The sequence below is a fragment of the Delphinus delphis genome, chromosome X, assembly GCF_949987515.2.
Source record: "Delphinus delphis chromosome X, mDelDel1.2, whole genome shotgun sequence".
Lineage (NCBI taxonomy): Eukaryota > Metazoa > Chordata > Mammalia > Artiodactyla > Delphinidae > Delphinus > Delphinus delphis.
Window position 1 is genome coordinate 94,275,772 of NC_082704.1, and position 144,179 is coordinate 94,419,950.

At 40.7% G+C, this 144,179-nt stretch overlaps 2 protein-coding genes across 2 annotated transcripts; one reads left to right on the plus strand and one right to left on the minus strand.

Annotated features, from left to right (window-relative positions):
- Positions 1-6,759: 6,759 nt before the first annotated feature.
- SYTL5 (synaptotagmin like 5) lies at positions 6,760-107,442 on the minus strand. Its single transcript, XM_060002139.1, has 16 exons — positions 107,324-107,442; positions 76,235-76,444; positions 56,880-56,995; positions 55,359-55,467; positions 52,114-52,248; positions 39,381-39,522; positions 33,401-33,530; positions 31,653-31,759; positions 30,005-30,097; positions 25,223-25,401; positions 23,069-23,168; positions 21,309-21,470; positions 12,647-12,755; positions 10,972-11,107; positions 7,965-8,173; positions 6,760-7,034 (listed from the first exon to the last, which is right to left on the minus strand). The coding sequence occupies exons 1-16, from the start codon at positions 107,440-107,442 to the stop codon at positions 6,892-6,894; spliced, it is 2,199 nt and encodes a 732-aa protein (XP_059858122.1). The 3' UTR covers positions 6,760-6,891.
- LOC132417971 (E2F-associated phosphoprotein-like) lies at positions 94,994-96,045 on the plus strand. The gene is made up of 2 exons (XM_060001858.1): positions 94,994-95,117; positions 95,258-96,045. Exons 1-2 carry the CDS (start codon positions 95,045-95,047, stop codon positions 96,043-96,045), a joined length of 861 nt encoding a protein of 286 aa, XP_059857841.1. The 5' UTR covers positions 94,994-95,044.
- Positions 107,443-144,179: the final 36,737 nt, after the last annotated feature.

Consider the following 144,179-nt stretch of genomic DNA (forward strand, 5'->3'; position numbering starts at 1 on the left):
CTGAAATACTGGAAAGAAAAATATGATCTGTCACTTATAGGCAATACTAACTATATATTCCACCTCCCTTCTCCAAGTATGAAAGGAACCCTCTGCCAGAACAGTTTAATAAATTCTAATGTGGTAAATGAGGTACAATTGCTAATCTGTGAAACACTACGCATTCCTCATAATGACAACAGCAGTTTGTATTTCTATAGAATTTCTTTTGAGAGGATGGTAAATTTCCTTCTGTAGATAAAAAGTGTGATTCTGAACAACATCCCTGTGAAGAAGGTAGGTGTGATCTCCCTGACATAGGGGATAAGCAATGGGCCATAGAAAGAGACGGTCATTACACTGAAAGAACGTTGAGGAAAAGGGTGGAAAGATAGTTGGCTTATGGGTTCCACAACATCTTAACAAAAAACGGACCAGTTTTTCTCTCCCTCAAATTAAACACTTTTGCAAGACTTACTATCTAATCAGATGCAGTAGGAAATTCCACAATGCGTGACATAACAAAGTAAGGGTTTTTTTTTTTTTGTATTGTTGCTGTACACTGGAGACCACTTCACTGTACATAGAATGATTAAGACCTAGCCAAGCACCCAGGAAAAGAAGGGCCTAAGAGATTATGAACTACAGATTGCTATCTCTAGATCACTAATAATGACCTTTTTGTTTTTCACAGTGGGTTAAAATTTACAAAGCATATTCACATATATTACCTCATTTGATATCTTCAATTACTACAAGGCAGCCCAATTATCCCTATTTTACAGGCAACTAGATCAAGGCCTAGATTGGATAATTAACTTGACTGAGGTCACATGCCTGGTAAGTAGTCAAGACTTGAGTTTATGTCAATCCGAGTTCAAGTTTGGGCTCCTTCCACCTCACCATGGTTGCCTTGCAATTAATAATGTCCAAGTTAGCCAAAGCCAATCTGTCATCATGATGTAGAGTGGGTCCAAATAATAGAGTCAAGATAATTTGTCCTCTAATGCAGTCTTTCTCAAACTGTGATCCACTTTATTAGAATCACCTAAGAAGCTTGATAAAAATGACGAAGTTTTCTGGAGATTTTGTTCAGTAGGTTTGGAGCAATGCTCTGGAATCAATGTATTAAATTCATACCCCAGATGATTCAGATAATCTTTTGGAATCCTTGATGTGGCCCAGTTTCCACGGCTCTTTGCTCAAACCTTGCAAGATCTGATTTTTGTTATAGTTTTGCCTATATAAACTTCCTCGTCCTATTTATTTTCTTTAATTTCAGAGGCCATAAATATACCATTGTGGGAGGAAAGCCCTTCTGCCGACTTCTAAAAGCAATGCTCAGTTTAGGGTGAAATATCTACGTGGAAGAAAAAACAAACACTGATCACAGCCCAAAATGCCACAGTATTTCTTTCTATGATGCTTCTGGGACTTGATATCTTCATCCACTTTGCTTCTAAAAGTGGGTTTGCCCTTATTTTTTCCACAGGTTTCTCCTCCCCCGCACAATAGAAACGTTGGGGTAGCAGGTGATGCTGCTGCTGCTATTACTGTGAATCGGGGGGGCTCAATTCACACATTAGTTATGTATCAATACTTAATGATGACTGGTCATATACTTGTTTAAATTTCTTAAGGAAAAGGACGCCAAAATAAAAAGTCCCATCAAAATATCTTTGCTGTTGGTGCTATTGTGACCTGGAAAATCTACCTCCTGATAATTCCAATGACAGTAACAACATAAGCAAAATGAGAGCCGATTCACTGGATCTTCCACATACCCTGTGGGTGCTATTTACAAACTGAATGGATCAGGTCAGGCCTGTAAGGTTGCCCATGTCCCTTTACAACTTGTCTGATTCAACTGAGCGAAAATTGAGGGCGCTCCAAATAAGGAGTAGGATCCTCCAGGCAAGGCCATGGTCTCTTCTTCTGAGAAGCTGAGATGCTGGGCTGGAGAGCTCACTCTGTGCTTTTATCTATGCCAAGAGAAGCTGGAATGAGCTGTTTAGGGTTGTAACTAAAGTACATATAGAAACGTCGCTTTTAAAAGATCAATCGGTAATCACAGTCGGAGATTTTTCTTGATCTATGTGGGTCCCAGTTTCCTTATCTGGTCTCACATTCTCTGATGTTACTTTTTTTTTTTCATTTTCACTTAATCCACAAATATTTTCAAATTACCTACTCTGAACTAAGCACAGGGGATATAGCTGTGAAACAATTTAAATATAAATATTGTCTCGGCCCTTCTGAATCTTACATTCTAGGGATGTGGTGGGGAGTGAACTGACACAGGCATTAAAGGACTCATTACGTGAATCATTTATGAAAATGGCGACATATGTAATGAAGGGGAAAGAGAGGCAGGCTGTTGTGACCTAGTCAGGCAGAAGGGGGTCAGGAGAGGTTTCCCTGAGCAGGTAATGTTCAAGACCTGGATGATGAATGGAAGTCAGGCCAATGAGGAGAACAAGCAAGCAGATTCCTTTGCAAAGGCCATGAGATGGAGTAAAGGCTGGCACGATTGAGAAGCAGAAAAATGCATTGCGTGGCTGAAGAGCAGGGGAGAGAGAAAGAGGCATGGCCCGGGGTGAGCTGGAGAGGAGGAAGCAACGATCTCAGACAGGGCTTGGCAGGCCCCGAGCAAGAATTTGGATTTTATTCTCAGGGCAATGGAAAGCCACGGAGGGTTTTAAGGCATGATCAGATGTGCATTTTTTAAAAGAGCACTTTGAGGATGTACAGATAGACAATGATGAGAAAGTATAGCTAGCGGTAGAAGTCGAATTTAGGTGGTAGGTATAAGGGCTCACTGTAAAATCATTTCAACTTTTCTGCATGTTTGAACATTTAAAAATAACATGTTGGGGAAATCTGGCCACCGTATGGAGAGTGGATTGAGGGAGGGCAAGAATGGTTGCAGAGATAGCAGCTAGGAGACCTGTAATAATTGTAGAGAGGCATAACGGTGGCTTGTACTCGGGTGGTGGCATGGAGATGGTGAGAACTGGACAGGCTTTTGAGATATTTAGGAGGTAGAATCAATATGATGCCCTGATTGATTTTGCCTCGGGGTAAGGAAGAGGCATAAATCAAAGATCACTCATTTGAAAAGATATATGCACCCAATGTTCACAGCAGCACTATTCACAATAGCCAAGGTGTGAAAGCAACTTAAGTGCCCATCAACAGATGAATGGATAAAGAAGCTGCGGTAGATATATACAATGGAAAAAGAACAAAATTTTGCCATTTGCAGCAACATGGATGGACTTGGAGGGCATTATGCTTAGTGAAATAAGTCAGAGAAAGACAGATACTGTGTTTTCACTTATATGTAGGATCTGCAAAATAAAACGAATGAACAAATATAACAAAACAGAAACAGGGGACTTTCCTGGTGGTGCAGTGGTTAAGAATCTGAATGCAGGGGACACGGGTTCGAGCCCTGGTCCGGGAAGATCCCACATGCCATGGAGCAACTAAGCCTGTGTGCCACAACTACTGAGCCTGCACTCTAGAGCCCACAAGCCACAACTACTGAGCCCACATGCCACAACTACTGAAGCCCGCGTGCCTAGAGCCCATGCTCTGCAACAAGAGAAGCCACCGCAATGAGAAGCCCACGCACTGCAATGAAGGGTAGCCCCCGCTCGCCACAAGTAGAGAAAGCCTGCGCACAGCAACGAAGACCCAACGCAGCCAAAAATAAATAAATAAATAAAATTAAAAAAAAAAAACAGAAACAGTTCACAGATGCAGAGAACAAAGTAGTGGTTACCAGAGGGGAGAGGGATGGGGGAGGGGCAAAACAGATGAAGGGAGTTAAGAGGTACAAACCGCTAGGTATCAAATAAATAAGTTACAAGGATGTAATGTACAGCACATAGAATATTCTCAACGTTTTAGAATAACTGTAGTATAAAAATATCAAATTACTATGTTGTACAGCTGAAACTAACATAATATTGTTAAGTCAGCTATATGTCAATAGAAAAAAAGATCACGATCCAGTGTCTAGTTAGCATAACCTGGTGGACGATGGTACCAGGTACTGAGACAGGATGTACTGGAGTAGAAAGACATGGGTGTAAGAGAGAAGGTAGACTAAAGAGTTCATTTTTGAGTATGTCAAGAGCATGAGCTATCTTGGTGGAGATATCATATAGGCGGTTGGATCCGGGGCTGAGAGGAAGGATCTGGGTTCGGGATGTGAATCTGCAGTTATAAGCATATACATAATCATAAAACCATGAGCATACAATACATGATAATGCCGGAGAGGATGGATAAAGGGAGGAGAAAAGAAAGAACAAGCATCAAAGAATCCAACGTTAACAATCTTTAACAGAGAAGGAAAGGGAACAATTAATGAAACAGAAAAATTAGGCATGTATGATATTGCCAAAGGCCTCTATTGCAGGGCTTTTGGGTTGTTTCCAATCTTCTGCAAGCAATACCCTTGTATGTACTCATTTCTCACATATGTATCTATCTCTGTAAGATAAATACCCAGAAGTAGAATTGCTGTGCGATATACACATCTCATTTTGAATTTCAAAGCATTTAGTTTTGAAAAAAAGATTGCTTAGAAAAGCCACCAAACATAGACAGCTTAGTTAACCATATTTAATGTGGCATTTGATAGGACTGGTTAAGTAAATTTAATATATCCCATAATGTAATACCCTGTTGCCATAAAGAAGAATGAGGCTGTCAATATATTCTGATACGGAAGAGGAAGGACTTAATTTTCACAATTTTGAACCATTTGAGTTTTATGCCATTCACATGTATCACTTAGATTAAAAATATTTTTTGTACTTCTACACTATACTTAAAAAAGAGTAACCTAAAGATCAATTTACCTTTTATTTTTAAGAGCCACACCAACAGGTTTCTGATGGACTTAGGCACACCTGGGTCTTGCATTATGGAAATACCCAGTTAGATGTTGATTTTATGAAGTCACGACATAGAATTGCTCTGACCGTGGCAAAGGTCTGAATACATAAAGTTCATGCTCATCTTGAGTTCGAGTTATAAATTTTGGAATTGATTTTGCCACTTTTATTATTAGTGAATAAATCTACCTCATTTTGTCTACTTTAGAGATGTCTCCAGGCTTCACCATCGCCACCCTCTCTCACCTCCCCTAAAATGTCTCTGAAGACATACTCAGTCATATCAAGTCTGAAGACAATTTATATTTCCAATATAGGAAGTAGTGATGATCGTACACTTTTTGTTTTCTGTTTTTAAGAAGGGCAACATAGAGATATGGGTGTGAGTTTAAAAAAATGTACCATATGCACTAAGCTACACTAGACTAATAACTTCAATTTTCTAGAATGAGAGCCTTTTTTTAATAATAATGAATATGGATTGCTTATTCCCCTTTCTAAGAATAATGCTAAATATATTCTTTTTTTTTTTGCTAAATATATTCTTAAACCTGTTTTCAAAATTCAAGAAGAAATTCAGAATATGGAACAATTAGCTAGAATAAGCCTGAAGACGATTCTAGCTTTCCTACTAGTAAAATTCAGTATCTATCCTTTTAAGGATTTTATCAATACATGAATTCAAGTGAAAAAATGAGCTGAGGGGTTAGAACGTGACTCCAGAAGAAGACTGGGTCAGTTACGTTCATACACAAATAATCAGACTCTGCTCCACTTCCCTTGGTCTAGGTCCTCCTGTCCATCACGATAAGCATGGGATCACGCCAAAGACCACAGTGAAAAGAACACTGGCCTAGGGGTCACACCCTGGATTTAAGTCTGGATACACTCACAGCTTCTATAATACCTTGGGCAAGTCATTTCTGCTTTCTGGGCTGCAGATTTGGAATCTTCAAAATGAGGAACCAGGTCTGAGGTCCCTTTCAGCTTTAACTCCCTTCATATCTAATTTGGTGGCTAAAGTCTCTGGAATCCCAGGTGACAGAAGGTAAGGTAGATTGAACTCCTGGCCACATTCCTTCATTCCTTCCTGCATCCTCGCTCTTGCCATGGCTTCAGTATGAGTAGAGTACGTTCCCCTGTCTCTTGATTTTGGGCTTGGCCATATGACTTCCTTTGAGCAATGGGATATCGTAGACATAACACAAGTAGGGGCCGAAAAATGTGCATTGCTTCTTATTCCCTCTTAGTTAATAGCTTAGAACATTTTATAAAATAAATGTCTACGATAGCTAGGTCATAATTAGGGTGACTCTACCTCCCAAGTTTGCCAGGTCAATCCTGGTTTACATCTGTTGTTCTGGTGTAACGATTTAGCTCTCTTCACTCCCCAAAGTGGGATGATTTACAGTATCAATTACATAGTCACCACAGAAAAACCTCAGTTCACCTTGAAAACCTACCCGGTTAATCCACAAGTTGGCCACGATAAGAGGGCCATGCCCTTGCCCCAGCGTCCATACCCACAATGCCTTCTTTGGATCATGGGGATTCCCACTATCCCCTCTTCTTACTCTTCAAGTGGTCTACATTCCAAGTGGCCCCCTTTTCCCTCAAACCTTGAGAAAACCTAAAGTCACTCACAATTAGAAAAAGTTTGGGGACTCCCAATCTCAACTGCAGCTTCAAATAAGCACGTGCCATTTCCCCTACGGTATAAGGCCTATGAATCATTGCACAATTTGCTTGTTGACACGACAGCGTGGTATACTTTCTATCATGCAATCAAAAAAGCCCTGGCCCACGCACATAGAGAGGTACATGCTTTTTTACACACCTGGCAAGACCCTAGGTGTTCATAACACTGGTATCTCTCCTCTCATGTCCCAATACCCTCAGGTAAGAAATGGCAGGGAAGCAGCCTCCAGGTCCCAAGCCTGCTACTGGTAGGAAATAACACCCAGACAGTCCCAAGAGGCCTCATTTTGGAGAACTGGTACCTTCAGAGCTTACTCTTCCCCATGCTGGCACGGAGCATGAGCACGCCCTCTACCAGAGTCCCAGGATTGTCTACCATCTTCTGCCAGAGGCGTTGCTCTTCCCCCTGAGAGTCCATCCAATCCACGGTCTTCCCATGGCTCACACCTAAAGAAGGGAAAGGGAAGCATTACACTTTACAAATGAAACGTTCTGATCTTCTGGAAGACACCTATCAACCTCTGAGGCGGACCCGCTGACCAGAGAGCCCTTCAGTGGCTTGTTCTCACCATATCGAGTGAGTGGAGTTAGCATGGACTACATCCTTTGTAGCCTGCATTACTCTCCTCTGCCTAGATGATGTGGAACAAACCAGGATGGCCCTAGGGGCTCATTTCTCCCTCACTTTGGTAGTTTAAGTAGAAAGCTGGCTCATCTAGACTGAGTTAACACAACAGAAGAACAGGCTGACTGGGTGTTTTTGTTTTAGTGGCACAGCTAGTCCTGGCTCTCCCGAATCTATACACGTGCTCTACTGCTGTAATTCCCCCCACCCTCCCCAATTCGCCCTGTTAAAGCTGTGTCTTGTGGAATCAGTGGTGTGTTTCCATGACCTGTTTGAACAACATGAGACATTATTTTTTAGGGGAAAAATGGATTTCCTTTCGATTCAAGCAGTGTAATGGCTGCAAGCATGGACAAAACTGAGAAGAGGTTGAAGTCAAGTTCGTCTTGGAAGTCCTTCTCTCCCCGGTCAGAAGCATGTGCTGTCTTAGTGATCCTCTCCCGAGAAAATCCTGAAGTAAGGCTCAAGAAAGTAGTTGAAATTCACTTAGACTAAAGTGTAAATGGTATTTTATGAAAGGACTGAATATAAGCACTATACACCCCACACTTCTAGCTGAAGGATACAAAGTTACATAGTAGTAATTCTAACAATGAACCAATCCTTGGCTAAAGTAATGGAGCATCTGTGGAAATTTCGAGAGTCGGCTAAGAGGAAACTACAGGTACACTTAGGACACATCAAACCTGCAGGAACCACTCCCCTGCCCCAGGCCAAGTCACAGACTATCTCAGGTTTACCAAGTCCCTCACCGCTTCCAGAATTCAAACGAACTCCTCCCAGAAAGATGTTGCTGGAAAAGGCCTCCTTGTCCCAGACGGTAAGTTCTAGGCAAACATTCTTTATATCCTGGGGATGCAGGCCAGTGAACACGAAAGTATGATTCCACTGAGGGTTGACACTCTTTTTTATTACCAGAGTTTTGTGCTTGGTGGCTTTGCTATCATCAGGGAGCAGGTAGCTGCAGGAGAAAACACAATCAAGCCATCAGTGAGACAGTAAAGCAGAAAAAGGCACCCTTGCATAGTCATGTCAATTTCCCATAATTCCTCGTGTGTGTGTGCGTGCGTGCGTATGTGTGTGTGTTTATCTGTGTGTGTCTATTTGATTTTCTTTCCCAGTATCACATATGCTTAAATCTGGGTTTATTTAGTGGAATGGTTTATTATTTCTTTTAAGTGGGGCAACAGTAAAATGCCCACACTCTTTTTTTTAAAAATATTTATTTATTTATTTGGTTGCACTGGGTCTTAGTTGCGGCACGTGGGCTCCTTAGTTGTGGCAGGCGGGCTCCAGGCGGCTCCTTAGTTGTGGCAATGCGAACTCTTAGTTGTGGCATGCATGTGGGATCTAGTTCCCTGACTAGGGATGGAACCCGGGCCCCCTGCATTGGGAGCGCAGTCTTATCCACTGTGCCACCAGGGAAGTCCCCCATCCTCTACTTTCTAATCCTGTATTGGTCCTTCCCTCCTACTGAAATGAAAATACCTCCTGTGGGAGACACTATGTAATAATGTTCTGCCTCCTATTACCTTTGGCCCACCTCTGAGGTGACATGAAGCCACGATGAGCACTTCCTGGCATGTGGACAGCTTCCTACTTCAAGTGCCTGTGTCTCTTTGCTTCTCTAATTAAGGACTTCGGTGCTCTGTGAGCTGACTCAGCTTCTGTGCAGGAAACCCTGGAATTACTGGGAATTTAATGTCCCCAGGAGCAACCCTCAACCAATGAGTTTTAGAAATTGGTGGATGAGTCTCCCAGCTTCCCTGTCCCTTGAAGGGATGATCCTAAGGTACATTCCACAGAGTTCCTTCCTAAGTGGAACTGAGCCCCAGTTGCTCACAGTGGTAACCTGCCTAGTAACATATTTTTATCAATTTCCCTCCCTTCACTGTCTCATTTTCTCTACTCTGTTTTTGATCATAGTACCTGACGAGTCAGGGAGCAGACTTTAGGGAAGGAGACTTATGGGTATCAAATTAGTACATCAAACCTGAAAAAGACCACAAATGGCCTTACAATAAAGAAGATACATTATGACACTTGAGATTTCATTTCATGTACCAAACAGAGACTGCTTACCTCCCAATTCATTCTCTCCCTATTTTTCTAAAAAAAAACAAAAAAACAAAAAAACACAAAAATCCTCATTTTTTTAAAGTTAGGCACAAGATTGTCCAGAATAAAGACTACATTCCCCAGCCTCCCTTGTAGCTCACATAGCCATGAGACTAAGTTCTGGCCAATGGGATAGCTTACCTTTAGTCTTTGTTTACATATGAGAGAAAAAACTTTTGTCTTGTTTAAGCCACTGTTATGTTGGCTCACGGACAGACCTAATATTTACTGATATATAAGATTAAATTTTACACAAAGGTCTATTCTTGCTCTCTCATGCTCTTTTTCAAAAAATCTGAGGTCCCTTTAAAATCAGCTCAATGTTTAAGTGTAACTAGGGAGAGAATTCACTAGAAAGTTACTGGCCTTTAAAAAGGAAAAAAAAAAAAATATATATATATATATAACAAAGATATTGTCCTTTATTATCTCTGCTTCATAAATGCTCAACATGATAAAGTAAAAACTATTCCAGAAGATGTTAAGTCATCCGTGCAAGCCCACAATGAGTTCACGGGCGAGAAGCCATACCCTTATCCCACCAGTGAGCAGGAAGCGGCCAGAGCTAGATGGTAGGGCTGGGGAAGCAAATTTCAACGGCAGAATCCACAGAAAGCATTTCTTCTGTGCTTAAACCTCCTGGGAGAAAGTCAAGGACAGATGGACCAGGATTCAGGCACACACGCTCACCAGTGGGGAAGCCCCAGACATCTGCTTCTCCTTATTACCACCCTTACCAAAGTTAGACTGTGTGAGCATAAAGGATTGACTCATTTCCTTGTAGGAAAAATTACACTTTTCTAAGAAGGATTGAGGAGAGGAATGATACTGTCATCTGACTCAAAGAATTAACCTCACGGCTGGCATCACGGGACTTTGTTTTACCTTATGCATTTTGTGATGCTCTGTGAGAGCAGGGACCGTGTCTTATTTTTGGAACTGCAGGACTTAGTGCTTGGAACGTGTGCATGTATGTGTTTGTTGTAATGAATGAAAAATATCCTGCTGGTTCTAGTTCTTCTAATTATAGGAGAAAAATCTCAAATAGAAATCAGGAGGGATTTGTTGTTTGGGTTGCCTTGAACGGGTAAGAATGTCCATTAAAAGGGCTGCATTCCCTCAAGAAACTGCCCAGGGCTCCACAAAGTGGGCACAAATGCCCAAGAGGCAGTCTTGGAGTTTCCCCAAGGCACTCTCCAGTGGGTATCTCTAGGGATGATGCTCTGACATCTCCACTTTTTACAATTTCCCCCAAGACAGCAAAATACCAAGGATCCAATATTTTTGTTGACGTTGCATACAGTTAGCACCAAATGATAACAAAGCACAATACAAGTATATTACATGTAGAAAACCATACTTTCTCCTCCTGTGAGAAACTAATCTCACAGGAAAATTTGCCAGTCTTGAGGGCGAGAGTCACAGGACATCCTGAAATATGCTAGAAGCAGGCTGAGAGCTAGAATAAGCAGATCTCTCTTGCATTGTTTTCACTGTAAGCGCCAGCAGTGAAGGGGAGTTCTTTCCTAGCACACATGTAGAATAAGAACAACACGGAAGCCCCACAGCCACCGTCTCATGGATCACAGACCTTTTCATCTCCCATTAAGTACCATCGAAAATGAGCTCAAACAAAATTACCCCTTCACAAAGCTATCAGAAGTGCCTCCTGATTTCACGGCTGTCAAATTCTTCGCCTCTTTGATGAACACTTCTAGGATTCCTCCAGAGATGACAGGAGAATCCTTCTTCTTTCCTCGTTTAAAGGGCTTCTTTCCTGCATCAGCCATCAGAGAAAAAGAGAGAAAGAGAGCCACAGAGAGAGCCAGAGAGAGAGAGAGAGTGAGAGAGAGAGAGAGAATGAATGAGGGAGGAAGAGAGAGCATGAAAGAGAAAGAGAGAATGAGAATGGGGGGCAGGGGAAGAGAAAGAGAAAAGAAGGGAAGAGATAGATCATGGATTCCATTTCAAAATTTACAAATAAAATCCACAAAGATTTATTTCATTTTCAGAGTGAATGAGATCTTTACACTATTGTATACTTTTCCATGTAATCACTTAAATGCTTTTACACCACTGCATTCCTTCTGGATATATCTTTCAGTTTCGTTGAAAAAAATAAGCAAATAAATTTAAAAAAATTAAATACTCCCCTATAACATATAAAGGGATAAAACAGAAAAGACCCCGAGAGCTGCCTGGGCCACATCCCTGCTCTCTGTGAGGAACAGCTACAATGAAAGCCACGCACATGTGCCAAGACCCCCAAAGAGAAAATTCCTAACTCCCGTCTTGGATATTTTGGTCGCGTACATTGTCAACTCCATGCTGGGCCAGCTCTAAAGGCTATAGCTCAGACACAACTACATTTGGGGGTGAGAGGAAACTCTTCCCGCATCACATTTTTATTCTGATGACACACGCTCAACATGAATAACGACCGCCTCCACCAGCACCTTTATTTAACACTGTTCTTAGTGCTTTGTATGAATGAACCAATTTAATTCTTGCAATATCCCTAAGAAGTGAGGCAACTGAGGCTGAGAGATAGTAATTTAGTTGCACAGGGTCACAATGACAAGGGTGATAGGAAAAGAAAGATAAAGGAGGCTGCCTGTAGGAGTTGAAGAAAGAAGAAGGGCAAAAGGGATTTAAAAGTTGACTCCAGGCTTCCCTGGTGGCGCAGTGGTTGAGAGTCCGCCTGCCGATGCAGGGGACACGGGTTCATGCCCCGGTCCGGGAGGATCCCACATGCCGCGGAGCGGCTGGGCCCGTGAGCCATGGCCGCTGAGCCTGCGCGTCCGGAGCCTGTGCTCCGCAACGGGAGAGGCCACAACAGTGAGAGGCCCGCGTACCGCAAAAAAAAAAAAAGAAAAAGTTGACTCCATCTGGATTTTTCCTTTGTATTCTGTGTTCCAGGTTAATTTCTTTCTCAAGATGCCCTGAGCAGCTGTGAATGTCATAAATCCAGACAGCATCTTTCTGCACCTCCCCTCTCAGCAGGCCATCCCCCATCTCCCCCTAACCCCCCACTCCACCCGGCAGGGGGGAAGATCCTATATGTCCTGGACTTCCAGGAAACAAATCTCAACATTAAGGTTGGTCTCTAAGTATGAACTCTGTCCTTTCCTTGTAAGAATCTGACACCCTTCCCCATACACAGTGTATACTTTTCGACTCTCCTTAAACGACAGTGACACCTAAACCTTTCCATTTCATCTGTGTAATGTAAAAGTAACATAGTCCCCTGATCCCTGTTTCCACACTTCTAGAAATGGAACGTCCCTGATCAAAGTCATTGATTTGTTTTCTCTACCTTGAAGCTGTCCTAGTGGAGGTGTCAGGTTCTCCTCTGGGGGTATGTAACGTAAAATGACTGTCAGCTCTCCTTTGTACTGAAGGCCCATATCCTCAGCAAATTCCACCTGGCCAAGAGGAGACAGGTGAAAAGAAAAAGTGAGAATGCTTGGTTTGTAATTTTGTAGCCCATATTTGCATGTACAATATTTACTTGGTAGCGTAAATGTGACAATTTATTCCCATTCAACTATGTTGGCACTTATTGGTTCAAGAGATGCCTCAGGCATGAGAAAAGAGAGTCTGGAAAACTCTATGAAGCTATTTGAGTATAACATTCAACGCTAAAGGGCTTCCCTGGTGGCGCAGTGGTTGAGAGTCCGCCTGCCGATGCAGGGGACGCAGGTTCGTGCCCCGGTCCGGGAAGATCCCACATGCCGCGGAGCGGCTGGGCCCGTGAGCCATGGCCGCTGAGCCTGCGCGTCCGGAGCCTGTGCTCCGCAACGGGAGAGGCCACAACAGTGAGAGGCCCGCGTACCGCAAACAAACAAACAAACAAACCCCCAAAAAACATTTAACGCTAAAGTAAAAGGAATTTGAGAGGAGATATATAACACACGTTCGGTGAATCAATGGACACTGAGTGCCTGTGATGGATTGAGAACTGGACCCATCATTGAACATACCCAAATAATTTGGGGTATGAGGCAGGAATAAAGATGTCACTGAAAACAGCCCCAGAAGATCCTTCTCTCTGCCTGTCCTTGATGTCTCAAGGCCTTCCTAAGTGTCCAAGAAGGGGCAAGTAGGCAGTAATGTCTGGTTCACATTGGGCTGCCAGCCACCAACTATGAAAAGCTATACTGGTAATTCACATCATTAAAACTCAATGAGGAAAAACTGGTTCACTCCAACATTGCTGGTGGGACTGTAAAATGGTTCAGCCACTCTGGAGATCAGTTTGGCATCCTCTTAAAAGACTAAACATACAACTACCATACACCCTAGCAATTTGCACTCTTGGGCGTTTATCCCAGAGAAGTAAAAGACTGTGCACACTGAAAAAAAATCTGTACATACATATTTGTATCATCTTTGTTTGTTACAGTACAAAACTGGAAACAACCTAGATGTCCTTCAATAGATAACTGGTTAAATAAACTGGGGTACAGCCATACCATGGAGTACTACTCAGCAAGAAAAAGGAATGGCTACTGAAACACACAACAACTTGGGTGAATCTCTAGAGAATTATGCTGAGCGAAAAGAGGTCAGCTTAATAGGATACATACTATACGACTCCATTTACATGACATTTTTGAAATGACAAAATAATAGATATGGAGAGTAGAGTCATGGTTGCTAGGGGTTAGGAATGGGGGTGGCAGGGGGGAGGTGGGTGTGGTTATATAAGAGCATGAAGGATCCTTGTGGGGATGGACCCATTCTGTATCTTGGCTGTAGTGGTGAATATACAAAGCTACACATGTGACAAAACTGCACAGAAATAAATACACAAACACACAAACGAAAACCGAGGAAATCTGTATAAGATGAGTGGATTGTATCAATGTCACCACCTTGGTTGTGGCATTGCACTATAGCTTTGTAAGATGTGACCATTGGGGGAAACTGGGTAAAGGGTATACAGGATCTCTCTGTATTATTTCTTACAATAGCATGGGGATCTACAGTCTTCTCAAAATCAAACTTAAAATTTAAAAGTGCGGTGTGAGCACATACCCACAGCCTCTGAGTCAACGGAACTTTGATTTTTCATAAATAGGGTAAGAAAAGTAGTGTACTTTCCTCAGACTTTTCCTGCAGGAACTTGACTGCTGAGCAATGAGTCAAGGGCTGAGAGCTGCTCTCTTCTGAGAGAGGGCAGACTGAAAGAATTCAGAAACCCCAAAACCCACGAGAAAGCCCAAGGCTGTTCAAGCCTCAGCGAAAAAGACTGATACCATTACAAAAGGAATCCTTGCCTTACTTTGCTTCCTCTTGGTGGTGCTAAAACTTATTAGTAAAGGTGGGGAAGTCATTTGGAGTATTCTATTCAGCTATCTTGCCAGGGGCACAAGTGATATTAGATGGTGGAACAGACTATCCATCTAATATTTAATTATTTTAACTTGAGGGCCTTGTAAGAGGACTTTTCTAATTGTTTTGATGGTTTCAGTAAATTTTAGTTTATGTGAAAGTCACAAATGGAAAATTAGAATGGATATTATGACAGATAAAAGAGATCAACTGCTTTTTTGGTTCCATGGCTAATGAGAGGTGAGGTATTTGTCCTCTCTGGATCGGAGTGGGCTCCGTGATTGCTTTGACTAGTAGAATATGGCAGAAGTGATAACGTACCAGTTTCTGGGCCCTGGCCTTAAAATGAACAGCTTCTACTTCTTCTCTTGGAATGAATATTCTTGGGATTCTCCCTCTGGGAACCCATGATGTGAGGTCCAAGTCACATGGAGAAGCCACACGTCAGTGCTCTAGTCGGCAGGCCTAGCTGAGTTCCTACCTAGCTGGCAGCCAACATCAAGTATGAGACGGCCAACTGGAGCAACCAGCCCAGTCAAGCCCTCAGATGACTTCAGCCTCAGTCTACCATCTAGCCTCAACCGTATGAGAGACCTTAAATAAGAACCACCTAGCTGAGTCCAGTCACCCCACGGAATCAAGAACAATAGTAATAAATTGTTGTTTTAAGCCACTAAGATTTAAGGTAGCTTTCTATACAACAACAGTTAACCAGTGCAAGCTCTGTTTGCTTTCAGCTGAGATCTTTGGGTAGGAAAATATATTGGCAGAAAAAATTATATGTGCAGGTGTCACATACTAACGTGTAGTGTATTTGTAGAGATCAAAACATGCATTATTGGGATTTATTAATGTTGCATTACTTTCTAGCTGAAATTCAAATACACTGGTGACTTGGTATAAACACAGTCCTCAAAACTCGTGGGAGTAGAAAATAATAAAGGTGAAGTCTTACGGTATTATAGTCACACACAAAAGAAATCCAAAGGAGGGAGTCATCTTACAGTCTGCACATAGCTAATATCTTGGGGTATTTTTGGTACACTTGCAAGGAAATTCCAAGGCGACATCCTGTCCTGGCATACTACCATTTTACATTATTCAACCAACTCCTACTCAGAAAAAGGTTGCAGAATTCAATACAGTTTATTCAATTCTACCAACACATATGGAATGGCTTCTTGTAGTAATGATTTTAAGGCATTTTGCTAAGTGCTACGGGGACCCGGAGAGAGACCCGGCTTTCAATGAATTTTCATTCTGTCCAGGAGATATATATTCAACAGAAGCTCTGTTCATCTGCCCGAATGCTCTCCATTCCCAGCGAAGAGCAGAATCCTCTACAAAGACCGTGCGTGCCCGCTCCCATCAGCTGAAGCACATGCTTAAGTCAGCTGCGTTAGTCCCCGAAGCTCTGTGCCAGGCCAATTTGTGGCTGTAATTATATAACTGAATGTCACAAATTGAAGAGTCCCAAAAGACAGCTGCTACTATAAAAATTAGGTTGACCGACTTATCAGAACTAAAGATTTGAAAATAAATTTGCTATTGGATTGTATTTGGGCTCAAGCTGTAAAAGATTAGGAACAAGATGGTGAATATGTAGAAAGGTTTTTGCACTTGGTTGACTTTGAAAGTACTCTGAAGTTTTTGTTTCACTTTAGAGAAACGCAAACTAGCAACTGCTGATTAGGATACATTAGGGTCAGAATTTATGCCAGGAGGATATGACAGAATTGCAATCACTGAAACCATACTCAAACAAAACAAAGTGCTCCTGTATTAGAAGACCTGAAAATGAATGCACATGTATTTGTTTTAAGTTAAAATACATGATTAAGAAATGCACTGGGGGAGCGGGTATGTGTTTGACTTCTGTGACTTAGTCTATGAACTGACCTACTATTATTGGTCCTGATTGCTGGGAGAAGAGGGCTTCTACCACACAGCAAGCTCAATGCCAGACAAATGATGACAGTGGCTCCCAATACAAGTACAAAGAAACTACTGTGGGAAGAGAATAATCCAGAATGGGGTGAAGAGGGGGCCCGTGTCTGGTCCTTAAAGGATGGGAGAGATGATGACATACGAAGGGGGGTGGGAGGAGATGATTAGTCTGGGTTAAGAAAGCAGGATGAGCAGAGTACAGTGGGGCTTGCGCAGAATGTGTCTAAGGACTGGTAGGGAGTCAGGTGTGATCAGAACCGTGTGTGCAGGGAAGAAGCAGCAAGGAAGACGTAAACAAGCTGTCTACTCTGGGGTCCTGAGGAGACCTGAAGACACGAATTCCTGTTATCGTGTTTTATTAGGGTGGGTAGTAGGGTAGTGGGACCACAAAGTGAAGAGAGGTTTACCAAGGTTGTGATATAAGGCAAAGTTTCATGGAAAGTAACTTTTGCTCAGTCCCACAGGGGAGCTCTGAGGATAAGACAGGTCACACCTCAGAGCTGTCTCAATCAGAGGCAAGGGAGTCACCCATCAGTTATTGATCAAGGGCTCTGCCCTCAAGCCCCAGAAGCCTTAAATACCTAGGCTCTTCTGGCTTTCCATGCCCACATTCCAAGCCCACTCCAGCAGCCTGAGGACGCCTCTCCTACACAGATTGGTAGGTGCTGGCTGGCAGGAGGGACAGCCATGGGGAGCCATGTATGCATGAAAATGGGGATACAGGTAAAGCACTGACATCTTCCTCTGCTCCAGAAGGCTTTTTGAAGAGCTAGAGATCCACTTTCCATCAGAGTAGGAAGCAGGGTTTCCACTCAGACACTTACAGGTCTAAGGTGGGGTCATATATCATGGACATAAGTCTGCTCAAACTGCCACATAAAGAGAGAGCCCTTTAGCTAGGCAATCATTTCACGGGACCTTATATTACACTGACTCTGCCTGAAGGTGGGATGGCGAAGATTTCCTTGGAAAACCACTTAAGCTTGCTGTTGACTTTCAAAGGTCCTTTATATAATCACACCTTCTGGGAACACTCGAAAGGCAATTTATACTGACAAACTCTTCTTGTCTAACTACCTAACATGCCTTCCGGTAAGATAGCGAGTTATAGCTAATAAACAGTCCCACGTCATGCAGTAAATGGGAGTTAGACTGTGAAACTTTATAGTAAGTACATCTGGCATCTTGAGTTCTTTCTCCATCTGCGTTGGCCTCCATATGGGTTGTAAGACCCAGCAAAAACAAAGGAAGGGGCTTCCCTGGTGGCACAGTGGCTGGGAGTCCACCTGCCGATGCAGGGGACACGGGTTCGTGCCCCGGTCCGGGAAGATCCCACATGCCGCGGAGCGGCTGCGCCCGTGAGCCATGGCCGCTGAGCCTGCGTGTCCGGAGCCTGTGCTCCGCAACGGGAGAGGCCACAGCAGTGGGAGGCCCGCGTACCGCAAAAACAAAAAACAAAAAAAACCAAAGGAAGGTGTCCAGGGACTTTTCACCAACACAGAGTCGATAAGCAATAAGGCACTGTGTCTTTCCAGCCTTCCCACTGCCAAAGGATGTCAGTATTTCTGAATGTTTAAAGACTGTTAATTCCGATCGTCTATTACTAAGGAAATTGGTCCCTGTAGCTCACGCTTCAGCTCCTCAGCTGGATAATCTACAAGAAGCATCGAGTCTCCAAGGCTGCCCATGCTCTAGCTGCAGCTGATGAAGTGACTCCTGCACTGAAATGACTGAGGGGCAGACGGAGAATGAAATGACAGTCCTCAGAGTCGGCTGGTAATCAACCAGAGGGAGCCCAGCTCAGCCCGAGGACGAGCCACTCACGAAGCAGGAGGCGGCGTACAGAGCATGTTTTGGTATCCTGCCTCCCTGGTTTCGGAAGGCATGGTATCTAAGCAAGTCTGAATAATCTGCAGCCTTTCCTCTGTAAGTGTCAGAGGGAGCTTGGTGGAAAAAGATGACAGGGATTAGAGACACCAGTTTCAGTTGCGTTCCCCAGAAGCCAACCCTGAGGTGAGGATTCTTATGCAAGTGACTTATTAAGCAAGTGCTCCCAGGACAGGCCAGTGAAGGGGTTGGGGAAATAGGCTGGGGAAGAGGAGGAAGCCAGGCAAAGGTGCAGCTAGATCCAGCAGGAGAGCTCTGGAGTATAACGCCTCAGAGCTTTTCCCACTCAGTAATGCAACGGAGCTTTCAAACTCCCCCATCTATCAGTTATTGGCTAAGGGTTGCCTTGTGGCAGGGGGTACATACGCTCCCAGGAATTTCTGGCTCTCTGCCTACGTGGGAAAAATTTACAATAGCCTGAGGACAGACTTGTAAAGAGAGCCTCTGGCAGAGGACCAAAGGAGTTCCAGTGCCATTAAACACCATCAGGATGTTTCCACTTTGCGCGGCCTCAGAGAGATGCTTCTCCCTTATGATAGAAAGTCAAACCGCTCAGTGTCAATGTGAAGGTGATTACCATGGAAAGCTGTTGACCCCGAAGCACAGAGGATGCTTGGGAGAGGCCTGGGAGAGCTTTGATATCATCTCAGTGCAAATTCTCCAACCATTTCCAAGAAACTGACTGGAAACCCTCCAAGCTGGTTTCCAAAGAGCCCCTCTGTGCTTTCATGTTATATTTCTGACAGACAAATTAACTTCATGGACTAAGATACATGTTACTTGTCCTTCATCAGTGTCACGCATCGTATGATATGTCGGACATTTTCTATGATTCTTTGATGCTCACCCATTACACAAAAGGAAGCACGTGATAGGAGACTGTTAAGTCAGATTAATTGCTATCCTTTATGTTGAGGCTTTTCATTGAATTCCAAGAAACTTAGTACTGTAATGACCAAATATTTCTCATATTTAATGTCAGAGAAATGTTATCCTATCATGGACTTGTTAACACTGCACTTCCTATCTCTACCACATTTACGTTAGTCATGGGAATGAGGTTATTTCCTGTTTGAGGATTTCTATTTCATTGTCCATTTTACCCATAGCCCAATTAAACCTCCTAAAGATTTTCCATGAGTTATTTACACCAAGTGCAAGGTCAACACTTATAAAATCCACTAGAATATTGCATTTAATTTCTGAGTCTCAGTCTCCTTATATAAAATGGGGATAGCTATGCTAACCCCACACTGATGGTTGTAACCATGAGACGTGAACGACGCTGCTACTGATGATGATCAACAAGTGTTACTGATGATGGTCACTTGTTTTTTGCTGTCTAGCATCCACTCACCATTTTTTTTTTTAGTACTACTGTGCCAGGATTTCTTTGGGGGCAATACCACCTTCAAGACCAGAGTTATGTCCTGATTGTCTTAAGCCACTCAATGTATCTCACCTCCCTAGCCAGAATGATTGGCTCAGGATGGGCAAATAATGTAATGAGAATTAGGAACCAGAGCCAGGGCATTGGCTGGACTATCGGGAGGAGGAGGAACTCGCTCCTCTCCTGGACAGTGTGAGGCAAGGATGAGAGGTTTGCAGCTGTCGTGGTGTCCAAGAGAAGCAGACCTGGAGCTAGTGAGGGAGGCCCACACTGCATGAAGTCTGCAAGTGAAGCTAACACAGAGAAGAGAGACCAAGAGACGCCAGGGCCTTGCTAAGATCTGAGTGTCTGGATTAAGCCACGCTTGATAATCACTGGCCCATAATTTCCTTTTATTTTTTTGAGTAGCATGAGCTGGGGTTTCTGTTAATTGCAATATAAGGACTCCAATGTAACATAAATACTACCTAGCATTTAGTGAGAAGTTTACAGTGTGCCTGACACGATACTGCAAGCATCACATAGCAGGCTTCTTCAAGCCTCACAGCATCCCTGTAACTGATGTCCAACTCTTTTATCACCAGTGAGAATACCAAGGCCTGGGAAGTTAAGTAACTTGCCCAAGGTTACACAGAGTCGCGAAGCCAGGATTGAACCCAGGAAGTCTGAGCTGCATCCACTATCTTCACCATCATGTTCTTTTTGCCCTTCTCTCTATAAAGAACAATCTTTCGTTACGTAAATGTGACCTTTTTTCCACCTCACGTTTGACTTCAAAAATTACTGTAAATGTAGAGATACCAATTGCATAGAGTGAATCTCAGGTACTGTTGGTTTAGTTTAGAACATACTATAGTAGCATTTAATTTCTAGAACCAGCTTTGAGATTTCTTTTTCTGACTATAACTCAAGACCTGGGTTCTGAATCTCAAAAGTAGGAATGTAGGAAACCAGATACTTTAGCTGCTGGTCACTTCCTCCTGTGAGCTAAGGCAAGAGCACACCTGCTCATGTCTGAATTGTGGAGAATGAGGAAGAGAGAGAACGTTTTGAGACTGATCGTGCTCTATGGAGCTGTTTTTGTCTATGTGAAAATGAACGCTTTCTCTTTCTAATAGGATCATAGAATGTATTCTTTTGTTTATCCATGGCAACCTTCGAATGATGACTACATTTTTAGTAGATCAAATTAATAAGATATATGATTATGGGGCTTGATTTTACAGACAGTCTGTATCGAAGAAGAAGGCTTTCCAAAAGAATGGATTTGCATTTATTATATTATTTCCAAATTAGCTGCACTAACCTTTTCAGATTATCGCTTGACAACTGGAAGCCTTCAGATTCTTTAGGCCTGTGACATCAGTTTTGCTCATTACTTGTGTAACTGTTTGACTCATCTGGAAGCATTTCCTACCTTGGGCTGAAGCACAAACCACTCATCACTTGGATTTTCGAAGTTCCATGAGTCAAAAGGAATCTCCACCTCCCCGAGGAAGCTGTTTCGTCCAAATCGATCGTAATGCCAGACTGAGAGCTGCAGAGTTCTCGTTTCCAGCTGGGCATGGCTGATGGTATACTGCAAAATCAGATTTACAACATCACACTCCATAAGGAGGGCTCTGCCCACTTCTAGGACAGGTTGAAATTTACTACCACCAGCTATCAGATCAAATACAGTAGTAATATGAACAAAACAAACCCAAGAGAAAAAAAATCTTCATTTTTCTTCGTTTCTGCTACACCCGAGGTTCTATTCCATAAAATCATTTTGTGTGAGCCTTAGCACTGAACCATATATCAACAGACTGTTTCGGGGGGGAGAGTCGATAAATTTCAGATATTGTATAAAAAGTGTCAGGTGATGAAGCTTGTCCCCTTTTCAGTTTTACCTGCTTTTCATTTGCCTAATTATTTTGTCAACAACTACTTTGTAAGCACAATGTTTAATATATCAATTCTCTAATTTATCTGTCTTATTTTATTTATAACAAGAAGCCCCAAATCCAGGATAGTATTGACAGTGAGAAACTTGCAAACGCCAAACCTCATAAAGTTCAGCCTAAGTGCAGGGATGAATCGATATATACGTAGGTTGAGCAGAAAGGAAATATTGTTGGCGTGGTTTTGCCTTTTCCAGCAGAACATTATCCAGGGCCACAAGCCCATACACCCTCAAAACCTCCTGATTATCCTAAGCAAATGACCACCTGGGACATACTTCAGACCGACTGACTCCTGATCTCGGATTTGCGTCTACCCCATCCTTGCTGTTCCCGGCATGATTAACCTGGGCCCCCTGCTTCCTGGATCTGCCATGTCACTCTGTTTTTCTCTTCTGCTTGGGCTCATCTTTGCTATCTTGTCATGGCTGCTGGATTCACCCTCTGCTTATATTCATTCATTTGCACTTTGATCTGTTTTGATATTGGTTCCTTCTTTCACATATGACCCCGCTGACACATGCCCCAGCTCACCAACTTCCTCCTATGATGGACGCTGACTCCATCATTCTGGGCACAAGATCCATAAATTACTCTGCGACTGGCAATAACGTCTACATCCCCATCTCCCTGGATCTTTCTTACCAGGCTAGATTGGTCCAGGGTGAGAGAAGAGGTTACATGGAAGCCTATAGGGAAAAGTCATTTCTCTAGAATTGGAGCCTGGGTCATCTCTTATCTGGGCCACCGTCTCTGAGAGTTCTGGAATCCAGCCCTGCATCTCCACTGTTCACTAACCACATGCTTAAATTTAGCCAAATTCCAAAACCCTTACAAGAAACAGCACATCTTCACGCTGTGCTAGCAGAACAGTGAGTGGGTACAGACCTGCTATGTTACTGTCAAAACTGTGACAAACTTCTTTTAGGCGAAACTAGAAAAAACACAGTTTTTCCAAGGGTGAAACATACTTTTTGACAGGATATATCAGGTCCGATGTAATTTTCCTGGATTGTCTCTACTTAAGGTGCAATTTCAGGAGCACCAGAGAAAAACAGATTAAGAGTGGTTTACATTTTTCTTTTCCAGAAACAGAAAGCCAAGGGTATCACACTAATTGATTCAAATTCTACTTTGCTAAAATACATATAAGCCTTGACATGCAAATCCTCTGTAGTTTCAATGAGGCTGTAAACTGTATCACTGAAGTTACTCTGAGAGAATATTTCCTTACCTTTAGTGTTTCATTGAATTCTGGATTGGTGCCTGTTCTGATTCTGGTCTTGCGCTTATTATTTCTAGACTTGTCAGGAAGAAGGTATGACTTGACATAACTGTAGATGGTAAAAAAATAAAGAAGTGAAAATAATTCTTGGGAAACATCTACTTTGCAAGAAATGCTCGGGGACATCAGTGAATAAAAGAGGCAAAGGGAATAGGCTAGTGAGTATAAGAGACAGAACCAAAGGGAATGTTGTCTACATAACAGGACACCTTGAAATATAACTCTGGACCTTCAATAAGAGAGAAGCAGTAAAGTCGAGTGGTAAAGGGTGTGGGCTCTGGAGTCAAGCCAACTGGGTTTGAATCACTCCAGGCCTCACTGGTTTCGGTGAACTCAAGAGCTTACGTATGGCATTGTGAAGATAAAATTAGCTGAGACGTACAAGAAGCTGACATATTATACTACTCAATAAATGTAATCTATTATTATGATCAATGGTCTCACAAAATATGGGGTTATTTTCCTCTCCACTCAGATGTCACGACTTCTGATGGGTAGAGTCAATGGCCATGGATGGATGAAGAAAAATGGTGCAAAGAGGAAATGAAAAATAACAACCAGAAATCACAACAGCAATTCTACCCAATACCTTGCCTTGAGCGGTCCCAGGAGTCTCTTGGAGCGAAGCATCATGGCAGACTCAGAAATGTACAGATTGAAATGGAAAGGATGCTACCAGAGTCCTGAAGCACATCTTCAGGATGGGCTTTAGATGATCCCTTTCCATGCTAGTCTAAATGATGGTATTGGTCCTGAAGCTCTCTGATATTTAGCTGAGGAGGTAAGTGGACCAATCTGTACTCAGAATCCATCTGTTTGTCTAATTTGGAAACAGCTTTGCTGAGTTGTTTACGGAATCTAGGTCATCTTTATGTAGAGAAAAGGTGAACAGCAGGTCTGAGACTGCTCTCCTTAGAAATGCCTGCTTACAAGTTCGGCTCTTGGCTGGCATGTGGGAACCTGGATTTCAGGAGGATTCTCGTCATTCCCAAACAGATATAAGTGGCTCACTGTGACTAAAATATTTGTGGAAATAATATGGCTTCTGCTGAACCCCTGCTTTCCTTCTAGGAGACTGGGAATTTGTTGTTATATGCCCAGTTGAGTCTCTCAATGAGCTTCCCTGGTAGACAACACTTCACATGTGTTGGCACAATTCGTTGCTGGAGGACTTAAGCACCTTAAGCACATCCCATGTGACTCCACTGAGAAAGGATACTTGGAAGCCTAAGCCTGGATTCTTTAGAACTTTGCCACATATGCCTTTTCCCTTTGCTGATTATGTGTGGAGACCTGTGAGTCCTCCTAGTGAATCATCAAACCTGGCAGTGGTCCTGGGAAGGCATGGCATATCTCTGTACCTAGCTTCTTTCCAATGTGCTATACTCATCCTTGCCCTCCTGGGCTCGTCCCTGAAATCCTGAGAGCTTCAAAATTGCCCTCTCAAGTTGTTCAATTGGGTGAACAGCTTGGTAATTTTCTCTGGAGTGTTTCCCAGAACAAAAATTAACAGGATGCTCTTATACATCCTGGGGTGTGCCAATGTGTCAGCCCTCTATCTCAAAGAGCTGCCTCTGTGTGAACTACAAATCTGTCAGTCCTGAGTCACACTGAGTAATAGCTTTTTAAAAATCTGGGAGTTCCCTGGTCATCTAGTGGTTAGGACTTGGTGCTTTCACTGCCGTGGCCCAGGTTCAATCCCAGGTCGGGGAACTGAGATCCCACAAGCCGTGCAGTGCTGGAATGGAATGGAATGGAATGGAATGGAATAGAATGGAATGGAATGGAACGGAATGGAATGGAATAGAATGGAATAGAATACAATACAATACAATACAATAAAGTAAAATAGAATAGAATAAAATAAAATAGAATAGAAATAAAATAAAATAAAAAAGTACAAATCAGGTAACCACAAATGCAACCATTATACATGCACATCAAAGAATATTTAGAAGTTTGGCACAGGAAGAAAGTGACGATCAACCTTCTGAATCTAGAGGAATGCTAAGACGCTTCTGAAAAAGAAACACACATGTGACAAACACACATACTCACATATGCAGTGACCGAAATAGTCTGAGGAATATGGTATATGCTTACGCATCTGTCCTCTGTTTCTTTTCATCTCCTATGGCCAGATTTCTGCAATTCTTGACAAAAATGTAGAGCCCGCCAGTTTTGTAGCAGTAGCTGATGTGGAGAAGGATTTCCCCGCTGACCTTCACGTTGCCATAGTCTCCTGTTTCACTGTAAACACTCATCATGCTGTTCAGGCTGGTCTGAAATAAGCAAGATGAAGAGAGGCATCTAGTGTTATGCTAGTGATCTCTTCACAGAGGTTACCTCCCTTCATTCAGTTACAGTTCCCATTGTCTATAACGAGCAGGGAAGTTTAGGGTGAAAGGAAGAAAGCAAAAATCGCTTGTCTTTCTGGTATTGTATAAAATCCAAGCCTGAAAAAGGACAAGAGCTAGGACCATTAGTAAGGAAGTCAGGAAACTTGCTGAGAGGGGAAGCATTATTGTCTTCTCGGGTTAGTGAATACCCTGTGTTTATTCACTGCTTCTAATGAATACAGGGTCACTGAGGCATTTCCCATCATATCTCTTTTCCTCATCCCTGCAGCATTCTCCTTTTTCACTGGTAGACTCAAGGTCAGTCTACTTCAAGGTCTAGAATGCATTGACCAGGACAAAGAAAAACTCATTTCCTATTTCTGTGCTAGCAGAAGCCACAAGCTTCTCTCTCTGACATCTACCTAGAGTACCCCATCAGTCTCTGGGAAGCCAGAACTCTAACGGAGCAAGACCCTATGGGGCCTTCCCAGGACAGACCCGCCCCCATATCCTCTGCTATAGCTCCTCTCTGAAGCACCCGGATAAGAGTATCAGATGCACACTTCCTGAGTTGTTTTACAGATGCTAAAACTCCCACCAAATTGGAAGACATTAACTACTTGATGACCATGAACACGTAGCCCCCAGACCTTCTGGAGCCTAAAGACTGCACACCATCAACCACTCAGAGAACTGTGCCCAAGCTGATCACACACCCTGCAACCCCCGGCCCTCACCTGCCTTTAAAAATGCTTTGCTGAAACCCCTTGGGGAGTTCTGGGGTTTACAGAGCACCAACCGCCTGTCCTCCTTATATTGGTGCTCTTACAATCTACACTGTACTTTCCTTCACCACAATCTGGTGTCAGCAGATTGCCTTGACCGTGCCCAGGCGAGCAGACCCAAGTTCGGTTCAGTAACAAAACTGCATCTTTAACAAGGGCATGCCAGGAGAACGTCACATGCCCATAGCTGTCAGGCTCCCCCCTGAGCAGCCGTACAGCCACATGGGTAGTAATAAGACCATGGCTTTGTACGCATCTATAAAATAGCAACCCACAAAACAGAACACTGAAGAAGAAAATAACACAGCAACCAATAAATAAAATTAAAATGTAAAAAGAAACTCTATCCAAATGTACCAGAATGAATGAAGTTTCTGATGACACACTAATAGCAAGAGACATGTTTTAAATTAAATGTAACAAAATTATCCTGTAGACCAGCAGCACAAACTCTATGTCTTAGCAACACGACTGTCACAAAAGGCCACCTGGAAGGCTTTCAGGAGTGACCCAGGAGTTTCAAAAGCCTGTCTGTGAACCACTGGGAAGGACTATGGTGAGTGCCAAGAGAGTTTAGACTTCCTACTTTTTATACTTTTTTGTTTATACATAAAACAAAAGTTATTACCTTCCTCCAATTGCTCAGAGTAGAGACTGATCAAAAAACAGGAAGTGGGTGATGTGGCTAGTATCTATTCCAAGCTTAAGTCAAGGGCAAGGGCAAACCAAGGATTCCATAATTATGTGGGGATTAAAACTGAAAGAAAGCCAGTGAGTGACCTACTTCATCTTTTTTATTCATAAAACAAAACATCAAAATTTTCATGATAGCAAGTGTCTTTGAGCAGTGCTTTGCAAACTTCAATTGCATATAGGTTGGGACTTCCCTGATGGTCCAGTGGGTAAGACTCCACGCTCCCAATGCAGGGGGCCTGGGTTCGATCCCTAGTCAGGGATCTAGATCCCGCATGCGTGCCGCAACTAAGAGTCCACATGCTGCAGCTAAAGATCCCACTTGCCACAACTAAGACCCGGTGCAGCCAAAATGAATAAATATATATTTTTTTAATTGCATACAGGTCACCTGGGGATCTCGTTAAAATGACGATTCTGATCTATTCAGTCCCGGGGGGGGTCTGAGATTCTGCTTTTCTAACAAACTCCTAGGTCCACAGTTCCCAAACTGTGTGTCTCGGCATCCCAAAGCAGCAGAGCCAACTCACAGGGGCAAAGCAGGATATTTTAAAATTTCAAGGGAAACACAGCGACAGCTACCAGACACCATGCAAACTACGAACAGTGGTTCACAGTATTAACATTAAATTCCACCTTATTCTTTTCAATGAAGTCCTATCTACGTGAAGCTGAGTTTGGGGCAGTTGCTATGACAAAAAGCAAGTATTGCACAAAAATCAACGGGGAACAGGAAATGAAAATGATGCTACCCAATCAGATTCCAAGATCTGACAAGTCACGTAGTGCCCATCAGGCACGCACATCCCATCAGGGGCTATTTAAGACTGGAATAAAAATATTATTTTTCTTTCAAGTTATGTATATTATTTTTTCAAACGGCTACTAAGTTGTTAGGACCCCAGTACTTATTAAATTTGTTTTTCAAGCTAACTACTTAATAAATGGGCTAGTCAGGTATTACTTTGGGCCTAGGAGTGCTACGAAATTATCACTGAGACACTAGGGGCTCTGTGAGCTGACAGCGTTTTCTAGTCTCTGTCCCAGGTGATACAATACTGCTGGTCCACGGACCATGCATTGAGCTTCAAGCACTTCAAGAATAAGCCTCAACCCCCTCATGTTACATATAAGTAAAGTCTCGCTCACAGAAATTGTTGGCAGTGCCAAGAGACTGTGACATAAAATTCGTATTTTATGGCAAGATAAGAAAAATTTAAACATAAAAAATCTTCTTTACCCTTTGGCCTCCTCTCTCCCCACACTGTACATTGCGTATCTGTATTATGCATCGACCAGACCTCCCCCATTGGCAGAAATAACTGCTCAACCACAGAAAGCAACGTTCTCCTAGCATCAATAAGAAACTCAGTAAAAGATAACATTCCTTCTTGCTCTTGTAAGGGGGCATGATGACACTTAGATCTGAATTGTATACACTGTCAATAATACATCATTTAATGGACAGCCCTCTGTCTCAAAAAACTTAGGTAACTGTGCCTTGAGTTCACAAGGGTGGAACAGTTCTTGGAGCTTTTGGAGATGCTGTTTCTGGGTTATAATCCCCAATTGGGCTCCAATAAAATTTCCCATTTCTTTCTTAGACCGACTGATTAATTTTTTTGTTGACAACATAAAGCCAAGATTTCGAGATTATTAGTCTGAGGACCTCTCCACCGTACCTCACTGCCTCCTTGTATCACTGACTCGTATCTACACCACATTCCTTTGTTGCCACTTCTTCAAAGAGGGTCCTCTGTAAGCACGACATCCATATATAGAAAAGACAGTTTAAGAACCCACAACTGCTGACGCTTGGGAGAAACTGAAGAAGTTACAGAAATTTTACTACTAACCAAACTTTACGCTCTTAACCAAGCCAATGCTGTGAGTTAAAGAGAGATGTTTACTCTAAAGGCGGCTTGTTCGTGGTAAATCATTTTAGACCATGTATCTTTTCACTGTTCCTCAGATTCTAATGTTTAACAAATGTTCTTTCTTTGGAATACCTGGATTCCGATCGTGTTATTTACCTTTTAAAAGAGAACCTCTGGTTAACTGTATACAAGCCAGAAAGAGATAAATGCTGGAAAAATTGCCTACCTAATTAGAGTCCCTGTACCATGAACTCTGTGAAGTGTGGTTGGAAAAAAGGAAAAGCATGAACACTCACAGTGTCTGAGTCAGCGTCAGGCACACTTAGGTAGGTCCACTTCCTGTCAGAGCCTGCTTGAGAATTCTTTAAGGAAGCCACCCAAAGGTCAAAAGAAAGAAGGGTATTAGAGCAACAGACAGAAATCAGAGAAGCAAAGACAAGACTTGTAGGCATATAGATGGGTATAAGGACACGGGAGCTCCTAAAGCTCTCTCAAAGAAGGGTTCAACCACCAAAGTAAGAAGGGATTTTATTCCGCAGGCAGTGGAAAGCTATGGACTTGATGTGTGAGTAGGAGAGAAACCTACTTGGGTACATGTTTTAGGAAAGTGACTGGCGGTAGAGTGGAGGATAGTTGGGGAGTTGAGAGAATGCTGGCAGGGAAATTTAACAGCTGAGAACTGAGATAATTCATAGGCTTCCGCTGATGAGACCCTGAACTAGGGAGTGATAGGTTTTAAAACATGGGTGAGGGGCTTCCCTGGTGGCGCAGTGGTTGAGAGTCTGCCTGCCGATGCAGGGGACACGGGTTCGTGCCCCGGTCCGGGAAGATCCCATATGCCGCAGAGCGGCTGGGCCCGACAGCCATGACCGCTGAGCCTGTGCGTCCGGAGCCTGTGCTCTGCAATGGGAGAGGCCACAGCAGTGAGAGGCCCGCGTACCGCAAAAAAAAAAAAAAAAACCTGGGTGAGGAGAGGTTTTTAAAGTAGGAGAGGGAAGGAATCAGAAGCCTTAGGAAAAGCCACCACAAAATTTGAGTGAAAACTACTCTGTGGACAAAGAGCAAGCAGGAGACTATAATGACTTTTAAATCACTATCACGCGCTTTTGAAGAACATTATTCTCTCCTTTGGAAATGCACAGAAAATCACCGGAGGAAGACTCTTCCAGTGCATGCTAGAGAATTGCTTACGGCTGACAGGCCGCTTGCTAGACTGTGGGTGTTTGCAGAAAACCGAGAGGACGCTAAGTCATCAATGCCTTCTTCTGTCTCTTCCAAGTAGTCCTAAGGAAGGATGGGAAAAAATATCAGTGGTTTGGTTTATTTCTTTCCTAGAAAGTCTTTTCACTTAAAAAACCACTTTCTTAAATACTTGAAAAATCAGATACAAATATCTAGAAATCACCCCATTCCTACGTTTTTCTCTTTTGCCTTCCACTCTGATGGTACCTGAACTGCACCATCAGAGGATTGGGGTCTCCTTCCTAGGGATGCTTGCCTTACGGAAAGGATACGAAATTTGGAATCACACAGACCTCGGCGTTCAATTCCTACCTCCCTGCTCACTAAAATGATTCACTTTGAGCAATGTACTTAAAGTTATTTTTTAATTTAAAAAATTGGGGCACACTTGTGTGTGTGTATATATACCGTCAAAATGGGGAAATGTATCTTGAAAATCTCTCCAATAGAATAAACTATTTTAGATACTAGATTCTTGTCCAAAATCCCAGATTCTACTTTTCTTCCCCCACTGTTTTTTTCCTGGTTATTTAAGTAATACATTTTTATAGCAAAAAGTTTAAGCAATGTAGATAAATTTCAAGTAATATAAAAAACATATATCTCCACTAACATTAATGATCAAACTTAAAAAATTTTTGATGGTATGGGTAGGATACACACACACACACACACACACACACACACACACAAATGGATTATATCATGCATACTTTTTTTTTTTAAATCATGGACACTTTTTTTTTTGCTTCTCCTCTCTTCCCTGGCACTCCTCTCACCCCCACATGTGAAACTAATATTTTGCATCCTGTTGGAATTACATTCTCTTTTATTTGATGCTCCATATAAGTGAGGTCACGTGGTATTCGTCTTTCTGACTTATTTCACTTAGCATAACGCCCTAGAGGTTCATCCATGTTGTTGCGAATGGCAGGATTTTTCTTTTTTGTAGCTGAATAGTATTCCACTGTATACATATACCACCACTTCTTTACTCATTCATCTATTTACTGATGGACACTTAGGTTGTTTCCATGTTTTGGCTATTGTAAATAATACTGCAATGAACATGGGGGTGCAGATATCTTTACAAGTTAGTGTTTTCATTTTCTTCAGATAAATACTCAGAGGTGGAATTTCTGGAGCATATGGTAGTTCAAAATTTTGCAAATTTTTTGAGGAACCTCCATACTGATTTCCATAGTGGCTGCACCAATTTACATTCCCACCAACAGTGCACAAGGGTTCCCTTTCCTCCACATCCACACTAACACTTGTTATCGCCAATCCTTCTTTTTTGAATTTTATCTTATTTATATTTTTTATACAGCAGGTTAATAGTTATCTATTTTATACATATTAGTGTATATATGTCAATCCCCATCTCCCAATTCATCCCACCACCACCCCACCCACCTGTTACCTTTTCTAAATTATTCTTTGGCTGTTTTTGTATGTTAGTTGTGAAGACTAATAGGAAGAAATTATTGTATATCCTAACTTCACTCTCAACTCATCCTCACCTCAAAGTGGACAGGTTTGGAACAAGATTGTGCCCTTTCTTCATGATCATTAGACTCTCCCGCACCCAACTTACCAAGTCTTTGTCTGAAGTCCCAGGGACAGACTTGCTTCTTATGCTTACAGTATCCTCTAAGTCTTCTGTAAATGACCCACTCAAATCTAACTCAGATCGACTCCGGTCTGGAGGAAGGAAAAGGAAAGATGTGAATCATCTTGTTTTGTTAGAAGGGTTCGCTTTTCATTGTGAATGTTTCATCGTTATTCCAATTCTTTCTCGGCATAGGGCATAGACAGTGTCATGAAAGCAACAGAGTCAGTAACTCCGTGCTGTTTATGCTAACATACTTCCATTTTTTTTTCATACTTCCATTTTTTAACAGTATTTTGAAATTTCCTTGGACTGACTTACCAACACTGATGTGTTCATTTCTCCTTTGAGCATAGGAGGGCAAATGCTCTACTATAAAATACTAATGTTTTAAGCTGCTTAAGGTTTCTGCTTTGCTCATACACTTTGGAAAACTCTCACAGGATGGGCCCTTAAGCTTACCAAAAAAATAAAACATTAACCATTCTTTATTTAAATATTTAGAGAATCTACTGTGTTTCCATATCTGACATAAAATGCAATGAAATGATACAGCAAGTTCCCTTCACACAAAAAGGGAGTGGCTGTAGGGAAACTGAGAGGAAGTTCTATTTCTTTAGGCACCAGAACATTCTTTCATGAGCAGAATTTCTTGCTTTTAAAAATATAAAGAACAATGCAAAACTCAGTAATGCTGTGGATAGCTTACCAAGACACAGTTTATTTCCATAAAACAGTTCTATGTCAAAGCACTGCTGAGATAGAATAGTGGCTTATAAATGAGAAAGACTGAAGACAGCAAGAGAGCAATTAAGTTTGAAATGATAAATGACACAGAACTGCTTAGCATAGCACCTGACACAGAGTATGTACTCCAAACACAGGAGCTATTGAGTAGAAGTAGTAGAAATGCACTCTATGAGGTTGGCTACTTTAAAATTTTTCATTTAACGGGTGAACCGATTTTCTAGTCCTGAACAAAATGCAACAATAAGCATAAACATTTAGACAACCCTTCAGAGCTACCTGGCTGGGAGAGGCTCTCCAACTCGGCACAGAGAATCCAGCCTTGGGCTTCAGGTAAATATCATCAAGTAAGTGGCAATTTCTTTCTGTTGAGGATTTTGTCATGATTTCAAATCTACACGTGGGACACAAACTTCCTAATTATGACATGTTTCTCTAAAGAGTTTCCTTATTTGTAGGTAACAAAATCGCAACATAAATAATCTCTGCTTCACAGGGTTGTTGTGATACTGAAGTGAAATGATACTTTTGAAGGTGTCATACAAATGAAAAGGGTTATTAATAATCCCTTAACGTTGCTTGCAAAGAACTCTATTTAAACCATGGAATAATGATTAATCTGTCAAGATACAGGGCACTTCTGACGCCCATATCAATGGAACTATCATCGTCTTGAACTCTGGGCATGTGTCTTTATCTTTCGTATCAAATGGCCCAGCTCTATTTCCTGCACTCCTCTACTGACATTTGGTATAGCTCGGACACCTGGCAGTGATGACTGTATACTGTATACTCCCGCCAAATCCAAGATTCATGGATTTTGCATGGAATGCAAGAGGCTTTTCAGCAGTTCTTATGGAGTGGGCCTCCCTCCATGAATGATTATTTTCTAAGGCATGAAACATCCATTTAATGCCACACAAGGGAGTCAACTCCACCCGATTTATTCCTGTTTACAACACAGTAGTCATGTGGCAAATACCCACCTGAGGAGAGGGAGGCCGTGGACACTGCTATGGAAGGTGCGCCGGAAGTTTTTCGGTGATGACTCTTCGTGTGATCCTCAGAGGTGCTTTCAGTGGCAGCCAAATCCATGGAATTTTCAAAACCGTGCTCCTTCTCACAGAGTAGAAATGAAAAAAAAAAAACCCAAACCCGTTAGATTGACTGTAACTGACTTCCAAATCCTTCCATATAAATATATACCAGTATAACCGCATCTATGTCTATTACTCTTCAGGAGGAGCAAGCTGATATCTGGAGTCCATATAACACTAAAACTTACTATCAATAATTACTCTCTAAAATATATACTAAGAGGTTTGCTAACTAGCACAAAAGGTGTTTGAAATAATTATTCATTGACAAAATGAGTGAGTGTTTTAACATATGGTTAGCAGGAAAGTTGGTATTAATACAAGTACCTCCAAACTTAAACGAACTATGTATAAGAATCTGGCAAGCTTCATAGCCTCAGAGTAGTGCTCGGGGTTAGAACTCTGTTTGGTCCCACATTTGTCCTCACGGTCAACACGTTCTCTCCTCAACCACCCCTTCCTTCCAGCACCCCTCACTTAACAGAAGACCATGCCACCTTTCTCATCTAGTAAGCTGGATGATCAGAACATGGTCGCTTACGTCATTATGGGAATGAAATTTCATGCAAGGCACTTACTAAAGTTCATAAAAGGATAAAGAATGGGGACTTCCCCAGCTTACAGGACTAGGTGATTTATTTTATTTTTTTTGGAACCTGCTTGCTAATACACGCTTGTGCACGTGACAGAATTCAGACACTTACTTTCATTATAAAGGAAAATTCTGTCCCGACTTTGCCTGTGCCCACAGGGGCTTCACAACTGCATCATTCCAAATTTGACTTGAGTTTTGAAAAACTAATTTTGGGCTTCTGAGAACTGGGCTGAGGTTAAGTTTCCATGAAAATGATACCACGGTGTGATAATGATCGAACCTAAGAGAGACTCTTTCGTCCCCCCTTCAAAAGTCCTACAGAAAGGCATTCCCTTCTTGTTGCCCTAACTTTACCCCATACCTTAGACACTGAGGAGATGTTAATGAACTCATTCGGGAAAGATGGAACACTCACTTCCTTAGCATGCAAATCTATGCAGCTTCAATATAGACTGGTTTTGATCTTTGAGTATCCTCCAACACATACTACCTGTAGCAGGAGGAATCTGGCTCCTAACTTTTCTAATTGCTACAGACCACTAAGGTTTATCAAGAGACTGTGATGGAGGTCAAAAGGATAGGTCCGTTTTCAACACCTCTTCAAAAGTTGGTCACACATGGATTTCTCCAAAGAAGCGAGACCAACTTGCAATTACGTTGACAGCAAATTTTCAAACTGGCACCCTGCAGTATCATTAATATTGAGCACTAACAGGCCAATTAATATTGTACAGTGATGAACATGTAACATATACCCTGAAGATTCAGGATGTGAAGCCTAAAATTAATAAGTTACATCACAGCAGAGGACAGGTTAGAGACTTTCATGTTCTAAGAGTTTTCCATTTTAAAAATGTACTTCTCACATACTAAGGCAGACAAGAACACTGAAACAAAGAGATGCTGAGAAATGGGAGAAATTGAGAAGCTGTGACCTCGATCGTCATCTAATTCTACATAGGTCTTCCCTTCATCATGAAAGAGCAAACCTGTTTCATAAAGTACGGTGCTGTATTAAGTCTATTCAACAGAAAATATTTCTCTTTGTGTCTCTTTTTGTCTTAGAAAAGACCACCTAGATCAGCTGGAATGCAAAAGTGAGATCAATATAGACACTGCCTATATATATGTATGTATACACGGTTGTAGGGAATTTCTGTTAGGGAAACCTAGGTGTTGCTTAATAAAGTATTCTTGTATTTGCAGCAACATGGATACAACTAGAGATTATCATACTAAGTGAAGTCAGAAAGATAAATACCATAAGATATCACTTATATATGAAATCTAAAATATGACACAAATGAACCTACCTATGAAACAGAAACAGACTTACAGACATAGAGAACAGACTTATAGTTGCCAAGGGGGTGGGGGTTGGGGGAGGGATGGACTAGGAGTTTGGGGTTAGCAGATGTAAGCTCTTACATATAGAATGGATAAACAACAAGGTCCTACTGTACAGCACAGAGAACTATAGCCAGTATCCTACAACAAAGCATAATGGCTATTCGGGGTCTTCTGTGTTTCCATACAAATTGTGAAATGTTTTGCTCTAGTTCTGTGAAAAATGCCGGTGGTAGTTTGATAGGGATTGCACTGAATCTGTAGATTGCTTTGGGTAGTGTAGTCATTTTCACAATGTTGATTCTTCCAATCCAAGAACATGGTATATCCGTTTTTCTTTCTCAAGACAGCCAAAGCAATCTTGAGAAAGAAAAACGGAGCTGGAGGAATCAGACTCCATGACTTCAGACTATACTACAAAGCTATAGTCATCAAGACAGTATGGTACTGGCACAAAAACAGAAATATAGATCAATGGAACAGGAAGGAAAGCCCAGAGATAAACCCATGCACATATGGTCACCTTATTTTTGATAAAGGAGGCAAGAATATACAATGGAGAAAAGACAGCCTCTTCAATAAGTGGTGCTGGGAAAACTGGACAGCTACATGTAAAAGAATGAAATTAGAACACTTCCTAACACCATACACAAAAATAAACTCAAAATGGATTAAAGACCTAAATGTAAGGCCAGACACTATCAAACTCTTAGAGGAAAACATAGGCACAACACTCTATGACATAAATCACAGCAAGATGCTTTTTGACCCACCTCCTAGAGAAATGGAAATAAAAATAAACAAATGGGACCTAATGAAACTTAAAAGCTTTTGCACAGCAAAGGAAACCATAAACAAGACCAAAAGACAACCCTCAGAATGGGAGAAAATATTTGCAAATGAAGCAATTGACAAAGGATTAATCTCCAAAATTTACAAGCAGCTCACGCAGCTCAGTATCAAAAAAACAAACAACGCAATCCAAAAATGGGCAGAAGACCTAAATAGACATTTCTCCAAAGAAGATATACAGATTGCCAACAAACACATGAAATGATGCTCAATATCACTAATCATTAGAGAAATGCAAATCAAAACTACAACGAGGTATCACTTCACACCAGTCAGAATGGCCATCATCAAAAAATCTAGAAACAATAAATGCTGGAGAGGGTGTGGAGAAAAGGGAACCCTCTCGCACTGTTGGTGGGAATGTAAATTGATACAGCCGCTATGGAGAACAGTATGGCGGTTCCTTAAAAAACTAAAAATAGAACTACCATATGACCCAGCAATCCCACTACGGGGCATATACCCTGAGAAAACCGTAATTCAACAAGAGACATGTACCACAATGTTCACTGCAGCTCTATTTACAACAGCCAGGACATGGAAGCAACCTAAGTGTCCATCGACAGATGAATGGGTAAAGAAGATGTGGCACATATATACAATGGGATATTACTCAGCCATAAAAAGAAACGAAATTGAGTTATTTGTAGTGAGGTGGATGGACCTAGAGTTTGTCATATAGAGCGAAGTAAGTCTGAAAGAGAAAAACAAATACCGTATGCTAACACATATATATGGAATCTAAAAAAAAAAAGATTCTGAAGAACATTGGGGCAGGACAGGAATAAAGACGCAGATGTAGAGAATGGACTTGAGGACACGGGGACGGGGAAGGGTAAGCTGGGATAAAGTGAGAGAGTGGCACGGGCGTATATACACTACCAAATGTAAAATAGATGGCTAGTGGGAAGCAGCTACATGGCACAGGGATATCAGCTCGGTGCTTTGTGACCACCTAGATGGGTGGGATAGGGAGGGTGGGAGGGAGACGCACGAGGGAGGAGATATGGGGATGTATGTATATGTATAGCTGATTCACTTTGTTATACACTAGAAACTAACACACATTGTAAAGCAATTATACTCCAATAAAGATGTTAAAAAAAACATATAATGGGAAAGAATAAAAAAAAGTATATATGTATAACTAAATCACTGTGCTGTCCAGCAGAAATTAACACAACGTTGTAAATCAACCATACTTCAATAAAATAAAAAAATAAAGAAATATTCATGTAAAGGCTGTTAGTTTTGAGGGTACTAGCACATGACAAGGGTGATTCCCTCCCACCCCCATCCCACCAATGACGGTACTTAGGAAGGTAAGCCTTGTTTTGAGAACGAACTTGACTAACTTACTAGTTACTGGACTGATAGTCTGCTGCTACCCATGGGTACAGCTGTACCAGCTGTTCAATTTTTTTAAATACTTCTGTATCAGTTGGTAAACAGAGCTACTCCCAGTCCATCTCCCCTTCCCTGTGCTCCCCTCCTCCACAACCGTAGTTCTCCCCGCAATCCAGGATACTGCACGGCATGGAAGGGCCTCCAGGATGCTACCCAACCTTGCGCCAGGGTCTGTTCTGATGGCTCAGTGCCCATGCCATACCAGTTGCTAAATATTTTGAACACCATTCCTTGTTAGGTTGCCAAAGCAGTGAGTGCAATCACCAACTGTGCGCGCCCTTTTCTGGACGTACTGCTTGCTAAGCTTAGTATAAATATTGATAAAAGTTTAAATATGCCTTTTATCTTATCAGCAAATTTAGACTATAAGTATTTAAAGACACTTATTAATTATTATTCAATCTGTCTGAATGCCTTTTGGCTCTTCCTTAAAAATATCTATATTTGGATGCTCACAACCTCCATGTCTATCTCCCTGTTCCAAAGCTCAGTTTCTTGCCTGCAGTAATGCGATGGCCTCCTTCTTAACTGGCCTTCTGGCTTCCACTCTTATTTCCCTACAGCTGCTTCTCAGAAAAGCCCCCAGTTCCTGTATAAACAGAAGCCAGATGATCTCACTGGTCTGCTGAAAACCCTTCAACTGCCCCCGTCTTATCCAGAGTAAATGCCGAAGTGCATACGGTGGTCTCCAAGACCCTACCTGGCCCTACTACCCCTCTGAACTCATTTCCTAGTACTCCTCCCTTCGTTCACTCACAACAGCCACGCTGGCCTCCTTGTTTGTCCTTGAACACACCAGGTATGCTCTCACCTCAGGATCTTTGCACTGGCTGCTCCTCCAGGGGCATTAGAGATCTCTTCCACACTGATGAAGTAAGGGCACTGACTATGCAAGATGGAGGTCAGCCATAAAGTGACTGGAACAACCTTCCTGTAACGTACTTGCTGAATATCAGTGCTGTCCCAGCATGGATGAAAACCTTGCCCCAGACTCCTGCATGGCTAATTCTTCCACTTCCTTCAAGTCTTTGCTTGACCAGGGCTTGGCATATAGTAGGCCCTCATTAAATACTGGCTGAATCAAAGAATTGTAGTTTGTATATAAAGATTTCTTAAATATAGATGTCAGCTATATATATGGAGTTTCCTGCTTAATCAAAAAATCTAGTAGATGTTCATTCATTCAAAAGAACAGCTTATACACACACACACACACGCGCGCGCACACACTATGCGATTTAAGTCTCCATTATGTGTTTATTTTAATGGATGTATAGAAAAGAAAAGGATAAAAATATTTCAAGAGTCTAGGTTTCCTAATTTTAATTGGTTTGGAAAATTTTTAGAACAGTCAAGATCTTGACAAGCAACGTGGAAGATCAAAATCAGAGACTGCTGAACATTATTTATATTTTATTGAAACCACATAGCCGTCGATACCCCCATCAAACAAATTCCACCTTTGAACCTGCTCTTTCCCTTTCCTTCTCACTTGAGGCCTCCTGCCAGGAGCTAAGGATGCAGGAGGTTCAGTCCTGATGAAGAAGCATCTATATTAAACAAGATAAACAACATGGTCTCAGGTACAGAGAGCTGAAGCCCAGCCATGCCATGGTGGTGAGGCTTAGTCCCAGAAGGGGGAGTGTTCCTTCACATCCGTGTACTTACTCGACTGCTGACTGAGGTCACGCTGCGTGTGCTTGGCGCCGGTGACCTCTGAGTGACTGGGGTCACACCACTGCTCCGGATACTCTTTGGAGTTCCAGGACCAGCTTCCTGCTCGTTGGAACCTGATGAACCAGTGCTTCCCCTAAGTGCGAAAGAATATTCTGACTTTAAAATGGAAGCAGAGCAGCGACGAAAGACACAGTCAGGGAAAAGCTTCCAAGAAAACAATGGCAACATGCGAACACCTTCAGGGGCTCATGTGGTTCAACGTCATTTGTCTGACTCCAGGGTCTTCGTAATTGAACTTACCTCTCCACCCTTTTTTCTTCCCACTGCTCACCAGCACACTCCCAGCCAGCCCAGGTTCCCTACAATTTTTTCAGCTTACCATGCTCGTGCTCATGCTTCCACTTCTAAGGCTTTTGCTCACGTTCTCCCCACCTGATACGCCCTATTTGCCATTCTGTTTATCCAAATCTTCCCCATCCTTCAAGGGCCAAATGAAGTCCAGCCTCCCCAGTCATGCCTTCCCTGTCTATCACAGGCCTTGTCAACCTCTGCTCTACTCAATTTCTGGTAATTTACAGTCTTTGCCAAACTATGTAGAAGTTGCCTACACAATGTCTTGTTTGGTCTTTAACAGATACGTGGGCGTTGGCGCCTCTTTCAACTGTGACCTCCTTGGGGACAGAGCTGATGATATATTTATCATGATATCTCTAGCAGCTTCACAAGATCTTGGTGCACAGGAAGCACTCGGTGCCTATGTAATCAAAGATTGGCAATTATATTTTCTCAGTGTTGTTTTTAGTGACTGACTCATGGCGCACATTTAATGAATGTAGGATAAAAATAATGACATTTTGTTAATGGGTTTGATTCACTTTCATGTTTGCTAAACCTGATTCAATGCCATTCAATAATGATTAATGAAAAAACAGTTCCTGCCTGGAGGTGATCACAATTTTCTTATTAAATGGAGCTTCGTAAGTAAATAAGTTTTGACAAATTAGTTTAAGAGAAGTGTTTGTTCTTCTTTTATTCTTTGTTCTCAGTGAGTACAAAATATGCTAAATGGGAAAATATAAGCCCTGATGAATTTCACTCTTTCAGTTACTATTTTAATAAGTTATAAGCGCACCTATAATAATAAACATCTTCTTGTTAAAGCACAATAGTGATTAGCGCTCACAGTTGAGCCCATAAGAGGAGAGACTTATAGGAATAAAGGAAGGGGACTTTTTAAAAAGAATGATGGCGCACGGGTCATTACTAGAAGATAAATCTGGCAGAAGAAAGAATCAGCAATGACCAGCGGAGCTGTCAACCACAGCTTGTAAGTGTTTTCAAGGCTCTGCACCAGAGAAGCCACCAAAACCAAATATGTCCTAATTGATACGAGCAGCCACCAACACTCTCGATAATTATGCAAATAGCAGCTGCATTTACTGAGTATTTTCTAGGTGGTTGACACTCCCCATTCCGCAACATCCATGTTAAAAAAAAAAAGGTATTAACATCCCTATTTTGAAGATAAAGAAACTGAGTCTTGGAGAGGTTAAGCAATTACTCCATACATGCATGCGTGTGTGTGTGCATACACGACAGAGTTAGTATATGACAAAGTCAGGATAAAAACAGAACTGTCTGCTTATCCAAAGCCTACACTCATGCTCATGCTAGTTTCTCACATTGCTTATTCATCATTTCACCAAGATCAAACTGTCACAACCAGGCAGGTTCTACATGGACAGAATGTAGAAGGATGCTATCAAGAAGAAGATAACGAAAGGATCGGAGACCTGAGAGTTTGTTTCTTACAATTCGATTAAGAGAGCTAGGAAAGTTTTCTGGGTAGGAGTCCTTCGATCCTACACAGAAACAGAGCCTGCTGCTTCTTTCTAGAAGCAGTACTTTGAATAAATTATAGTACTGTGGACTCTGCTCAGGAGGGGTCTATGACTGTGTCTTTTGAGTCTAACAACAAGAAAATAAAATTTTGTGATTAAGGACATTGATACAATTTGAAATTCTCAGTTCCTTGGTGATTTACCTGAGTCCTCCTATCTCGGGTGCTACAGTTCTACATTTGACAACAGTTAAATATATTCATACCTTTCCCAAGTGATGCTACTTATTCTCAGAAGTCCAACTTAGAAGGGTCTTAGAGACCTACCCAGTGATCCTGCCCTGTGTTCATAGGTTCTCTACTCTTATAACAATACTACCACAAAAATGTCTCTCCCTCCTGTTTTAGGTAAAATCTCCTTAAAAAATAAAGGCTAGGACTGAATCTTGCAGAAAGGAGCCCAGACGTTATGATCCAAGGGGATTTATGTGGGTGTTTCTGCTTGTGTCTGTGCTGAAGGTCCTCTCAGACCCAGGTAGTTTGGGAAAAGTCCTCATCACGGATTAGCCTTGCTAGGACCCAAAGTCCTACTTATGTGGAAGCTCTGGCAGAAGTTGATTAATTGTGGTGATGACATTCAAGAGGCTAGCCTGTAATAAGGAAAAAAGTCTTGGGATCGTAAGCCAGCTACTGGAAATTACTGTTGCCAGAAGCATTATCTCAAAAATGGCATATACTTTCACATTTATCCCTGACATTCACTGTAAGCTTCTTAAAAATATTTTCCTCTCAGTTGAACGTTTCAGTTGATTAAACTAGAAAAGACTTAGTCTAATGAGGCGGAATATCGTAAATATTTGGGTGCCAACTCTTTTAGACATTATGTAAAATCTGACATAAAATACATGAATCTTCACCTCTTAAATAGAAAGAGGATAAAAGCTTCCTCAAGCCTAAATTAGAGAAATTTAAAGTTCAATTAAGAAAGAGCTAGTTCTGATCCCGATATCTTGTTACTGATATTTAAATTAGAAGTATTAGCAATCAGTGCTACCAAACCTTGAAGCTGAACTCGGCTTAGGGGGAAACCGACAAGAAAAAGATACATTTATCTCGTTCTAATAGGGCCCGAAGTACGGGGAATATGACACTGTCTGGGGAGCTTGGAAATTCTGAGTTACTTGAAAAACACATTCCCTAGGGTAAAAAAGAGTGTCATTTACTTCAGCTTATGAGATGCTTTCTAAAAGCCTTCTGTTTTGTTATCTCTAATTTTATGCTGGCCCAAAACCTTGAAAATGGCTTCCTAGATATATCCATTTCTAGATAAAGAATCCAAGGATAGGGGACAGAGACTCTAATTTAACGAGTCGCCTTTCTGGTTTACAGAGAAGTCTCCCAGGAGTTGGAGCCCGGAAAGAATTTCTCAGGATTCAACCTTCCCAGAGCAGGCTGACAAGGTTGAGCCTGTGCCTACCTGGGTAAATGAATGCTCCCCTAACGACCAGCCGAAGGCAGCATTAACCTGAGAGATACGACACTCGCTGGGACAATGAGGCTAGGGCGTAACAGGACACAGAGGTGGCATGACATTCGTTCTGCAGTTTACGCGCTGTCCTAACTTCTTTTGGTTATTTCAGATCTGAAATAAGTATGGAAGGGACAGGCAAGGGAGGTTGTACTTAGAAAGTGACGCGAGCCTGTTAAATGGGAAAGAGGTGTTAAAAAGGAGAAACAAAAGGGAAAAAAGCTGTACGTGGCTCGACCTTCCAGTTTTTGGTGATCCCCAAATGCAATGTCTTTGTCAACACCGTCTTATGTGAGCTGGGTGGCCCTCACCCTTGGTTGCACATCGCAAACATCCGGGGAGGTTTGAAACATCCCGATGCCCAGGCCACACCCAAGACTAACCACATCAGAGCCTCTGGGCACGGGATCTAGGCATCCGTGTGTTTTACCGCGGCTCCCGCGTCCCCTACCACCAGCCAAAGCTGACAAACACTGGCCTAAACTGTGGATGACTTTAAATTCATTGATCTCAGGCGTCTCTCCAACCGCCTTGTCGTTTCCTCTCACAGCACGACTTTCTTTATTCAGCACGGTGCTCGCATCAAGAGAGCGGAGCTGTCCTCACAGCTTAGATTGTGAGGAACGGAAGGACGCTTTCTGTGTCAGTGAGCGGATGTATGGCATCAGGGGTCAGCAAGCTATGGCCCCTGTATCGAACTGGCCCACCACCTGTTCTTGTAGAGCCCACGAGCTAAGAGTGGTTTTACATTTTCAAGTGGTTGGGGGAAAAAAAAACCCCAAAACTCAAAAAGAAGAGTATTTTGTGATGTGCAAATTATGTGAAGCTCACGTTTCAGTGCCCATAAATAAACTTTTATTGCAATGCAGGCATGCACAGTCACTTGTTTTGTGTTCAGCTGCTTTCACGCACCTGCCAACTACAAATTGGCGCTTGCCATCTGCCTCTACAAGGATGACGTCACTAACCACTGCAGGCACTGATCTCCAACACCCCCTGAAAGGAATTCAAGGTGGAGATCAGGAATGAGGCCCTCTGTGCTCTGGGAAAAACTGACAGAACAGCTCTTCAGAGAGTTAGATATTTTCAGGAGAAGATTTGATGAGCCCAATTCTTGCATCTCTTTGTATCTAGGAAAGCACTAGAATCCTTCACGGTGACGTCTGCTCCTCGTGACTAGCAGCCAGCCTCTGCCAACGTGTGCGCTTCACTGCACGTCCCCCTTCCCTAAAGTCACACAGTACCCTGACCTTCCGCCTGCCTCTCTGGAGCACTTCCTCAGAGCTCTCTGAAATGCCGTCTCCAAGACGACAGACCTCATTTTGCCCCCAGTAAAACTTAACTCACAACTCTCAGGTTGTGCACTTTTTTTCAGTCGACGCTACAACAGCACAGTGAGTAGTTGAGACAGACACCATCTGGCTCACAAAGCCAAAAAATATTAACTATCTGTACCTTTACAGAAAAGTTTGTCGGCCCCTGTGTGTGTGTGTGTGTCTCCATTTAAAAACCAAACTCTTTGGAGAGGTCAACACACCCCAAAGGAATGAATTTCTGGTACTGGGTGTGTGTGTGTGTGTTTGTGTGTGTGCGCGTGCGCGCGCGCTATACTTAGGCACAAATGAACCATCCTAAGAGCTCTTGAACTCTGAATTAGAGAAGCAGATAAAAATGGAAGAAGTGGAAATTCATTAAGCAGTTTCTCTAGCTGCAGTTTCCTCTGAAGCCACTAGCTTTCTGTGGCTGAATTACACGTGTTTTCCTTCCTTTTCCTTTCTGGAGAAAAAGGACAAATACAATACAATGTGGTAGGCGCTCAGTGAAATCCTGTTCGATGAATCTTAGTGTTAAGTATATAAAGAGGCTTTACCATTTGATTTACTAAAACAAAAGCTGATTTGTTTGATGGTTTTTAAATGTTTACGGTTTCCTCAATGAATCTGTTTCCTTTAAAAAGACTCTCTAAAATGGAGCAGACAGTCATTATGAGGGAAGGACTCTGGGTATGAGGGAAAAGAAAATTAAGAACAGGTAGAACTCTCAGTCTGATAATATTTTGGTCGTTTACAATCACAACAAAATTCTGTTCCCATGTCTAGTTTCTAAAGAATGGCTGGGGCTTCCCTGGTGGCGCAGTGGTTGAGAGTCCGCCTGCCGATGCAGGGGACACGGGTTCGTGCCCCGGTCCGGGAAGATCCCACATGCCGTGGAGCGGCTAGGCCCGTGAGCCATGGCCTCTGAGCCTGCACGTCCGGAGCCTGTGCTCCGCAACGGGAGAGGCCACAACAGTGAGAGGCCCGCGTACCGCAAAAAAACAAACAAACAAAAAAAGAATGGCTGGAAGCCAGTTGGAGGGGAGGCCAGCAGCCATGCAAAACTTTGGGTGGACGAGAAGTCAGAGCAAGAAAACCAAGTGCCCTCCCCCGCTAGACAGCAAGGAAAGCAAGTGTTTAGCTGAACTTAGCTTTCAGCAACTAAATGGAACAAGCACTTACTCTGTACTTAGTAGTTCGGATTTGCTAAACTCTTGTTCTCCCTGTAATGCTATGTTGTTTATAAGAAAAAAGTTACCAAGGAATCCAAAGCCATCCATATCCTGGTCCAATGAAGCTCTCCATCTCATCTCTTGTAAACCACATTTCAATTTTACACTCTAAAAACCCTGAACTGTTTGTTTTCCAGCACATGCAAAATTGCTTTATGCCTCTTTTCCTTTGCACTTTCTAGTTCCTCTATCTAGAATGTTCTTCTTACCTCTCTTCACCTGGCCAAGTCCTCCTCATGCCTTCAAACTGCTTAGGGGCCATCTGCATGAAGCTTCCCTGAATCCTCTGGAAGGTTAAATGCCTATCTCTGGTTTTCCCATAGCACACAGGTATCTTTTTAGCATGATACCATACTGTCTTGAAGTTATCTGTTTAGTCATCCCAACCTTCCCTGCCAAATTGGAAGTTCACGAAAGGGTGGAAAAGTAGCATTAACTAAGATCGTCCACATTTACCACCTGGCATATAGTACTAGGCTAATAATGTTGGCAGAGCTTTGTGTTGAATTCATTTGTATAAATAAAATGCATAGGTGGGAAACAACTGGAGAAATGACAAGAAAACAAGGAGGCGGCTTCCGGCTTACAATCATCTGGCCACAAGGACGAGCAAGTCAAAAACCCAGTTTAGTTCAACCTAAGTATAGTGTCAAGGGTCTGGCTGAACTCCCGATCTCCATACTGCCTCACATTATTGACGTTATAATAAGGAACGTCTCAGGCTTCCCTGGTGGCGCAGTGGTTGAGAGTCCACCTGCCGATGCAGGGGACACGGGTTCATGTCCCGGTCCGGGAAGATCCCACATGCTACGGAGCGGCTGGGCCCGTGAGCCATGGCCGCTGAGCCTGCGCGTCCGGAGCCTGTGCTCCGCAACGGGAGAGGCCACAGCAGTGAGAGGCCCGTGTACCGAAAAACAAACAAACAAAAAAAAAACGCAGAACAAGGTCATCATTAATAATTAGAAGTTTCCTATCAGTCCTCTTTCTTCTTTAAATCATATTTCCAGTCCACTTCCCCAAAGAGCTGTATCCTAATGTAATACATATTTATGCTATAAAGTCTTTTATTAATCATTCTGTCATACTTCTATATGACAAATACACCCATATGGTTTTAAATTCAATTTTTAAAACAATTTTCTGTGACTATAAGGTTGTCAGTATTTTTAAAAATCCTTTAGATTGAGTTATAGCTACAATCATTAATAATAAAGATACTTAGTAATAACCAAATTGCTTAAATATATGTAACTTTTGGTAAATAATTATTAAACATACCCAGTAGATTTTTGGAAATGAATCTATGAATGAGATGGCTGAGTAAGTGTATGATGGTACCTTGATTAAAGGAGGATTTCAGTCATTAATATTTTGAATTCTGTTTCGATTTGGCATAAATGTGTCTTAGAGGAAAACAGAGGCAAAACACTCTATGACATAAATCACAGCAAGATCCTTTTTGACCCACCTCCTACAGAAATGGAAAGAGAAACAAAAATAAACAAATGGGACCTAATGAAACTTCAAAGCTTTTGCACAGCAAAGGAAACGATAAAGAAGACCAAAAGACAACACTCAGAATGGGAGAAAATATTTGCAAATGAAGCAACTGACAAAGGATTAATCTCCAAAATTTACAAGGAGCTCATGCAGCTCAATAACAAAAAAACAAACAACCCAATCCAAAATGGGCAGAAGACCTAAACAGACATTTCTCCAAAGAAGATATACAGATTGCCAACAAACACATGAAAGAATGCTCAACATCATTAATCATTAGAGAAATGCAAGTCAAAACTACAATGAGATACCATCTCACACTGGTCAAAATGGCCATCATCAAAAAATCTAGAAACAATAAATGCTGGAGAGGGTGTGGAGAAAAGGGAACACTCTTGCACTGCTGGTGGGAATGTGAGTTGGTACAGCCACTATGGAGAACAGTATGGAGGTTCCTTAAAAAACTACAAATAGAACTACCATACGACCCAGCAATCCCACTACTGAGCATATACCCTGAGAAAACCATAATTCAAAAAGAGTCATGTACCACAATGTTCACTGCAGCTCTATTTACAATAGCCCGGAGATGGAAACAACCTAAGTGTCCATCATCGGATGAATGGATAAAGAAGATGTGGCACATATATACAATGGAATATTACTCAGCCATAAAAAGAAATGAAATTGAGCTATTGGTAGTGAGGTGGATGGATCTAGAGTCTGTTATACAGAGTGAAGTAAGTCAGAAAGAGAAATACAAATACCGTATGCTAACACATATATATGGAATCTAAGAAAAAAAATGTTATGAAGGACCTAGGGGTAAGACAGGAATAAAGACACAAACCTACTAGAAAATGGACTTGAGGATATGGGGAGGGGAACAGTAAGCTGTGACAAAGTGAGAGAGTGGCATGGACACATATACACTACCAAACGTAAAATAGATAGCTAGTGGGAAGCAGCCGCATAGCACAGGGATATCAGCTTGGTGCTTTGTGACCACCTAGAGGGGTGGGACAGGGAGGGTGGGAGGGAGACACAAGAGAGAGAAGATATGGGGATGTGTGTATATGTATAGCTAATTCACTTTGTTATAAAGCAGAAAGTAACACACCATTGTAAAGCAATTATACTCCAGTGAAGATGTAAAAAAAAAAAAAAGAACAAGTGGAGAAAACTGGAATGTGCTTGGGCAGGGGGTGCTGGGGGGGATGTGAGAAATTGGTTGGTTATCAGAAGGTACAGGTTCCCATGGTTAAATGCTTGCCGTATCTCCCAATGTCATGATAGAAATGCTGCTGAGAAGCACAGCAGCATCCTTTATCCATTTGTTACTGAACAGAATAAATGTTCACTTCCAAGTTCCACTTTTCCTTTCTGTCTTTTAGGGGACACTACTGATGTTGCACCCAGATCCCCTCAGATCCATTGTACCAGGCTCCACACACGCATCCCTAGCTTCTGGGTGCTTTTCTGCTAATGGCTTGCACCTATGCCCTTCAGAGATTTGCCTTTAGCACTGGAGGCCAAGACATGCCTTAAGGTGTGCCTCGCCTGACCCTCAGTTAAATCTGAATTTCAGATAAACAATCAAGAAGTTTTTAGTATAAAAATATACTACTATTTACGTAGTATATGAAAATAAGATTTCATGAAACATGCTTTTTAAAAAGTTCTTTATCTGGAACTAAAACTTACCTGGGCATCCTGTGTCATTATTTGCTAAATATGGAAACCCTGTCTAAGGGAACCTACAGACAATGACTGATTGGGACAGAAGTGCAATGGTTCAGTTGCTCAAAATGGAAAAACCTTTATGTTCCAGAATCCCTTGCAGGATCAGGCTGTGTTCTCAAACTCAGACCTCACCTGAGATAGCACATTGCTTATCTTCCTCCGTTTCTTTATTCTGTCTTTCTCATTCCCTTACTCGTTCCTCCTGGAATCATTTCAATTAACAAATTCCTCACTTAGGAATCCTTGCCTGAGGGTTCGTTTCTAGGAGAGTAAGATTTAAGATAGATATCTCACAAATCACACCATATCGACAAGTCATCACAGCGTGAAAGGAATTAGGAATCACTGCCCTGAAGAGCATTCTGTTTATTAATTATAGTTCACATTTACATTCTTTTTAAAAAATCTCATCTGCCTCATGTGTCCCTAGCAACCAGTGAAGAGCCATTTGCCATGTTCCTCTGAGAGGCTGCTGAGGCTTGACTAAGCCATTCACACATTTCCCTGCTTTGAAACTACTGAAAAGAAATAAACTCTAACCAGGCATCTACTAAAACATCATTTCTACTCTGATGTGTTATGAGTTTTAAAAAAGGATGCCCAAGCCCAACTGCTTCAGGAAAAGAGCAACAAACTATGAAGAAACATGCACTGAGGAAGAGAAAGGGGAATTAATTGCTAAGCTAGGTCAGGTAATAGACCAAAGAGACCAGAATCTTGCAGTTCTCTTTTGGGGAACGTACTGTTCCATATTAAAAAGGATTTATAGGGAGGCTGCAATTCTGCTTGCAGAACCTAAGGAGAAACGAGTCTGCCAGCTTTACCACTTGGCTTTGCAGAATTATTGCAGCTCCAAGCAAACAAAAGGAAGCTAACATCTTTACGTGACGGGAGTGAAGAAAAGATGGGCCACCTCCTGCCCCAACTTTTCTAAGGAATAATTTGGGGATAAGGTAATTCATCTTGCTATGGCAGTCCATTAATGAGTCATCACTGTGATAAATACATGTTCTAGGAAAAGGACATGTTGTTCTACTGATCTCCCGAACATCCTCACTCTCTTCCTTCATGCGAAAACGTTGTTCTTGGCATGCTTCAGCCAAAGCACCCTGACTGCTATATTCTATCTATAAACCATCTCGGGTATTCACAATTTAAAATATAAAATCTACTTAGGGATGACCTTCCAGTTTACAACAAGAAAACCCCTGGGTCAATGCACCAGTCCTTGGTGAAACAAGTCCATACGGCTTTATAGCTTTAACTGCATGGGTCCGTTTATACACAGACTTTCCTCCCACAGTAAATACTGTAGTACTACACGATACACAGTTGGGTGAAGCCTTGGATACAGAGGAACCGTGGATAGAGAGGGCTGACTGTCAAGTTATACTCGGAGTTTTGACTGGGCGAAGTGTGTGTGTTGGGGGGTGGTCGGCCCCCTAACCCCTGTGTTATTCCAGAGTCAACTGTATTTATACCCAGCAGTAGTTAAGACACAAGGAATAAACCTAGGCAGGTAGATTCTGAAAGAACGGCGTAAGCAATGGGATACTGGAGAGCATGCCCCTTACTCTTGTTGAGTAACTGTAAGACAAATTAATTTAAAATGCAATAATTTAATGTTTGTTGGGCCAGGAGACTTTAAGTGTTTTGAACGGGGGACTCCATCTTTCCTCGTTATGTATATATATTTTCCCTTTTAAATGCCAGCCTGAAATATGAACCAAGAGGGCTCCTCCACTGAGTCCCCACGAGGCTGAACAAAAGTAGCAACACTGGGCTTCCCTGGTGGCGCAGTGGTTGAGAGTCCGCCTGCCGATGCAGGGGACACGGGTTCGTGCCCCCGTCCGGGAAGATCCCACATGCCGCGGAGCGGCTGGGCCCGTGAGCCATGGCGGCTGAGCCTGCGCGTCCGGAGCCTGTTGCTCCGCAACGGGAGAGGCCACAACAGTGAGAGGCCCGCGTACCGCCAAAAAAAAAAAAAAAAATAGCAACACTAAGCGAGATGTTTATCATCTCTAAATAATCTTGATCATTGTCTGAGAGAATTCAGCAATCAAAACCCAAAATGAGCTTTTTTCTTTATATAAAGTTTTCATGGGACACGACTGGGGGCTACCCCAAGGGAAGTCAAAGGAAATGACTTCAAGGACAAACGCAACCAGGGTTTAAAGTATTTTTTTTATCATAAAGGAAATAAATCTACATTCTTAAAAATTTGGAAAAGAGTGAATACAGTGATAATCTTTTGATAGTGGATGAGAAGTGATTTATTTTATGCTTATTTTTTTCTGTGCAGTTTTACATATAGTGACACTGGTTTAGAGAAATGCTACAGGGCAGGGGTCCGGTAGCGGTCCGCAGCCTGTTAGGAACCGGGCCACACAGCAGGGGGTGAGCAGCCGGCAAGCGATTGAAGCTTCATCTGCCGTTCCCCATCGCTTGCGTTACTGTCGGAACCCCTGGGGAAAAACTGTCTTCCACAAAACCGGCCCCTGGTGCCAAAAAGGCTGGGGACCGCTGCTATAGGGAAAAAGGTATCAGTATAAGAGTACCTGTGCTCTTAATGAAACATGAGGGTAGATCTTTTTTCTCATCGTTGCCTTTGATAATACACCGGTCGTGAAAATAAGCCTTGACTTATGCCCCAACAGGATAAAGAACATCAAGCCTGATATGAAATGACTACGCTCTTGGCTATCCTTTCTCTCTTTACTTTTCTTGACAAGGTGATAGCTCTATGCACAGGAGATTTGAGGAGCTGGCCCACTGACAACAAGTTAGAGGTGGTGGAACTAGAAAGAAGTGGAATTTATGGAAATTCTCTGAGGCAATTCAAATGAAATTATTTTTAATTTTTTAAAAGCTGCAGGGGACTTCCCTGGTGGCGCAGTGGTTAAGAATCCACCTGCCAATGCAGAGGACAGGGGTTCGAGCCCTGGTCTGGGACGATCCCACATGCTGCAGAGCAACTAAGCCCGTGTGCCACAACTAATGAGCCTGCGCTCTACAGCCCGCGAGCCACAACTACTGAAGCCCGCGTGCCTAGAGCCTGTGCTCCATAACAAGAGAAGCCACTGCAATGAGAAGCCCGCGCACCGCAACGAAGGGTAGCCCCTGCTCGCCACAACTAGAGAAAGCCCGCGTGCAGCATCGAAGACCCAACACAGCCATAAATAAATAAATAAATAAATTTTTTTTAAAAAAAAAAAGCTGCAAGGAATGTACGACACTTAGAGGTTTCTTTTTCAGAAGCTTAAACAGAAAAATATCAAGAAATCAATGAAAATAATTTATTTTCCTGGATCTCTCCATCTGAACTGCAGCCCTGAGTCCCAAAACATCAAGTCTCAGTCGTGCAGGTAACACAGATGATTTCAATAGCTGTAATTCCAGAAGTGTAAGTGCTTTCCATTTCAACTAAAATATATCCTCCTGGCTTTTCACATTATGCGTTAGATCTCCGAGAGGGAATACTTTACAGGTGTCCAGAAGCACTGTTTGGATGGAAATTCATCAACCTTATCCTCAGGCTATCCCATTGGCCAATCTGTATGTGTCTTACCTGTCTGAACCGGGGGCTGACTTTAAACTCCGAAAATTTTGGCTGTCTAAGTCCAAGCTGTAGCTCCGCCCACTTTCAGTTTTTGAAGTTACAATTTCTCCTCTGGTTGCTGATCTGAACTTGCTAAGAAGAAATCTGAAATTATATATATATATTTAAAAGCAAGACAAGAAAGCATTTAAACATATCATTTCAAAAATACCATTTCTTGTACTTTCAACAGTAAATAATTCTTCTTTCAAGCAGACTTGGGGCTGAGAAATTCTGGACAGTCCCCAGGGCTTCTGCAGTAGAGTGTCAAAGGTTCTGGTATGCTCCCAAGGCTGTACCAGTTGCTGGTAAGCCAGGCCTCTGTCCCTCCTAAGAAGAAGACCATTGACTTTGGGGACTCGCCACTGTCACCTGAGAATGGAGAAGCAACGCCTGGGCAGAGCCTGTTTATAGGATACTGAGAAAAGGGAGCTTGAACTCACCTTGCTCAGAGAGGAGAGCTAGGGTGATCCTCTGAGACCAACTGAGGTAGCAACTTATTAGACCGCAGCTCCCTGAGAGCAGCAACTCTGTTCTTCTTGTTCCCTGCTAGGTCCCCTGAGTTTAGAGAGATGCCTGGCACGTACTAGAACCCAGATAATTCTTGTGGAATAAGTGACGGCACCCATGTCCCTGGGGTAATAAGTTTGAACAATGGAATGGCTCATACCAGATGAAATCTGATCGCATGCCCATTACACTAAATTACTAGGAACTTAAAAAGAGCTTTTCAGAAACCAAGATTCAAGTCACAATCCAGGCTACCAAAGGCCTCAAACATGGATCTTTCCAAATGCACTTGGATTAAAAAACCAAATGCACTTGGATTAAAAAAACCAAAGCTATCTTCTTTTTGTGATGGTATCTGGAGAGACCAGTTCGTTTACTTTACAGGCTCCAGTTTTCTCAGGGGGAAAAAGTATTCCAGAGGTACTGGGACAATCTTAATAGAATCTGCCGAGTTGTTTCTGTTTCAAAGACCACTAGAAGAATGTCTCGTCAAAGTGTCAGAAGCTTTCATCTAACTGGAAAATTACATTTTTGGTGAGAATAGCAGTTAATATAATGTCAATTTATGCTGCTCTGAGAACCACCTTGTGCATGTCCTGACCTCTGCAGTGCTGCTTACGGTGTCTCCTCCACCTGGAATCACTGTTCCTCCTCTTTTGTTATCCTGGCCCCATCCATCTTTCAAAGTCCTCATCAAGTTCCACTTAGAATTTCATGTCTTTCCCAATGGCCCCTGTGCCCTCCCGACATCAATGATCTAAGCCACTTATTTAATATTTAATTAATTATTGGGACTTCCCTGGTAGTCCAGTGGTTAAGAATCTGCCTTCCAATGCAGGGGACGTGGGTTCAATCCCTAGTTAGGGAACTAAGATCCCACATGCTGTGGGGCAACTAAGCCAGCATGCTGCAACTACTGAACATGTGAGCCACAACTAGAGAGCTCGTGTGCCGCAACTACAGAGCCCACGCGCGCTGGAGCCCATATGCCACCACTAGAGAGACGCCCGGAAGAGCCCGCATGCCGCAACTAAGACCCAGACCCGATGCAGCCAAAAAATAAATAAATAAATAAATTTAAAATTTAAATTATTTATTTCCATATTCTATCTCTTGTAGTTAACGCCTTGTCTTGTTGTTTTAGAAAGGCTTTCAGGCAGCTCATATTGTCATCTTATGTTTTTCTAAAATCCTTCTGTACAAATTAACTTTTCAGGTGTGGACCTTTGAACCTTTTCTTCCCGACTAGGTGTTATATTCCTTGAAGACAGAAGCATCCGATGCCAGTTTTGAGTTCTAGCAGGGCTCACTGTTGTCTCCTAGCTCCAAGCCCGCCATTCTGTAACCCACACAGTGATGCCTGGCCTGGGGTCTGGGCACTACAGCTCCTAGAAGCACTTGTGGGCTCTGAGTTTAATTCAATCAGACCACTGATTCTTTTCGATGGGCCAGGCACCATGCTGGATACTGCAGCACAAAAGCAAAAAAGACACTGGGCCAGCACTAAAGGAGCTTACGATTAAACGGGGGTGGTATTGAGCGAGACCAGTTCATTTACTTTACATTCTTGTGCAGGGAGGGGCTTTGTGTCAGAGCGCACCAAGTAACGAGTGACGCACGGGCACAAGGCACCGAGTGACGAGTGACGCATGGGCACAAGGCACCGTGGGAGCCTCGAGGAGTGACAAATGGGTTTAACGTGGTAGGAAGACTCAACACATAGGATGTATGGTCCCTCTAGGCTATCTTTCCCGTTCATCTCTGCTAATTAACAAAGACATGGTTAGTCATGAGTCTTTGAGTCAAAAGACATTTAGGTTTCATGTCTACTCACAGTTCCAGATTCTTTAAAAAACGAAACAGAACAGAACAAAATGGACTTTCTGTAGCGACAGATGAAGGCTCAGGCACTGGCAGCCCCTCACATTGGCTCCTGCTGAGAACGAAGCCACGCTACCCAGAAAGAACCATAAAGCCACTTGGAGTAGATTAGGATTCTCACTCCCTCGGCCACAAAACTGGTCACCAGTTGCCTGAGAAATGGAGACTACAACAGGCAGGGCTGTAAGGCAACAGTTTGCTTTTTGGGTCCTTATGACCTGCATTTTGGGGGCCACTTGACTCTCCCTGATGGAACCTTCTCACTCCGGGTTTCCCAGCGCCTCCCTGAATCTTGTGTCCCTGTGTGCCTCCCATTCCTATTCTCAACACTTGACACATATTTGCTTTCTGAATGAAGTCAGTGAGGTGGGCAAATGATTTCTTCCTTAAGGAGGCCCGCATTTCAAAGAGGGGAGACAATGTTTTAAGCCCTATTCATAAATCTCTGATTTGGAGGTTTCAGTTTGCGTCAGCACTCAGGTTGGGTGCGGGGGAGGTATGTTGACCCTACAACAAAGGCAGTTGTCACCTCCTTACAGACAAGACTGGCCCTAGCATGAAACCTTCTACCCAGAAGTAAAGGACCAGATATGTCAAGTGAAAGAAAAACTCTTACAGGTTCAGGTCAGAAGGGACCTTTATCTAAAACTGAAAGTAATTAAAACTGCATTTCCTGAGGAGAATGATAGGAGAAGGTTACCTCGGATGAGTCTGTGACCTTCTCTGGGTCACTTAGGTGACATTAGACTTGAGAAACTAAGGCATCTATTTCACAGGTGACTGGAACAAAGGTCAAAGATTCCCTCGAAGAGGCTGGGTCTTACCCCTTTTTCCTGGGCCCATCGTGGCTGGCCTTCCGCCCAGCAGAAAGCGAAGCGTCTGACTTTTCTGCGTTCTGGTGGGTTTGTTCTTGGCTTTGTATTTCTTCAGCTCCTCATGAAAGACAACCAGAAGACAAATTTACATATGAAGTGGCCAGAAATGAGAGCAGTTTTCTATTCTTCATTCACTTTCCTACATTAGCACAGGACACAGAAGTCTAAAAAATTGGCAGTGATGTGCCCATCCACGTTTCCCGGTCACGCACTTACTTCTAATCTGTTGAGTGTTCCACAGCTAAGTGAGGACTAAGATTGGGGCTCATCTGTGGGAGTTTTGCTGAGATACGCTTTCTAGGGGTGACTGCAATGGAGCAACTATACATGATCCCTCTGCAAATATTTTTAGGGAAGGGGAGCCTGGTTCATGAGAACTCCAAATCCTAGCATGGGATTCTAGAAACGATCCCCTGATTTTTGAGCACATAAGCCAGACTTCCCGGGAGGGCCAACACCTGTGGACACACCTCGTGACTTGAGAGACAGTCTACACTCTGGAAGGTGCTGAGGTTTGAGCGGAGGAAGCAGCCAGAGCTAACTGCTTACTTCTAACTCCACTCTGTCCCACTGTGGCATCAGACCTGACGTTACCCACCTGGGAAAGCCCTTCCTTGCTACCGTGACACCCAGAAGTGGCACTGGAATCAGGTCCAAGCCTCCCAGCCCTACCCGCCAGACTTAAAAATAAGGGCATTTGTCTCCAGTGTCTGAAAGGGGAGATACCCTAGGAACAGACCAAAAGACACCTGCTCCACCTTTACTACAGCATACCTGAGAAACATGATCCTAAACACAGGTTCACTCAATATTTAACCAATTAAATTGTAGTCTCAAGGCACGGAGTAACGTTCTCAAGGGGGGGTGTTATTTGCATTTGGTGACAGTATAATTCCTCATTGAGTGAAACCGTCTTGCGCAATTTCAGGCCATTTAGCATCTCTAAATGCCATTAATTCCCCCATAGTCATTGGGACAATCAAAAATGCGCCCTTGCATATCTCAACACTCGCCTAGCTTGACGGAGGGGGGCACAGTACAAAATATCAGCCCCTGGTTGAGAATCACTGGATGAGAAAAAACAACATTTAAATGAAATCTGAAACACATCCTGTTGAAAAACCAAGGATTGCTTTCACAATGTGAATCATGTAATTCACCTGTTTTATGTCACTTTCTTAAATGTTCAGTAAAATATTGGAAGTGCATTCAGGAAAAGACGCGTCTGTGATGAAGATAAACGCCTCCCCTGGAAATCTCAGTGTGTCGCATACATGAAAAATCACTGTGGGTTTTATTTTCTACCGACTTCCTCTTCCCTTGTATGAACTGCAGACTCAGATTTCATGCCACTGAGTTTTGAAATGACCCAAGGGATTCAGGAAATTCAACTGTTCTCATTTGCTACATAATATAGGGAAGGTATTTAGCCTGCCAAAATGAAGGTTAAAACAGTTTTGCTTCAGTTACCTGGACTTCTTCTTAAGATGGACTGCCGGACAACATCAGTGCCCAGAACACTGACGTGCTTGAAACGCTTTGCCTTTTCTTCAAAAAACCATTCGCCAGTTACAATCCTTAGCTGCCTACTCAAAAGAAAAGAGGACAGCATTGGAATTCAATTCTTTAGCCAAATAAACTCTCAAAAATCCTTAATTAAGTAAAAAATAGCCTATAGTTATTTATAGCCTATAGGCTAAAAAATAGCCTATAGTTATTTATAGAGTCCATCTCAATCTTTGGAGTATATTATGGTGATTTTAATGGCCACTATTAGTTGCATACGTACTATGTACCAGGTATCTGCTAATTGCTCTTCATACTCAGTATACTTTTATCCACATAACAACCCTCTGTAAACATTATTATCCCCATTTTATAGAGGAGGAAACTGAGACTTAGAGCAACGAAATGATGTGTCTCACACGTAAAGCCAGGATCCCATCCCAAGCAGTCTGGCCTATAACTCGAGTTCTTTTTTTTTACATTTATTTTATCCAAGTATAGTTGATTTAAAATGTTGTGTTAATTTCTGCTATACAGTAAAGTGATTCAGTTATACATATATATATATATATATATATATATATATATATATATATATATATATATATATATACACATTCTTTCTCATATTCTTTTCCACTGTGGCTTATCACAGGGTATTGAATATAGCTCCCTGTCCTACACAGTAGGACCTTGTTGTTTATCCATTCTATTTATAACAGTTTGCATCTGCTAATCCCAAACTCCCAACCCATCCCTCCCCACTCCCTTGGCAACCACAAGTCTGTTCTCTATGTCTGTGAGTCTGTTTCTGTTTTGTAAATAAGTTCATTTGTGTCATATTTTAGATTCCACATATAAGTGATATCATATGATATCTGTCTTTCTCTGTCTGGCTTACTTCACTTAGTATGATAATCTCTAGATCCATCCATGTTGCTGCAAATGGCACATTTCATTCTTTTATGCTATAGCTCAAATTCTTAACCACTGCATCAGTGGGTAAATAATCTTTAATGACAACAGTGGGCAACAAATGAAGGTTTTGAATTATAAAGGGGCCATGATCAGACTCTGTTTTCTTTCTTTCTTTCTTTTTTTTTTTTGGCCATGATGCACGGCATGCAGGATCTTAGTTCCCTGGCCAGGGATAGAACCTGTGCCCCCTCAGTGGAAGCACGGAGTCTTAACCACTGGACCACCAAGCGTGTCCCAATCAGACTCTGTTTTAGCACGATACCTTGATGTAATATAATGACTGAGTTAGAGTAAAGAGAGAATGGGACAAAGAGACAGGTTGGCCATGGCAACAGTCCAGGAGAGAGATGGCAAAAGCCGAGCTAGGGCAATGTCAAGACTAATAGAGAGGAGGAGACGAATTAAAAATGTAGGTGGTAGAAGGACCTGTCTGGGTTTCACAATCAGTTGAATGTGGAAAAGAAGGACCTTTGAATAATCACACCCATCTGCAATGGTTACACAAACCCTTTACCCCAGTTACACAGACCTATTTACCATTCTCAGAACATGGCCCATGTTCACTTACTACTTGTCCCAACACCTCTATGGAGGACTGTAATGGAAAATGATGAGGTTGAAAGGTAGGATTGGGTCACATAATGGGAATCTCTGAATGTCAAGTGAAGGAGTTGGAATGCCATTTTGGAGATGCTAGGGAACTCCGGCAGTTTTTCTAAATTTCAGGTTGAATCACAGCATCTCTGGAGCATTGTAAGGGGGAGAAACCAGAAGCAGGAAGGCCAATGAAGAAGTTATTGCAACAGATAGGATAGGAAATGATGAAGATGTGAATCAGGGTACCATGGGGGCAAGAAGTGAAAAGAAAGATAAAGATACTTGGGCCACGATGAAGCAGATAGGTTAGGGAGTCCCTGGAGAAAGGGAAGCAGGAATGGCTTTCTTGACGTAGAACCCATTTTGGCCTAAGCCATTTTGTGATCTGAGCCTGGCTAAAATACTTGCCCTGGAACAGGTCTCAGTAATTAATGATCTTAAGGGAGGGAATGCAGAAACTAGGGAGGAGCAGTCAAGAAACAAAAGTGCAGCCTTGGGGCAGGGTCCTGGTTCCTTAAGAGATAAACATAATATCTTTGAGTTCTGCAGGAACTAAGGCCCCCACCCAGGTGGAGGATGGAATGATAATGTCGCCCCTCCTGACTTCAATCAACTGAAGCTTGGACTCTGTCAACTTGCTCCAATTCTATGCTGAAGCTCCCTCATGAGTATGCATGTACTCTTAGCTTAAAGCTTCCCCAGTTTTGCTGTTGGGGAGACACTCTTTTGAGAACGATCCCTGGTGTTCTCCTTACTTGCTTCAAGTAATAATAAATCCTTCCTTCTTCTCCCCATCTTTGGCTTGGCTGTGTCTATTGGCTCAACACCCACCAAGAGGCAAACCCAGTTTTCAGGTAACAACTGAGGATGAAAATCAGCAAGATCGGTGACAAGTCTGACACGGTGGCTGAGGCAAAGCAGCTAGGAGTCAAAGAGAGATTTCTAGCCCTAGAGTATTATATCCATGAGATTCAGTACCTGGTTGGACTTAGAAATTGACAATTGGATCTTAAATATAAAAAAAAAATCACTCCAGAAAAATATGTCAATTTGTTCTCCACAGCAATTATCCTGAACTAGTACTGAATGCAGGAAACAAAGGTAAGTTATCTATGAAACCCAGTTCTACTACTGGGAAAAAAGTGAAAATGTCATCCTTGGAGCAAATTATTCATTGAATGACCATAGCATGTACATCTCAAATTTCCTCTCAAGTGGCTAGATCATCTACTGAGAAGCAAGGATTATTGGATTAGCTCCAAAACTGTATAAAATACACCCAAACTGAATACTTGAATGGGTTAAATTATTTCTGGATACATCTTAAGTGATCTAGACTTATACATCAGTACTTATGTTGGAAAGCTATGTGGTAATTGTTCAATTCTAAATTCTAAAGATGTTGCCTCTAGATTCCTGTCCCTTAATTATTCAATCAAATGCTAATCTAGGTACTGCTGTGATTGAACTTTGCAGAGGGAACTGAAGTTACCTATCAGCTGACCTTGAAATAGGGAGCTTGTCCTGGATTATCTAGGTGGGCCCACTGTAATCACTGAGCCCTTAAAAACAGAGGAAGAAGAGGAGGAAGTTGGATACTGAGATGCTGCCGAATGGAAAGTCAGACAGATTGCAAACGTGAGAAGAGGGCTCTGAGATGTAGAGGTCCATATGCAAGGATCAGAGAGACAGGCCTCTCAGAGCAAAGGCTGGCTCTTAGCTAACATCCAGTGGGGAAACAGAAGCCTCGTTCCTACAGCCACAAGGAATCAGAATCTGCCCATGCAAATGAGCTTGGAAGTGGAATCTTCCCAGAGCCTCCTGATAGGAGCTCAGCCAGCGGACACCTTGATTTCAGCCTAGTGAACCGAGAGTAGAGAAACAGGCCAAACTAGACTCCTGAGCTACAGAACTGGGAGACTGAAACCGAGCAGGACCCTGTGGGGCTCCTGGGCGCGGAAGCCTTTCTGTTGTTTCTTGTTTGTAGGGAACAGACTACAGCCTCTGTGACCTTCCCTGTGTTCCAAAGGGCAGATTTGAACAGTTGCTAATCAGAGGAGGGAGGAGATGCAGAGACAAGGGAGGAGCAGTCAAGAAACAACAGTGCAGCCTTGGGGCAGGGTCCTGGTGCCCCCTCAAGGGATACACATAACAGTATCTTTGAGCTCTTTACAGAACTAAAACCCCCAACAAATGGAAGATGTCAGCATTGTTCATTCCAGAGAAGACCACCTGAGGCCAGATTAAAGGAACCAGAGAAGCTCATCAAGAGACTACCTGAGGCCAGATTAAAGGAGTGCAGGCCCTGCACACAACCTAATCTTAACAGCAACCCCCTCCTTGAACCACTGCTATAAAACTCCTCACCAAATCCTCTCAGGTTGGGACAACAGTTCTTCAGGGGCACGAGCCTGCCATGTCCCCCTTTTCCTGGTAAAGCAATAAAGCTATCCTTTTCTACTTCACCCAAAACTCTGTCTCCAAGATTCAATTCGGCACTGGTGCACAGAGGCCGAGTTTTCGGCATCAAGATCATATATTTACATTGTTCTAAGCTGCTAAATTGTGGCAATTTGTGATGGTGGCCACAGAAAACTAACAGAATCATTAAACATAAAAACCTATTTGTTTTAGTATTCAACTCAGGAAATGATCTGCATGGGTTCTAAGAAGATACCTATGAAAAATTCAGAGGAAGAATAGGGCAGAGGTAGGCAAACTATGGCTTGTGGGCCAAATTCACTTCACTACCTGTTTTGTACAGCCTACGAGCTAGAGATAGTTTTTACAATTTAAATGGTTGGGGAAAATCAAAAGCAGAAGATTTCATGACATGTGAAAATTAATATGAATTATACTCAGAAGTCAGTGTCTATTAATAAAGTTTTATTGGAACACAGCCATGCTCATTTGTTTATGTGTTGTCTCTGGCTGCTTTTCTGCTACAACTGCAAACTTGAGTAGTTACAGCAGAGACCACAGTGCCCACAAAGTCTAAAATATTTACTGTCTGGCATCTTATTGTTTTAAAAGTTTGCCAACCTCTGCAATAGAACAAAGAATTGACACAAAAAGAAACAAGAGCAAGGGGAATAATACAGATCAGCAATAGAGAACCACCTAAGAGAGGCATGCCAAAGCCTCAGCTTGTATTTTTTGTTTGTTTGAGTTGGTTTTTTTGTCTTTGTTTTTTGGTATGTTCTTGAGATACAGGGTGAGGTGGATGGCACATCGATGGCCATTTCATGTGTGACAGGGGAAAGAGGGCCACACCAGGTCTACATGCCCCAGGAAATGGGCCTCCATATCATCTTTACCATATATGCCTAGAGCTGCCAACACCTAACACAAATAAGATCTTCCCAGAATTGTCAGTCATTACTTCTTGCTATCCTTATAAGAACAATAACTATAATCCTTATATTTGCTCGACCCAGATATGGACTTGAGTCATTTGTCGTTTCAGAACTCTGCAACATCAGAACAATCTCTTGGGATCATGCCTTTGCCACCTGCTCAAGTCCTGGAGGTAGATGGAAGGCTTAGCTGAAGAACAGGGAGCTAATGCTGAGTCCGTGTGTACCACGCACCAAGTCATGCATTAGCCACTTTACACATGACACCTAGAATCCTCACTATAAGCCATAAAGTAGCTATGTTATTCTCAATTTGCAGATGAGGAAATCAAAGCTCACAGAGGTTAAATAACTTGTCCAAAGTTACACAGTGTTATGACAAAAACAGGATTTATACCGAAAGCCCTTTATATTTGGCAAAATTGTCAGTAAAGAACTTGAAGCTGTCAGGTATGACAAGGCTTTGAGTAAGGGTGAAAACGTACAGAAGCCAAGGAATAACACGTAGCATTTCAAATGATGGGCTATGATTGTGTGTGTGTGCGTGTACACGTGCCTGCAAGTGTGCCTCTGTGTTGGGGGCAGAGTGACAGGAATAAAGGAGGGGTAAAAGAGGAAGGAAAATAAACATGACACCCACTATAAAAGTTATATTCTTCTCTGCCACATCAATCTAATATTTCAGAAATACAAGGCTCAGAATAGACGATGTGTTTCCTATAGGTCATACTCTAAAGAGTGAGTTTGACTGAAATTGAGTTACACTCATTATTTCTGATTAACGATTACTGAGTATTCAGAATTTGCTAGGCCCTAATTTTAACATTAAACTCATGCGAGTTCAAACTTTCACTTGGAAGCTTATTTAAATGTAAAGTCAAGTTAAGTTGTCCTTAGATTTACAGGGGAAAAATAGGTAATCTTATCCTAAAAAAGAAGAGCAGTGACCAAAAGATTCATTTTCTTCCTTTATCTTCTACTAGTGACCAGAGACATCTGAGATAAGACACGCTTATTAGATATGCTGAAATAAGATGAGTTTCTTTCTTACTATTCATAAGGAAACTAGAATTATTTATAAATTTATGCATTACACATCAAATATTTATTGCATTCCTACATGTGTTAAGCCCTGTGCTAAGGCTAAGAGTACAGATGTGAAAAAGACAAACAAGGACCCTGGCCTTATGGAGATGATGGTATATATTTATTCCTTTCTTCCCTTCCAACAGGAAAAGTAAAAAGAAACCCCTAGGCATATTACGGTGAAACTGTAGAACACTACAGATAAGGAGAACATCTTAAACGTAGCTAGAGAGGGGGAAAAAAACAGATTACATACAGAGGAATGATGATTAGGATGACAGTTGACTTTCAGTAGAAATAATGAAATCCAGAAGCCAGTGAAATGATATCTACAAAGCTCTGAGAGAAAATAACTATCAATCTAGAACTGTATATCCAGAGAAAACACTGTTTACGAATACGAGTAAAACAAAAAAATTTTCAGTAAAATAAAAAGTGAGATAATTTACCATCAATAGAGTTTCACTAAAGGAACGTCTAAAGACTTTACTTCAAGAAGAGTTAATTAAAGTAGATCTGAGATATAAAAAGGAATGGTGAAAAGTGAAATTGGTAAAACACGTGGATAAATCTAAACAAATGTTGATGTAAAACAAAAATGATAATATCTAAATTGTTGAATTGAAAATAAGGTACGTCTAAAACATAGGTCAAAAAGTATATACAAGCCAGGCTGATGATACTTGGAGTTTAAGAATACCAAGTTCCTTTTACTGATTAGAAGAAGGCTATAACTAATGATTTATAAAATTAAATATGAATGTTGTGATTTCCAGGGTAACCACTAAAAATAAAAATTCATATAATATCTACACTAGTAGAGAGGATAAAATGGAATGAGAAAAATATAGTACTTCAATCAATCTACAGATAATATAAATAAAAGCAAATATTACAGTAATTGCAATAGAAACAAATGCAAATATTGTGATTACAATGAATATAAGTAGACTAAACTCTATAGTTTAAGAAAAAATATTGTCAAATTAAACTTTAACAATTATATATCATATATGCATAGCAGGTATATGTAGACATTATACATACAGCATATATGTATAGCAAATATTTAAATACATATAACATATAATTTAAAATAGCAGATACGCTATATAGTCTCATCTTAAGCATATGGACACAGGAAGGTTGAAAGGCAAATGGTAAAAAAATATATACCACGTAAATATTAACCAAAAGAAACTTGATATCGTTGTATGAATAGCAGACAAAATAGACCTTAAGGCAAAAGCATTTCTAGAGATGAAGGGGGTCATAAAAAAACACCTTCAAATCAGTAAAGACTAACAGCCTAATAGAAAATTTGGCAACATATAAATAGTCATATCACAGAAGAGGAACCCAAAACAGCCAATAAACCTATGAAAAGATGCTCAACCTCATTAGTAATCAGAAAAATTCAAATTAAAATCATAATAAGATATCCATTTATATCTACCAGTTGGACAACAATTAAAATTCTTCATGATGCCAAGTGTTGCTAAGATTGTAAAGGAAACTTTTATACAATGTTTGTGGAGTTTAAATTGGTACAACGATTATAAAAAACAACTTATCATCTTATAAGGCTGAAAATGCTCATACCATTTGCCGTACAATTTCATTCCTAGGTGCACTCCTTACCGGAGTCTTCTCAAACATTTTTGGCAGAGGTCACAGTAAGAAACACGGTTGCCAGAGGGGAGGGGGAGAGGGGATGAGTGAATTAGGTGAGGGAGATTTAGAGGGTACAAACTTCCAAATACAAAATAAATGACTCAAGGGGATGAAATGTCCAGCATGGGGAATATAGTCAATAATAATGTAATATCTTCATATGGTGACAGATGTAAACTAGACTTATGTTGTGCACCAGGAACTAACATAGTGTTGGAGGTCAATTATACTTCAAAAAAAACCCCAAACACATAGAAAAAGAGAACAGAATTATGGTTATCGGAGGTGGGGATGGGGGAAAGGGGAATTGGAAAGAAAAAAGTATGTTTTATACCACAATCCAGAAAAAAACTACACACACACACACATACACACACACACACACACACACACACACGTATATATATACTTACATACATATAATTTTATATATGCTGACATTTTCTGTTTCCTTTTTTTCTTAAATGCTGGTCATGACCCACCAATAGGTCATAACTCACAGTTTAAAAACCTTACCCAAGGAAACTCTTGTACATGTTTGTTAGGCCATATGTATAAGAATGTCATAGCAGCATTTTTTTGTAACATTATAAACTAAAACAACAAAAATCTGCATCAGCAAGAAAACAGATACATTATAGAATGATACAACAGTGAAGATGAATGGAATGGTATTCACATAAACATGGATAGATTTCACAAAAAAAACGTTGAGCCAAAAGAGTCACAAATCTTTTGCACAGCAAAGGAAACCATAAACAAGACCAGAGGACAACCCTGAGAATGGGAGAAGATATTTGCAAATGAAGCAACTGACAAAGGATTAATCTCCAAAATTTACAAGCAGCTCATACAGCTCAATAACAAAAAAACAAACAACCCAATCCAAAAATGGGCAGAAGACCTAAACAGACATTTCTCCAAAGAAGACATACAAATGGCCAACAAACACATGAAAGAATGCTCAACATCATTAATCATTAGAGAAATGCAAATCAAAGCTACAATGAGATATCATCTCACACCAGTCAGAATGGCCATCATCAAAAAATCTAGAAACAATAAATGCTGGAGAGGGTGTGGAGAAAAGGGAACCCTCTTGCGCTGTTGGTGGGAATGGGAATTGGTTCAGCCACTGTGGAGAACAGTATGGAGGTTCCTTAAAAAACTACAAACAGAACTACCATACGACCCAGCAATCCCACTACTGGGCATATACCCTGAGAAAACCGTAATTCAAAAAGAGTAATGTACCACAATGTTCATTGCAGCTCTATTTACAATAGCCAGGACATGGAAGCAACCTAAGTGTTCATCAACAGATGAATGGATAAAGAAGGTGTGGCACATATATACAATGGAATATTACTCAGCCATAAAAAGAAACAAAATTGAGTTATCTGTAGTGAGGTGGATGAACCTAGAGTCTGTCATATAGAGTGAAGTAAGTCAGAAAGAGAAAAACAAATACCGTATGCTAACACATATATATAGAATCTAAGAAAAAAAAAGGTCATGAAGAACCTAGGGGTAAGACGGGAAGAAAGACACAGACCTACTAGAGAATGGACTTGAGGATATGGAGAGGGGGAAGGGTAAGCTGGGACAAAGTGAGAGAGTGGCATGGACATATACACACTACCAAACGTAAAATAGATAGCTAGGGGGAAGCAGCCGCATAGCACAGGGAGATCAGCTCGGTGCTTTGTGACCACCTAGAGGGGTGGGATAGGGAGGGTGGGAGGGAGGGAGATGCAAGAGGGAGGAGATATGGTAACATATGTATAACTGATTCACTTTGTTATAAAGCAGAAACTAACACACCATTGTAAAGCAATTATACTCCAATAAAGATGTTAAAAAAAAAGAATACACAGTATGATTTCCATTTCTATAGAATTCAAAAATGAGAAAATATATTACTTAGGGATATATCCAAGTAGACAGTAAAACCATAAAGTAAAGCAAGGGAATAAAAAATGCAAAACAAGAATGCTCTCATTCTTAAACTGGGTACTGAATACAGACACTCTTTTATTATTGTCTAAACAGTACATGCAGAGTGTCTTGATATGTATGACACTTCCATATTAAAAAAAAGTCCCTCTAGTTTATGTAGGTATTAAGATACTAAACCACAGTGAACAGAGCATTCTAAAAACAGGGGAGGGCTCTTGTATATGATTAATAAGTGACTGAAAATAGCATGTCAAGGCGCTCAAAACAGCTTCTTACCACCCCCAAAATCTGTGGGTCAGTGTGGGGTTACTCTGATGTGAATCTTTCCCTTGTAACTAGATTATAGAAATTTGTTAAACTAGGATTGATTTTGAAATGACTATGTGGCAACTGCCAATACCCATGAGACCAAAAGATCGCCAAGAACAAGTTGAACAAGTTGAGGTTTTTGTTCATTGCAATGAAGGAAAACACATGCCACGAAGAACCACAGGAAGTCTCAGTAAGAGGGCGTTTGAAAGGATTTAATATAGAATTTTGGGTTATGGTAGGTAATTATGGGGAGAGTTCAAGGCAACAGGGATTTGCTCTAGATTAGGTGATGTCAGGAAGTGGGGACAACGCTATGACTGGTATCTTAAGTTTTACCAAGAAGATGGGCCAACTAGAAGGCTAACGCTGTAATTGGTAAGGAGGTAGCAGGAGATTCACATTAGCCAAGAGAGGGGGATGTCTGATACTTTGTGGCTTGACCAGTCACCTTGTTTTGGTCTATGCTTAGACAAGATCATGAAGTATTCTTATTTTCTCTCACTTCATCCTGGTTGCAGAGTGATCGTGTGGGAGGCTGGTGCTCTGAGGTCGTTTATGTCCACCAGGAGAACGCCACAGCCTGCCTGTGAGCGCCAGATCAGCTCCCAACAACATCAAGGCCCACATGTAAATGTTACATCAGTTTCCGGATGTCAGGAGCTGTATTTCTCTTCCTCATAACAAAGCACTATATATTTCCTCCTGCACTCTCTGTGTGTATCTTCCAACCATTGGTACTATCCTCTTTTAAGTTACTGAAACTAATATTTTGTCTATTTCAGTTATATTTCATCTGTTTGCAGTAATCACTACAAATTCATCAAAAACACAACCACCAGGTTCCTCCTTTAAAATTACAAAGACTTTCACAAGGTCATACAGCAGCATAAAATGTCACCACGTGGCACGAATATATATAAGATCAGCTCATCAATATCATATTAGAACTATTTCATTTGGGGGATCTCTGTCATGTCACTTTTATCTTAGGGGTCTTTCTGAGTTCAACTGAGGTGCTAATTAGGAAAAATGATCGTTATGACTGTCTTTGTGTTGCATGGCAACTGCCTCAGCTAACATAATCATGTAGAATTTTGTAGGTCTCATTAAGATAGCAACATGAACTAACTGGCTGTGTCGGGGATCCCTTTCATTCTATTTCTATAGAGTTACTTTTAAAACTAGACCAACAGCAACCAACTTGTTAAAACCAGAAGGGGTTGGAGAAAATGTCAAGGGTTGCTCAGCCCACTGTAAGAGGGAGCCTCCCTCTATCCGTCCTTGCTGTAATCGTTTTCAGTGCTACAGCAATAAAATCTCTTTACTTTTATCCAATCCAAGGTAAATGACAATAAAGGTTGTGTTTCCAACTGATTAGAGAATGAGTCACTTTCTGACTCATTTCATCTCTTAGAGGTCACGGTGGGAATTCCAATTTTATGGTCTATTGAACATGGAGACAGCCCACTGGCACTGCAGCATTCTCTCACAACAAATAAAGGACATTCACTGCCAATAAAATATCATTCACACTTCCTTTTTGAAAACCACTCCATGAACAGCAAATAAGATACTTCCAGCACTGACAGATACTCTCTGAGACCTCGTAGACTCATAGCTGGAATATTGAAGAAATAATGGTCTCTGTTTTCAGCTTTAAAAAATGAGGAGGGATTTTGTTTATATCAAGTTAAACACTCATCGTGTAAATTTCCAGCTGTCACAGATGCTAACAACTATTAATTGTTGTTGTCAATGAGGTGTAAGAACCAATGAGAGCTCTGTTTCTTCCTCTACTTTGAGACAATAATGTAATAAACTCATCTTCCTCCTTAGACTCTGAAACCACTGAGTGTAGTCCATGTTTTATTCATCTTTGTATCCTTATCCCCTAGTATACCAATAGGTTATCAATAAATGTTGTAGGACGGATGGATGGATGGGTCAAAGGATAGATTAATTGGATAAGTGGAGAGTTGGGTTTATTAAGTTATTGTTATACCAATAAAAGAAGTACAAGTGAGTCAGAAGTTCTGTATTGATGCATTAACATCTCCTAAGGAGGACATGGAACCTTCAATTTGTTATTATTTACTCTTACACCCTTCTGACAACAACTTGTCTTATACCTTTCAGTGACAGCTGGAAATTTGCTCTGTTCAGAAGGCGAATGTATTTGGCACGTCTCTCATGTGTATATGTGTGTGTGTGTGTGTGTGTGTGTGTGTACGTGTGTGTGTGTGTGTGTACGTGTATTTTAATTCCATTCTCCTGACAGAAGAAAACCACATTTGTTCCATAACTTGCTTAAGCCTGACATGCTTTAAGTGGGACCCTGCCATTTATTCATTCATTCATTTATCCATTCATTTGCTTATTCATCCATCCATCTAATCATTTAACAAATATTGAGTACCTGCTATAGGGATTCTTTTAGGCACTAGAACTACTTCATTGAACATTATAGATAAAAAACCCGGCCCTCATGGTTATGAAGCTTATATTCTAGTGGAGGAAGAAAGATAATAAATAAGATAAATAAAGTATATAGCATATAAATATTAAGAGGAAAAAACACAGCAAGGGGTTATGTTAGTTTGGGTAGGCTAACTTCCATAATGAACAACTTGCAAATTCCACTGACTTAACACATTAAAAGTTTCTCTCTCTATATATAACCTAATGTTGATCTGACAAGATTTAGGGGAAATTTTGTGTGAATTAGACCCGCAGTTACCATCCATACTGACTAGCAGATGAGTTGATGGCAAAACTTTCATTAGCAATGCACGAATACACAAGCCCCTTGGGTCTTGTACTGAAAAGAATGTTTCAGTAATTACAACTGGCATTTAGAAATTAAAGACAAAATTACTCTCCCCATACAGAAGCTTGAGGCAACTCCTGATTGATTGAAAGACCCATGAGTCACAGTCCCTAGTTACTGTTGTCTGAGCAAATGAGGGCCCAGGGTATAGGGAAGAGGTAAACAGTAATAGAATAAAAAATGGAAATGATTAAATACTAGGGATCAAATAAAAGAATACTGTATAAGAATTGAAGAAATAGTTACTGAGAAATTCCTTAAGTCCTCAGACCCTGCAACTGGAAGGTCAGTCATTTGTTAAAATCCCATTTCCTTTCTTCACTGCCCTGAAATGGCAAACCACACCTGGGCAGAGTCTGGCGGGAAAAGAGCTGGGTGGAAAAAACAAACAGACAAACTTTGATACTTATTCCATCCAACTCTACTAACACACATTCTATCCTCTTAGTGTTCTTATTTCCACTATTTATAATATATAAAATCAATCAACTCTCTTATCTAATAGGTATATTTTGAGACCTTGTAGGACTCTTCCCTAGGAATAAATGTGATCTGAAAACAGATCCGCTCTCTCAGGGACTCAGGGTCCAAGATGGATAAATACAAAGAAAATCACACCTAGGTGTGGTATAATAACTGTTAAAAACCCAATGGAAAAGGGGAAAATATTAAAAGTAATTGAAGAAAAATATCATTACCTTCAAAGGAGCAACAGTATATTGACATCTGATTTTTTAACAGAAACACTGGAAACCAGAAGCCAACGAAATAATATCTTCAAATTACTGAAAGTTAACAACTTCTAACCAAGAATTGAATAAGCTGGCAAAAACATGTTTGGAACTGAGTGAAATAAAGCCATGCTAAGAAAAACAAATCTTGAGAGTATTTATCACTAGGAGAACTTACACTAAAGGAAATGCTAAAGGTTACCCTTTAGGCAGAGGGAAAATTATTCCAGATAGAAATACAGAGATGTAGTAATAAAGAATATAGAGCAACAAGAAGGGTAACTATGTAGTAAATTTAAGTGAACACTGACTACAAAATAATAATATCTTGTGGGATTAAGTATGTTATAGACTGAATGTATCCCCCCCACAATTCAAATGTTGAAACATAACTCCCAATGTGATGGTATTTGGAGGTGGAGCCTTTGGGAGGTGATTGATCCCCTTATAAAAGAGACCCCAGAGAGCTCCCTTGCCCTTTCTGCCATGTGAGGACACAGTAAGACTACAGCTATGAACCAGAAAGCAGACCCTCACCACACAACAAATCTTCAAGAACCCTGATCTTAGACTTCCCAGTCTCCAGGACTACGAAAAAGAAATGGCTGCCGTTTAAAAGCCACCCAGTCTATGGCGTTCTGTTACAGCTGCCTGAATGGACTAGGACAAGCTATATATATCTGTAAGTATAAATACATATGTGTGTATATGTGTGTGCACAGATATAGATAGACATACAGCTATTTAAAATATACAATAGCACTAGGAGGGGAGTAAAGGGAATTAAAGAGTCTTAAGGTCCTGCTATTGTCTTGGAAGTACCAAAAGTACTAATTAATATTAGATTTTAACAAGTCAAGAATGTATGTTGTAATCTCTAGAGTAATCTTTAGATGAGTGATAAAAAATGTATAGATATTAGAGGAGATAAATAGAAAAACACTTAGACAACCTAAATGAAGGCAAATAAGTAGAGATAAAAGAACAGAATAGATGGGACAAAGAGAGAATGAGTAAATGAGAGGCAGATTTTAAGTAAAATATGTGAGTTATTTCATTACTACAAATGGAACATATATACTAATTAAATGACAATTGTCAGACTAGATTTAAAACATGTGCATGCAATTATATGCTGCTTACAAGAGACACACCTTAAACATAAGGAAACAGAGAGGTTGAAAGTAAAGAATAAGGAGGATTTACCAAACATACACTAACCAAAGACAGCTATTGCAGCCATACTAATTGCAAAGTAAACTTCAAGGAAAAAATCATAACTAGAGATAAGGAAAGATTTTTCATAATTATAAAGGTTTCTGTACATGTGTAAAATCTCATAATTCTAAATATTTAAGCACTCAAGACTCTAACTTCAACATATATAAAGCAAATATTATCAAACTAAAAGGAAAAATAGAAAATCCACAATCATTATTGAGAGAGGTTAGTATATATTTCTCTCAATATCAGACAGAATATGTAGATAAAAAAATCAGTAGGGATATGGAAGATTTGGACAACACAGTTAACAAACATCATTAAAAGACATAACTAGGATACTCAAATCAATCCTGCAGAATTCATTTTCTTTCAAGGAAACAGGAAATATTTAACAAAACTGACCCTATTCTGGGCCAAATTTCAAATACTGAAACCACACAGAGTATGTTCTCTGACCACAGTGGAATTAAGCTAGAATTCAGTATCAAAAAGGGATACAGAAAAATCTCTAGGAAATTATAAATTAAGAAAGACAATCATAAATAATTCATAGTTAAAGAAAAAGATGATGATGGAAATTAGCAAATAGAAAGAATGAAATGAATATCATAAAAATAATTGATATGTGTGGGATGCAGCTAAAGCAGTGAAAACAGGGAAATTCATATCCTTAAATGTATATGTCATAAAAGAACAAAGGCTGGAAAATCAAGTATCTAAATACCTGAATCAAAAAATTGTTAATCAAAAATAAATTCAAAGAAAGTAAAACAAAAGAAAGAGCAAGGAAGAAACCAATAAAATTGAAAATATACAATATGGCAAGAAAAAAAGATATAAGTATTAGAAAAGATAGTATAATTGTGCAGAAATAAAATCTGAAAGGCACCACAGAAACTTATAATTAAGAAGTGATTTAACAAGATTTCTGGATACAGATTAGACTACCCAAATCAATTCGTATTTCTACATATCGACAACAATTAGAAAACAAAAATTTTAAAAGCATACTATTTATAATAACATAAAAATCAAATACTTGGAATAAATATAATAATGTATAAGACCAGGAAAACTATAAAATATTACTGAGAGAAATTAAAGGCAAATAAATGAAGGGGCACATAGTGTTTGTCGACTGAGAGACTAAATACTGAAAGACATCAAATCTGTCCATTACATCTACTGATGTAATGCAGCCCCTATAAAAATGCCAGTAGGACTTGTTTTCTGGAAAGCTGATTCTAAAACCTATTTGAAAATACCAGAGGCCAATAATACTCAGGGCGTTTTGAACAAAAACAAAAAAGTAGGAAGTCTAGTGGATATAAAATTTTATTATAAAGCTACAATAATGAAAATAATGTGTCATTGGCACAATGTTAGGCATAATAGAGTGTTCAGAAATGATACTTGATTTGTGAAGGTTAACACTGTACAGCAGTGAAAAATAATCTTCAGTGAATGGTGCTGGGTCAAGTAGATACCCATATTAAAATATGAAAATGAAGCCCTAACTAACAGCATATACAATCTAGTTGGAACTCATTTTTGTAAGTGTAAAGATAAAAGCTAAAATAATAACAATTACAGAAGATCACATGGGAGAATATTTTCATCATTTGGGAGTTAGAAAAAGTTTTGTTTTGTTTTTTTAAACAGAACACAGAAAAAAAATCCCACTAATCTCATATAGGAAAAGATGAACAAATTGAGTTATGAAAACTTAGAGATTTCTATTAATCAATGGCACCAGTAAGAGAAGAAAAAGGCAAATCAGAAGTTGGGAAAAAATATCTCCAACACAAGGAACCAACACTGTTTGTACGCAGGATATATAAAGAACTCCTTCACACTAGTCAATAGAAGACTGACAATCTAATAGAAAAAAAGAGACCTGAACTAGTACTTCACAAAAAAGGATGTTCAGATGGTCAATAAACATATGAAAATATCTTCATTCTCAATAGTAATAAAGAAAAATGCAAAGTAATCTACTGCACACCCAACAAAATTATGAAAATAGAAAAACAAAAAACAGGGTTGGTAAAAATATAAAGTAATCAACTTCCAGGCATTGCTAGTGAGAGGATAACCTGGAACAACCTATAAGTTATAAAACAGTGAAAATAAGTAGACAAATGCAACAAAAATGGATGTCTCACAAACATACTGTTGACCAAAAGTACTTAGAAACAAACACACCCTGTATGAGTCAATTTATATAAAATATAAAAAAGTCAAAGTTAACCTATGGTGTTAGCAGGAGAGTATTTATACCTGGGGAATAAGAAGGGACTAGTGTTTGCGAGGAGGAAGAAGAAAGTTTCTGGGGTGTTAGTAATGTTCTATTTCTTCACCTGAATGATAGTTACACAGAAATTGTGATGATTTGCAAAGCTGCACACCACTGCTTCTCAATCCCAAGTGACTTTTGCTCTTCAGGGGACATTTGGCAATGTCTGGAGGAACTTTTCATTGTTACCACTAGAAAAGGGCGGAGTACTACTGGTGTCTAACGGGTAGAGGCCAGCGATGCTGCTAAACATCTTATAGTACACAGGACAGCCCCTCCCCCTCCCTCCTCCACCAAGAATCATATTGTCCACAATATCAGTGATGTTGAAACTGAGAAATCCTGTTGTACACTTGTCATTTGTGCCCTTTTGTGTAAGTTAACGCTAGTTTTTAAAAAAAAAAAGCCATGTGCATGTTTTTTATTCATAAACAGAAAGGATGCTAGCCTCTTTCCAAGTTTTCCTCTTTCTATTCATTTGCTTCTTGTTAATTTGATTTGTTGTCCTCTAGTGGTCACTAAGGGTGGAGAGGGACAAATGCTCCTGCAAAATTGTATACAAGCAAAACTATAATTGAGGAAATTCTGTCCATTAATTATTTCCTCTATAACTCATTATTTGACTATACTGGAAGAACCTTTATATCCAACTCTGAAATGCCAAGTAAAGGAAAGCAGAATTGGAGAAAGCATTATCCCACACAGAAACAAATTTTCTAGGAAGAGTCCAGGGTCTAAAAGAGCAACTTCTGCATTACTTACATGAGTCACAGATGTATCATGTTTCTTTTAAGTAGAAAGCAAAGTGCATTATTGATACTTTTCTGTCTATGTATATGGAGAAATATCCAAAGTAAATACTTTGATTTCATGGGAAAAACAGGAAGGTACCCAGGATTATTTCTGCATCTTGATTTGCAGATGACTAAACTCAGTTTAGAAAAAGAATACCAATATCAACAAAAGCTACGTTGCAACACATTATGTCAATGATTCCATCAGTGCTCATTCCCCCAGATCTGGTAAATGATGCTTGCCAATGACTAAGAGGCAAGTATGAAGAGGAATTTATGCGAGACAAAGAACTGAAGATGGTTGCTTAGGTAAATCAAAGTAATGTATCCAAAGAAAGAAATGAGATAACGTAAATGGTTCATTTCTTTAGAGCTGCTTATCTCAATGTAGTGTGGAAACATAATATGAACTGCTCAATTTATGATCAATTTTATGAAAAAGTACAGGAGAAATAACATTGGTTAAATAATGCAATCAGTGAACACAGGAGACCTCAATAGAACACAATCGTCCTCATTCAGAGAAGTTGGAAATGAAGGTCACTCACTCTTACTACTAAACTATTCACTTTTCCTCCCAAGATAGCCTCTTAACTCCTATAAGAGAATGAGTTAGTGAGGATAAAAGATAAACCAAACCCAACCAAACCAGGTAAACCTGATGTGATGCCAGCATCCCCGACCTCAACCACAGGAAAGAGAGGTCAACATGGAGTTGCCTGGAGATGAGATTATTACGTGCCATCCAGAGCAGAAGAGATGAAGGGACCTTGGGAGGGAGAAAACGTACCAGTTGATCCAGGGTCAGATTTCTTAAAAGGATGGAGCTTGGCATGCCCAAGGAGTAGTAGAGACCTTATCGTGCTTGGACTCCAGTTCAACTGAACTTAGAAAACAATGACTCTTGATGTGCACCCTGGCTGGCAGACTGAAACCCTCAGCCACGACATTCCCACAGGCTAAACATGGAGGCGAATGATAAAGCTGTCTCCCTTCACCCTTTCTCAAGAACTAGCTTGGGAGGAAATTCAGGGGCTACTTCAGCTGATGTGAAGAGCAGGCTGGATATATGATACTCATCTCGCCAGTCACCCCAAATGTCTAAGAATGTCTCAAGGGCAATTGTCTGTGCCTTCTGAGAAGCCACGTGGAGCCAGGTATGGCTCTAAGAGAGCCAGAGGGTGGTTTTCAGATGCAGCAAGAGACCATGTTCTGTGAGGCTTCCAGTTGTACTGTGTTTTATAGTTTAAAAAAATAAGCATATTGTTCCGTTTTTGTCTGTCTGTCCCTTCCTCTCTCTCTCTGTCTCTCTCTCTCACACACACACCACACCCTGCCAAGGCAGTGCTGAGCCTGTGGCTGGGCTACACTTTAGTTCTACTCTCTATCCCTACCTTTTAAATACTCTTCTTCCGTCTTGCTTTCCCCCACTCCAAACCCTTCCGTCATCAAAACTGACTTTCCACGCAAAGGCAAGAAACTCACGCGACTTTGGCACAGACGGTGCAGCGCCAGCTTCCATCAAGGCCTGAGACCCGGCACTGGCTGCACACTCTGAGTGAGCAGGCCTGGCACGGGTCTCCGCGGTCGAATATCAAGCCCAGGTTTCTCTGACAGTGAGCACAGACCCTGCCGGTCTCTTGTTGAGTCTTCCCACTTCTACGTTTTGCTTCCAAAAGTTCACTTTTCAGCTTCCTGGAAGAAGAGAAAAAAAATCACTTACAAAATTCCCCAAAAACAAACCAGAGGAGCAGAGCTATCTTCATTTAAGGGGTGTTTTCATTTGCAAGAATATTTGAAAGAATCAAGGAGTTAGAGTCAAATGACTCAAAAAACACAATTTCTCCCTCCAGAATCAATAATCCTTTGATCTCAGTAGTGGAAAAACATAATGTTTCTGTTTTAATTTGACATCTTCCACTAGCACTACTATTTTGCTATTAGTATTTATTTACATTCTACTCTATCTTCTCCAGGATATCCTTGATACCATAACATGGGAATACAACCCCAGTCTACAGGCATGCACAATACCATGTTCTCTCCTTGCCTAGATATATTACATGAGGCGAGAGTGTGAAATCAAGCTTGGCAACATGGGTACTTTCCTTAAGAGAGCCAATGAAGAGTTTGCTGCAAAGACACTGTCCATCATTTCAGGTCAAAATGCTTCCGCTTAACATAATGAGGGTTTCCAACAACTTCCACTGACCTAGGGGCTCTGCTATTAGATATGCCTTTCTTTGAATAGAGGTTCCATCATGAATTAGTTGTTCAACCTTAAACAATGATTTACCCACTCAACTTCAGTCTCTTCAGTTCTAAATTGGGAGTATTAACATTCTGCTGGGACTGTTTTTTTTTTTTTTGCAGTACGCAGGCCTCTCACTGTTGTGGCCTCTCTCGTTGCAGGGCACAGGCTCCGGACGCGCAGGCTCAGCAGCCATGCCTCACGGGTCCAGCCGCTCCACGGCATGTGGGATCTTCCCAGACCGGAGCACGAACCCGTGTCCCCTGCATCAGCAGGCGGACTCTCAACCACTGCGCCACCAGGGAAGCCCAACATTCTACTGGGACTGTTTTTAAGATTAAATGAGAAGATGCTGGACTAGGAGGATGCGGAATTCACATCTCCGCACAACTAGGGCACCTCACAGGCACCAGTTGGGGACCACGGACACCTAAGGGGACAGGAGGAACCCCCTAGCAACCAGGTAGGACGTGGGGAGTGGGGGGTAGTGAGGGGGAGTGAAGGGGGAGGAGAAGTGGAGGCAGGACAAGACCAGCGCCCCTGAGGGGTGGCTGTGGGAGGGGAAGGGATCCCACCCGAAGGGGGAAATTGGGGAACCACTGGAAGGGCAGAGGACCAAAAGGGGGTGTGGCCAGGTTTCCACTGCCCACTTGGGCCCCCAGGAGCCTGCTGAGATCCTCTGCCCACCAAGGCCGCCTCCAGCCACGCAGGTCCTGAGGGAGTGGGAGGGAGGGAAGGGGGAGCAAAAATAAAGGCCGGACCAACAGGACCAACACACCTGAGGGGTGGCTGGGGGAGGGGAGGAGTTCCTACACCCAGCGGGATCCACTCACAGGTTAGGGGTCCAGCGGGGAAGGAGGAGAACAGAAGGGTACGTGGGGTGGGGGGGGTTAGTGGAGGAACGGAAGGGAATGCAGCCAGCGCTTTCCCTATCCACTTAGGCACCAGGGAGCCTGTTGGGCTCCGGGGCCTAATTCTCTGCTCTCTGGAGCCTCCCTCCTGCCGTGCAGAGCCCAAGCCCACCCCTACACGCCCACCCAGGGCCTCACCTCTACACTTAGAGACCCCCTCCAACGGGCCGGGCCTAAACCCCACCCACACACCCTCACTCAGGGCCCTACCTCCAAACTCCGGAACGCCACACTCCAGAAGCCCTCCTTTCCACGTGCTGCCTCTCGCCTTCCCTGCAGGTCCTAAGCAGAGGCCCTGCCCCACGCTTGAACTTTGCCCTGCCTAGGCTCCACCCCCAAGGCCTTTTCCGGCTGTGGTCCTGAGCCTGGGCCCTGACCCATGCTCAAACGTCACCCCAGCCACCCCCATGTAGGTCCCGCCCCACCCTAGACCCCACCCCTGCCTAAGTTCCACCTCCCACCTAAACTTCTCCCGCCACAGCCAAGGCTTTTTTTCCCCCCGTTTTTCCTCTTTTAGATTAGGGCTCTGTTTTACCTTGCTGATTTCTTTATATTTTTACTTTTTCTAATAAATCTTTTATTTTTCTAACTTTATTTTATTCTTTATACTTTGTTATTGTTCTGCTCCTTTTGGCTTGTTCGCCTTTTTTTGTTTTTTCCTCTTTCTGTTGTGGTTTTATTTTTCCTTGTTGCAGTTGTTTCAATTGTATTTTAATTTTTCCTGATACATTTTTTATCTTTCTAATTTTATTTTATTTTTTATTCTTTGTTATTGTATTGCTCCTTTTTTCTTTTTTTTCTTTTTTTTTTGGCATGCCACATGACTTGCAGGATCTTGGTTCCCAGGCCGGAGGTCAGGTCTGAGCTCCTGTGGTAGGAGCTCCGAGTCCAAACCACTGGACTAGCAGAGAACCTCAGACCCCAGGGAATATTAATCGGAGTGAGGTCTCCCAGACCTCACTGTGATGACCTCCCAGTGAGGTCATCTCAGCACCAAGACCAGGCTCTATCCAACTGCCTTCAAACTCCAGTGCTGGACGCCTCAGGTCAAACAACCAGTAAGACAGGAGAACAGCCCCACCCATTAAAAAACAAAAAAGAAACGACAAAAAAATATGTTACAGATGAAGGAGCAAGGTAAAAACCTACAAGACCAGATAAATGAAGATGAAATAGGCAACCCACTTGAAAAAGAATTCAGAGTAATGATAATAAAGATGATACAAAATCTCAGAAACAGAATGGAGAAAATACAAGAAATGTTTAACAAGGATCTACAAGAACTAAAGAGCAAACAAACAGTGATGAACAACACAACAATTGAAATTAAAAATACTCTAGGAGGAAACAATCGCAGAATAACTGAGGCAGAAGAATGGATAAGTGAACTGGGAGAAAAAATGGTAGAAATAACTGCCGGGAACAGAATAAATAAAAAAGAATGAAAAGAATTGAGGACAGTCTCAGAGATCACTGGGACAACATTAAACCCACCAACATGCAAATTACAGGGTTCCTAGAAGAAGAAGAGAAAGACAGAGTCTGACAAAATATTTGAAGAGATTATAGTTGAAAACGTCCCTAACATGGGAAAGGAAATAGTCAATCAAGTCCAGGAAGCACAGAGAGTCCCATAAAGGTTAATCCAAAGAGAAACACGCCAAGACACACTTTAAACAAACTATCAAAAATTAAATGCAAAGAAAAAATATTAAAAGCAGCAAGGGAAAAGTAACAAATAACATACAAGGGAATCCCCATTAGGTTAACAGCTGATCTTTCAGCAGAAACTCTGCAAGCCAGAAGGGAGTGGCAGGACATATTTAAAGTGATGAAAGGGAAAAACCTACAACCAAGATTACTCTACCCAGCAAGGATCTCATTCAGATTCGATGGAGAAATCAAAAGCTTCACAGACAAGTAAAAGCTACAATAATTCAGCACCACCAAAACAGCTTTACAACAAATGCTAAAGGAACTTCTCTAAGCGGGATACACAAGAGAAGAAAAAGACCAACAAAAACAAAAGCAAATCAATTAAGAAAATGATAATAGGAACATACATATTGATAATCACCTTGAATGTAAATGGATTAAATGCTCCAACCAAAGGACACAGGTTGAATGGATACGAAAACAAGACCCTTATATATGCTGTCTACAAGAAACCCACTTCAGGCCTAGGGACACATACAGACTGAAAGTGAGGGGATGGGAAAAGATATTCCATGCAAATGGAAATAACAAGAAAGCTGGAGTAGCAATACTTACATCAGATAAAATAGACTTTAAAATAAAGATAGTTACAAGAGATAAGGAAGGACACTAGGACACTACATAATGATCAAGGGATCAACCCAAGAAGAAAACATAACGATTATAAATATTTATGCACTCAACATAGGAGCACCACAATACATAAGGCAAATGCTAACAGCCATAAAAGGAGAAATCGACAGTAACACAATAGAGGGGTACTTTAACACCCCACTTACACCAACAGACAGATCATCCAGACAGAAAATAAATCAGGAAACACAAGTTTTAAATGACACAACAGACCAGATAGACTTAACTGATATTTTTAGGACATTCCCCCTGAAAGCAGAAGAATATACTTTCTTCTCAAGTGCACACAGAACATTCCCCAGAATAGATCACATCTTGGGTCACAAATCAAGCCTTGGAAAATTTAAGAAAATTGAAATAGTATTGAGCATCTTTTCCGACCACAATGCTATGAGATTAGAAATCAATTACAGGGGAGAAAAACAGAAAAAAAACACAAATACACTGAGAGAAACAGTGCCCTGCTAAATAACCAAGAGATCACTGAAGAAATTAGAGATAATCAAAAAATACCTAAAAACAGGACTTCCCTGGTGGCGCAGTGGTTGAGAGTCCGCCTGCCGATGCAGGGGGTGTCCCGGTCTGGGAAGATCCCACATGCCATGGAGTGGCTAGGCCCGTGAGCCATGGCCGCTGAGCCTGCGCGTCTGGAGCCTGTGCTCCGCAACGGGAGAGGCCACAACAGTGAGAGGCCTGCGTACCGCAAAAAAAGAAAAACAAAAAAGAAACCGAGAAACAAATGACAACAAAAACACGACAATCCAAAACCTATGGGACGGAGCAAAAGAAGTTCTAAGAGGGAAGTTCATAGCAATTCAAGTTCTCCTCAAGAAACAACAAAAATCTCAAATAAACAATCTAATCTTATACCTAAAGGAACTAGAGAAAGACGAACAAACAAAACCCAAAGTTAGTAGAAGAAAAGATATCATAAAGATCAGAGCAGAAATAAATGAATTAAAAACAAAGAAACAACAGCAAGATCAATAAAACTAAAAGCTGGTTCTTTGAGAAGATAAACAAAACTGGTAAACCTTTAGCCAGACTTATCAAGAAAAAAAAGGAGAGGACTCAAATCAATAAAATTAGAAATGAAAAAGAAGAGATTACAACTGACACTGCAGAAATACAAAAGATCATAAGAGACTACTACAAGCAACTATATGCCAATAAAATGGACAACCTGGAAGAAATGGACAAATTCTTGGAAAACTACAACCTTCCAAGATTGAACCAGGAAGAATTAGAAAATATAAACAGACCAACCACAGGTAATGAAATTGAAACTGTAATTAAAAATCTTCCAACAAACAAAAGTCCAGGACCAGATGGCTTCACAGGCAAATTCTATCAAACATTTAGAGAAAAGGTAACATCTATCCTTCCCAAACTCCTGCAAAAAATTGCAGAGGGAGGAACACTCCCAAACTCATTCTACGAGGCCACCATCACCTGGATACCAAAACCAGACAAAGGTATTAAAAACAAAGAAAATTATAGACCAACATCATTGAAGAACATAGGCACAAAATTCCTCAACAAAGTACTAACAAACAGAATCCAACAATACATTAAAAGGATCATATACCATGATCAAGTGGGATTTATCCCAGGGATGCAAGGATTCTTCATTATACACAGAACAATCAGTGTGATACACCATATTAACAAATTAAAGTATAAAAACCATATGATCATCTCAATAGATACAGAAAAAGCTTTTGACAAAATTCAACACCCATTTATAATGAAAACTCTCCAGAAAGGAGGTATACAGGGAACCTACCGCAACATAATGAAAGCCATATATGACAAATCCACAGCAAACATCATTCTCAATGGTAAAAAACTGAAAGCATTTCTTCTAAGATCAGGAACAAGACAAGGATGTCCACTCTCATCAGTATTATTCAACATAGTACTGGAAGTCCTAGCCACAGCAATCAGAGAAGAAAAAGAAATAAAAGGAAAACAAATTGGAAAAGAAGAAGTAAAACTGTCACTGTTTGCTGATGACATGACACTATACACAGAAAATCCTAAAGATGCCACCAGAAAACTACTAGAACTAATCAATGAATTTGGTAAGGGTGCAGGATACAAAATTAATACACAGAAATCTCTTGCATTCCGATACACTAACAATGCAAGATCAAAATGAGAAATCAGGGAAACAATCCCATTTACCATCACAACAAAAAGATTAAAACACCTAGGAATAGACCTACCTAAAGAGGCAAAAGACCTGTACTCAGAAAACTATAAAACACTGATGAAAGAAATCAAAGATAACATAAACAGATGGAGAGATATACAGTGCTCCTGGATTAGAAGAATCAATATTGTGAAAATGACTGTACTACCCAAAACTATCTACAGGTTCAGTGCAATCCATATCAAATTACCAATGGCATATTTCACAGAAGAAGAAATTTTACACTTTGTATAGAAACACAAAAGACCCTGAATAGCCAAAGCAATCTTGAGAAAGAAAAACGGAGCTGGAGGAATCAGGCTCCATGACTTCAGACTATACCAGAAATCTACAGTAATCAAGACAGTATGGTACTGGCGCAAAAACAGAAATATAGATCAATGGAACAGGATAGAAAGCCCAGAGATAAACCCACACACATATGGTCACCTTATCTTTGATAAAGGAGGCAGGAGTGTACAGTGGAGAAAGGACAGCCTCTTCAATAAGTGGTGCTGGGAAAACTGGACAGGTACATGTAAAAGTATGAGATTAGATTACTCCCTAACACCATATACAAAAATAAGCTCAAAATGGATTAAAGACCTAAATGTAAGGCCAGAAACTATCAAACTCTTAGAGGAAAACATAGGCAGAACACTCTATGACATAAATCACAAGATCCTTTTTGACCCACCTCCCAGAGTAAGGGAAATAAAAACAAAAATAAACAAATGGGACCTAATGAAAGATAAAAGCTTTTGCACAGCAAAGGAAACCATAAACAAGATGAAAAGACAACCCTTAGAATGGGAAAAAATATTTGCAAACGAAGCAACTGACAAAGGATTAATCTCCAAAATATACAAGCAGCTCATACGGCTCAATATCACAAAAACAAACAACCCAATCCAAAAATGGGCAGAAGACCTAAATAGACATTTCTCCAAAGAAGATATACAGCTGGCCAACAAATACATGAAAAGATGTTCAACACCACTAATCATTAGAAAAATGCAAATCAAAACTACAATGAGGTATCACCTCACACCAGAGAATGGCCATCATCAAAAAATCTAGAAACAATAAATGCTGGAGAGGGTGTGGAGAAAAGGGAACTTCCTGCACTGTTGGTGGGAATGTGAATTGGTACAGCCACTATGGAGAACAGTATGGAGGTTCCATAAGAAACTAACAATAGAACTACCATATGACCAAGCAATCCCACTACTGGGCATATACCCTTAGAAAACCATAATTCAAAAAGAGTCATGTACCACAATGTTCATTGCAGCTCTATTTACAATAGCCAGGGCATGGAAGCAACCTAAGTGTCCCTTGACATATGAATGGATAAAGAAGATGTGGCACATATATACAATGGAATATTACTCAGCCATAAAAAGGAACAAAATTGACTTATTTGTAGTGAGGTAGATGGACCTAGAATCTGTCATACAGACTGAAGTAAGTCAGAAGGAGAAAAACAAATACCGTATGCTAAAACATATAAAAAGCGGTACTGATGAACCTAGTGGCAGGGCAGGAATAAAGACGCAGATGTAGAGAATGGACTTGAGGGCAAGGGGAAGCTGGGATGAAGTGAGAGAGTGGCATGGACATATATACACTACCAAACGTAAGGTAGATAGCTAGTGGGAAGCAGCTGCATAGCACAGGGAGATCAGCTCGGTGCTCTGTGTCCACCTAGAGGGGTGGGACAGGGAGGGTGGGAGGGAGATTCAAGAGGGAGGGGACATGGAGATATATGTATACATATAGCTGATTCACCACAACAATGTAAAGCAAATATACTCCAATAAAGATGTATTAAAAAAAAAAAAAAAAGTACTGTTTCCCAACTGTCATCCCCACAGATTCTGGTATAATCGGTTTGAGATGTGGCCCATGCAATGATTTTTTTTAAAGCTTCCCTATGTATTCTAATGCACTGCCAGATTTGGAAAACACTCCTCTAGAAGAAAGGTTCACTCCCACTTAAATGCTTCACAGACATGCCATTCTTTTGTTATCCAGCTCCATTCCCTCCTTCAATACATTTCCAGAAAAAACCAAAAACAGACAAACAAAAATACCCCCAGACATCCCAGGATCATCACACACATCTCATACCACCTCCTTCTACGCTTGTGGTTCTCTGCTTTGTTATACCCAACTAGATTAGCATCTCCCCAAAGGCAGGAACGATGGCTTTAGTTTCTTATATATACTGCTCAGGACTCAATTCTGTGCTAGATCATAAGATCCTTAAATGTTTACAACTATTACCTCTTTTGGGCCTTCAAAGTAGTTTATGAGATATTATGAGCCTCATGTTAACGACAGTAAGCAGTAGAGATAAAATCAGAAAGCAAGTCTTTGAATTCCTAGCCTAATGAGAGATTCATAAATGGAGAACTTTAAAAGTGAGGTTTCCAAAAACCTATGGTTCTTTGTCTCATTCATTCATCCAGTGAGCATTTATTGAGTGCCTATTGTGTGCTAGGCATTCTGTACTTCAGATACGAAAATGAGTCAAAACAGGACACCTACTAAGGACTCCCAGTATCCTTGATGTCAGTCAAGAAGAGGACAAATGATGCAAGATGATTCATCTGCTGCAACAGGCAGCCATACAGGGCACTCTTAAGTCCTCACTCTAGGATAAACAACAAGGTCCTACTGCATAGCACAGGGAACTATATTCCACATCTTGTGATAAACCATAATGGAAAAGACTATAAAAAAGAATATATATATATATATATGTATAACTTAATCACTTTGCTGTACAGTAGAAACTAACACAACACTGCAAATCAGCTGTACTTCAATTTTTTAAAAAAAACTAAAAATATAGTGGCCATATGATCCGGCATTCCCATTCCTGGGCATATATCTGGAAAAGATGAAAACTCTAATTTGAAAAGACACATGCACCCCAATGTCTATAGCAGCATTATTTACAATAGGCAAGACATGGAAGCAACCTAAATATCCCTTGACAGATTAATGGATAAAGAAGATGTGATACACACACGCACACACACACAATGGAATACTACTCAGCCATAAAAAAGAATAATGCCATTGGCAGCAACATGGACGCACCTAGAGATTACCATACTGAGTGAAGTAAGTCAGAAAGACAAATACCATTTGATATCACTTATACATGGAATCTAAAATATGACACAAATGAACTTATTTATGAAACAGAAACAGACTCACAAACATAGAAAACAAACTTATGGTCACCAGAAGGAAAAGAGCCTGGGGGAGGGATAAATTAGGAGTTTGATGTTAGCATATAGAAACTATTGTCCTATATATAAAATAGATAAACAATAAGGTCCTACTGTATAGCACAGGGAACTATATTCAATATCCTGTAATAAACCATAATAGAAAAGAAAAAAAGAGTCCTCACTCTCTTGTCCAACTGAACACAAATGACCAGAACCCACAACACATGCTTTTCTAATCCCTTATTCAGAGCTTACAAAGCATCTTTATGTCCTTTTTTCATGAGCAACTGGCTCCTGAAATTGAGTGTAAGAAAAGTTCCACACAATTTACTTTTGAAAACCTGTAAAGGCTACAAGTTTTAAAATAACAGGATGAGTTCTCATTTGAAGATTGCAGTTGTATTATTTGGAAGAGCATAACAGACCTTTAAACACCTCAGGGCACAGGAGAAATAAAACACTGCCTAGTCAAAACACTGCCTAGGGCTTCCCTGGTGGCGCAGTGGTTGGGAGTCTGCCTGCCGATGCAGGGGACGCGGGTTCGTGCCCCTGTCCGGGAGGATCCCACATGCCGCGGAGCGGCTGGGCCCGTGGGCCATGGCCACTGGGCCTGCGCGTCCGGAGCCTGTGCTCCGCAACGGGAGAGGCCGCAACGGTGAGAGGCCCGCGTACTGAAAAAAAAAAAACAAAAAAAAAAACACTGCCTAGACCTTTAAACACCTCAGGGCACAGGAGAAATAAAACACTGCCTGTAACAATTCATGCAACAATGATAACGCAACACCGTGATCAAAATGAGTAAAACAAAGAACGACCCTAGACTGAGTCCTATCCCAGTAGGCTGGTGGGCCAAAGAATAAGAAACTGAGAACAGGAGGTATTGCAGGATACTCCAAGAGACTAATTCTCTTCCAGAAATAAATTCTATGATCAGGTGCCTGAAGTTTAACCACTTAGCAGCTCCTTAACTACAGTGGGCGAGACCACTTGGAGAAATTATGGCCATAAAGTCAAACATTTATATTGCATCTTTCTTTGTGTTCTATCCACAGGACTTTATTTAGCAATTGGGTTTCACTGAGCTCCCAGTTCTAGAGTCTGAAAAGACTTGGGACTCTGTATAAATCAGGCCACAGGGAAGCAAGAACTTCAAGGTCCAAACACACCAATTGGGAATTCCTAAGGCAATTGGTGTTAATTGTCCCACATATCCTGAGAGCTAACTCTGAGACTATGGAAAAAGCTGGGGAGAATTCCATAGGCCGGCATCAAATATTAAGCACATCGACTCAAGAAAATGCGTAACCTAAAAGTTGAGAATTGTTTTATTTGGCAGACTTTCTGAGGATTTAAGCCCAGGAGGCAGCCTCTCAGATAGCTCTGAGGGGCTGCTCAGAAGAGGGAAAGGAGGACTCAGGAAATATAGAAGTTTTGCAAAACACAAAAAAACAAACACACAAACAAAAAACAGGTAGTCGGAACATCAAAAGATAACCGTTAAGTAAAGTAAACCAACCAAACATCTCAAGTTAATGAATTTAGCGGTTTTCTATGTATGGGAAGATGCAAGAGTCCGGGCTCGTTGAAATCATTCCTTTGATATGCACCTTAGCTACGTAGGGCCAGTATCCAGTTCTTTCCCATCCTGAGTCCCAGCTTACTGGTTTTTCAAATCTCTGAGAAATTGACCTAATTCAATCATATCTAGGATAATTTCACCTTAAATGGACACAACGATTTTCAGACGCTCAAGAAGAAGAGAAAGGATAATGGGAGGGTAACTGCAGCCAGGAAAAGAAAGTGTGCAATTGGAGAATAAGTACCAAGGAGAAAGGGAAGTACAGGGAGCTAGGAGAGAGGAACAGGATGGAAGATGTCTCTTTCCTCTGCTTTACTAGCCCCCACTCACAAAGCAAGGTGGACCTCATTTGGTTCCTGCATTGCTGGTCCAGTCTCAGGAAGGTATCTGAGAAAGGTGAGTTTCTGGGCTGTAAGTATTACGGGAAACACTGACTGAAACTGCCCACCCTGGCCAGGCACCACAGTAACCATCTGCATGAGTTATTTTACAACAGGAGATCCTGGTAAGGAATACAGAACAAGCCACCACCAACCGGAAGAATTCGGGAAAGGTCAAAAGGAGACGAAAGGAGACGCCAGTCCATATGTCCTACCAACCTCCCAGAATCCTCCTTGCTGGAATTCATCTTGGCTGAGGGATGTGTGCACCACCAGCAAGGACCCTGAGTCAGAATGATTGGCCAAAGACAACCCGGAAACTAACCCCATCACCATAAAACCCGAGACTGTGAGCCACGTGGCAGAGCAGTTCTCCTGGGTTCCCTTACCCTGCTGCTCTCCACCCAGGCGCCCCTTCCCAATAAAGTCTCTTGCTTTGTCAGCACGTGTGTCTCCTCGGACAATTCTTTTCCGAGTGTTAGACAAGAGCCTACTCTCGGGCCCCGGAAGGGGTTCCCCTTCCTGCAACATAAGCACAGTATCTGTTCATCTCTCTCATCCACATAAGCTAGAAATGCTTCTGGTTCCAAGTAACAGGCTTAAAAAATTGGTTTCATTTCTTCCCCCCACATACAAGAAATCCAGAATTAGGTAGTTGCTTGTATTAGCTCAGCTGCAAAATCAGGTTATTAAGAATTCATTTCATTCTGATGGTCCCCTATCTTCAAGGTATGGCTAATCATTCTTACGTAAAATGGCCAGGCATCTTCAGCAGAGCATCCAAGTTTAAGGCAGGAAGAATAGGGAGGGCGTGTCAGTTACACCTGTATCTTAATAGAAAAGCAAAAATTGATTCAGAATTCCTTCCATCAAGAAGGACTTCCCTAATGAAGTCCTCCTTAGGTTCCCTTGACCAGACACTGTCACAGCATCACCATTAGCTGCAAGGGAGGCTGGGAAAGTGGAACAACTTGGGACTGCAGATCCCTGCCCTCCTGACATTAGATGTGGTAACGTGACTCACACTGGTCCATGAAATGTGATATGTGACTCCAGGTAAAAGCTATAAGAGCAAGTGCATGGTTTATCACAAACCCTCTTCTTTGCATGAAGAATGGCAATGTCCCAAATAGTGTGTACCCTGTAAGTTTGAGTCCTGGTCTGAGGATGCCATGAAAGAGAGTCCCTAGCCATCTTGTTATGGACATGGAGCATGAGATACAAATAAAGCTTCATTGTTATAAGGCACTAAGAATCTGGGGCTGTTCTTACAGCATCATTTAGCGTGCCCTGACTCATAAATGTATAGCCTAGTTCTTCATCTAGCTGGCTTCGATATATTCTTTTATTTCAGCTTTACTGCTGTTCCCCCAGAGTGGCTTTCTCTGATTACCAAATCTACCACAGATTCCCATCTTATTCTAACTCAGAGAACTGTGTTCTTTTTCTTTACAGCACTTACCATAATTTTTAATTGTACATTTATTTGGCTGTTTTTACCGGTTTAATGTCTTGCCAACTCCTCTGTAATCTCCACAAGGGTAAGACTGTATCTGTTTGTTCAGCTTTGCATTTTATAGCACATAAGCAGTGCTGGGAACATAATGGCTATCATTTAATTGAATGAATAAAAGAGCATAAGCAAAAGCTGGTGAGTGACAGAGAAGGAGAAAGGAGGAGGGAAGAAGGGAGAAAGAAAGGGAGTGGGTGGGGGTGGGGGGAGAAAATCTCAGCCATACTAGGTATCACTGGGCATTCCAGTTAATCTCTCTGGGTCTCAGTACTTCAACTTCAAAATGAAGATGGTAATTCCTTTCCTATCTTCCTCCGAGGGTGTTTGTGAGAGCCAGAGGCAATTAAGCATGGTAGTGTGCTTCATGAATTATAGAGACCTTTACAATATGATGCCATTATTATTAAAAAAGAGAATGAGAAGAGAAAAATGTACAATGCTAGATCGGCTAAGAATTCAAATTAAAATTTGCTAAAACTGAAATCAAACACATTTCGAAAAAGTAATATGAGCCTGAGAAAACTACAGAATGTTCTTAATTACTTGGTAAGGATTTTTAGAACTTTTCCCATCTTCCTTAACCTCATTCCTACACTTTTGTTGACAAAGCAAAGCTATTGTGATTCTTGAAAACGTTTAAAGTCTAACCATTTCCTCTCTTTGTTCTTACCTGAAAAGAAACAAAGAATACTGGAGATGGATGAAAACGTGTAGTAGAGGTAAATATGGCCCCAAATCAACTGTTAAAAAGTAATGAAGAATACAAAGAGAAAGAATATTATGAAAAAGATATTACTCAGCCATAAAAAAGAATGAAATGCCATTTGCAGCAACATGGATGGACCTAGAGATGATCATACTAAGTGAAGTAAGTCAGACAGAGAAAGACAAATGCAATATATCACTTATATGTGAAATCTTAAAAAATGATACCAATCAACTTATTTACAAAACAGAAATAAACTGACCGACATAGAAAACAAACTTATGGCTACCAAAGGGTAAAGGGGGGTAGGGATAAATTAGGAGTTTGGGATTAACAGATACACACTATTATATATAAAATAAACAACAAGGATGTACTGTATAGCATAGGAAACTATATTCATATCTTGTAATAACCTATACTGGAAAAGAATCTGAAAAAGAATAGATACACATATACATGTATAACTGAAGCACTCCACTGTTAATAAATGGAATATTGCCTGCCGTATCAGTAAACAAAGGATGTCACAGTCATCAGCAATTGCAGCCATCAGCCAACGGTGAGCTGTACACTGTACACCCAAAACTAACACGTTATAAATCAACTATACTTCAATTTTAAAAAATACAAAGAAAAAGAAAAAGGAAAAAAGTTGTTGAAGACATTTACTTCCAGCTAACACCAATTCTTTATCTGAGATAAACTCAGGATGCCCTTGTATTTTAAAATATCAGTTTATTCTTTATGTTTCCTTGTTGCTACACAGATACATGTGTATTAACATGCGAACTGATGACCTATATAGAGTTGAAATCCTAAAGACTGAAGAGATAAACGATCTCAACTGTAGTTGAATGATAGAATATTTTCATTTCTATATTCCAGTGATATACTGAAATCATTTTCTTTCTATCCCATCATCAAAAATGTTCAATGCATTACAAAGACTGCTTGCTTTATCACTGCACAGACACATTCCTTTCAAATCAGGAATTGCTTTCATTAAAATTCCCGTCACTTGTGTGTGGCATTACTTTTCTTCTATTACCCTGTCTAGACCTAATTATCCTGAACACTATTTTGCATCAAATACGCTAGGAATTTTAGAAGAGAAGCAATTCGCTGCCTGGAAGAGGAAGCCACAGAAGCTTCACAAAGCTTCTTTGATTCCTTGACATCTTTACACAATCCTCAATCTCATCTAGCAGAGCACATCAAGGCTCAAGAGAAATAATGAGCAAGCGTGGACTGTACAGCGGTCCAGAGCATAAGGCTCTGAAGTCAGACTCCCTGGGTTCAAATCCTGGCCTTGCCCCTTATTTCCTTGGAGACTTTAAGAAAATTACTTAGCCTGTCTGTCTCAAGACTTAAAGAGACTTAACCTGTGTCTCGAAATATTCCCTGCGTAAAAAAAAAAAATCATAGTAGTTACAACCTCATAGGTTTCTTGGGACCATTAAGTAAGATGATGCTGTCGTGAGCATAAGTAAAGTGTGAAGTACAGCTTGGCACACAGTAGTTGTGGAATAGACCATTCTAGTATGCGTCTCCAAATCTGTCTTCTCCATTTCTCTATTAGTGGAATGTTTAGCTAGGCTCATGGCCACTCAGAGTAAAGACTATATTTCCCAGCATGACCTGCAGTTAGTTTTGCCATGAGACTAAATGTTGGCCAATGTGATGTGATCAGAAATGATACAGGCAACCTCTAGGTCATGGCCCTAATGGAAAAGCGGTATCCCTGTCCCTCGAACCCTTCTTCCTTCCCAGAGGCTGGGATGAGAACATAGGGGTGAGCCACCTTGGATGAAGCGCCCAACTCTCAAGATGGTAGAACTACAGAAGACGAGGCACCCAGACCCACGTTATAATGGAGCCACCGTTAACAACATCACAAATCCGCCGAACAGCCCAGACTTTTCCATTAGAGAGCAATGTATTACGTTTCCATCTTGTTTAAGCCATAATTAAAACGTGTCTCTGTCACCCACAGCCAAACTTATTTCCCAAACAAATACAATAAGAACTCTGTAAATATTAGCTCTTTTTATTATTGTACACTTGCAAAGATGTTGCTATCAGGTTTTGCTTCAGCCTCTGCTGCAGTGCCTGCCGGCTAAATCCCTGTCTAAAGCTAGAGTTTCATATTCCTTTAAGAGAGCAAAACCATGGTGACTAACGAAAAGTATTGCCCGAACCAGAAACAATGAGACAAAAATCACTTGAAATAACATATGCGGGCAGAATAATGTCACAGCAGCCTGATGCCAACGGTTGCATGCCTCCTACCACTCCTGTCTTTTGTTCACATCCAGAGGCAATGCCGTCAACACTGGGGCTATTTCATATTTGCCTAAGGAAAATCCAGATGTGACCAGACCTCCTTCCCGTACTCCGAATACAAAAATGTGACTTTTTCATTTTGATTGTAGATTCTGTGTGTAGAACCTATTATTAAAAGCTAACCATCATAAGGCTTAGCCACAATAATGACGGGCACTCTGTTTTAAGTATCATGCTCTTAAATGTTGACAGTAACCCATGAGAAAGACATTATGATTCTGATTTTATAGATAAGAAAGTCGAATCTCAGAAAGGAAACTTCACAGGGCTATTAAGTGGTGCAGTCGATTCAGATCCAGAGTTTTATTTTCCCAAATCTGTTCTTTTTCCTACACCAGGCTCCCCTCATTGCCTCTCAATGTATTAAAATATTGTTGCTCAGAAAGAACACTGTATTTATATTAAGGACTGCTATTGCTTTCCTAGTTGTGCAAAGCCAGGCTGAACACAAAGTTCAGCCTCAGTAAACATGAAGGGCTTCTTCTGCCTGCCCTGCTTCTCCCACTAAATGCCACCTGCCCAAGTCGCCTCTTATCACAAAGTCTTTCATGACAAATAATCCCCAACAGAACTGTTCCTCAACAAACACCGCTATAAACTTTATAAAGCTTTTGATTAGTTTTCAAGTCAAAGGCTATTAAAAACAATCAAGACCATCCAAGAATTGGGGAAAAATTTCACTCAGATAGAAAGCTACTTCACAGAACGTAAATAAGGAACAGAATTGAAAGAACGCTTGACTAAATAAAGAAATCTTTGGACTTCCCTGGTGGTACACTGGTAAAGAATCCGCCCTACAATGTAGGGGACGCAGGCTCAATCGGTGGTTGGGGAACTAAGATCCCACATGCCTCGGGGCAACTAAGCCCACACACCACAACTACTAAGCTCATGTGCCTCAACTAGAGAGCTGCATGCTGCAAACTACAGAGCCCATGTGCCCTGGAGCCTGCGCGCCGCAACTAGAGAACAGAAAACCTGCACGCCACAACTAGAGTAGCCTGCGTGCCGCAACAAAGAACCTGCATGCTGCAATGAAAGATCCCACATGCCTCGATGAAGATCCTGCGTGCCACAACTAAGACCCAACACAGCCAAAAACTAAAAAATAAATAAATAAATAATAAATCTTTTTTAAAAAGAAAGAAAGAAAACTTGCGATTTGTGTCGATTTAATTGTGTTTAGAAATCGTCTTGGGAATTCCCTGGTGGTCCAGTGGTTAGGACTCTGCGCTTTCACTGTCCTGGGCCCGGGTTGAATCCCTGGCCAAGGAACTAAGTTCCTGCAAGCTGCACAGTGCGGCCAAAGAAAGAAAAAAGAAAAGAAAGTGTCTCAAGGAGAGGGGGCACTGTGAAATAGTCATGTCTGCAGATGATACCAAGCACTTTCCGGTAGTAAAACACTTGGCTCATAGGAACATACCAGGAGATCTCTCAAAGCCACGTGAACAGACAGGCAACTGTTTATTATCTATAGTCTTAAAATCATAGCAGAAATTGATCTCATATGTAACTATCAAACCAAGTCTTCCACCTGGGAACACCTTGAAATAAATATCATCTCAATTTCCTGGCCTGACAAGGAACAAGGACATATTCTACTAATCTGAAACCCAAAGGATACCTTTCTTGAGTATCAAGAACAGTAGAAAACTGCTCATCATCACTAATTATTAGAGAAATGCAAATCCAAACTGCAGTGAGGTACTAGCTCACACCAGTCAGAAGGACCATCATTAAAAAGTCTACAAATAATAAATGCTGGAGAGGGTATGGAGAAAGGGGACCCTCTTACACTGTTGGTTGGAATGTAAGTTGGTGCAGCCACTATGGAAAACTGTATGGAGGTTCCTCAAGAAACTAAAAATAGAGTTGCCATATGATCCAGCCATCCCACTCCTGGGCATATATCCAGACAAAACTCTAATTCAAAGAGATACATGCATCCCAATGTTCATAGCAGCACTATTCACAATAGCCAAGACATGGAAACAACCTAAATGTCCACTGACAGACGAATGGATAAAGATGTGGTACATATATACAATGGAATACTACACAGCCATAAAAAAGAATGAAATAATGCCATTTGCAGCAACATGGATGGACCTAGAGACTATCATACTGATCAAAGTAAGCCAGAAAGAGAAAGACAAATATCATTTGACATCACTTATATGTGGAATCTAAAATATGACACAAATGAACATATCTATGAAACAAAAACAGACTCACAAATGTAGAGAGCAGACTTGTGGTTGCCAAGGGGGAGGAGGATGGGAGAGGGAAGTATGGGGAGTTTGGGGTTAGCAGATGCAAACTATTATATATAGATGGATAAATAACAAGGTCCTACTGTATAGCACAGGGAAGCATATCCTGTGATAAACCATAATGGAAAATACGAAAAAGAATATATATACATGTAGAACTGAGTCACTGTGCTATACAGTGGAAATTAAACACAACACTGTAAATCAACTATACTCCAATAAATTTTTAAAAACCAGGAGAGGGCTTCCCTGGTGGCACAGTGGTTGAGAGTCCACCTGCCGATGCAGGGGACGTGGGTTCCTTCCCCGGTCTGGGAGGATCCCACATGCCGCTGAGCGGCTGGGCCCGTGAGCCATGGCCGCTGAGCCTGCGCGTCCGGAGCCTGTGCTCCGCAACGGGAGAGGCCACAACAGTGAGAGGCCCGCGTACCGCAAAAAAAAAAAACCAGGAGAGAGTAGTGCTGGAGCGCTTTAGGAAAGGGACTTGCGGAGAAAGCAGGTACTCTGCCGACGCCTGTGGACGGTATCGGAGGGGGCAGGCCGCCATGAACCGCCTCCAAGATGACTATGACCCCTGCGCAGTTGAAGAGCCTAGTGACGAGGAGCCGGCTTTGAGCAGGATCTTAGTTCCCCGACCAGGGATCAAACCCGGGCCCCCAGCAGTGGAAGCACGGAGTCCTAACTACTGGACCACCAGGGAATTCCCATGTAGTTAAATGTCTTTAAAGAGGCTTTATATTCCTGTGACAGTTGCCACTGTTCTGAAGATGAGGTGGACGTGCTTCTACATGGAACTCCTGACCAGAAACGAAAACTTCTTAGAGAATGTCTTACTGGAGAAAGTGAATCCTCTAGTGAAGATGAATTTGAAAAAGAAATGGAAGCTGAATTAAATTCCACCATAAAAACAATGGAGGACAAGTTATCCTCTCTAGAAACAGGGTCTTCCTCAGGAAATGGGAAAGTTGGAACAGCTCCGACAAAGTACTATGACGATATATATTTTGATTCTGATTCTGAGGATGAAGACAAAGCAGCACAGGTGACCGAGAAAAAGAAGAAGAAACAACACAGAATTCCAACAAATGATGAATTGCTATATGATCCTGAAAAAGATGACAGAGATCAGGTCTGGGTTGATACACAGAGAAGCGGCTACCATGGTTTTGGAATACAGCGGCCACGTCAACAACAACAGCCTTTTCCAAATAGTGATGCTGTCTTGAATTGCCCAGCCTGCGTGACCACCCTGTGTCTTGATTGCCAAAGGCATGAATCATACAAAACACAGTATAGAGCAATGTTTGTAATGAATTGTTCTATCAACAAAGAAGAGATTCTAAGATACAAAACCCCAGAGAACAGGAAGAAAAGGCGAGGCCATAAGAAGATGAGGTCTAACCAAGAAGACGCTGTGGAGCAGGCAGAGACAGATGTGGAAGAAATCTATCACCCAGTCATGTGCACTGAATGTTCCACCGAAGTGGCGGTCTATGACAAGGATGAAGTCTTTCATCTTTTCAACGTTTTAGCAAGCCATTCCTAAATAGCTAAGTTGGCATTTAGTTGCCCAGTACTGTATACAAGGCAAATATGGACAGTTATATTCCTCCTGCCTACTCATCTCAAGTGACATTCTCAGTGGTTATTTGAGGAAGCAGTTTTATCTTTATCTTTTTGAAAAAAAATGGTTATCTACCTTCATCCCTCCCCTTCCTTTTTAAAAAATTTTTTTTCCCCAGCTCTGATGGGAGTCGTTATTCATTCTCTTTTTGATAGATATTTGGAAACTGGGGCTTTTTATTTATTAAAGCTCTTTAGAATTAAAATGTTCTGGAGTTACAGGTAAAAAAAAAAAAAAAAAAAAAAAACCAGGAGAAAGTCCTGTTATCCACATGGTAAATTATTCAGAGAGAGAGGATGTGGAGACAGAATCAGTACAATAAGAAGTAGGAAACCTGCATTTGCTTTAAAAAACAAAACAAAAAAAAGGATAAAATACTGGGCTTTTAAAGATTATTGCTATGACAATGAAAGGACAGAATTGACTTGATGGGAGGAAATTGGGCATTCATACACAAAAAAGATAATTTAAAGAGAATATGTTGCCCTTGAAAAATTCTTTAAAACTACTTCTGCTGCTGAATACAGGTACATACTAGTTTTAACTTTTATAAAGAGATAGCTGAAGTTTACTTCTCAACTGTCTCTAAATTGAATTTGTGTAAACTAAATAATCTTAAATGCAGCAAAAAAGGAGTTACATGCACAGCAAAGGCAGTTATCAGTACTTAATTTTTCCCATTTACCTCTTTAGGTGATGCTTATGGGGACTTATATTTCCATAGATAAAGATTATTTCAAAAAACACTTTCAGCAGTTTTCCTAGTTATCAGTACATGGTACAAGAAATGTCAAATCACCGTTTCTTTGACATTCATTGAGGATGAATATAAATGTTGTTTTACGTGCTATGATTTTTTTGTTAAATGCTTCATTGAAAATCACCACTGACATTTAATTGCTTTCAGAGTCCATAAAGAGGAAGATGAGATTTGTGCTGAGGAGTAAACGAATCTGATCTGTAAGATGCATGATCTTAATTGCACCCATTTCCTCAAATTGCTGGTTGTCTCTCAACATTCCTTTTACCCTTTTAGAGCCATAAAACTTCCAAAAGTGAGTTGTTCACGTGGCCACGCAGAGTAAAAACTCCATTTAAATATGCAAGCTCCCTTGCTGCTAAGTATGGCCACGTGACTACACTCTGGCCAACAGGATGTAAGCAAGGGCATCGTGAAACTTCTCAGAAATGGCCTTAAGGAAAGGGAAACTGTCTTTTTCTCTGCCCTTGTCCCTTCTCCCTGCTGACTGGAATTAGGGCAGTATGATGGGAGCTGGAGCAGCCATCTTGGACCATGAAGTGTGACTCAGACTCTTCCCTTGACCAAACTTTAGACAGGCTCCTCTGAGGTCTCTTTTCGACTAGACCTCGTCCTTGGGCCCTGTCTTCAACCTGCAGAGCCCAGATTCAGTAAGAGTCCTACTAAATCAGTTTAGCGAGAATCCCGTGCCCCCCTACCCCTTGATATCTGACATCACTCTGGCCTGCCTTCAGTAAGAATTCTGTTAAGTCAATTTAGTAAGAATTCCCTTACCATCAATGTCTCCGCTTAAGTAATTTTCCATTAATTGACCCCCTCACCCTACTTACTGGCTATATGTCCGCATCTGCTTTTGCTGTATTTAGAGTTGAACCTGATCTCCCTCTCCTACTACCACAGTCTTTGTTTTTACTTTTATTTTTTCATGATAGTCTTGAAATCTATGGCAATAGTCCTGAATAGAGTCTTCCTTACCATTTTAATAAGTGTCAGAATAATTTTTTACTTTAACAGGTGTGTTAGCCCGTGTTGAAGAGGGCAGAACAGCCAATTAGAAGGACCCTGGGCCTCGGATGAGCATGAAGCCACCATTACCAGCCCTGGGTTGCTTTCCTCATGACTTCATCAAGGTAAAAAAAGAGAAAAAACCTTCTCTCTTACTTAAGCTACTGTTATTTTGATTTTCTGACGCTCAGGGCTGAACTTACCCTAATTTCCATACCAATAAATAGCATGTATACTGTTACAGAAGTAGAGAAGAATGCAAATCCTGCCTTTAAAATACGAATTGTAGAGAGTCTGGCAAAGATGTAAGTTATTTGTATTTTAAATCAAATTGACATATTCTTTGTGTAAGTTATTGTGAAAGTGGAGACTCTGAAAAATCCAATAAAATATAACTTTGCTTCTGTTAAACTAGAAATTACTTCATCTCCGTCTCCTATGCCTTGCACATAATAAGTACTCAATGAATTTTTGCTGAATCTTGGAAATTATTTCCCAAATATAAATTCATACAAATAAATGTTAAAACAACACTAACATCCAATAATAATAGACAATGCGAATAAAAAATCCACTTAAGAGGGAATACAAATGGCTAACAATCATGTAAAAACACTAATAATCACATAAGTGCAAATTAACATAGGACACTACCAAATTAGTAAAGATTTATAACAATAATTCTGATGTTGGCAGTGATATAATGTAACAGTCTGGTGAAGAGGAAATGGACACATTTCTGGAAAACAATTTTTCAATTTAAAGGAAGTATAAATCAAAATATGAATCATAATATAATAAAAAATTAAGACAGAAGATTTAAGAATAAGGATGTCCATGGAAATTAGAAGTTAAAATATTGCACATCTGTGTTATGAAATCTTATCCAGCTAATAAAAATTATGCTTCAAAAGAATTTTGAATGACATCAAAAATGTTCATTAAATAACGTTAAGCAAAGATAGAGGATACAAACTTACATATATAATGTGGTTCCAATTATGTGAAAATTACATGTACACAAAGAAAAGCAACAGAAAGCAAATTCAACAAAAGTGGAAAATATCTCTGGGAAGAGGGATCTCATGTGAGTTTATAAAGTTCATATTATATGTATTTTCTAATTTTCTATAATCATAACTACTTCCATAATGAAAAATGTATCAGAAGATATTAAATATTTCTTTAATTGTGAATTAAGAATTTATAATACAAAAATATTGTAGATATTGATGCCCTTTATAGATCCTAGTGCATTATTGAGTTTAACAACTTAAAAAATCTCTTGCCATTAGAAGTTTTATCAATTTTAGATATGTGCATGAAATCTTTACCAGTTATGCTTAATTACTCTGCAATGAAATGATTAGAAAAATTATTAAATGCATGTCAGCCTAATCTTATTACACAGTTAAATCAATTAAACCTAACTCCTATTACTATAGGAACCTTCAGATAAACTGTTGATATACAACGGTCATATTCCTGAAATCTAAAATGTTAGAGGTGGGCTTCCCTGGTGGCGCAATGGTTGAGAGTCCGCCTGCCGATGCAGAGGACACGGGATCGTGCCCCGGTCGGGGAGGATCCCACATGCCACGGAGCGGCTGGGCCCGTGAGCCGTGGCCGCTGAGCCTCCGCGTCCGGAGCCTGCGCTCCGCAACGGTAGAGGCCGCGACAGTGAGAGGCCCGTGTACCGCAAAAAAAGTAATAAGAAGAAGAAGAAATTACCAAACTAGAAGTTCACTCTAATAGTTCTCCTGGTGTTTTACGGGGACAGTGAGTCTTCACTCTTGAGAAGGTCAAACCGATTCTGTTCTTGGTGGTAGTGATAAGATTTGAAAAAACAGCCCCACAGATCAAACAATTGTAGGGTATTAAGATATTGTTTTTGGCACTTGTTGGTCGCCCTTACTTGCCGGGTGAATGGATAATTCTTGAAATCGCTTCAAATCCATTTGAACCAAATATTTAGCTTATCTGCAGGATTCCAAACAGCCAATTTAAATGCACTTTCCCCTTTTGTTTCTCCCTCCTTCTCTTTCTTCCCCCATCCTGCTGTAAAATGATGGAATCAAACCCAAAGACAAAGCCATAAGGTGGATGGCAGTTCCCAGGCTGATCTCTGTGGTCTCTTGATGATACTAACCTCTGGTTTGCTTGGTGGCCCGTCTCAGCTGGGCTAGCTGTGTGGAACGAATCATTATACGCTTGCACTTTGGTTCTCAGTCAGCATAAAGGGTAGAACAACATACGGAACTCTTGTCAGTTTTTATTGTGTGAGAGCAACGCTTCAGTAAAAGTCGTAATAACTTTGGATAGTGTTATACAGCTTACAGGTCAGAGCTTTCAGTAAATACCAGGCTAAAGAAATGTTTTCTCTTTTGCTCCATTTCTCTGACAGCTATTAGTAAAGCTGTGGGCTTTCAACAGGGTCGGAATGGGTGCAGTTACCGCAGAAGCATCCCAGCACAGAGGAAAAGGAAGCAAAAAGGAATGAGAGAATCTCGGCTCTCATCTTTACCAGTTGAGCAAATTATTTAATCTAAGGTTCAGTTGCCACAGCTATACTACATTATAATAGGACATACACCTCAGGGCTGACATGAGGATTAAATGAGTGTCCATTTGTGAATTGAGTAATCCATTCTCCGGCGTGAGGAAGGCTCTGGGGAGTTTGACATCTCTTTTATTCTAGCCCCCCTGAGAGATCAGATATATCACTCAGAAGTTAAAAGTGACCTAAGAGTGGGGTGTGAGCTCTAGAGCCAGACTGTGGGGAATGCAAATCACAGTTCTGCTACTTAATTACTAGCTGTGCGATCTCGGATGAGTTATTTAACTTTGCACTTCAGTTCCCCCACCTATAAATAGGGAAATTAATACTTCTTACCTCATTGGGAAAATGGAGTTGTAATCTGTCCCTTGCAATTGTGCAGAACCTCCTGCTATTTCTTGCTATTTTCTATACCTCCAGATCATTTTGTTGTTCTTCTACAGAGGCAATGAAATACATTGAAGCTGTCCAGCACGTGAGCCACTACAAATTGGGTGAGAGGCATCAACATCTCCTAGAGGTGGAAGGACCCTGTGAAATCATCTAACCTCCCAGACAGAAGCCCATGTTCTACCTCTATTAGCTGACGGCTTCTAGTCCAACTCCATCTTCTCTCTTAGGCTATAAATGTCCTGCTTCTCCCCAAGATGGCTTATCAAGCTTTCAGGTGTATGCAGCTATTCCCAAGGCTAGAACTTACCAAGGTGTTGTTTTCAACACCAAAGGTCAGCAAACCACAGCCCTTGGGCCAAATCCAGCCCACTGCCTGTTTTTATAAATAAAGCTTTATTGGAACACAGCCACATCCACTGGTTTACATATTGCTTCTTTCACCCTGCAAAGGCCGAGTGAAATAGTCACAACAGAGAGCATTTGCCCTGTAGAGCCTGAAACATTCTCTATCTGGCCCTTTACAGAAAGTTTGCTGACCCTTGGTTTATACCATAGATAAAGCCTGATCCATGACTGCGAACTGTTTTATGTTTATGGACCCAACAAGCATTAGGATTGTGTCTCTGCTCACCTCCATTATTCTAACAATGAATACCGAGTGCTTGGCTCATAGAACACGCTCAACAAATGTTGATTACTCCTGAGTTCTGGGGGTTGTAGGATGCTTTTGGCTGCACGTAACAGAAAATCTGATCCAAACTGCTATAAATAACACTGAAATATACTATATTGCTTAAAGAATAAGGCCAGAAGTGTGGCAGGTTCTAGCATATCAGGATGCTGACAATAATTTTCTGCCAACCTATTGGCTCCGCTTCATCATTGTGCTGGCTTTTATACTCAGCAGCAACCAGGATGACATGGTTCATTGAACCCATCCAGTGAGAAAGAGAACCTTCCATAAATTCAGGCCATATATGTCTGAGTGGGTCATCTTCGGTCTCATGTCCACCACCAGACCAATAATAATTGGCAGAGGAATCCCAGTCAAGGGACCGTCCTAAAAAAGTCAAGGGACCGTCCTAAAAAAGTCAAGGGACTGTCCTAAAAAATCCATTGCTGGAGCTGAGCAAAACTGAGTTTTGGGTAGGGATGAAGAAAAGAGAAATGTACGCAGTAAGACAACCAACAGAGTTCACCACTGACACAAGCCCAAGAAGAGGTGCCAAACAGAACATAAGGCCAGATACGTTTTCCTGCATCGCGGCTAAATGGAAATGACAGCCTCTAAGTGACAATACAACCCACAGATGAACTGCTGAAATGAACAGCTGTAACAGGGAAGAACAAAATCTGACTCCGGGCTGGATCTGTTTCTTCTACTTTAACCTTTGCTCTCTGCTGCTTTTTGTTACTATAATCACCAAAAGGATGTTGTCTATAGCTATTAGCATACATAATGGCCTCCCTTGGGGAACCGTGCCCCTCTGCCTGAATGTTAAACTAAAGTAAAGTGCCTTTGTTCAGCTCACAGGGAAACATTCTGACCCTGCCCACCTGTGAATGGCTCCAAGAAAGAAGAAAGAAACACATCCCCTCTCTGAGGCTGGCCAAATCAGGAGATGTTTTGCAAGACGTATGGCCTTTTTACATTACTTCCTCACCTCCTCCCCCTCTCTGTTCTATAAAAGAAACTGGCATCCAGACCCCGATAAGATGGTACTCTGGGACATTAGGCCACCATCTTCTCAGATGCCCAGCTTTCCAAATAAAGTCGTCTTCCTTGCCTCAACACCTCGTCTCCCGATTTATTGGCCTGTTGTGCGGCGAGCAGAGTGAGCTTGGACTCGGTAACATAGTCACTTATAAGTTGAAGATTCCCTATATATAGTCCAATACCACAAAGTAGACATTGAACAGTATTTGTTTTTAGGTGTGAAAAATCAAGTAGGGTAAGAATTTTTTAATGAGATACTATGTGGCATAGATACTATGTGGCATGTATTCATATTTGTTAGGCTGAGTTCTTCCAAAGTTAGAAAAACCTAAGGAACAAAATGATCAATAAAGATTTTAATTTTGTGGTTCCAAATGGTCGGTATTTTTTTCCATTTGCAATTACTGTTGATAGCTCAATTTTCTTTGCATCAGTTCCTCCCTCTTTCTTCATTGCATTAAAGCCATCAATACATCTAAGTGATTTGTTCTTCACAGAGAATATCTTAAAAACTTACTTTCTAATAGTTGAAACCTGTGTCTAGATATCTCCTACCTCTTTTTCCTTCTTAGTCGGAAGGAGAAGAATAAATATATTTGAGCCTCTTGGATCAACCTAGAATGCTCTGGTAGTTGGCAAATATCTCTTCCCAGCCTACAATTCATGCCTGGAGGTAATTATCAGACTTTTCATGTGCCTTTGGGTGCAAAGCACCTTCAGAAGCACCTAGAGGTCAGTCCCACTGAAACCGAGCAGGACTCTGTGGGGCTCCTGGGCACGGAAAGCCTTTCAAACAGTTGCTAATCAGGGAAGGGAGGGGATGCAGAGACAGTTCAAAGACACAATAGTGCAGCCTTGGGGCAGGGTCCTGGTTCCCCCTAAAGGGATACACATAACAATATCTTTGAGCTCTTCTGCAGAACTAAAACCCCCACCAAATGGAAGATGTTAACTACTTGATGAAGCACTCTTCGTTCCAGAGAAGGTCACAGTTCACGCATCATCACCTGACTCCAGATAATCTCTGGATTGAAGGAATGCAGGCCTTGCACGCACCCTGCTCCTCATCAGCAACCCAGCCCCCTGATTATAAAACTCCTCACAAACCCCCTACCCTCACCCCCTGCATCGGGACACACAGTTCTGAGGGCGTTAGCCCGTAGTGCCCCCCTTTGCAATAAAGCTATCCTTTTCTACCTCACCCCAAACTCTGTCTCCGCGATTTAATTAGGTGTCGGAGTACAGAGGCCAGATTCGGCTTCACCACCTTAATTAATGCCACACACTTCAGTGGCTATACGGACTGTGGAGCACAGTTGGGCAACAGGCCTAAAATGTTGATTCGATACCATTTTTACACTCTTCCATTGTTCTATTTTCCTTATCTCTAAGGACAACCTACTCAAGCAAATAAATATACAAACAAACAAGAAATCCACTGCTTCCCAAACTCCAATGTACTAACTTCCCAGATCAGTTTCTTCTTAGTAATCATCATAATTCTTAAAAATTTTCTTTGGCTTCCACTTCCTTCTGAAACTTACTAGCGGAATCTGAAGGCAAATTTGTGGGTCATGGTAAACAGCTGAAACACAGTTGATCTATACTTGCCAATGTCAACATCCTCTTTCCATTTCAAGGCTGAGCTCAAATGTTAGCTCTTCTGTGAAACCATTCCTTCAATTTCTATCTTATCCATAATAGCTTACTTATTCCTCCAGACTCCCACAAAATGTCAACCTACACCACTGTAGCATAGTGAAAACAATTGTTGTAATAGCAAGCACGAATGTTTACAGTTGCAGTAAAATCTGCTACACCATAAATTCTTTGTGTTGATGATTTCGGAGGATATCAAGGAAAATGGACTAAGTTCACTGACTGGTCTGCCAAATCTCCTGCTTGGGCTTTTGAGAAGCTAACTCAGAGATGTAGATACCTGTGCAAGTGATTTCTGAAATGCTCTCAGGAGGAATCTATAAGGGAGTAGGGGAGGCAGGAAAGGGAAGAGAAGGGGGACTAAGGAAGACTGTGATTTTTACCTGAAGGCCAGTCTCAGCATGATCCCATGGGGAGCTCTGAAGCAGAAGTTGCACTGTAGAGTCGGTCTTGCGTTCAGGCGAGGGTTTCTGTACCCATCAGCCATTGGCCCGGGGCGGCCCAGTAGGGACAGAAACTCAAGTTTATCTGGCATTTGTGGCTCTCTACTCCTATGGGCAACTCCAGCCACCCAAAGGTAGTCCTCTAAAGAAGGTAGTAGGTGCCAGTGTTTAGAAGTAAAGCACGTGGAAACTGGGAGATGAGAGCACAGATCCAAGAAAGGGGCTCAAAGGATCGGAGTGGAGCACTGATGGTATTCACAACAACTCATAAATCAAGAGCAACACAAACCAACAATAAGCCTAATGATGTTAGCCAGAGATTATTAAGTGCTTACTGTAGGCCAGCCTTGTTCTAAGCTCTTGGTAATATGAGCTTATTTAATCCTTACAACAGCCTAATGAGGTAGCTAATGTTATTATTTCTGTTTTGTCAAATGAGGAACCTAGACCTATGGAGGCAACTAGTCTAAAGTGACACGAACACTTCATGGTGTAACTAAGATTTGAATCAACGAACGTAGATGGGTGATTCAACAGCAACGCACTCTAAACCCATGCCACCCACTTTGGCGTGGCTTCTCAGTACAGGAAGCTGTGAAGAGTGGCAGAGCCTTGAGTCATTTGGCCTGGGATCCTGTCTTGGTAGCTCAGAACAAAATGAGACAATGCAGAAAAAAAACGCACGAACTAAATATTAGTCAGTGTTGTTATGAAAGAAGGGAACAAGACATTGCCACTTTCAAAAAAGAATCTATTTTCTATAAAAGTATCTCTTAGATCTGTAAAAAGCCTTTCTTCTGCTATCCTCTAAATGTTTAAAAGAGCCAAGAAATCAACAGCTTTATTCTTGATAGCTCTATTGTATATGACACAATTGTTACAGAGAATAAGGAAAGAAGGCAAGGGGAGATAGAGAAAAAGGAAGAAAGAGTGTAACAGATTATTACTAATAGTTATTGAGAATGACAGGAACAAATATTCTGAACAAAGTCCTGTTCATTGTACTTCAGTCTTTCCTGGGATCTGGTTATTAAATTGTTTTTTCCTAAACAGGGTGATTTTGAATTCACCTGAGAATGTTAGCAATAATTGCTTTGTACCTTGCCCCCCATAAACAATATAACTTTTTGCAGCCCATTAGAAAATTCAGTCACTTCTCATGACTGGACTACCAATGCCAAAAATATTACTGATTTCTTGAAAATCATTAACTGCATTTCATTGCCACCTGAATTCTAAGCACAGAAAAAGTGCAATGATTTTAATCAAAGCCTTTAAGATTGGCGGAATACCTTGAAATGATGGAAATAAAAATTCTGAGCTCTTCACTATGAAATAAGAATCAATCGAGAATATTTCAATATCTTTCCAATTCTAAGGATCCTAGTTCCTTTAGGCACGTTGACTATTTTTGAAACATGTGAAGATAATCTTATGATGAGTTTTCTCCTCAAGTAAAACAAACATAAGCTTCTGATTGCAGTTTTGGTAGACACGCGATATACAAAAGCTACACGTTGCACAGTAGTAGGCAGTGACTGAGGAGGGAACTCTGTTTATCTTTGCTCCTCTACTCAGAGTTGAGACGTAATAACCAAATATATATATATATATATATATTTTTTTTTTTTTTTTTTTTTTTTTTTTTTTTTTGCAGTACGCGGGCCTCTCACTGTTGTGGCCCCTCCCGCTGCGGAGCACAGGCTCAGGACGCGCAGGCTCAGCGGCCATGGCTCACGGGCCCAGCCGCTCCGCGGCATGTGGGATCTTCCCGGACTGGGGCACGAACCCGTGTCCCCTGCATCGGCAGGCGGACTCTCAACCACTGCGCCACCAGGGAAGCCCTAACCAAATATAGTTAACAAGCAGGACAGGACAGGCAGCAACCAAACAGAATGAATGTGGCAACCAATCAGAATGATGCTCTGATCATTCGGAACAGATGACGTAACCAATCAGAATGGATACTGGCTGAAAGACAGATGAGGTCACACCTGGGGATTCAGCTAAATATCAACCCTGCCTACAACCGATGTGAAACTCAACGCTGCCCACATTACTCAACTTTCCTCACACAGAAACTTATTTCAAGAAATTCAGATGAGTTCTGGGATACAATGGGAACTTTTCACTTTCCAGATCCCCTTCCTCTCCCAGCTCTGGTCAAAGCAAATTCCCACTAAGACTGACCTAAGAAAGGCATTATAAATAAATAATAGTTAACATTTATTGTGCACTTAAGTACCAGGCACTACACATTATCTTCCTTAATCTTTGCAACAACCCTATCAGATGAGTGCTACTATTATCCCTGTTTTATTGATGAGGAAACCAAGGCATGGAAAAGTTGAGTCACTGGTTCAAGGTCACACAACTAGTACATCCCAGAGCTGGTTCTCAAACCTGAGCAGTCCTTCCACTTACCTATGAGTTATGATGTCATTGGCAAATTGACATTCTCATCAACCTATTTACAGCTCAATCCCATCCTTCCTTCTAGATAAATGATAAAGCGCCAAAGATGTTTTCTAATATTTGTGCTACTGCTTGCAATCTACGAAGTCACTGACTAACACGTGTCACCAATGTGGTTGCAGTTGCCCCATTTCTGATCTAAATTGCTTCAAACAGAAAACAGTCAAGGAAGGCAGACAAAAGAACATTACCTTATTCTCTTGTCCTCTACTTTTTTCAAATATTCATCTCTCTTTAGGACTCCCAGGATCATCTCCTTCTCATGATCTAATAGAAATGACAGGTTGATGAACTCCGAGTTCTTAGACATGGTATTTCAGCAGTAGCTCTGAGTAGCAGTGGTTGAATCTTCCAGGTGAATTGATATCCACAATTCTTAAGGTCTCCCCGAACAACCCAGAGTCACTCAGTTGCTTGATGTAGAGAGGCTTTTATAAGGTCTCTGAAGAACTGCTGATGGTAGGTAGGGATTCTTCCAGGCAACACAGAAAACAAGCTCCACTGGGATTACATTTCAAGAAAGTCATTCTTCTTTTAACTGAAAAGATCTCCAAAGCCTTCGTGGTGGTGTACAGTCCAGTGGCAGCTGAGTTTCCCTAATGATGCTCAACGTTAACCCAGAAAGTTACAGAGCAGGAAACAGATCCGCTGGGACAGAATCCAGAAAACACTGCAAAGGTGGAAAAAACAAAGGAGAGGAAAATTAGGCCATTTTCCTCAGAGCACTTGTAAGAGTGTCTAATTTTTGAAACAGTGATGTGCCTAACTCAAAAAACACTTTTTAATCAGTAAACATGCATTTATGAAATACTTATTGTATTTATTACCATCAAAGAGTACTTATATTTAGTTGATTCCAGGTTCTCTATGTCAATTCTGCTTCTTCCATTATAAAGAGCTTCCTCTACCAGCCAGATCCCGTTTACCACCCTTGCAGCTGATCCACGGGTCACCGCTTTGGGACTCTAAGAGCACAGTCTGGACTGTCGACACAGGACAGGTCCCTTGAGTGGCTCCATCATGCCTTCCCTCCCTCCCTCCCCAAAACTAGGACCACGACATAAAAAAGCATCACCGGCAAAACAAATATGAATCAGTGCTGCACATATCAACCTAAATCTCTCTCACAGACATGTTGAATGCAAAAACTTAAGTTGCAGAAGAATTCATGCAGAATGATAGCATATGCATGAAGGAAATACTTTTCAAAGACATTACATCTAATTTAGGACCACATACATTTGGAGTATAAATATAAGGAAATTCATGGGGAATTCTGAGAGATGCAATCAGAGAGGAGAACACAGGAACTTCAACTACTGGGTGATGTTTTATTCTCAACATAGGTTTATATCTTACGATGTACATGGTTGTTCATGAGTTAGCCCAGCTCTGTATTAACATACCACCAAATAGATGTTTTAAAACTATCCCTTTGTCAACATAAGCTCACCAGGCCCTCTCCATCATATTAACTCTTGGGCACATTCTTTCATTGGCTTGCTACCTGTATTCTCTCTGCGCATCCCCTTAAGAACGATGGCTCTTAGTGTGACCTACGGGGTTTTGTGATTTGGCATCATCCCACGACACTGTTCCTCAGCTTCCCTTCAGGTCTCTGAACTACAATCCGTATGCAGGTTACACTTGGTTTGGTTGGTTCTAGCCAGGTTTCTAAGGGTAATGAGATATTTACTCAAAGGTTGCTTTGGGACCTCCCAGTTACCGTAAGGTCAGGTTGACTCAAATTCTCAGATCTGAAAGGACAGGCTCTAGCCCAGGGCCTCTTTAACTTTCCAAAGTCCCTATGTGTTTGTTCTCTACATTGTATAACGAAACCAGAACTTTGCTGAAGTGACTCAGAACTGAACTGCTTCCTACAGACCACGAGCTATCCCCCTTGGAGGAAACTGGCTAGGTCTCAGAGAGTGTAGACTCTCTAAATATACTCCAGTCCTTTCCTCCATCTCCAAAGTTCTAGAGGCTACAGGGTCCAGAGGACCCCAAGAGTGACATGAAGAGGAAACAACAAGGTTAAGAGTAAAAGGGGCTCTTCAGAAAGGTTTGGAGTTTTTGTTTTGTTTTTCCTTTTTTTTTTAATTGAAGTATAGTTGATTTACAATGTCGTGTTAGGTTCAGGTGTGCAGCACAGTGATGCAGTGTGTGCGTGTGTGTGCGTGTGTATGCTTTTTCAGATTCTTTTCACATATAGGTTATTACAAAAAATTGAGTATAGTTCCCTGTGCTACACAGTAGGTCCTTGTTGGTTATCTATTTTATATATAGTAGTGTGTATATGTTAATCCTATCCTCCTAATTAATCCCTCCCCCCGACCCTTCCCCTTTGGTAACGGAACTTATTTAACAGAAATAGACCCACAGACATAGAAAGGTTTGGTTTTTACATCACTGTCAATTGTGGTCTCTCTCAGATAAAGACCACAGCTGTTTTTCTAACCCTTGTGTGTCTCATCTGGTTTCATGCAGAAATAGAAAAAGCACTTGGTAACTCAGTTAACGAACATCTTATCATCACAGCCAGGTTCACTTAAGACATATTTTGTATTTGAAATGTCAGACTTAGAATGTCCTATGTGAATATTCTATAGAGTTGTATTTAGCATTTATTTAAAGGGTTGGGAGCTATAAAATGCTTGACTCGAAGCTTATGGGTTTCCTTGCCTCGGACTTAAGTTGATGCAAGTCTGCCCTCTAAAATTCCAAGAGTCTACTCACGAGGAGAATAAACGGAGGGGAGTAGTGACACCACGGGGGTAGCACAGGAAGGTGACAGAGAAGATGGGAAACGAAGCATGGCTATAAGAAAAATGAAATTAGTCAGTGAGAGCTTAATGAACAAAATTAGCCCTAAGTGGATTTTTACCCATCTATACCTGGATTGCTAGAGATGATTTATAAATGAGTGACCAAGGAGATCAGAAGTAGCTAAAATTTTATCAGGAAAATCAGGATGTTTCCTCCATAAGCCAGGACCGGACTGTGAGTATACTTTACTAACATGGAATGGACATGATGGTCATCCAGTCCTTCTGGAGAAATACAGGGTGGAGCAGAGGAGACAGTAAGCTTGGCCAGAGAGAGAGGAGTTCCAAGGAGCTAGATGCTAGATCCAGACTCTGACCAGAGCAGAAGCATTTGGGCCTCAAAATGAAAATAACCTATGTATTCCTGGTAGTACACGTTCCATGTTGGGTGATGAGGCTTCAGTCTGACAAATTTTCATGTCATGAATCACTCAGAGCAGACAACTGTTTCCTCTTGCTTGGGTTTTACTTCCTCCTGGACACTTCTGGTTTAAGTTGGCTTCCCCTAGAGCTCTCCCTTCAGGGAATGGATGGCCTGGTCCTGTCAATGGAACCCTCTGTGTCTGCTTTGAACCCATGTCTGATCCGTTCTCTGTATGCTGACCAAATCACATTTCTGAGCCTTTGGAGGACCAGCATCTGGGTTGTGATGAGCTTACTTAAGTATGCACCTTTTTTTTTTTTTTTCCGGCATGTGGGATCTCAGTTCCCAGACCAGGTATTGAACCCGTGCCCCCTGCCTTGGAAGCTTGGGATCTTAACCACTGGACCGCCAGGGAAGTCCCAGTGTGTACCATTTTTGGGTGCCTGTTTTCAGCTAGTTCATAGCCCCTCCTGTTGAATCCCTTACCCACTATGTACACACTTTAATCAAGTGAAAAAATGAGTGAAAATAATCACGAGTGCATTTTATCTAGAGGTGAGTCTCATTCTTTTAGTTAAATGTACCCAACACTAGTCAGGAGAGATGAGTTCATTTTTATTTTATCCTTCAAAACCTTCACTTAAACAGATCTCTTTCCTTTAACATTTCAGATACAGATTTTTCCTTCTCTGGCCAGTAGCCTTGCCGAACTGAGCTAAAATATTTAAAAAGATGATAAGATGGCTTGCATTCTGCCACCTTTCAGCATAGATAGCTCAGGACAGGTCATTAAGTCTGCTCAATGCCACTCAAGATGCAATAATCAAAAATTCTCACAGCACCGCACAAAGACATAAGTTTCTTAAAAAGCATCTGTTTTGAGTAACGTACACCTAAAATTAATAGAGGGCTGGTATTTTAGTCAAAGGAAAGGGTATATCTGAATGTATCTCATTATGGGGTACTTGAAATGCAGCTTTAAAAATAGTGAGTTTTACAAATATAAAATGGGAGTACTTGATATTCTGGATTGGCCAACACATTTCCAAGTCAATGATATAAAAAAAAAGAAGATGGAGGAACTATTGTAGATTAAGAGACCAAAGAGCCATATAACCAAATAACTAAATGCAATACATAAACCTTGATTATTTAGATTAGATCCTTTAGAACAAGAGTTATAAAAAAAACATTCTTAGGACAATGAGGAAATTTGAATAGGGACCGGATATTAGATATTATGAAATTACTAGCTCTTTTAAGTATGACAATGATATTGTGGTTATTAATAAGAATATTGTTTAAAATGTTTTTACTCTTAGAAGATGCATAATGAAGTATTTAGTTGATAAGTGTGATATTTGTAACTTATTTTCAAATAATTTCAAAAGTATTAACTATAGAGATAAAGCAACTATGGCAAATGTTAACAACTGCAGAACCCAGTCGGCAAGTCCATGAGTGTTCACTGTACCTCTTTCAATATTTCTTTATGTATGAACATTTTCATTAAAAAATTGAAAGGAAACACATGGGGAAAGTGATAATGGTAAATGAAAGCCTTCAGAATTATATTTATGACAACTACACTGTGCACTATAGACATTATGTGTCCCCTCAAAATTAATATGTTGAAACCTAATCCCCTATGTGATGGTATTTGGAGGTGGAGCCTTTGGGAGGCGATTAGGTCATGAGAGTGGAGCCCTCATGAATGACAAGAGCTTCCTCCTCCCTTCTGCCCTGTAAGGACACAGGAAGAAGTCAACATCTAAAAGCCAGGAAGTGGGCCCTCACCAGAACTGTGAGAAATTAATGTTTGTTGTTTAAGCCACCCAATCTATGGTATTTTTGTTGTAGCAGCTCAAACATACTGAGATACTGTGTATCATTTTCTACAGAAAAATGCATTAGAAGTTAGAACATAAAGCAATTATACTCCAATAAAGATATTAAAAAAAGAGAAATTAGAATAACTATAAATTATTTTTTAAATGACTGAATAACATTTCCTAATCTCAGGTGGGTAATTTATATCTCAAGACCTCTAGGAAGGATGACATGTCACAAATGATCCTCTATACATTTTATCGTCTTCACAAAATAACCATAAGATACACAGTGATAACTGCTAAGGAAGCTATAACCCAGTCTTATCCCAAGATTTATCTTTGTGAAGAATGTTTTTAGCTATGCTTCTTCCATCATTTAAGAAGATTATGAGACAGACAAAAAAAAATTCATTGCACTGTTACTTAGTTATAAATTCAGCTAGTCACAAAAAGACCCCACAATAACATGCTCATTTTAAAAAAGGTAATGCCGGGCTTCCCTGGTGGCGCAGTGGTTGAGAGTCCGCCTGCCGATGCAGGGGACGCGGGTTCGTGCCCCGGTCCGGGAAGATCCCACATGCCGCGGAGCGGGTGGGCCCGTGAGCCATGGCCGCTAAGCCTGCGCATCCGGAGCCTATGCTCCGCAACGGGAGAGGCCACAACAGTGAGAGGCCCGCGTACCGCAAAAAAAAAAAAAAAAAAAAAAAAAAAAATGTAATGCCAGAGGGACTATAATAGTTATGAAACAGAGACCATGATAGCTTAGCTCTTTTGCAGGCAACTGTTTCTAATGCAATATGAAGGACATTAACTCCAAGACTTTTACCACTGGAGGTGATTTGGCAACACGTATCATGTTTTAAAATGTGCAGGAACTGGACTTCCCTGGTGGCGCAGCAGTTGAGAGTCCGCCTGCCGATGCAGGGGACACGGGTTCGTGCCCCGGCTCGGGAGGATCCCACATGCCGCGGAGCGGCTGGGCCCGTGAGCCATGGCCACTGAGCCTGTGCATCCGGAGCCTGTGCTCCACAAAGGGAGAGGCCACAACAGTGAGAGGCCCGCGCACCGCAAAAAAAAAAAAAACAAAAAAAAAAAAACTGCAAAGTATTTTAAAATCCACCACAAAAGGGCAGGAACTTAACCCACCAATTCCAAGTATAAAATGTACCCTTAGGAACTAGTAAGACACTTGCGAGATTTGCCATAGCACTGCTTGAGAGCTGCAAATTAGAAACAATGTCAGATAACAGGAAATAGGCACACCGATATAACTTAATATCTTTATTAAGGTGGAAATATGCATACTATATGTCAAGTTAAAAAATCAGGTTATTGAACAACGTGTATCATACAATCCTTCTTTAAAAAAATAAAACATGCTTACATACCAACTGAAAAAAAAAATAAAAATAGAATGTTTCTGAAAGTGCTCTTAGGATGACATTAATACAAATAAAATTAACTTCCTGTTTGCCTGTTACTGTGTGACAACACAACAGTGAGATGGATTTTCAGCACATTTATAGGGATGTTCAGGATGCTTCGAAAAACCAGCTAAATAACACATGCAAAATTCACTTGGGAGTGCCTTTCAAATAGGTGAGCAGGCAAGACTACACATGTCTGTCAAGCGGTGAGAACTGCCAGAGGGATAAAGATGCTGTGAGGAGAGAAATGAATAGTTCCTTTGCTATGAATCCCAAGCTGAGACACTCAAAGGCAGATGCTACAGAATTGCGGGTATTTGTTTTCTTTTTTTATAAATTTATGTATTTATTCATTTTTGGCTGCATTGGGTCTTCGTTGCTGTGTGCGGGCTTTCTCTAGTTGCAGCAAGTGGGGGCTACTCTTCATTGCGGTGCACAGGCTTCTCATTGCGGTGGCTTCTCTTGTTGCGGAGCACGGGCTCTAGGCCCGCGGACTCAGTAGTTGTGGCTAGCGGGCTCTAGAGCGCAGGCTCTGTAGCTGTGGTGCATGGGCTTAGCTGCTCCACGGCATGTAGGATCTTCCCGGACCAGGGCTCAAACCCGTGTCCCCTGCATTGGCAGGCAGATTCTTTTTTTTTTTTTAATTTATTTTTATTTATTTACTTTTGGCTGCCTTGGGTCTTCGTTGCTGCGCGTGGGTTTTCTCTAGTTGTGGCAAGCGGGGGCTACTCTTCGTTGTGGTGTGCAGGCTTCTCATGGCAGTGGCTTCTCTTGTTGCAGAGCACGGGCTCTAGGCATGCGGGCTTCAGTAGTTGTGGCACCTGGGCTCAGTAGTTGTGGCACATGGGCTTAGTTGCTCCGCGGCCTGTGGGATCTTCCCGGACCAGGGCTCGAACCTGTGTCCCCTGCATTGGCAGGGGGATTCTTAACTACTGGGCCACCAGGGAAGTCCCTGGCAGGCAGATTCTTAACCACTGTGCCACGAGGGAAGCCCAGGCATTTATTTTCAATAGAGCAGTTTCTTCTCACGTGGACAAGTCTGTGTGGCACATTCCATGGGAGTGCAGTAGTTGAATTTTTTTTCAAAATGGTATTGATTCTCCAAACAGTAATAGGAAGCTCAACTAACAATACCATCAGCTTTATAGTGATGCTCCAGGAACAGCATCCTCAAAATGTCCCACAACAGCTAATACTTAGATAATTCAACTAATCCTTACGACCCTCTCGCAAAATAAAGTCTAATACCCCCATTTTATAGATGAGAAAACTGAGACAGAGAGAAATTAATTAACAAGCCCGAAGTCATACAGTCAGTAAGTAACTCACGACAGTCTGGTTTCAAGGACCCTGCTTCCAACCATGACAGTGACTGCCTCTCAGGGCCTCCATGGAACAACAGAACCCCACAACTTCTCAGAATCTTTAATGCTCTGATGCTCATTGTGAATTTTCACAGAACCCTCAGTCTGGAAAAAGATATTTACCATTATTGGTTCTTAATCTTGGCATCATGTATTTTGATATTTTTAAAGAGAAGACTGTCTATCTTAAAATTAAAAAACTGGTTAGGAAAGAACCTAAATAAATTCAAGAGAGAAAGACTTGAAAGAAAAATTCGAAGACACACTTAGATCATAATATCTGGTAGTTCCCCTGCATGCTTTTTAACTATCAAGACCTATACAATTCTGTATTTCTGAAAAAGTTTCACAGAACAGACCATATATAAATTGTAAATATCTGTACAAAGGAAGCCAGTATAAATAAAGTGAAAAGAAACAAGAGACAAGCTGGGAGAATAAGATTTGTTCCATATAAACCAGAAAAAGGATTAATATCTAGAAAATATAAAGAGCTCCTACAAATTACAAGAAAATAAACCGGTAAAATAAGGGGCAAAAATAAAAACGTGTAACCCACAGTATTAGCAATTCACAAGCAATTCACATAAACATGAAAAGATGCTTATTTAGCTCACTAGTCATTCAATGCAAATTACAAGGAGAACACTTTTTAGTTTTCCTATTAGGTTATGAAAATGTAAAAAACAAAAATCAATTATCATCCAGTGTTTGGTGAGGGTGCGTGGAAATGGGCATACTCATTGCTCCATTGGTGGAAGTGGAGATAGGTTCAACCCTTAGCTGAGAGAGAATTCTCCATGGGTTCCTCCATATTTACATGTCTTGTGAGCAGAGGCACTAAATGGCCTTTTGTTCCGGACAATCCTTCCAGAAATGTTTGCAGAGCGACCAGTAAAAGACATAGTATGTCTCTCTCTGGAGCAAAGGGAAGATCTGCTTACAATTTGTTTAATAAAGCAAAACTCTCCCTCAAGGGCAGACGGCAGATTTGCTTGTAGTCCACTGTAAAAAATTTGGATACATGTTCAGGGTTCTTCAGCTGTTACGCAAATTCACTGCATGCACAATTTTCACCTGGGGCACTTGAGGGCAAGGGGAACCAACACAAATGTGAAGCTCATGAGAGTCGCTGTGAGGAATAAAATACATTGTATATGACCCAGGAGTGTGTGTCTTCAATCACCAAACATAAAATAGTGACAGGCCTACTTCTTAGCTTGAAAGTAGGGTAAAATCTCACAGCCTTTATGGTTCCTGTCGACCTTTTTAGAGGATGAATTGAATTTTTCAAAATTGGTCATAGGGTACAAGATTTCAGTTATGCTAGATGATTAACTCCTAGGGGTCTACAGGACAGCCCAGGGCCCACAGCTAACAATACGGTGCTGTTTACTTAAAACTTTGCTACGTGTTAGCGTAAATACACGATACATACATACATACATACATACATACATAAATTGGATGTGGGAAAACTTCTGGAGGTGATGGATATGTTTACGGCATTGTGGTGATGGTTTCATAGATGTATACTTAACCTCCAAACTCATTAAGTTGTATACATTAAATACGTACAGCTTTTTAAAGTCAATCGTACCTCAATAAAGTTTTTTAAATTAAGTTTTGAATGTTTTTGACCACTTAAGAATCTATCTTGCAGAAAAATTAATACCTGTGTGTACATATGAGGATAATGTAGAGATATTCATTGCAGCGTAATCACCAAGAGTGAAAATTCGGAAATAGCCTTAAGTTACAGTAATATCATGGTACCACATTGAAGTGAGGTATTTAAAAATATGTATTGACATGTAAATAACTAAGCTACATTGTTAGCTGAAAACAGAAAGATATTTATGCTTTTAAATGCATACGGATGTAATGTAGTGCGGTCAGTATACACACATATAATACATGTAAATGTATAGGTAAAGGCACAGGATGATACATACTGACCTGTTAATCATGTTGCCTATAAAGATGGTAGCTGGATTGTCAAAGGTTGGAGAAGAGATGAAAGGGGGCTTATTTACATATTGTTTTTTATTTTATACATGTTCATATAATCATATATTACTTATGTCTTTAAAATTTTTAAGAAGCGATAAGGTGTGGTTAGAAGCAAAAGAGAGAGAAGCCAAAAATAATTTTTTAAATGTGATCTTAGAAGAATACAGGTGACACTGCCAGCAACAGGGAAGTTGGGGAGATGTGCCGGTTTGGGTGGGTGATAATCGATTTTGGTTTTAGACATGTTGTGAAGTAGGTGATACCACCCTGACTCTTCAGCATCACAGTTTCCCACCTCCATTCTCGCTCTCCTACATCAGATTCTTCCAAAACACAAATGAGACCATTGTCACTCCTATGCTTAAATCCTTCAGTGTCTTTCCTTTGCCCTTAAAAGTTCAAACTTGCTTAATATGGTTTAAAAAAAAACCCTTCAGGATCCGACTCTTGCCTATCCCTCTCTCTCATATCTATCCTTTAACCACACTCAACACTTCATTCCTCTAAAGAAGCCATGGTCTTCTTCACCTCCAGATCTTCCAATTTGCAAGACTCTCTGCCTGGAACACTTTCCCCCTCCCCTCATCTTCTAACTGCTAAGCATCCACAGGTATCTGCTTAAATGCCTCTTAGTCTAGCTCAGGTATCTGTGAGAGGCTGAATAATGGCCCCCAAGATGGTCATGTCCTCGTCACTAGAACCTTTGCATATGTGGCTAGGTCAAGGATCTTGCGATGGGGAAATTATCCTAGATCATCCAGATGGGCCTAGTGTAATTACAAGGGTCCTTACAAGATGGAGGCAGTACAGTTACAGTCAGAAAAGGAAGTGTGATGAAATAAGCAGAGGTCGGAGTGATGGTCTTCAAAGATGGAGAAAGGGGTCATGAGCCAAGGAATGCAGGCAGCTCCTAGAAGCTGGAAAAGGCAAGGAAATGGATTCTCCCCGGAGCCTCCAGAGGAAATACAGTCCTGCCAAACCCATGATTTTAGCTTTATAAGACTCATTTCAGACTTCTAATGAATGAGATGAAAAAAATCAGACATTTTAGAAGGAACACCTAAAATAAAAATCTCAGCGTGAGGTGATGCTGTATGCCAAAATGGAGTGTAAAAAAGAAACTAAACTCTGGGCAGATGCTTGAGATGAAGAAGTTGGACAATATTCCAGCTCTGTGGCAGCCACCGCACTGCTAGTGGATTTAGAGTGGAACGTACTACTTGACATCACTGTACATGACATTATGGTGGCCTCCTTGCCATGGATGTCTTCTTGTTAACCTGTGGTAGTTTCTCTTTAATCAGACAAAGAGTTAACCTTCTTCTAATAATTCTATGTTACAGAATTTCATTAAATATTGCCACCCTTAGAGCAGATGTATGGAAAATAAACAGAAAAATATCTGTTTCAGTCAATTAAAAAAAAATTACCGGGGAGAATATGAGGACAAGAGAAGGCTCCATCATACAAAATGTAGGAAGAAGACCAATGATCGGCATTTCCTTGGAAACCTTCAATGAAAGTGGAGTTTATTAGCTCCAAATACAACATGTACAATCATTCCTTCATGTTTGTTAGCTGATGCTCAGTAACAAACCACCCCCAAAACTTAGTAGCTTAAAACAAAAACTTATCTTTTTACAGTTTTGTGGATTGACTGGGCTTAACTGGGAAGCACACGTTTGGTATCTCTTACGAGACTGCAGTCAAAGGGCAGGTGGGGCTGAAAGTCACCTGAAGGCTGGACTAGGTGGGATGTTAAGGATGACTTACTCACAGAACTGGCAGCTGGCGTCAGCTACTGGCTGGGAGCACAGCTGGGGCTGTTGACCACAATACCTACATGTAGCTTCTCCCTCATGGTGGTCGCTGGGTAGTCAAGACTTTGTACATGGCAGCTGTCTTCCCCCAGAGCAAGTGTTCTGCCCAAGCAGAAACTGCAAGATATCTTAGGACTTACCATTATTTCTGCCATCTTTTATTTGTCAAGTCAATCACAAAAGCCATCTCAGATTGAAGGGGGTGAATCAGATTCCAAAGGAAGGGGAGTAGCGAAGAATTTGTGGCCCTTTTAGCTTCCCATGTCTTACTTCCTCATATACAGGATATGGAAGTTTGTGGTTACCAGGAATTTGGAGACCAAGGATCACGCATTCTTCCATTTCTTGATGGGAATGGAAAAACTGCATGTGTACCATGACTCCCTATTTTTTGTTAATGGCTCAGTACAAGTGTAGGCACTTTTAGCTATACGAAGAGAAGCAAGCAGGGTTTGAAATGCTCAGCTGTTCAGACCTAAGGACACAAGTCATTATTATTTTACACACACAGATGCATAAATCAGTGAAATGGTAGCACAGTCAGCAGAAGTGTAAATTATTTGAATTTACACTTATTTCATCACACTTCCTTCCTAAATAATTACAAATAATTTACAATTATTTGTAAATTATTTGAAATAATTTGTAAATTATTCAAAAATTATTTGAAATAATAATTTGAAAATTATTATTGAAACAAAGGGGTGGGGGTAATTTAAGGGATTCATCAACTGTAGTCACCAGAAGATTTTACAGTCCATGGGGTAAGCAATGCTAATACAAAGCCCTCAGAATCAAAGGCTGGCTCTATGTAGCCTCTCAGAGTTGCTGTTGTAGAAAACATGGGGCTTTGGAAACTAATGGGATTCATTCTACTCGCTGAGAGGATAACATAGACAAGCTATTCTAAGTTTTTGTTGTCTCAGTTTATTCATCTGTAAAATGGGAATATTAACATGCACTTCCTCGGTTTGTTGTGAATCTTAAAATGAATTAATGTATACAAAGTGCCTAGCACAGTATCTGGCACCTAACAGATGCTCAAAACATTTTAGACCTCTCCATCCTTTCTGTTCTTACACTGAAATTAGCAATGTCGTTAAAAAAGATCAGTAAAAACATATCTCCATTCCCTTCAATTCACAAAATTCCCAAAGGTCTCTCTCTCTGGCTTCCTAGACTTTCTATTAAGAATTTACAAACTTCTTAGCAATCGCTTAGAAATGCCACAATTTTTATTAAAATAATAAGATTTTTAATAATGCTAAGATTCTTTGACATATGATAACATGCTGGAAGGTTCATAACATGAAGGTAAGTGGAAAAACTCAGGACATAAAGCTACTTATACGGTATGATTCCAAATGTGCTAAAGGAAATACCTACACAACTAAATATTATAGAAAATAGAATGAGAGGAGATAAGTCAAAATATTAAGTTTATCTCTGGTTAGTTATATTATAGCTGTATTTTAGATTCTTCTTTATAACTGTCTTCATTTCCATGTTTCCACAATAAATACATATTACTTATAAAATCAGTTTAAAAAACAGCAAATGTCATTGCTGTCAAAACTATATTCTAGCCATATTAGCTCAACTTCATATGCCATGATACACAATGCATATATCCACTGATCATGCTTCACCGCTGAACAGGGAAAAAAAATCAGTGGTAGAGTCATACGGCTTTGTGGTTAATAAATGTATATTTAAAATAACGCTTAATTCACTAAGGCATTTTCAGTCTGGAAGAAAACCAAAGCAAAGAACAGATACAAAGGGTTACAAAGCATAGAAATGTTCGTGCAATAAACTGCTGGAGCTAGGGAATACATAGATGAAGAAAGCATGGGCTCTGTTCCCAAAGAGCTTGTCTATTTCGTAGTGGAGACAAAAACATTAAAAAAACAAAACAAAAAAACACAGTCATAAATGCCAACTTGGCTTTGAGAACGCAAAGAAAAGGACAGTTGGGAAAAGGAAAGTGGTCATTGTACAATGTGAAGAGAGTAAATGTGAAAAGTCACAAGTACACATGACTAGTCCAGGGAACAGTGAATCATCCCAGGGCTGGGGCCTGAGTTCACGGTGGAGAGGTGAGAGGAAGGGCTGCCAGCCAGGGAGGAATTTTGTTTCCAAATAAAGCACCTGCACTTTATCCAGTGTTTTCCAAACTGTCTGTGGGAATGGTTTCTTAGGAAACACAGCAAGGTGGGTTACATGGCCAAGCCTGTGACGCCGATCCCTGCTTCAAACAGAGCAGCCCTGCTTTTATCTGTTCTATCAGTTGGATTTCCTGCCAGGATTTTATTTGAAGAAAGAGCTCCATGACCTTAAAAAGTCTGAAAACTGCTCGCATGCCATCAAACTGTTGAATGCTTTTAAGCCTAGGAATAGCACAGTCAGATTTCTCTTTTAGATGTGTGTTTTGAAACACATCAGTACTGAGTGATTGCCTGAGAGAGTAGAAGTTATGGGGACAGTGAAGAGACTTGAGCAGGAGGGCCAGGGAGAGATTGGGAACTAAAGCTGTGTTAGTGGGAAAGGAACGAAGGGTCATTTTGCAGATATTTGGGAATGATCTAATAAGGTCCAGTTACCAACGGGATGTGGCTGATGAGGAAGAGGGAATAGAGTGACTGAGGTTTCTGGCATGGAGAACCGCGAAGAGTCTTACATTTTAGTGTACATAAGAACCACCTATGGTGTTTGTTCAAAAAGAGATTCCTGAGGTTCCATCTCCAGAGATCCTGATTCGAGAGGACTGGGGTAAAGCCTAGGAACGTTGATGGTAATGCTATTCACAGAGACAGAGGATACAAGATAAAAAAGGTTGAGAGGAAAAAAATTAATTAAAATTTGAAGATGTTGGCGTCCAGGAGCTTAGGCGGCAAATATCAAAACCAAAGACCTGTCCAGAAGGGCACTGGAATATGGAACTAGAGTTTATCAGAGAAGTCTACACTAGAGGGGTTTAATTGAGAATTACTGGTACCTACATTATGGCTGAAATCATGCAAGTGAGAATACACAGGAGGAGAAGAGGGCCAGGGATAAGATCATGAGGAACAATAATTTTTAAAGAAGAGGTAGAGAAACAAATGAGCTGATGAAAGAGACTAGGGGGAGGGGATAATCAACAGAGCGAAAGACGCAGTTGAGTCTAATGAATTGGGAGTCAAGTCTATCACTCAGAGTCAGTGGAGGCCACCATTATGTTCACATTTCAATTAACCTCTCAAGTAAACTGTTACAAACACCTGCGGCTACATGACTTCCAGAGTTTCTGGGCACCACACTAAACCCAGAAACTCTGGAAAATGCACCCTATCCGTAAATTCAGCCCAATCCAGTGTTATATCACATCTTCCTTGGCCCTCTCCTAATTTCTAATAATATAAATTAGTAAACCTTGCAATTATTTGGGGGGGATAATCTAATTCCTTCAAGGTCATACTTTGTACTTGTCCCCCCCAGAGCATATTAAAATCTGACCACAGTTATGGGCCTATGGAAACAAGGATTATTTGCAGTGAGTATTGATTACTGGACAAGCTCTTGCAACCAAAAAAAAGGTAGATAGATAGCCTGAAAATCAGCTGTTAGGAGATCTAAAGTTGTCACTGACCAAGACCAAAGGGAGCAGTAGTTCACGATGGACATATGGGAGGAAGCTCTACAATAGGTTATGGTGTAGGAAACCACTTGAAGCCAGGAGAATTTTGAAGAGTCATCTATGTTCTAGTATGAGTGTGGCGCAGGTCTTTTTCACGGGAGCCAAAGTGAGCTAGTGTTGGAAAATAAGCAGGAATGTCATATATATAAAATGCATGGTCGAATAGCTCTTGCAAGTTCAGAGCTCTGAGCAAACCCCTTCGGTGCCAAGCAGCTTTAAAGTTGGTGCAAGAAGAAGCAATATTCTACCCATACGTTCAGCTAACTGTCACCCAATTAACCAAACTCTCTATAGGGATGGCAAATTACTCCTAGGGCATCCTGCTTCTAAAATCTTATTCACATGACCTAGCTGAGAAGACGCTGGGTCCTTTGTGGAAACTCACCCATGCTACTCAGGCAAGTAGCTTGCAACCCAGGAAGATCTATTTTTAAACTAAACCTGAAGCTGATTCTCACAGGCCCAAATGGCTCCCCTGGGCGGGGGGGGGCGGATTATCCGTATATACAGCCAGCTTGTTGCCCCTCACTTTTCGGATTCCTATCAGTCTGATTGTTAATGCCAAGTCTGATAAATGCAGTAAGGAACCGTGGAGAGTAAGATGAACAAGATTTCTGTACCTCAGATGTGGCCTTACACCATGCTCCACGCTAGGGGTTGGGAAACTTTCTATTGAGGGCCAGCCAGTAAATATATTAGGCTTTTTGTTACAAGAGGCAAAGTCATGGCTATATTGTAGTTACTTATATAACAAGAAAGAAAACAAATGTCCACAAATATTTTACTGACAAAATTCAAAATATAATAATAATGATTGAATACAGTTGTTTTGAGGGTTTTTTGATAACACATATCTACTAATGAGAAGAATGGGATATTAGGACAGATAACATTTCACTTAACTGGGATCCAATGTTAGTACTCCTATAACCAAAGTGATAAAAGTAGGCCTGACCTCACCCCAGACCTACTAAATTCGATTTTTTTTTTTTTTTTGGCTGCATTGGGTCTTCGTTGCTGCACGAAGGCTTTCTCTAGTTGCAGTGAGCGGGAGCTACTCTTTGTTGCGGTGCCCGGGCTTCTCATTGCAGTGGCTTCTCTTGTTGTGGGGCACGGGCTCTAGGCACGTGGGCTTCAGTAGTTGTGGCGCACGGGCTCAGCAGTTGTGGCTCGCGGGTTCTAGAGCACAGCCTCAGTAGTTGTGGCACATGGGCTTAGTTGCTCCACAGCATGTGGGATCTTCCTGGACCAGGGATCAAACCCGTGTCCCCTGCATTGGCAGGCGGATTCTCAACCACTGCACCACCAGGGAAGTCCCTGAATGTGAATTTTAACAAGAGCCCCCAGTGGTTTGTGTGCACCGTGAAGTTTGAGAACACACTGGTCTAGTTTCTTAATACTATCTGAGCTGCATTTCTATCCCTTTAAAGAAGAAAATGAAAGCTGTGGATCCTAGAAAACATTCTCAAACCGTCTGAAATCCATTCAAGAACTCTTACAGGGTCTCTGGCCCTGAAGTGAAGATTCCAGGGGCTCTATTGCCAGATCCACCCCAGGATGAAAATGTTCTGCAATTAGACTGTGGTGATGGCGTTTAACCTGTGAGTATACTATAAAACATTGAATTTTATACTCCAAATGGGTAGATTGTATGGTATGTGAATTATATCTTGATAAGGCTATTTTTAAAAAATCAAATTAAAGAATTTTTGGGTTTAGGAGCGAGGCATTGCATTTTTAAAACTTCCCATAGTTTTCCAGTAGACAGCTCAAGTAGAGAATTGCAAGGACTCCAGGTTTTGGAGTTAGAAAGCTCTGAGTTCAAACACCAGCTTTGCTACTTATTGTGTTACAGAAGCTGAGCTACTTAACCTCTCTGAACCTCAGTTTCTTCTTTTGTAAAGTAGAGATAATAACAATACCCATCTCATGGGGTTTCTGGGGGGATAAAAAGTAACTGCTAATGCAAAATGTCTATGTGACACGATGGAATGTCACAGACATCAAATACAAAGCCCAAAAGAAATCATTACAATACTTCACATCATCCAAGTCATAGTTAACCATACCTGTTCTATTGTCCATGTTGTATTATATTTTATATTGGACTGAATATTTCCTGCTCCATTATTATACCTGCCTTAACTCCTTTTCCTTATGGCTCACGGTAATAATGACTGTAGACACTCACGCAGCACTCATGTCCACGTACCAGGCCCTGTTCTAAGGTTGCTTTATATATATTAACTCATTCAATCCTTACCTCAACCCTTTGAGTTATTTTTGCTATTCCCATATTATCACAGATAGAGAAAATAAGGCAGAGGAGATTAAATAACTTGCTCAGTGCCACAAAGCTCAAAAGTGGTGGAGCTAAGATTCAAACTAACGCAGTCTTCCTCTAGTGACCATGTTTGTGATCATCATACTGTACCGTAGAATGAAATATATACATTTATAAACATACACACACACATATATATACATATATAACTATATACTATATAACACACAGATGTATGTATACACATATGTTCTTTTTCTTCATATATATACAAAATTTATATATATATAAATTTTGTCTTGGTCAACCTTATACCAATGCCCAGCACTCCTAATGTGGTTCACGGACTGGGCTGGTCATAAACTGTTGGTTATTGGCCTGCGGCAAGATGTGTGCAAAATTGAGAGTGTTTAAGAACTTTCATAGGAATCTGACATTGACACGACAAAGGAGTGTGTCATTGTGGACTCACCTCGCTGTACAGTGAATTTTACAAAAGTATTAGTTTGAGGTGGCTTGGAAAATTAAACACAAAGAAACTGGTTCTTTAGCACAGATAGTTTGGGGAACAACACTGGAAGGTGACCTGCAATATGCTTTCTTTCTCTTCTGATGTTCCTCAAACTATGTGTTCTCTCTGCCAAGAACAAAGCTTGGAGGCCTGAATGTTGAGTTTTATGATAGGAGTGTAGAGAGGAATGTAAGAGATGACACTGGGGCGGCTTCTCCTGGCTAAGAAAGGACATGAAAGCTCCAGCAGTGGTCAAGGTGTGCAGAGAGTAGAGGAAAATGAGGTGAGGAAGGGCCTGATGCTACTTGGGCTCCTGCAAGGATGGTCTGAGCAGCTCAGCCAGGAGAGGGGAGTTAGCAATGGCTGAGGGAACCGGAAGTGCTGAGGGGCCAGCTGACCTAAGAGCCTTGAGTAATGATGAACGCAGCCTCCCCCCATCCCCACCTTGACAGAAGGTCACAGAGATGATGACAACCCCTGAGACACTAGCGCACAGGGCCAGATCAGTGACAGTTTTATAGATACCAGCACAGATTGTGTGAGCCTGTGAACCAGGGAGAAAGGTAAAAACTGGGGCAGCAGGAAAAAAATATCCCAGGGAAATGCCTTTAGAAGTTACTTAACTTGACCAAGGTAACTCTGGCACAGAATAGGGACTCTGGTTCAAATCCAGGCTCTGAAATTTGTTAGACACCGGATCTTGGAGACATGACTGAACCAAGACATGATCTTGGTTACATGCAAAGGAAACCATAAACAAGACCAAAAGACATCCCTCAGAATGGGAGAAAATATTTGCAAATGAAGCAACTGACAAAGGATTAATCTCCAAAATTTATAAGCGGCTCATGCAGCTCAATAACAAAACAACAAACAACCCAGTCCAAAAATGGGCAGAAGACCTAAACAGACATTTCTCCAAAGAAGATATACAGACTGCCAACAAACACATGAGAGAATGCTCGACATCATTCATCATTAGAGAAATGCAAATCAAAACTACAATGACATATCATCTCACACCGGTCAGAATGGCCATCATCAAACAATCTAGAAACAATAAATGCTGGAGAGGGTGTGGAGAAAAGGGAACACTCTTGCACTGTTGGTGGGAATGTAAATTGATACAGCCACTGTGGAGAACAGTATGGAGGTTCCTTAAAAAACTACAAATAGAACTACCATATGACCCAGCAATCCCACTACTGGGCATATACCCTGAGAAAACCATAATTCAAAAAGAGTCATGTACTGTAATGTCCGTTGTAGCTCTATTTACATTAGCCAGGACATGGAAGCAACCTAAGTGTCCATCGACAGATGAATGGATAAAGAAGATGTGGCACATATATACAATGGAATATTACTCAGCCATAAAAAGAAATGAAATTGAGCTATTTGTAATGAGGTGGATAGACCTAGAGTCTGTCATACAGAGTGAAGTAAGTCAGAAAGAGAGAGACAAATACCGTATGCTAACACATATATATGGAATTTAAGGGAAAAAATGTCATGAAGAACCTAGGGGTAAGCCAGGAATAAAGACACAGACCTACTAGAGAATGGACTTGAGGATATGGGGAGGGGGAAGGGTAAGCAGTGACAAAGCGAGAGAGTGGCATGGACATATATACACTACCAAACGTAAGGCAGATAGCTAGTGGGAAGCAGCCTCATAGCACAGGGAGATCAGCTCGGTGCTTTGTGACTGCCTGGACGGGTGGGATAGGGAGGATGGGAGGGAGGGAGACGCAAGAGGGAAGAGATATGGGAACATATGTATATGTATAACTGATTCACTTTGTTATAAAGCAGAAACTAACACACCATTGTAAAGCCATTATACTCCAATAAAGATGTAAAAAAAAAAAAGAAAGTGTTTGAATAGTCCTTAGGTCATAGGAAATCCTCAGGAAGGATGAAGAGTTACTATTATTATTGGTGGCAGTACTGGACCCACATTTTATGTTTGCTGACCCAGGTTCAATAGTTTTCACACTATAATCAATCACATACTACCACTGGATTTTATCTTCATTGTTCAGGAACCTATTCTGTAGATCTGACTGGTGCTAATATTTAGTTATATCCTACTGTGCTTAAGTATAAAGCCATATATATAACTATTACTCATAAAAACAATGAGACAAACAGGAATTCACTTGAAAGAAAATCAATAGCTGTTTCGTTTGTTTTGTATAACTGATTTAGAAATAACCTTCCTGTGTTTAGAGCTCAAACTCAGTAATAGCCAACAAAATTAGATGACAGCTGTGAATGGTTTGAAGTAGGTTAAATTCTTCCTTCTGGAACATGGCTACTACAAAGAGAACATCCCAGTCTTTTTTTTTTTTTTTTCCATGTTACTGACAACTTCCTCGTAGTTAAGTTACTTTTCCTGAGCTGGTCTCTCAATTAGAGAACAGTGATTCTTTGTCACAAAATATGTTTTAATACATTTCTAGTTCCAGCCAAAATTTATAACTTAAAAATTATGCATTTATTTATAGGCACAGACATCTTTCAATACACCATTATTTGTTGAAAGTTGGGGGAAAATGCCTGTTTTGTATCAGGCCCTTACTACTTTGACTATTCATCCTTGATATCGTATCACTTGATTTATTTTTTTCTTAATTAATTTTTTATTGAGGTATAGTTCATTTACAATGCTGTGTTAGTTTCAGGTATACAACAAAGTGATTCCATTATACATATATATTCCTTTTCAGATGCTTTTCCCATATAGGTTATTACAAAATATTGAATATAGCTCCCTGTGCTGTATAGTAGGTCCTTGTTGTTTATCTATTTTATATATAGTAGTGTGTATCTGTGACTCCCAAATTCCTAATTTATCTCTCCCCACCTCGCAACCCTTTCCCTTTGGTAACCATAAGTTTGTTTTCTACGTCTGTGAGTCTGTTTCTGTTTTGTAAATAAGTTCATTTGAATACATCCTTGAATACACCATTATTTGTTGAAAGTTGGGGGAAAAAATGCCTATTTTCCCTTAGGCCCTTACTGCTTAGAAAATTCATCCTTGATATCATATCACTTGCTTTAAATGAAATTAACTTCAAATTTTTAAATCATATGTTAATGTTAATATAATTTCACACTAGGAGACTAAAACCTATTGCTCTCTATACACAGATCTTGGGAAGATATATCAATGGACTTGTCTATATTCTGACACTTGAATTAAATAAATATATTTCATATGCTCTCTCTTGGTCTGTGTTTACCAAGTGGGCTGTTGCTGAACTTTGGCTTTTATAATCCAGATAAAAGTATGTTTAGATTTAAAGTCTATTTTTGAACCCTGGAACATCATTATTTGATGGCTAGATTCCAAATATGATTTCTCTACCCATACACACCCCTCCTCCCACCCCATGTCAACTATATTTTCTGGTAAAATCTTCCATTCTTAGAAGACACTGTCAATGTTAAATAATTTTTTACATTGTTGTTTGGTTTTAAGGATTTTGCTTCCTTTAAAATGAAATATATCTTCAAGTGGTTTTTTTTAATCATTATCTTAATTTCCCTCCAAGTCCTGATTCTTGGAAATATTTTCTGACTGCACAACACCAAAAACAAAAATGCCACCAAAGTCTATTTTCATAAACCAGAAATCCTTAAATGAATTGGACGTGTTCATAATGCAGGAACAGAGTGTTTCCTGGCATTCGGTTAGAAAGATTAAATCAAATTAGCCTGGATAAGTCAACTGTTACAAGGACTGGAAATTGCTAAATTAAACTTAACAAGAGTTACAAATGGTACTGTGCCTACTTGGAAATGAATAAGGTTATTAAGGGGTTCAGGGAAGGTAAGTCGGATTTTAATATTTTTATTCAGTGAAGAAGAAAATTATTTTTGTAGCTGATAATGCTTAGAGAAAATTGTTTTTTAAAAAAACGAAGGTGAGAGAACATTTACGTGTACAAGAAGTAGTTTCAAAAGGAAACAGTGGCAACTCTAAAAATTGAGCCTAAACTTTTGTTAGCAAAAGCAAAGATGGGAGCTAACATGCAAGAGAGCATCCCCATGGCAGAAGCAACAATGAAGTACAGTGCAAAGTAGCTGTCAACTTACAATTATTTGACAACTGTGGTGCTCACGTACAGAATCATGCGTGAGAAAAATCAGACTCTTCTTGAACAGATAGGGGAATACCTAGTATAAATATTATTTTTATATATTATGAAACACTATCAAACATTTAATACCAGTTGTCAAGGAAAATTGGAACTGCAGCATTTAACATCTGCCCAGGACACCACAGCCTGCCCTCTTGAGCCAGACGCTAGAGCACAGATGTGCTGAGATGATAGGGCACAATGCCTGAGAATACGGGCTCTGATTCTGGGCTGCCTGGGTCTGAAGCTGAGCTCAATTGCTCATTAATTATGCATAACCTCTATGATCCTGTTTCTTCTTCTGTAAATGGGGTGAGGATGATGATATCTATCCCATGGGGTTCTTGTGAAGATTAAATGAGTTAAACAATCTAAAGCACTTAGAACCACCCCTGGAATATTCTAAGTGTTATTTGTCCTTTCTTAACATGAAAAAAAAATCCTCATTCAAAGTGAATACTGTGTGTTAGTAAAAATACATACTCTGGCCAATGATCCTATAAATTGAGAGGAGCAGAATTTCTAAGGTCCCTTGCACTCTGAAATGTTTTAAGCGTATGCTTGTTAAAGAAAGAGATTTCTAGGGGCTTCCCTGGCGGCCCAGTGGTTATGACTCTGCGCTTCCACTGCAGGGGGCACGGGTTCAATCCTTGGTCAGGGAACTAAGATCCCGCATGCCGTGCGGTGTGGCCAAAAAAAGAGAGAGATTTCTAGAATACAGAGGATAAGTCTGTTTTCTTAACATTTGGATACTGATACTTTGATTCCATGACATATCACCATATTTCATGACTCTATAAGGGCAAACTACTTACCATTCTTTTCTCTTTAATAAGAACAACAAAAATGTGCCTGAAACACCATTCTCCCCATCCTTGAGCCCCGAATGGCTGCTCAGAACGTTCCTATCTCCTTATGTGCATCTGCTCAGTTCTGCCTCAGATGGCAGGGCCATTTGTGATGTGAATCACGAGGGATTCAGCCAGGTATAGGTGTCCACTCCACGGCTCTGCGCTTCCATCCTTGATACACCTGATCCTCACCTGGTGACTCAGTTCTAATAACTCGCTCCCACCTTATATCCACATGCTGCCCCACTGGCTGCCAGCACCACCTTCCACACTTTTGGAGCAATTATTATAGGCCAGGCACTGTTTTTTTTTTTTTTTAAGTATTTTACATCTATTAACCCTTTTAATCCTACAACACCCCTATGAGTACAAACTATTATTACTCCCGTTTTACAGATGAAGAAACTCAGGAAAAGAGAAGCTAGATTTTCTCAATTTCACACAGCTCGTCAGTAGCAGAGCTGGGATTCAAATTTAACCCTACACTATACTGCCTCGGTAGTCAAGACCCAGGACCTTGGTCCCTGCTCCTGAGTTATTCTTTTTCATGTATTTTTGGCTGTGTTGGGTCTTTGTTGCTGCGCATGGGCTTTCTCTCTAGTTGCAGCGAGCGGGAGCTACTCTTCATTGTGGTGCACGGGCTTCTCATTGCGGTGGCTTCTCTTGTTGCCGAGCACGGGCTCTAGGCACGCGGGCTTCAATAGTTGTGGCACACGGGCTCAGTAGTTGTGGTTTGCGGTCTCTAGAGCGCAGGCTCAGTAGTTGGGGTGCACAAGCTTAGTTGCTCTGCGGCATGTGGGATCTTCCCGGACCAGGGCTCGAACCCATGTCCCCTGCATTGGCAGGTGGATTCTTAACCACTGCACCACCAGGGAAGTCCCCCTGAGTTATTCTTATATTAACAAATCTTACTGTAATATTTATATAATGCTTCATAGTTTTAAATGACTTCACCTCCATGAACTTATCTTCATGTGACCACTATGTGAGATAGGATAAGTATGAGGAAACAAAGGCTCACAGAGAGATAAAGTGTAAAGGAGGTAGTGGCTGGTAGAATCAGAATTTAAACCTGGGTCTTTGGCTACCAGAGCCTGTGTTCTTCCCATCACTCCCAAGATTTTGTTCTGAAGGTTTCGAAAAAGAAGATACCCATAAAATAGGGACTTTCTGGGTAGAGATTTTCGGATGGAGCTGGGGTCTAACCAAGACCTTGAATTCTAGATAACTCTCAGGGAGGAGAGGATGAGAAAATACAGAATAAAAGAAAAAATAACAGAAAAGGGAGATGAGAAAGGATAGATGCTAGAGAGATTATCATGAAAGAAATAAAAGGCCTTGGTAATGGCTTAGGTATTGAGAGCAAACGAAAAGTTAGATGCAAAACTGGTTCCTAGGTTTCAAATGTGAGAAACCAGGAGATCATCAATGCCATTAGCAGAAACATGGATGAAAGAGGAAGTGGTTTCACATAAAAGACAGTGAGTTTGGCTCCAACCATGAAGAACATTTGGTGACAGTTGCACTTGGAAGTACAAGTGGGAAAATATACAGCAGACAGAAAAACCTAGAAATGGGTATCTTGGAGGCGTCCACTGGGAAGTGATATTTAAAACTATGAGTCGATGAGAAGTCACAGGCAAAGAAAGAAGTAATACATTATGGTGCAAACGCTAAACTTTGGGGGAAACCATCACTTAGGGAAGAGAAGACGAAGTAAGACAAAAGGGAAAGTGGTACAAAAGTAGCTGAATAGATTGTAGAGAGTCACAGATAACAAGGATGGAGAAAATTCAAGAAGTAGGAAGTGATCATGAATGTCACATAAAGCAAAGGAGTCAAACAGAACGAGGATTTGAATAAGTGTACTTCACAGCACTTATCACAATTGTAATAAATTATTTGGGTAAATTGACATCTTTCCTAACTAGACTGGAGGTTAAAGGCAGACCTAAGTGTTTCCTACTGTAACTTCAGTGCCTAGCAGTGCTCATGCACAGTTGCCACTAAATAAACAGTTACTGAATCAATAGATGAATGAATGAATGCAACTAGATTTCCTAAAAGCACCACAAATGACCCTTGGAAGTACAGTATCAATAAAGCGATGGAGGTAGATGTCATGCCATAGGGCAATTTAAGGAAAGTGGGATTTTAAAACAGAGAAAGTGGGTAGTAGAACAGTACGGGCAGATTTTAGTAACCGTTTCTTGGAGATGTGTTTTTGCTGAAAAGAGAGACACACCAGATCAGGTGGATTTCCTATCCTGGTACACTATATATTTACCAGATTTTGTACCTCTAAAAGCTCTGCCTGACTTCCAGATGACCTTCAAGAACTTACGGCAGCCACTACCGTTGCCAACTCTACAAGTGATGGAAGCAAGGGGACCTACCTGCTTTACTAGCAGTATCGTGAGTAGAATCAGATGTCCATGGGTTAGGCACGATGGAAGATGGGAGAAAGCAGGGTAAAGAAACAGAGGTCAAAGGAAGTGATGGTGCTACCCACAGAAAGACGTCGCCAGGAGTGGACCCAGGTTCAAGAGAAGTTAAAGTCCTGTGAATGTGTGTGCGGGTAAATGTGTGAGAGTGAGAGCATACACATGGGATGTGTAAGCAACAGATGGGATGTACAAAAACGTTGCTACAAGTAAATTCTAAATAGAAAGGATTAAAGCTAAGTGTTTACATATGCTGGCAAGACAGTCATAACATATGCCATTGCAGAATGAAGCTTATAGGTAAAACAAACTGCTCATTTCACAAATTAAGGCTGCATTTCCTTTTCCTTTTCTTAACATACTAAATGATTATAAGAAAATGATTCCAAGAGAAATACTACATGTGCCTCCAGGACACAAAGAAGTAGAAATAACTATTTCGTTCATATTATTTTACTCCCTAAACCTATTAGAAGACTTTATCAAACCTGAATAAGTTGAATGACAACACAGCTAATTCCCAAAGGCTGGCAGAGCATTTCAGAAATCCTAAGTACACAGAATAAATATGATTTGACAACAAAAAGACATCTTCTCACCTTTTCCCTTATCTGTTTCCCTGATTGTCCATATGTAAATATATATGTATACGTGTATTTATATACTCAGGGATGTAGGGATCTATTTAAGAATTTCACTAGTGTCCAACTGAATGTCTTCATGCACTTAAGCCATGGGGTTTAAATTATAACAGTCTTGTGTTTAAGCTGTTGTCTAAACAACATATAAACAGTTTATTATAAAGTGAAAAAATTAAACACTCAATTCCTATGCTTAAAAGATATTTTAAGGAGGCCAAGATTTAAGCAGTATTTTAAATATATTATCATATATAAGTAATATTTTCTACTCATGACTTTGAATGCTTTAAATAGATACCTCCTCTGTTCTCCAAATGGTCTGATATGCAAAATGTATTTTTCACTTAAATGAGGAAGACAGCATTGCTAATTAAAACAATCTATATTAAAGAGAAATCTTTTAAAACCTGACTCATCTCTCTAGTGTACTATATTCATATTCACAGTCAGTATCTCATCTTCCTGTTGTGTTAAAAACATCATGTTCATGTTGAAATTATTCCGGGGCTTTCCAACTTTAGCAATCCTTCTACTAAAATATATATCCATACTAGATATTTAAACATATCGAGAATAGGACTGAGTGCAGAAAACAATTCAACAGAGCTAAATAAAGCCTGACTTTTCTAACAAATGAAAGAAATTCAGAGCAAGATGACTGCTGTTTGACACTCTACTTCTGCTGTGAACTTGATTTCTTTATGTCATTAGGATACGTAATTGCTCCTTTGTTCAGTGGGATCTAGTGCCATATTTCAATGTGTGGATTAAATTAAGTGCTAATAACAAGAAGATATCTGTATTTCCCTCCTCAATCCATCAAGCTTATATAGCAGCCCAATGGCCAAAACGTTCCTTCTGTATATATTCCTTTCTTTCTCCTTTTAATCAAATGGTGAAAGGAGTCTTTCATTTCCTGACAAGCAAACTCCACCCCACAAACACACAAAAATACAAAAATCAAAAAAGCAGATGCCACACTGAAGACCCCTAGACACATTCTTACCTCAATCTGATGGCTAGAACATTTTTGTAGGCTCACTTTTCTTTCAGACACACAAACTGTAGAATGCTGGACTACGTGATGCTCCTGGAGTGCTAGGAGCAGAAACTTGAAAAACCAGCCTCTTGTGTTCCCACAAACTATTTACACAGTGAACACACCCAGTAGCACACAGTAATGTTTGCTTGTGCTGGATAGCTATTCCGAAGAAGCAGGTGGTATCTCTACTTTCAAAAAGGAATGCCTTTGTTGATCAACAGGGGAAAGGTAATAGCTGTTTTATCCTCTAAAGCACATTTAGGAAGATTTTTGATATGAGATACTTTTTAAATCAATGTTTTAAAGATGACTCATTCTCTTAATATTCTATTCCCCCAAAACACTTATTATTAAAGGATCTGGGAAAAAATATATATCTAATGGTAACAGCCAACACATACATGCCAGGTACTATTCCGAGTGCTTTACATATATCATTTCTCACAATTTCCAAAACTTATTAGGTATGAACTATTATTATCCCCATAATACAGATGAGGGAACTAAGAAATTTGCCCACGGTTACCCAATTAGTAAATGGTACAGCCACAAGTTAAATCCAGGCACTTCAGCACCACAGTTCATGTATCTAACCATGACACTGCACTGTGTACTTATGACTTTTAGAAGATAATTATAACAGGATGTGGCTGCTCAGCTAAACATTAGATAATGAGTGAAGTTTTCTTAGTACTTGCACTACATCATAAGTTGAAGTAAGTGAAAATTTTGGAAGATTATTTCCCCAAGATGAGTATCCATTTATATTGTCATAGCAGGCCTCTTTATAGCTGCAGTGGCCCTTTGGGGTCCTGGGGAATTAAAAACAACAAAAAACAAAAAAACAGGAGTCTAGCTTAAAGTACCAATAAAATGATTACTTCCGTAAGTTCAAAGAGTCATACAGGAGAAGCCAATACAATACCTTTAAAAAGTCTCAAGGATAAATGTTTTGTTCTGTTTTTCAGATTAGATAATTCCTACTAATCCATCTTCAATTTCACTAGCTCTTTCTTCAGCCACGTACAAGCTGCTGTTGAGCCCATCTGGTACGTTTTATTTTGGTGATTGTAAGTTCTCAATTTCGATTTGGTTATTTACACTTTCCATTTGTCTGTTAAAATTCCCTATCTGTTCATTCATTAAGACCATATTTCTTTCATTCATTGAACATACAGTAAGTCCCCCACATATGAACGAGCTCCATTCCGAGAGCGTGTTCATAAGTTCAATTTGTTCATAAGCCTAACAAAGTTAGCCTAGGTACCCAGCTAACACAATAGATTATGTAGTACTGTACTGTAATAGGTTTATAATACTTTTCACACAAATAATACATAAAAAACACAAAAAAATAAAGAAAACATTTTTAATCTTACAGTACAGTACCTTGAAAAGTATAGTACTGTAGTACAGTACAACAGCTGGCATACAGGGGCTGGCATCGAGTGAACAGGCAAAAGAGTTAGTGACTGGAGGAGGGAGAGGAGGTGGGAGATGTTAGAGCTGAAGGATCGTCAGCAATAGGAGACAGAGGGCAAGCTGCAATTTCACTCACGCCTGACGTTGATGGAATGCACGTTCGCATTTTTGAAAGTTCGCAACTTGAAGGTTCGTATGTAGGGGACTTACTATATTCTTTAGTTCTTTGACTATAGAATAGTTGTTTTAAAGTCTTTGTCTAAAAAGTCCAACAATGGGCCATCTTGGGGCTTTCTTCTATTGACTTCTTTTTCTTGACTACTAACAGGCCGTATTTTCCTGTTTTCTGCATGTTGAATATTTTTATTGTATATTGAACAATGTGGATGATATGTTTAGAAACTCTGGGTTCTGAAGAGTGTTGATGTTTCTTCTAACAGGTAGTTCAATACATTTGGTCTTATGCTTTGTTAAAGTAGATATGCAGAAAGTCTAAGGTATTTCCTAAGCCTGATTACTTTTGAGGAATCAGCCTCCAAATTCTATCTCTTCTACAGATTTTGTAAGGGTTGGGTTTTAGGATTTTTAAGGGTGAATCTATTATAGGCCTTACACTGGGGCATAATGTTTACTCCTAAGGCTTCTGGTTTCTCAGCTGGATACCCAGCATATTATTATCAAGGTATTATCAACGACTCATCACTCTTGTTGCCTGGATCTCCAACGCCCCCCAGCATGGATCAACTGGTAATCTCTCTCTTCCTCTCTTAATCCTGTACCCACTGGTCAGTCTCAGGTAGTCTTGCCCTGTGAATATGCAGCCCAGTCCTCAGCCAAAGACTCTTGGTAAACCTCCAAATGAACTTTTGAAGACCTTCCTTTATATAGCTCCCTCTTCTCTGATGGCCTGTCTTGCAAATTCTAGCTTCTCTAGGTCTACTGAATTGATTTCTACCTCATCAGCCCAGCAATACCACTGTGTTTTGCCTAGATTCCAGCTCACTGTGCCATTGGGATGTTTTCCTCAGGCAGAGAACTGGAGCAATGATTGAGCTACCTCGTGTGCTTCCTTTCTCTCTGGAATCACAACATTGTGCTGCCCATCGTACAATGCTCAAAAACAGTCAGCTCATATATTTTGCCCATTTTTGTGATTCTTTTTGGCAGAACGGCTACTCCACTACCAGTTACTCCATCATAGTCAAAGTGAGTCTCCCAAGGAGATTCATCTTCGATCAAATTTAAGTTGTCATAAGAAACCTATGTGTTCTGTTTAGTCTTAACACAGTCTTGCACAATCTTACGCCATCTCAAAACATAATCATATGCATCATATGACAGGAAGGTGGCGGGAAACAACTTCAAGGGAGATGGGATAAATTAACTGGCTGCTGCATCCTTTATCCTCACCTGGCATCTTAGTTTGGGTTCCGTTAGAAGCAGATGCTGAGACATGGATTCAAGTAAAAGTACTTTATTGGGGAGGTGTCTTAGTTTCCTATGGCTTCTGTAACAAATTATCACAATCTTGGTGGCTTAAAAAAAACACACACAATCATTGTCTTACAGTTCTAGAGGTCAGAAGTCTGAAATCACTTTTATTGGGCTAAACTCGAGTATTGGCAGGGCCACACTCCCTCCAGAGGCTCTAGGGGAGAATTTGTTTCCTTGCCTTTTCCAGCTCCTAGAGATGCATTCCTTGTATTCCTTGCCTGTGGCCCATTCTACCATCTTCAAAGCCAACAGTACAGCATCTTGCTTCGGTGGTCACAGTGCCTTCTTCTGTGTCAAATCTCTCCCTCAACCATCCTCTTATAAGGACACTTACAATTACACTAAGGGCCCATCCATAAAATCTAGGATATTCTCCCCATCTCAAAATTCTCCACTTAATCATATTTGCAAAATCTCTTTTGCCATATAAGGTAAACTTTACAGGTTTATGGATTAGAACCTAGATATATTTTGGGGTCTAAGTCCACACTCTGGCCCCTAGAGATTCATGTCCAGCCCACATGCAAGATACATTCACCCCACACTTCGACCCCAAAAGTTTCAAACTATTTCAGAACTAACTCAAAGTCTAAAATCTCACCATCTAGATAAGGTATGAGTGAGATTCTCAGGCAAAATTGTGCTCCATTTGTGGACTTGTGAAACTAGAAAATAAGTGGTCTACTCTCAAAATACAATGGTGGGACAGGCATAGGATTATAGTTATGCATATTCTGATTGCAAAAGAGAGAAAAAGGAAAGGATCACTAGCCCCAAGCGATTTCAAAATCCAGCCAGAAAGTTCCATGAAGTTTCAAGGCCTGAAAATACTCCTCTATGGCTTGAAGCTCTGCCCTTGGCCTGTGGTTCAATGCTTTGGGACACAGTCTCCATCCTAGCGCCTGTGGCTCTGACCTCTGGGCACATTTCAATATTACTGAACAATATTCTTGTGTCTGTTCTTTGTATTGTTTTTAAATGTTTATAACATCTGCTGGTTCTCTCAGGACTCAAGTAAAATCTCTTAATGTGTTCATTTCACATCCGTATGAACATCATGATTTTATTTTGTTCTAAAAATTATCTTTTAGACAAATTTAATATAAAGAAATCAATTGCATTTCTATATACTAACAACAAAGTATCAGAAAGAGAAATTAAAGAAACAATCCCATTTACCATCGCATCTAAAAGAATAAAATACCTAGGAATAAGCCTATGTAAGGAGGTCAAAGACCTATACTTCAAAAACCTTAAGATGCTGATGAAAGAAATTGAAGATGACACAAACAGGTGGAAAGATATACCATGTTCTTGGATTGGAAGAATCAATATTGTTCAAATGACCATACTACCCAAGGCAATCTATGGATTTAATGCAATCTCTATCAAATTACCAATGGCATTTTTCACAAAACTAGAAAATATAATTTCAAAATTTGTATGGAAACACAAAAGACCCCAGATAGCCAAAACAATCTTGAGAAAGAAGACCGGAACTGCGGGAATCAGATTCCCTGACTTCAAACAATATTACAAAGCTACAGTCATCAAAACAGTATGGCACTGGCATAAAAACAGACATATGGAACAGGATAAAGAGCCCAGAAATAAACCCACACTTACCAATTAATCTCTGACAAAGAGGCAAAAATATACAATGGAGAAAAGACAGTCTCTTCAATAAGGTGGCTTCCCAAGACACCGGCACGCAGCCTGGCACATTATATCCCTGTGATCTAGTCCCTTCATTGGTCAGGGAGCTGCCTTTGTGACATCCTAAACTTTGGGATGTCACTGGTTCCCACTGTGCCCTAATCAGGCCTCAGCCAAGACACACCCATGACAGGAACCTGCTCACCCTGACTGGACCCTGATATCGAGGGAACTGTACTGACGTTAACATTGTAGAAATAAATTTATGCTTCAATGGCAAACTTTTCCCTGCCCTTAGGACACCACACCACGTTATCTGATTCTAGCCTTGTACTGTGTTTGAGGTCTTTTACGACCTTTTGTTAGTTGTACATTACTGATAAACATATAAGATATCCTGTATAGTAGAGATTAAATTGTCCCCTTCTCATGATGTAATGAAACCAGTTTTGCTTTCATGTACACATTCATTTAAATATTCTTGATCAATATTCCTATATCTAATGTTTGGATTCTCATTTTCCCACTCCCTCATTAAGTAAAACAGAATCTTTTAACTCATGTTCGTTTCATGTTTACTATGAGTGTCTTGATTTTATACAGTTTGAAAAATCTCTTTTGATCATTTTGGAAGTTACAATGAGGTGCTCAATGGATTCATCTATCAGAACCAGGTAAATATTGTAAAGAGAGGACAAAGTGTACTTGGTGCTCAGTTTAAGCCCAGATGTGTCTCTTCTTGGTTGTCCTTGGTGAAGCCAAAGCACCAAGAGATGTTCCTTCTCTTTTTTTTTCTCATTTTAATTTTCCTCTCCTCTAAGTTTGTGTTTCTGCTTTGTTTTTGTTCATTTACAGCTGATAACAGTTACAGCCATTTCCATTCCAAAAGAGAAAGTAGAAAAATGGACTCTCCGATTCAAGCAATTTCAATATCCAAGCAGGCAAACCTCCATAGGTTTCAAGGCCTGGGAATAATCCTTTGTGGCTTGAAGCTCATCCCTCTGATTCCATGACTTTACCCATGACCACAGCTCCGCCCCCTAGGCCCTAATCTCTGCCTTCGGAAGCATCTTGCCTGTATTTTGAAGAATGGAGCACATGTTTGCCACTGAGTACTATTATCAGCCTGCTTTCTGCTTGTCAAATTTTGGGAGTCCCACAGCCTCCTTTCAGTCCATCTTTTATCCCTTCTTTCAGTTAGAGATGGCATTTTTAATGCTGACTTAACATGCTCAAAATCGTGGTCTCCCATATGTGTCTTGGGGAGTTATGCCTTTAGACAAAAGCCTCATTCAGAGAGTCCCTCCTGGAAAATCCCATCTCTATTCTTTGCTTCTGCTGAGATGGCTAGGGTCATCCATGATTCACAGCCTATTTTGCTTCAAGGAGCCCTCTGTTTGAATACTCTGATATTTTGATCCCGTGGAGGTACTAGCAGAAGAATGTCTAGCTACATCCTTGATTTTATCTCTACAGGACACTTTCCTGACAGTGAATCCTTTCATTTTAATGTACTTTTGCAAACTGGATAAGCTGAGAATTTCTCATATATACAAGTCCTCTTTCTTTTTTGCTTAACAGTTCTTCCCTCAATTTATGTCTTTCCTCTAGTATTTTTACTACTGGTAGCAAGAAGAAACAAGGGCATGCCTTCAACACTTTCCTTGGAAATCTGCTCAGCTAAACTTTTAATTCATTGCTTACAAGTTCTGCTTTCCACATGACTGTAGGACACAATTCACCTAAAATTTGTACCACTGTGTAACAAGAATCCCCTCTCCTCCAGTTTCCAAAATCATGTTCCAAATTGCCTTCTAAATCATCACCAACAGAGGGTGTGGACAAGAAGGAACCCTTCTACACTGTTGGTGAGAATGTAAATTGGTACAACCACTATGGAAAACAGTATGGAGATTCCTTAAAAACTGAAAACAGAGTTGCCATATGATACAGCCATCCCACTCCTGGGAATATATCTGGAGAAAACCATAATTTGAAAAGATACATACACACTTATGTTCATCGCAGCACTACCTACAATAGCCAAGACATGGAAGCAACCTAAATGTTCATCAACAGATGAATAAAGACGATGTGGCACATATATATAATGGAATATTACTCAGCCATAAAAAAATAAATTAATTCCATTTGCAACAACATGGATGCAACTAGAGATTACCATATTAAGTGAAGTCGGACAGAGAAAGGCAAATATATGATATTGCTTATATGTGGAATCTAGAAAAAAATGATACAAATGAACTTATATACAAAACAGAAATAGACCCACAGACATTAGAAAACAAACATGGCTACCAAAGGGGAAATAAGGGGGAGGGATAAATTAGGAGTTTGGCATTAACAGATACACACTACTATATATAAAACAGATAACCAACAAAGGCCTACTGTATAGCACAGGGAACTATACTCAATATTTTGTAATAACCTATAAGGGAAAAGAATCTGGAAAAGAATGAATATATATATATATATATATATACACACACACACACAGAGAACTGAATCACTTTGCTGTACACCTGAAACTAACACATTGTAAATCAACTATACTTCAATAAAAAATTAAAATTTTAAAAAGAAAAATAAATCTTCACCAGCCACACCTGTGACATTCATATTTCTATCAATAGTCTGTTTATGATGATTTAGGGATTCTCTATGACAACACAGGCTTTCTCTACTGTGTTCCTCACTTCCTTCTGAGCCCTCACCAGCAGCACTTTTAACATTCATATCTTTATTAACAGTCAACTAATCTAGAATTTTTCTGTCATGCTCCTCAAAATTATTGCAACCTATAGCCATTATCTAATTCCAAAGCCACTTCTACATTTTTAGGTGTTTGTTATAGCTGCAACCTACTTCCTGGCACCAAAATCTGTATTAGATTCCCATGGCTAAAACAAATTTCGTAGCTTAAGCCAACACATATGTAGTCTCGTACAACTCTGGGGGTAAGAAGTTCAGAATGGTTTCACTGGGCTGAAAACAACTTGCCAACGGGGCCATGCTCCCTCTGGAGGCTCTAGAGGACAATCTGTTTCCTGGCCTTTTCCAGAACCCAGAGCTATACATTCCTTGAATTTCTTGTCCCCTTCCTTCAACTTCACAGCCAGCAATGTAGCATCTTGCTTCAGTGGTCAAATTTCCTCCTTCTGGATCAAATCTATCTCTGCCTCCCTCTAATAAGGACATGTGTGTTTACACTTGGGCTCTGTCACATAATACAGAATCATCTTCCACCTCAATATCGCTGACTCAATCTGTGACTTCTCTCTTGCCATATAAGGGAACATCGCAGATTCATGGGATTTGGACCTGGTTATCTTTGGTGGCCACTATTCAGCCTATCACAGGAGGTATTCCCAGGAAACTCTAGTAGGGAAGTGAGGAATTTAGACAGGGAAGGGAAGGAAGCGAACAAAGTGTTCATTATTAATCAGCTTATGATCATTGAAGAACTTTCGGGAACACTAGAAAACACACTTTCCAGGGGAAGACAATGCCCCAGCATTCTGGACTATCACGCAATTGGGCAGGGTGGGCTCACAACCTAATAAAAACCCTCACACAAAGAAATACAGGTTCTGACGTTTGAAAGTCAGGCAAATATGCTTCTAACTGGTATAGGCTGTGTACCTCCTTATAAAATATTTTCTTTTCTCTTTGCCTCCTGCCTGCTCTTCCTTCCTCCACTTAACAAATGTTTATTGTGCAGCTACCTGGGATCAAGCACTGAGTTAGATGCTGGATATTCAATGTTAAACAACACAGACATTATCTTATCCTTATGGAGCATCCAGTCTAGTAGGAAAGGCAAATGTTAAACAAATGCCCAAAGAAATATATGATTCCAAATTGTGGTGCATGATCTAAAGCAGAGTTTATCAACCTCAGCACTATTGGCAGTTGGATAATTCTTTGCTGTTGGGTAGGAGGACTGTTCGTGGCATAGCAGGATGTTTAGTAATATCCTTCGCCTCTAACCCACTAGATGATAATAGCACCCTCCAGTTGTGATGCCAAAAAGTACCTAGAGACATTGTCAGATGTCCCCTTAGAGGGCAAAATTATTCTCAATTGAGAACTACATTACATTAAAAAGTATACATTACAAATAAATTATTTAAGATACAGTAAGGGGATGTAACTTAGATGGAGTGATCAAGGAATAATTCTCTGAGGACGGGACATTAAAACTAAGAACTGGCACAAGAATAGGGAATGAGGCAGCAAAGTGGTAAGACAAAGAACATTCCAGAAAGATGGCAAAGGCAAATCTCTAAACTGGTAAAGTACTTGGGGTGTTTTAAATAAAAGGTAGTAAGTGTAACTGAACATGACTGCAAGAAAGAGGGGAGGTTGAGATGACCTTGTATCCACTCAGAAGCAATAAAAAATCTGGACTTTTATAGACTTCCTGGCACTTAGATCCATTTCTCAAATCTGGATAAACAGAAACACAATTTACATATATATATTTAAATTAACTAGTGTGAAAATAGAAAAAGCTCCTAAAAAAACAAGGAAGTGGAGGCTGAATGGTTGTAATACTGTGTAGTAGACTGTTTGCAGAAGTGGCCACAAGTGTCCCATTCTCTGCATCCACATTTTTTAAAATGTGACTCAGCAGCTCCTCTAATCAAGACATGGTGCCTATATCCCCACCTCTTAAATCTGGGCTGGCCTTACCACCCAAAATGGGGAAGTGATGGTGGACTAGTAATGGGCCTGGTCCTCAACAGACTTTATGTTCTTTTACTCTTACTTGAAACACTTACTTCTGTCATGCCAATAAGCATAAGTTAGCCTGCTGGAGGATGAGAGACCATGTGAAGCTGAGCTGAATCAGCCCAGTTGTCCCTTTGAAGGCCTTAGATATATGAGCCCAGCCATGATCAGCAAAGTCAAATCATCCCCTTTTTGTGGTATTAGTTATACATATTAAATCTATAGATGTTACAAAATCAATAATATACATTGACATAGTAATTATTTATTTTATAATTTTACACCTTTATAACTTTAAAGGAGAGGAGAACAAATATGTATTTATAGATTTTGTTACATTAACTTCCTTATTTGTCATTTATGGTTCTCTCCATTTGTTCCGATGGATTCCAGTTACCACTTGGCGTCATTTTCTTAACTCAATACAACTTTGCTTCCTCCCCATCCCCTCTGTGCTGTTATTAGAATATAT

Bases quoted from the DNA above. Each gene is read 5' to 3' on its own strand.
- LOC132417971 (XM_060001858.1), top strand. From the start codon at position 95,045: ATGAACCGCCTCCAAGATGACTATGACCCCTGCGCAGTTGAAGAGCCT. The intron at 95,118-95,257 runs GGATCTTAGTTC...ACAGTTGCCACT, and splicing joins CGAGGAGCCGGCTTTGAGCA to GTTCTGAAGATGAGGTGGAC.
- SYTL5 (XM_060002139.1), bottom strand. From the start codon at position 107,442: ATGTCTAAGAACTCGGAGTTCATCAACCTGTCATTTCTATTAGATCAT. The intron at 76,445-107,323 runs GTAATGTTCTTT...CTCTTCTTCCAG, and splicing joins GTAGAGGACAAGAGAATAAG to GAAGCTGAAAAGTGAACTTT. The intron at 25,402-30,004 runs GTAAGCAATTCT...TGCTTATTTCAG, and splicing joins TAGCAAGCGGCCTGTCAGCC to ACCAGCCTGAACAGCATGAT.